General features: G+C 31.6%; 4 protein-coding genes across 4 annotated transcripts; 2 read left to right on the top strand and 2 right to left on the bottom strand.

Annotated features, from left to right (window-relative positions):
- Positions 1-67,366: 67,366 nt before the first annotated feature.
- Positions 67,367-68,872, bottom strand: LOC139510759 (uncharacterized). Its single transcript, XM_071297287.1, has one exon. It carries the CDS (start codon positions 68,870-68,872, stop codon positions 67,367-67,369), a length of 1,506 nt encoding a protein of 501 aa, XP_071153388.1.
- A 2,951-nt stretch (positions 68,873-71,823) lies between these two features.
- On the top strand, positions 71,824-74,961 carry LOC139510758 (acetylcholine receptor subunit delta-like). The gene is made up of 2 exons (XM_071297286.1): positions 71,824-72,667; positions 74,903-74,961. The coding sequence occupies exons 1-2, from the start codon at positions 71,824-71,826 to the stop codon at positions 74,959-74,961; spliced, it is 903 nt and encodes a 300-aa protein (XP_071153387.1).
- A 7,129-nt stretch (positions 74,962-82,090) lies between these two features.
- On the bottom strand, positions 82,091-109,938 carry LOC139511680 (autophagy-related protein 9A-like). Its single transcript, XM_071298697.1, has 21 exons — positions 109,827-109,938; positions 104,601-104,733; positions 102,837-102,945; positions 102,027-102,170; positions 97,757-97,892; positions 97,170-97,272; positions 95,684-95,783; positions 94,751-94,800; positions 93,862-93,946; positions 92,259-92,358; positions 91,494-91,534; positions 90,955-91,017; positions 90,136-90,210; positions 89,441-89,550; positions 88,841-88,881; positions 88,255-88,389; positions 86,970-87,149; positions 85,796-85,879; positions 85,223-85,289; positions 84,636-84,757; positions 82,091-83,208 (listed from the first exon to the last, which is right to left on the bottom strand). The coding sequence occupies exons 2-21, from the start codon at positions 104,710-104,712 to the stop codon at positions 82,732-82,734; spliced, it is 2,334 nt and encodes a 777-aa protein (XP_071154798.1). The 5' UTR covers positions 104,713-104,733; positions 109,827-109,938; the 3' UTR covers positions 82,091-82,731.
- On the top strand, positions 109,914-122,871 carry LOC139511681 (CCR4-NOT transcription complex subunit 9-like). Its single transcript, XM_071298698.1, has 9 exons — positions 109,914-110,222; positions 112,193-112,326; positions 112,724-112,844; positions 114,285-114,372; positions 114,779-114,885; positions 115,424-115,519; positions 116,123-116,221; positions 120,954-121,045; positions 122,337-122,871. Exons 1-9 carry the CDS (start codon positions 110,202-110,204, stop codon positions 122,503-122,505), a joined length of 927 nt encoding a protein of 308 aa, XP_071154799.1. The 5' UTR covers positions 109,914-110,201; the 3' UTR covers positions 122,506-122,871.
- Positions 122,872-128,400: the final 5,529 nt, after the last annotated feature.

Genomic DNA, 128,400 nt, shown 5'->3' with positions numbered 1-128,400 from the left:
GAAGAAAAGGATTGTTGATAAATGTACGAGCCATCAGAGCGTGTACGATACCAATGCAAATCATTCGTGGAAGAAAGTGTCTATCTTTTTTGATAAATTATGTTTGTTTTACTTTTTTGTTAGCTGTGTAGTGCAGCTCATTGTGTATGGATTTCTTGTACCAAACTTATAAAGATTTATCCAACAATCTATTAACATAAATGCTCTGATTTTATGTTGTGCTTGCTTCTATTTGAATGTTTTTATATTGGACTGATTATATCATTTCAAATCGTTGATATTTGCGTTTATATTATTAGCTCACTTGGCCCAAATGGGACAAGTGAGATTTTCTCATCACTTGGCGTCCGTCTTCGTTGTTGTCCGTTAACTTACACAAAAATTCAAATCTCCTCTGAAACTATTAGGCCATATTTAACCAAACGTGGCCACAATCATTATATGAGTATTTAATTTTAAAATGTGTCGGGTGAACCAGCCTGCCAACCAACGTTGCCGCCATGGATAAAACTAGAATATAGGGGGAAATACAAATTATGCTTTTATTTTGTAAACAGTTATGAATAGAGAAATCTTACCCAATAAATAATGGTCAGAACGTTTACCTCTACTTTAATTGTTTATATAAGTCAAAATTACCAGACGATTTCTTACATGAGTTATTGCTCTTGAATGACAATTTGTTTTCTTCATTATTACCTATAATAGATACAGAGATACATTAAGTTTCAAAAATTATCAGCAAGACAAGTTCAACAAATAAGTTTAATTGTCGAAATCGTCAGCTTATTAGAGTTATTGACCTTAGAAGACGATTTGTCAAATATTTTGCGTTTTTTGTCTTATCTTTTTTTAAATTGTAATAGATGGATAAATAGAAACTTAAATAAGCAAACATTATCAGCAAGATATGATCAACAACAGTCCATTTGCCGATTACCGATTAAATTCTGTTATTACACAATTTGTAAACGAATTACCTTCCTTTGTCATTCGTAGACTGGTTCTATATCAGACAAAATTGGCTATTGCCAATGCAAAGCATGCTGAATTGAAAGTGATGCATCGGCGGTTTAACTTAACTTTTCATGAAAAAAAAATTCTGATGTCAAAAGCATTAAACTGAACAACAAATTAATTTAATTAAAAGATTTGAAAATCTTAGAGATTACTCACATTACGCACAGGTAAATTTGCTCTTTCTGCTAGCTCTCCATTGTAAATAAAAATTATATGTCCCTCACCCTCATAAGGGAGACAACTAAAAAAGGGATATCTAAATACAGGGTCAATGACGGGAATTATCAAATGGACTTTTAAGGCAACAAAAAGGAAATCGTCCGACGTGTCCTTGGAATGATTGCCCTTTAATGACGATTTGTTTTAAAAATAAAACAAAAAATGGAGGAGGGAGGGTTGCCTTACATGATAAATAGACACTTTTATTTACAAAAATAATCAACAAGGCAACATATACAGTGACATGTCACGTTTCGATGATATATTTATTAAACTGTCACTCTTTTGTGTTGTGAACAAAATAAAAGAAGATAGAAAAAGAATAAAACGGACTAAATGATCACCAAAATACAAGATCAACTTACAGTTCTTGATTTTTGTCATAAATTCTATTTTCGACTACAACATATCCAGAAATCAACGCCACTTTGCTTATTTGAATATTATACTAAAGAAATCGGATACGGGTCACGGAAATTACATTAAAATGATAGGGAATTTTGAAAAAATGTCTGTTTTAATTTTAATTTAAATGATAGACAGGTTGCCGGGGCAGAAAATGAATATACACAACAATATACACCATTTAAACGAAACATAATGACTGTTGTTGCAAAAATACAGGTTCCTGAGCTATTTTAAAAATCGAAGCGAGAGGCCTTTAACATTGCAGTGTAAAATACAGGCTAAAATGGCTGAAACGTCAAATTTGCAAACTTCGTGTTGAAAATTGGCTTACAAGGTCTTTACAAAAACAGGTTGCCGGGGTGAAATTTGAAACTTGAATTTCCAAAGAATAAGCCAGTCCAAACCTTGTATGTGTAGTCGTTGAACTCTAGGTTCCCACGTAAAATTAAAATGTCACTATTTCAAGAAGAATAAACTCACGAAAGCACGCAAAATTCACTAAATTCGCGTTCATTATTTTGATTTTGACCGCCTGACAACTTTACGGAAATATCAAAGTGATTGTAAATAAGGACTCTGTGACGGGCAACTTATAATATCCGTGTTTTAAAGATTTTAATGATATCAAGCCTATCAAGCCAGTCCAGTTCAAACTACTATCACGTGGTACAATTCTCATTTACATATTATGAATATTAATTAGCAAAACCACTACTAATTTCTGGCTATGATGTTTGAGAGTATACTTTGTTGAATATGCACATAAAGGTGAGCGACAAATGCTATTTAGAGCCTCTTGTTGATGATTATAATAGCAATGAATTTCACAAGTAATACTTACTGGAGACGTTTTCTCTCTGATCATTTGTCTTCCGTCATTTCTATTAAAAATCTTGTATGAATATAAGCCTAGCACTATTCCTTTTTTCCCGGTATCTACTCCTGCGCTTTCGTTGTTTGATTTTTTTCGTTTATTGATGTAAACTGATTTAAAAATAAATCAACTCATTTATTTTCTCGTTTGATATTTTGTCATATCGGACTTTTTTACACGGTTTGATTTTTTTGTTTTACTTTGTTGAAGTAGTTATCAAAGGTACCAGGATTATAATTTAGTACGCCAGACGCGCGTTTCGTCTACATAAGCCTCATCAGTGACGCTCAAATCAAAATACATAGTTGTAAAGCCAAACAAGTACAAAGGTGAAGAGCATTGAGGACCCATTGAAGGCCATTTAGTGACTTATAGTTACATAATATGTCATTAGGTTTCCGGTAGACAGTCGTCTCATTGTCGTTCACACAACATCTTATTCACATATTCCTACAGGAAACAAGCTAAGGTAACTACAGATGTTGGGCAAATACTCTTGCTTTAGAACAAAAACCAGAATCAAAACTTCAAATGTAAAATTCTTTTGAAATCGGAAGTATTTTTAGAGGCGTATTAGTATTTAAAATCTGCAGCGGAAAGAACTGTTGAAACTGAATAAGTGAATCACGCTTGTAGCCCTAGCAGAAAGATGTTGAACATTTTCCGAATTTGTATTTATCATTTCTCGGTGTTTTAATTTTATTAAGGTCATTATATCAGATATGGTTAGAAATACCGACTACTATATTGAGGCGTCAATTGGACCCATAAAATTGTAATAATAAAACAATATTTTTTGTTTCACGCATTTATGAAAGCGGAATATAAAAATTATATTACCTAGTTGTCATTCATTTTGTTAAAATAAGGGAATTCGCATCACTGATGTACTATGGACATGGACGTCAATAAATCAATTATTAATTGCTTTTACTTTGATGGCATCTTATCTAAAATTTAACTTTTTTTATTCGAACGTCACTGATGAGTCTTTTGTACACGAAATGTGCGTCTGGCGTCAATCAGAAATTTCAATCCTGCGATGAGTTTTTATACACACAAAATGCTGATACATAATAGCGATTTCATACATTGTAAGTGTTGCTTTATGACCTTATGTGACATGGACAAACTTTTAGTACGTTTTCCAAACGGTGAACTGTAAATTGAAAGCTTATGTCCCAGTTATGTTAACGCTGGTATTTTTCGGATTGTGGCACTTTTAACCATGTAACGGTAAGTTTGTGATTATGCCTTTTTTCATCCAATACAGTCATATGAATTAAAAAGTATAAGATAGAATACCATAAATGTTTTGAAAGGTATGCGCCATAGCTTGTGAAAAGAGGAACATAGACGCCTTAAAATAGTTACTGATTGCAGAGTGAAAAAGTTCTGAAATGTGGTCTTTGAATATTATAATAGAAGTGTGTGTAACATCAATTTTATTTATTTGTATAATATAATCCACTGACGTTTTGTTGGTCGTTGACGTTTTAAATACCAATTACAAAACATTACATAAAAACTTAATAATAATAATAATAATAATAATAATAATAATAATAATAATAATAATAATAATAATAATAATAATAATAATAATAATAAATTCTTTATTTAAAGAGGGTAACTCAATTAGAAATAGTCTAATTTTCATTGAGGCCCTCAAACAAAATACATGCATACAGTTAACATTCATACATTCATACATTAAATTACAATATATATTACTAGTATATACACAATTCAATCATTGAAATATACAAAGGTTAATAAATGACAATATTTGATATAGTTTTGTTAGAGGAAAACAAATTATTTGACTTGCATATTATTTTCAAGAAAATGATTATAACTATGTTTCTTGAATAATGTGAAACAGTAGTATTATCTGTCCGACAACTGAGTTGTTATTAATGTATTCTATTATATTCTATATACGCTAACTGGACAAAAACCATATCGGACAAAAATACAGCTAGTTTAAAACCTGAGGTCGAATCAGGAGTTGAAAAAGAAAACCAAAAGAACAGTAGTCGTCTTGAATTTTGAATTGCAGAAAAAGACAGTCATCATACATATTCTCTTTGAATTTTGAATATCATAATGAAAATGATCCATGCTTTCTGTCTGTGAAGGTTGTGAGATAGTGTAAGAAAATGATTAACATTTTAAAAAGGCTATCATTATCAATATGGCCCGGGAAATACTGATGTTTTGTCTATGGATTGATTAAACAGAATATCCTCAATAAAACACCTAATAAACTATATATGGGCACAAGCGTTTGCGCTTTTTTTACATGTAAACTGATATGAAATTTGCGCTTGGAATTTTATTTCACCTGTTTTTTACCGGGCATTTTCGCTTTTACCAATAGTAGTCTACCTTACAATGTGATCACAGAAAAATGAGTACTATCAGCTAAGGCAGCAACAACCCCCCCCCCCCCCCCCCCCCCAAAGCAAATGGTTGCTGCCTAAGAGTGTATGACAAACGAAAGATTGCTGACGACCTCACACAGAGACAATAAAAAATAATTCGTACTGGATTGAAAGATGCTGGTCAGCAGTCTGTATCAAAGGCTGTGTACAGAGTAAGAAATAAAATCTAAACTGAATTTTCCTATGTCAAGAGAACAATATTCACACTTTCTTTTTTGAAGGCAAATACGTAGACCTCAAAACCCAAAAGCAATCTTCAAGTTAACGATGGAGAAAACGGAAAATCATTTGTACGTGTACAAAAATTTTAGAATGCTTGTGTTATGTTGAAGAAATTTTTATGGACGGAACATTTAAATTTTGCCCAAAATTTTCGAACAGCTTTATACCATTCATAAACTATATTCCCAAGCCCGGATAAAAGAGGAAGGAAGACTTTAACCATACATTGTATAAACCAAATATTCCTATTATTTGAAACGCAAGTGTCCAAAAAAATAAATCGCAAATGTCCTATGAAAAGCGGAAACGTCCCGCTCTGCTATATATAGCATATATATTTTTTTTCAAAACTTACGATCAAAATTGATCCACAGAACTATGTAATTAGACAAAGACACCATCCGGGGGCTGAAGAAAAGTGACAAGAAATTTACATTTTTTTTTAAAAGTAATAGAAAGAGTAAACCAATCATTAATAACAGAGTGGCATGTATTTAAAATATGAATTTAAACAATTTGAGGACATTAACAGTTAAATTAACAAAAAATTGACAAATATTATCACACGATGTGAAGTTGCGGAAATTAGCACTACCATCAATGTTAGTGCAGCTTGTTTGTGTCAGCAATGAGGGCGTTAATGAGGAGGGTAGCGCTATAAAACATGAAATAAATACGAATGGACATGTTCTTTTGTGAGCTTAAGGAGTATTGACATCATGTCGAGGATTTTTTCAAAGGTTAAGGAAGTTGAGAGAACACTTAGCATGAATTGACATGGTATGTTTCTTCTGGTTCCTGTTATCACTTTGCATAATTGAACTTTTGCATTGTTTTCTTTCTGAGATTGCACTTTCATGCACTTTCATTTGTAAAACTTTCACTTTAGCCATGTCAGTCATGTTTGTTGGCTAGAACTTCGGACACGTGTGTTTTAACTAGATACCTAAATGATGCATGGAACGAACTTTGGTTAAATTTTGCAATGACATTTCAGAAAAGAAAATTAATTGAACGATTGCCAGGTGAGCTAAAACGGGAAAGGAACAAAGAAAATACTTCGGCGGCAGTTATGTTTTGTCGACAGAATAAATCGTCATTGCGGTATAATTTTGATCATTGTAAAGAGATGCTCATAATAGAATTCACATTGAAAATCCCCCAGAGGTACTTGATATAAAGGGAAACGTTCGGGATAGTATAAATGTTGTATAACCCAAATGGAGAATATCGTCAATATAACGGTTTAATGATTGTCTCGATGATACTTATATACAAATCCTTGAATGGAAATATAACATACATTATATATTAAATTGGTTAATTGGATATCATCATTGAAAATGCATTGGGTTTTTGAAATGCAAGTTGAATTATCAAATGATAAATATTGCATAATGAAACATGTATTTACTTTATACACGGTAGATATTTACCGAGGGTAATAATTAAGCTCAATTTTTTAAATGGCTAATATATATATACTGAAAAAGTCTTACATTTTCATTTGAAGTGGAGATCATTTGTACTTGCATAAATTGATTAATAAAATTGCAAGGCTTCTCTACTGTAATTAGTTTTAATATGTTTGATCATTTATATCATTTGGTTATTTCTATAATATAGATTGGTATACTCTTACCGAGAACTTAAAAAAGAACTCCTACTACAAGCTTTTATCCAGTACAGTATACATTTGTGTTGCAACAGACTAGGTGGGATTACTCAGAGCCGTTGAAATACTTTAGCCTTAAGGAAAAAAATTAGTTTCATTTTCCTAGTAGAAGTTAGGCCTTTTATGTATCCAAGACATTGAAGGATTTCATCTTTGGAGCACTGTGATTGGATCTATGGGTATACTATTTTATTTTTTATTTATTTATGAACAACTGCAGAGTTTTCATTTACAATATAGATTTTATAACATATGGAAAAAGTAAAACAACAAAAATAACGAACTCCTAGGAAAATCCAAAACGGAAAGTACTTTTTCTATTATGGAAACAATCATTTTGAATTATTCAAAAATGCATTAAATTTCAAGAAATTAGAAGTTGATTCACTATTGTCATGTTAAAATTGTCTTAAACAGAATTATATATTATTATGTTACGCAAAACGGTTTTGTCTTGTATCCATAGCGACAAAAGGGGAATAATTATAAGGTATGTTAACAGTAAGTGACAAATTATTGATTGCTATGTTTTTTCATCCCTTTTCGATTCATCAATTTCTTTTAAAATAGATAAAAAAATCGTTACAAGGGCTAGCTACAAATAGGGAAAAGTAAAGTCAATGAAAAAGAATAAATACGTATCGCTCAGCCTTTAAAATATGACTTGCAAGTTTAATAGAGACATTAGAAAAGTTTTGCATTTGCATTATTAACACAAATTGTAACTTGCTCAAACAAAGCCTACATGTTTTTAAATAATGTTGTGAAAACATGGAAAAGTTCTTTTGTTAGTTCTAATAGTTCGTTTATGTGTATGTTGCATTGCCGTTTGTTTTTTGTTGCACTTCAGAGTTCTGTTGTTTCGTTGTTTTCCTCAAGTAATCTTTACAAAATTCTTCTCCTCTGAAACTACTAAGACAAATGTAACCAAACTTGTCCACAATCATCCTTTGGGTTGAATAAATGTGTCCGATGAACCCGCCCGTGAACCAAGATTGCTGCCATGGCTAAAAATAGTACATAGAGTAAAATGCAGTTTTTGGCTCATATCTCTGAAACCGAATCATTTAGAGCAAATCTGACAAGATAAAATTGTTTATTAGGTAAAGATCTATCTGCCCTGAAATTGTCAGATAATTCAGGAAACCCGTTGTTGGGTTGTTGCCCCTGAATTGGTAATTTCAAGAAAATCTTGCAGCTTTTGGTTATTATATGGAATTTTTTCCACTGTAACTACTGGGTCAAGTTCATCATAGAGAGAGAGACTTGTAAACCGCAAGAATGTTACGTAAAGTAAGATCTATAAACACATCACCATCACCAAAACACAATTTTGTCAAACAAAACATATGTGTCCTTAGTTTACTTAGTTTAATATGCACATAGACCAAGGTGAGCGACACGGGCTCTTTAGAGCTTCTAGTTAAATGTATAAATTAAACCAAATTAATGGGAGTGGATTCTCCTCGGAGACAAAACGTCCATCACGCTATCATATTTGTGGAGGTAAGTGTTACATAGAAATCGTAAATAAAAGACTGTAATGAACATTTTTCAAAACTTAGATTCTCGAATCGTTTACCGATTCAAACAACGTTCTATTGTGAAAATAATACAAAATTAAATGAAAGTGCTGTCATTTTTTACAATGGGAATGGGAATTGGTGTTAATGATCATTCTTATATCCTTTATGCGTTTCTAATAACATTAACGGTACTAATTTTTCTGCATCAAATGAGCATTTCCATAAATAATGTCTCGTCGGTGATGTTCGATCCCAAAATATTTTGAAAATCAAAAGATGAAGAGCTAAAATCCAAAAAAAGTACAAAAAATATAGCCAAAGCCGGGAAAGGAGTCGGTGTTTTGCCTGTGGAAGATACATTCCATAAATGTAAAATAATTTTACACATTTTGTAACCGCAAAATTTAATGACAAAAAAATCCATATTTTTATGCCCGTACCAAAGTACTGGCTACTTGGCTGGTGATAATACCCTCGGGGACTATCACCAGCCAAGTAGAGAGTCGACCCAGTGGTAGTAATAACATTAACAGTACCATTTATTTTTTACCAAATGCGCTTCTCAAAAATAAATGTCTCTTCAGTGATACTTGAGGCCACGATATTTGAAAAATCAAAAGCTTATTAAACAAATGAAGAGCTAAATCCATTAGGGAGATACATTCCATAATTTAAATAATTTAAAAGTCAATTATCTTGTTTTTCAGCTGAAACGTTTTTTTTACATATTTATATTAAACAGCGACAGCTTGCAAGTGGAAAACAAATTTTGCATTCAAATTTCTCTTCGCTGAAAACATTTAAATACCAAACTGTATTAAAATTTTATTGAATAAATTGATTTCCAATTCTCATCGAATGGATGGCTCCTGCACCTCCATTTCTCATACTAGATCTCTTACATAATAAAACGTATATCAAAATTACAAAAAAATAATATTATGTGTATCGGCATTTCGTCTGTTTTTGTCTATACGTGATCTTATTAACCATTGAGATTACCTCCTAAGACACCCGATATAGACATTGATATAGATAATGACCACGTGTAATTGAATTCGTATAGTTCTGCAGTGTATGTAAAGTGCGGATCCTAAAATATCATTTTCACTGTATATGCCAGAATTTTTGATGTAGAATGATAAATAAACAGACGACTTTTTTTTATTATTTTTGAAGAAAATGAAGATTATTAGTTAAAAAGTATATGTTAAGAAACACATAATACTAATAAAACAAAGTAAGAGATGCGAACGGGTTTTTTTTCGCGCCTAAATCCAAATAGCTGTGAAATATATACCAAATCAGGTGAATATTTAGGACATTTCACGAACAGATCGTGCAGGTGTTTTATAACTAACAGGTAAGATGTTGTTGCAGAAAAAATATTCATTTCAACACAATTATTAAAGTTGTATAACGTAGAATAGGTTTTGTCATTCAGTTTCTTCATATTGAACTGAATTCCACTATGATGCTTTCTTTATGCGAGTCATGTTTACTGTCGAATAATGATACTATTCTTTCATTTTCACTGTAGAGCAATTCAATAGTATTGTATATGCGGCGCATTTTCACTGTATGATATATTTATTTTTTTTATCTATTACAACGTATTTTTTTAAGCATGTAAAGCAAGACTTTAGTTAGCGTGCTTGCTTTGTTTTTTTTTGTACAATCATTATGATAACACCCAATTTAATTCAAATATAATAATTATATAAATACAGGTTAAACTATGCCGATACATATTGTTTAAAGATGTCAGTCTTATTCCCAAAGTTTGTATAAACAATTATACAAACTAAGCAATCAAGTCAACCAAAGTTTTGCTTTACATGCATTAGGAAATTAGCTGTAAAGCCTTAATTTAGCCGACTTGCTCAAACAATAGATAAAGTAAGAGACGGATTTGATAAAATTTAACTTACGGAGGAAAGTTTGGTTTTAAAACACTCTAAATAAATTCAATAGAAATAACATTTATTTCAAATGTATTCCATTTTTAAAATTTCTTATGAATCGTATAGGGATCTTTATCCTTGTTTTTTTTTATCCATTTCCATATCCTTGTTTTTTTTATCCATTTTCATGACACTTCACCACTAATTACGTACATCTTGATAAAGATTGAATCGTTGGTTTTCCCGTTTAAAAGGTTTTACACTGGGGCCCTTTAGAACTTGCTGTTCGGTGTGAGCCAAGACTCCATGTTGAAGACCGTATTTTGACGTATAAAGGTATACTTTTATAAATTGTGACTCGTTTTGAGAGTTGTCTCATTGTCACATATGACATCTTATCTATTTGTGGCTCAACCCGAAACGAGACGGGATAAAAAGGGATAAAAGACACACTTTTTTAATATATTTATAATGGGCTTAATATGAGTCAGAAAAGAGTAGAATAGTGGGACGCGTTGGGGTATAAGCGTGACGCGGAATTGCCTATTTTTTTGTAAGCGTGACACGTGATAGTCAAATGATTGTGTCGTGAAAACGAGAAATAAAGTATAGCGGGACACGGAAAATTTAAAAAAAAATGAGAACTGCATAGTATAAGTGGGATACGGGAATCGGATAAAGCAGTAAGCGGGATAAGGGATCAGACCCCCCCCCCCCCCCCCCCCCAATGAGACCCCAGAATAAGATATGTTTTTTATCTTCATCCTATTGTTACAGTCATGCCTTCAATAACAAATGTATCCCATGCATGCATTTTATAGACAAAAGACCTTCTGGATATTAGGGGTTCTTTGACATGCTGAATCTAACCTTGTATCCAGTTTGGGGATTTTTACCAAGTTACCGAAATAGCCCACATAGAGGTCCAAAGGGTCTAAGATCATCAAACATGAATTGTAGCATGCATGTTGAGTACAATTACCCAAATGTGCATTGTTTGACCTTTGTGGTAGTATCCACTCGCGGATCTAGAAATTTTTATAAGTAGGTGTCCAATGACTACCTAAGAGGGGGCCCGCTCCAGTGATTCCATATAAAAGTAACCAAATGTTTTCCCAAAAAGGGGGCAACCCCCTGTCCCCCTAAATCCTCCTCTGGTATCGAGCTGTTCATTACGGATAATTTTTTTTGTATCAAGGGTGCTCTACTTCACGTACCAATGCAAACAAAAAAGTTCGCCCACACCTTACATTTCATGTTTTAATGACTGTGGATAATTTATGTCACATACCGTTTCACCTTATACAGTTAAAATCATGCAAGCAACAATCGAGTCAAGAACATTTGTTCTACCAAAACTGTCTTTATCAGAATATGGAAATTGAAGCAGTTGAGGGTACAACTGGGGAAAGTTAATCTTTTATAAGCTTTTCTGTCACCACTGCGTTTCAAGATGCATATTTCTCTGTTCGCAAGTGTATTTATTGCGTGGAAGATAACGTCCTCAAATGTACTCGTCTCTATTTTACACAGACTGCACTTAAACTCCGCAATATCAATCTTTTACTTCAAAAAAATACAGAAATATATTTTAATTTTTTTTTTTTTTAAATCAAGGAAAAACGTAATTTGAAGAATACAATATGACATTTTGAGAAGCGTTTTTGTTACAAGTTTGAAAAGCTATATATTTGATAAAGAATGAATGAGGAGTTTGTATTTCAATTTGAAAATACATTTATCATAAATTCTAAAGTCATCAACTAAGTTTTTTGCATTTGTTTCAAGTGCATTTATCACATAATTCTACAATAAAAATTCCTCGCATCTTCGAAAATTCCACATCAGAAATGACTGCACTAACAGTGATAATTCATCGCATCTATAATAGTTAAAATGGATCGCTTTCAAAAATCGATATGCTATATTATGTTGCTTTTATAACACTTATTTGAACTTTAATGCTATGTTTGTACATAATAAAGACATATCACAATGAAAATATGTAAAAAATTTCCTTCAAATCAATTAATTTGGTATTTTCAAAACGTAAACAAATACAGTTTTCCCATGATCCTTTATTCTACAATAGACATACCCGCATATGACAGTGAAAATGAACTAGCTGGATTCGCACTTTATATACACTGGTTCTGTCTGATTTCATATTCTAAATTAGACTGTGTTTATTATTGTTTCCTGAATTAGAAAAATTTCTTGTGGATCATCTTAGTCAACCAAATGTTTCGTCCTAATTTTACTTTTAATGTTGACATTCGTTTCCTTTAAAGATATGAAAACATGCGTAACCAATCTCCAGCTAATAATCCAATGGAAGGTCACATGAATACGAATTGAATGAGGCCTATTTATTCACTTGAAAGTTAATGATTCAATCATCAATAGTTCTTTGCTGATTTTGACCAAATTAAACCAAATTGGCCACTAAAAGTGAATTATTATTTTACGTAGCTAATGGCCCTATAACTATTTTTCTATGGCGATGGTAGTTTATAGATTTTCTAAAGGAAAAGTTGCAATGAGTCACTTGGTGTCCACCAATTATAACTCAGTATAAAATACAATTAGTTAACATAGTAAATCTCAAATTGTTCATCAACCCGAATTAATTTGTTGAAGAACACATAACAATAATAATACAACAATACACATTAGTATACAACAAAATTGAGAACGAAAATGGAGAACGTTTCAACGATACAACAACCCGACCAAACAGCAGAAAACAGCCGGAGACCACCACAGCTAGAAAATATGCATCCGGAGTCATGCTTCATCTGCCCCCTAAACAAAAATGTGCAATAGCTCAGTGTTAATGGACGTCATACTAAAAAAATCAAAACAAGACTAAAATATTTCAGAGGTTTCTGACTTAGCAAAAAAGCGGCGGGGTTAACATGGTTTGTGAGATCTCAACACTCCTTAACCTCAAGACAATGTAGAATAACAAACCGACAGCAATACGCACAGTACAACTCAGTTTAAAAGAAGTCCGAGTCCGATGCAAATCTAAATAAAGCAGTTATTTAACACCATAAGTTCCTGTTTCAATCAAAGTAGCCCGGTTGTCTCTTGTAATATTGCTGTCAGCCCAGTAGTCAGCACTTATGTGCTGACATGAATTATCATTGATATGATCATATTTATAAATTAACTATTTACAAAACTTTTTAATTTTTGAAATACTAAGGCTTTTCTACCTCAGGAATAGATTATCTGAGCTGTAATGGGCACAATTTTAGGGAATTTTGGTCCTCAACTTCTTTATTTATTTGGCCTTTTGAACTTTTTTAGATACGAGCGTCCCTGGTGAGTCTTTTGTAATACTGGTATCTATGATGAGTTTATTTTCTGTCAATTTTAGAATCCAGTGTCTATAATTATAGTGACTTAATAATTGTGTTCGAACGTTACCTTACTCCTCCAATTAACATCAGCGACTATATTTGTAAAATTAAAGAATGCGATTGTTGTATTCATTGGAAAATATTTTTTACTAAAATATTTTGTATTTTCTACTAAAATATTTAGATGATATTTGATATGATGTTCTAGATAAAACATTTATGGATTCATTTGCCAAGTTGTTTTAACTGCGTCACATGTACAACATATTATAAAAATAACATAACTTGTACATATTTGTAATTATTTATTATAGGGTAGAACAGAACCGGTAAAATCATGCAACAAGAACCAGAAGTCATGGGGTATGGAAATTAGAAAAAAAACTGAGGTGGAACACTATTGTTAATGCAGATCTCAGCATGAATGTGATTATTCTTTGTATATGTCTGATTGTGGTTTGGATGTTCGTTGTACAAGGCTTCATTTTACATACAGACGTGCAAAAACTCAATGAGTATCTAACTAATGTATCAAAGTATGTAAAACCGAGAATAAACCAACTGCAGCCTGTTAATGTAGATATAATGCTGTCGATGAATACTATTCAAGATTACGATGAAATTTCTGGAAACTTAATTTTCACTGCATCGTTTGCTTTCTTTTGGAATGACGAATTAAAGATGTGGAATCCCTACCTTTATAACGGAATTGTAAGCACACAATTGCCAATACTGCAGACTTGGGTACCAGCCCTATTTCTACAAAATGGCGTCAACCAGAACTCTTTATACACTTTCAGTAATATCATGGATATTGAAACGACTGTAGTTACGTATAATTATAATGGTAATGCAGGATTCATAATTTTTGGACAGTATCAAATTACCTGCGAATCTGACGTTACACACTTTCCATTTGACGAACATGTGTGTACAATAAGTTTGTATACAATTGATATATTGAATGGAATATCGCTGTCTTCCGAAAGGGGAATATTTCTTGATGCATCAATTGCAAATGCTGAATGGACTATAAAACCAAATTCAGAAAATACATTTGTTACGAACCACACATTCTATTTAACAACAACGAGTACAACGCAAGATAAAATACAATTTTCGTTTACGATCAAACGTGAATATCTTTTTCCATTTTTGAATATAATATTCCCAGTTATCATACTGAGTTTTAGCCATTTCTTAGTCTTCTTGTTGCCTGTTGTGTCTGGCGAAAGAACCTCGTTTTCGTTTACTCTACTTTTATCAGTTGTTGTATTCATGACTGCAGCATCAGAACAACTCCCGCCAAGCAACAACATCTCAATTTTCAACATATTTTTGCTGCATCTGTTCGTTTTCAGTATTCTTATAACAACATTGGTAGTGTTCAGTATACAGTTATTTTACAAAGACACCTATCCAACCGAGAATGGTGTCCTGTTCAAAGTTGTTTTGCTTCTCTATGTATGTTTCCATAAGACAATGGTTGCTGATGAAAGTATCAACAACCAGAGCGAAGATGACAATAAGGAAGCACAGTTGTGGAAGAAAGTGGCTAGCTTTTTTGACAGATTTTGCTTATTTTTCTTTTTTGTATGCTTTTTGTTGCAGCTAATTGTGTACGGATCGGTTTTAGCAAACATTTAAAAAAAAAACATTCGAGGAAGCGGGAAAAACACTGCTCTGATTATACTGAACATATCTTTCCAAATTATCATTAATACCATATATGTTAAAACTAGTCATCTAGGAAATCATTGTCAGAAGAGTACATAACAAGCCACCAATTCATGAAGATTAGCTTCTTTCTCAATCTCCGTTCAGCGCTTGGTATTGCTATGTATACTCAGTACACTACACTACACTAGCATTTAACGGACTGGATATAAACTCTGCATCCGAGATTGTTTGTACCGTACTATTGTACTTTCTAAAAACCATTTAGACTATGTCATTATTTTACAAAATTTGTATTTTGACACACCATGCATTATGTTTACTTCTATGTTTGCTATTTGTTTGATTTTGATTTATCAAATCCAAGTTGTTGTTTTTTTAGAACATTTACAGGGATTCATAGCTATATATATATAGATGGTTGTAAGTGTCTCAATACATACAAATCGTCTAATGTATATCTATTAGAAATAATCTTACATCTATCTAGAAGACACAAGTGTATTATATAAATATATTCATAAATTATACAACAACTTACCTATCTTATGATTTAAAATTTAATTACATGTCTTGGTTCTGTGCACTGAGCAGACTCAGGTGGTTCTAAAAAAAAACACCATCGAAATGTCATTTAAAACATATGACACTCCTATAGAGAAAAAAACATACTGTTAGATACCTTGGATTTTTTAGTTATACAGTCTGGAAATCTTTTCATACAATAAATCATTAATTGGAGGTTTGTTTTCTTTTGCAAAAATGTCAATTGTTCCAAGGAACCTCAAATCAAATTTGTGATCTCTGTAATTCATTTTTTTTTGTTAAAAATAAATGGACAACGGTCGCATATATCCATTACGGTACAACTAAAGTACCTTAAGCTTCAGAAATAATATAATGTTTCATACTGTGGATACATTTATTTTCGTGGATTTAGGAAAACTAACATGTACCCGAATATTAAATTTCGTGGTTTTTCCGATGTCTGCATACAAGTCTATTATAAATACGTTGAACATTTGATTTCGTTGTTTGTCTGTACTCGCGAAAACCACGAAAATTGGTATTCGACGAATAATAATGAATCCACAGTAGCTCTCAACTCTTAGTAAAATTTAAAGGATTTCTTATAAACTTTACCTTCGATAATTGATTTGTCCCGTATCAGACTAACTCTTTTCCAATTTCTTTTCGCGTCTTTCATGACAGGATATAATTTTCTTCTCCGTTCTTCAATTTCGATAGGGAATTGTAAGTTCATCCCAAACTGAGGTTTTTCTTTTAACTTTGGCCCTGCTTCTAAAACTTTTCGTAGGTCAGCAAAATATACGAATTTCGCTACAATAAGCCTCGGTTTGCCCTTATTTTTGTCTGCCCTACCAAACCTATGGATATTTCCAAACTGTATATCTTTTTTAATTGAAAGTTCATTTGCAATGAAGTTCTGAATTACGATTTTGGTATCTTCCTCGGGTTTCTCCTCAATCCCACTAAAAACAAGGTTATTTTGCATTGACCTGCATTGCAGGTCTATAATTTTCTCCCGCAAATCGGACACATTTACTTTGTTAGCGGCGTTACAGGCATCTTTCATTTCATTAATATCTCTCTTAGCTTCCGTTAGTTCTTTTTTAAATTCCCCTGCATCTTTCTCTAATGTATTTGTTCGTTTTTATACATTATCAACTTCTTTTTCAATGCTTGTTACTTTACTTGTAAGCTCGCTTAGTTTTCTATCAATGCTTTCTATTTTATCCGTCCTTCCTTCAATAACACTTAATCGATGATCAATTTTAGTAAGTAGTTCAACAATATCTTCGTCCATATTCTGATTACCAGCATTGGACTCCATCATTTTATTTTGATTTTCATTTTACTATTGCGGGATTTTTGCAAAATTATAAGCAAATTGTCTTACGTTGCTAAGCATACAAACATAGACAAACATAAGCTCTAATGAGCTTTTAACCGACATATGAGACATTTTTAATAATACAACAATTTATAACAATGCAACACATAATATAATACACATGCAATAAATTTCACAGCACAAAAATGAAGCACTAAAAGCAGGATATAAGCATAAGCTAGGTATTAAAGCTAAAAGCATATAAGTGTAAACTAGGCATAAAAGCTGGCAAAATGCATAGCATAAAAATTTGAAAAATGGGGTATGATCTAGATGGTAAATAAATTTGCATAATATATAAGCTAAAAGTCTGCACAAACTGTGCACTTACAGTCATTTCTATTCCATGACTTTAAAATATTTTTGAACTGACTAAAATTAGCAATTTTTCTAAAATCATCAGGTACATGTAGATCATTCCATAAAACAGCAGCTGTGTATTTAAAAGAGTTCTTACCATAGTTTGATGTTCGGACCCTAGGTATATCTACAATATTAGAATATCTAAAATTATATTTACAATCTTTCAATACAACTAAATCATGTAAGCATGTTGGTGACAATTTATATAAAATTTTAAAACACTCAATAGCAATGTTACGCATACGTCTTATTTTCAGTGATAGAACCTTTCTCGTAAAAGTAGTTCATCATATGAACTAACATAGTCTTCATATATAAATCGTAAAGCCCTTTCCTGAATTTTTTTCAATTTGGTGGTGTTATTTTTGTTGCGAAAATGCCATGCCAAAGGACAAAAATTAAAATCAGATAAAATAAATGTATGGAAAATGGTCAATTAATTTATTCAATTTAGTAAGGTAGCAGCCAATGCGCTTTAAAACATTCGGTTGTTGGGATGCTTTACGACAAATATTTTTAATGTGATGATTAAAATTAAGTTGATAGTCAATATCAATACCTAAAAGTTTGACAATCTTATCACAGGATATTTTTGCTGACTGTATATTAAAAACAGGCTTTTTTGCAAATGTTTTATTTCCAACTGCAATGGCTTGGAATTTGTCAGGATTTGCCTGCATACAATTAAAACTAAACCAGTCAATTAAAACAGCACTTGAACGAAGTAAATTAAAATCATATTTATTATAATTGGAGTTTATATAACCGGGAGTTTTCCGTGTTATAGTGATTCAAAGACGGAATACCAATACTTTAATATTTATTAGCAAGGTCCGGACAGTACCAGACCTAAGACCTAAACTGACTACAAAATAACATACACAAGCATAAATAAAAAACAGTTACCATAGAAAAGGATTAGTGTCCAACGGATTAACTTGTCATGGTCAGAGTGATTTCCATCACGACAAACATATATTTAACAATAGAATTAATTAAACAAAAAGAAATATAAAAGGTTAGATAGACGGATTAACAAATTGTCACTTTAGCACTTAAAATATATTGTCTGAACTTGATTTATTTTTAAGTCCCAATTGTCCAAAGTCCAAATCTTCCTGGTTATATTCGTCACTACTCCACCTAAACTCGGTCTCCGAGTTGGCCGAATGAATTTTGTTATCGTCGTGGGTATCCTCCTCCACGCCGATGATGTTGCTGCGAATTGCCACGCGAGCAAATTGCAAGGGTCGAACGCACACCTCGGTTTGAATGTTTTATATCTAGATGTTGAATCTCGTGTCTACTGTTTACGTTCTCTTCCCTCAGTCTCTGAATTTCGCCTTCCATATCATTTAAGATGCGATTGTAGTGCATGTCAGTATTTTTTAACTCCATTGTTAAGCGTTGTCTGGCGTTGGTTAAATTTAGGTTTTCCTCTTTCAAACGCACTATTTCCTTCTCAAAATTTTCAGTTCTACTTGCATGTTCGGCTAACTCATGTTCGATATTTTGAATTATCCGGCCATGTTCTAAACGTTCCAAATTTACTTTGTCCAAATTGTTCCTTAATATGACATTATCTTTCACTACGGTATCCAATTTAGAATTTTCACACTTGAGTATACTGATTTCCTTGAAGAAGTTTCGGTTAGACTCTTTCAACTTGTTTATGTGTTGTTTCACGGATTCGTCCTGTACGGAGCACGTAAATGAAGAGATTTCCTTGTCCTCAAGTCCTTGAAACGGAAATTGAGACATTTGTTTCTTATCAATAAACGTTCTCATTCGATCGCTGTCTCTTTGGATTTTGGATTTCGACTTTTTCTTCGGTTTTCGTATTTCACATGACTTAACGTGAAAATTGCACATACGGGCAAAATGTCCATGATGTCTGCACTTGTAACAATAAGCGTTAACTGCATAACACCGATGGTAGGTGAAAACATTCAATGTCTTACCGCAATATTTGCACAGAAAGTCCAAACAGGTATCTGCTTTTCTCATCGGAAACGGGTGTCCATTTCTGCAAGGCTGGTAATTCCAGGATCCTTCCATATTGTTGCTTCTGGAGGTATTCATCACTAGTTTGGGGGAACTAGCTTAAGATCGTGCCGCGGGTACCTCAACCAATATATAACCGGGAGTTTTCCGTGTTATTGTGATTCAAAGACGGAATACCAATACTTTAATACTTATTAGCAAGGTCCGGACAGTACCAGACCTAAGACCTAAACTGACTACAAAATAACATACACAAGCATAAATAAAAAACAGTTACTATAGAAAAGGATTAGTGTCCAACGGATTAACTTGTCATGGTCAGAGTGATTTCCATCACGACAAACATATATTTAACAATAGAATTAATTAAACAAAAAGAAATATAAAAGGTTAGATAGACGGATTAACAAATTGTCACTTTAGCACTTAAAATATATTGTCTGAACTTGATTTATTTTTAAGTCCCAATTGTCCGAATCTTCCTGGTTATATTTATTATGAACTTGTAATCTCACTCTATTGGGTAGTTAATTATCTTTGCACACGGTCTATGACGTCACAGTGCAAATTCCATTATAATCCATATTGCTACGTCATTACTTCAAACGATGTTTGTGTATGATATGTGTATGCAAGTAATACATGAACTTCTATTGTTTTGGTCAGCTTTTTTACTTGAAACTGTGTACTTTGTTTCTTTATACATCAAGAAGGATTTCTTCATATAGAATAACTTTGCGTTTAACCTGATGTTTTTATAATTGGAAAAAATTATCTGTGTAAAACGTTCGTCTCGTATGGCGTTTAAAAGGAGGGAAACTGGGAAAAGAACACGTGGTCCAGAACTAGATCCTAATAATCCAAATAATTGGACATCAACAGAGCTAAAAGATAAATTAGCTTCGCTAGGGATAAAAATATCCGAAAACTTTACTAATAAACAATTTAAACATATTTTCTTGGATAATCAAAAAAGTAGTCCGGAAAGTTCTGACGGTGGAAATACTGAAACTACCAACATCATTGCAACTTTGAATACTTCTTTATCATCAAATGTAGAAGATGGTGTTATTTTATCAACTACAAGTACCCAAAATCCCGCATTTTCCAGCCTAATTCCGACAGCATCTACCTCGCGGATGAATACAGTGGCGCCCACACCTTTACTTCTGCGCATCAAAACAACACATTTCTGGAGTTCCAAAACAGACTAATAAATACAACTTGCATTCTGCCATTAACTTTAACCCCGGGCCTGGATCAACATTACCCGTTAACCAAAATACATTTGGTGTTCAAAACCCTACATTGGGAGAATTCGCAAACCCCAATCAGATGAATTTTCCCAACAGTTTCGTATCACAAGTTCCAATCTTTTCCATGCAAAACCAACAAATGCAAATGTCAAAACATGGATATCCCGCCACAGCGTTTTCCGGAGTTGATATGGTTTCTCCAGAGATTCGCACCAAAATTATCTCAGGTAAAGACATCAACTTAAACATGCTCCTTCTTCCGAACTATGAAACACCCTATCACCAAAAGTTTAAAGAAAATGATGACCGTTTAAAACGAAATTTATTTACATTAGACGAGTTTATTATAGCTTTTAGAAGATATAAAAAAATAATGTGTCAAGTATTTCCAAACAGGACAGAAAAATTAGATTGCTACCTATCTCACATAATCGAAACCGCTAATGTGTGGCCAAGAAATTGTTTTGAATATCACAAAACGTTTAGTACAAAATGTTCAATCATGTTACAAGAACACAATATAAAAATTGACTGGTCATGGGGTGATTTAGAATTGAGACAATTGGTTTGTGCTGGATCTACAGTAAATATGTGCAGTTTCTGTTCTTCAACACTTCACAAATCATCTATGTGTGGGAATAGCAGGGGATATCAAAATTCTAAAATTCAACCTACACAGGATAAATATGGAAGAGATATTGTGGTGCATGATGCAATGCAAATCTGTAATAATTTTAATCAATCAAAAGGTTGTGTCAAACCTTACTGCCGATATGCTCACGTGTGTAAAATCTGCAAGGAAACCCATGGAAAGTTTGAATGTTCCACTAATAAATATATGCCAGGAACCCAACAGCAACAAACCAAATCATTCCCAGTTAGACAGCCCAACAGTAAATCAAAATGGCTAGATTCTATTGATACAGATTCAGATTCAGATTCAATATTTTATTATAGTCTTACCACATACAAACATAAAATGAGATTCGCATACATAGATTTAAAACATTAAAACATTTGCATTGCATGTACCAATCTTAAAAAGATTTATGAGAGACTTTTAAGATATACATTGTAATATATACATATAAACATATTTTTACAATTTATAATTAAAATTCACAATATACATTTTTACTAAATGATAGTAAAACTTTTGTTCCATTAAGAACTAGTGAAATAAAATACTATTTCTTCTTAATAAAATATTGTTGCAGGTTTTGGCAACTATAGCAGCAACATTGCCATTACTAAATAAAAATATAAATTTTTCATTATCTGATAAAAGGTTAAAATGTTCATTAAAATGTACCGCTTCATGTATTTTGATTTGTCTTAGATCCACATACAAAGGGCATTTTAAAATGACATGTAGTTCATCTTCAACACTAGAGCTACAGTTAAAACATGTCCTCTCGTGGACTTCTTTCCTTTCATATCTTCCAGTTTCTATTTTTAGTGGAGCTACCCCACATCTAAATTTAGCGAATGAAGTTCTGTTTTTAATGACATAATATTTTGCAAATAATTTTCAGTACAATAGTTATTTTTAAACAATTTGTAAGTCCTCAATTAACTTCCCTCTGCATATGCAGCAACTCTTGTACACCAATTTGATTTAAAATTATCAAATATATCTTCTTCAATTTGTTTAATACAATTTTTGTTCAATACATTTAATTCAAAATTACAATATTGCTCATAATTATACAATTTTAACATTTCTATAACTCTAAAACTCCAGTTTTTAATTCTAGTATTACACTTTCGTATAGACCACTTAAAAATTTTAAAATTTATCCTGTGTGGGTCCATTATGGAACACCTAGCCCAATGTCTCAAGACACTTGACCATTGTTTAACGCATGGAGGTTTCCAGCCCATATAACCAGCTATGGCATCATTTGGAGTGTATTTGCCAACCCCAGATATAACAGACGTTCCGTCAACACCTATTAACTTTGACCAATTAGAAAGGGAACTTTTAAATCATCCAGATAGGCATTTTGTGAACTTTTTATGTAATAGCCTTCGTAATGGATTTGATATGTTACATTAGTTTCAGATGTAAATTTACCTATTTATGAATGTAAAAATTCTTTAACTGCCAGGAAAAATCCTGAAGTAGTCACAAATTTATTACAACAGGAGGTTGGTAAAGTTTTTTTTAAAGGGCCCCTTTTCTCAACCCCCTTTTTTAAGTTATAATGTAAGTCCATTGGGTATTGCTACACACAAATATTCCAAAAAACAAAGGCTTATAATTGATTTATCATCTCCTCATGATTTAGATGAGCACTACAATGTTAACGATTTGATAGATAAAGACCAATGTTCCTTGACATACATTAAAACTGATGATGCTACTAATGCGATTCAAAGATATGGTTCAAAGTCCCTATGTTTTAAGGTGGACATCTCAAACAACTTCCGATTAAAAAAGAACAGTGGCATCTCTTTTGTGTCGAGTGGACTGGTCAGTACTATCATTACGTTCGTTTACCTTTTGGTTGTCGTTCTAGTCCCCGTACGTTTGACTCTTTATCTACAAGTGTGTGCTGGATAGCTCAGAACAATTATGATATCAAAGTCATTTTCAATCTATTAGATGACTTTTTAACTGAAGACAAACCTTCTGATTGTGGAGAAAGAACAATGGCTTTGTTAAGCCTTATTTTTAACAAACTTAATATTCAAAGACTGTTGGAGCAGTTTGCGAACTCGAATACCTAGGCATTATTTTGGACACGATTAATATGCAGGCTATACTTCCGTTAGACAAGGTTGAGAGAATCACACAATTTATTAGTTTTGTTTTAGATAAAAAATCTTGTACGCGTAGAGAACTCGAACTATTACTTGGACATCTTAACTTTGCTACAAGAGTAATTCTGCCAGGTCGGGCCTTTGTCACTTACCTTTATAGACTGATGTGTTCTGTCAAAGAGAGTCACCACTATGTCCATTTAAATAAAGAGTGTAAATCTGATTTAACAATGTGGCTACAATTTTTGTCAACGTGGAATGGAATTAACATGTTCTATGAATCTCATTTAACCTCTGCAGCGGACATGCATTTATTTACGGATGCTTCATCTACCATTGGTTTTGGAGGTTTTTTATCAAGGAAAATGGTTTTATGACACTTGGCCAAAAGACTTCCCAACTATTTCGGATAAAACTCTATCTATTGCTTTTTTGGAGTTATATCCTATCGTGGTGTCAGCTGTGTTATGGGGAAAAGGATGGTATAAAAAGCGTATTTTATTTTACTGCGACAATTTAGCGTCTGTTATTATTCTAACTAAAGGTCGTTCAGAAGATTCAATAATCATGAAACTGATGAGACGTCTTGTAATGTATGCAGCAAAATTTAACTTAGCATTTTACAGTGAACATCTGCCTGGAAAAATGAACTTAATTGCTGACTCTTTATCTCGTTTACAGATGAACAAATTTCATCAGTTAACACCAGAGGCAGAGAAAGCAGCAACTCCTTGTCCAACCCTGGAAGAGATTATTTGGACATCGCAGTAGAAAATTTACAAGCTTTCGCTGTTGGAGATTCAACTAAAGCTTTGTACAACGTGGGATATGAACATTATCTTAAGTTCTTACAATTACAAGGATCAACTTGGTCAACTTTCCAGTTACCACCTGTATCTGAGAACTTGTTGATGCGTTTTATAGCCTATTGCGAATCTAATAAACATCTGAGATATTCCACCATTAAATCCTACCTATGTGGTATACGTGTCTTTTACGTACTAAAAGGGGGTGTTAATCCATTAGAGAACTTTGTCGGTAAACCATTGCTAAAATTAAAATCAGTATCAGTAGGTTTGAAAAAGAAGCATGACATTATGCCTAAGAGAATTCGTTTACCCATAACATTTGATATTTTAAAATGTGTTTTTTACTACGCAATTGTATTTTTGATAGTTTTACAGATATTTTAATAGAAGCTGCATGTGTAGCAGCTTTTTTCGGGTTTTTAAGATGTGGTGAATTTTCTGTTTATGATACCAAAAAATTTGATCATGAATCAAATTTGTGTCTGAGTGATGTTCAAATATCAAATGACTGTATTTTTGTGCACCTTAAGAAATCTAAGACTGATCCTTTTAGGTATAGTATTACTATTCCTTTTATTCAAAAACTCTACAGATATATGTCCTGTAGTTGTACTTCAAAAATACTATAGACTCAGGATGAGTATTTTTGGCAATTCTGAGTGCTTTTTTATTCTAATAAAGGTGATCCATTGTCAAGAATTTTTTTCATTTCTCTTGTAAAATGTACATTAGACAAATTAGGATTATCCAGCGAAAAGTAATGGCCATTCATTCAGAAGTTGTGCTGCAACTACTGCACACAAAGCACGACTGGAAGATCATCTTATTCAAACTTTGGGACGATGGTCCTCAGATTGTTATACCAAATATATTCATACCTCTCCAGATGTACTTAGACAAGCTCAAATTCAAATGACCTCTACTTTGAACAATTAAAAATTGTACTGACAACAAGGAGTGGATTGATTTTTATCCTTCTCATTATTTCAACTTGGGGCTACAGCTGCAAGCATCTGTATTTGACTATTTCGATACAAAATTTTGAGTCAATCTATGAAAAAAAATTTTTTATCTCCATTCCAAGTTTTAAGATTTAGCTAGAGTTATCTCCCTTTGCATATGGAGATAGAACATTATACATTATTGGTTTTTAATTGCAGTTGTATAAGTCCCCAGTTGCCATATTGTAAATAAACGCATATGCTTTTAGATTCTTGAATAAATAATAGTTTAGTACTTCGTCTTTGTATATATTAGTATACTTTTCATCACACTTATAAAGGATTTTCTTATCCCAGGCATAGATTACCTTAGCCGTATTTGGCACAACTTTTTGAAATTTTGTATCCTCAATGCTCTTCAACTTTTTACTTGTTTGGCTTTATAAATATTTTGATATGAGCGTCACTGATGAGTGTTATGTAGACGAAACGCGCGTCTGGCATACTAAATTATAATCCTGGTACCTTTGATAACTATTTACACCACTGGGTCGATGCCACTGCTGGTGGACGTTTCGTCCTTGAGGGTATCACCAGCCCAGTAGTCAACTCTTCGGTGTTGACATGAATATCAATAATGTGATCATTTTTATAAATTTCCTGTTCTTTACAAAACTTTGAATTTTTCGAAAAACTACGGATTTTCTTATCCCAGGCATAGATTACCTTAGCCGTATTTGGCACAACTTTTTGAAATTTTGGATCCTCAATGCTCTTCAACTTTTTACTTGTTTGGCTTTATAAATATTTTGATATGAGCGTCACTGATGAGTCTTATGTAGACGAAACGCGCGTCTGGCGTACTAAATTATAATCCTGGTACCTTTGATAACTATTTACAGCTACTATTACAAACTACAGACATGTTTCCTTTTATAGAAATTGAGGTTTGGGTTTTTGCGTATGAGACAGCAACTCAAGGCAAGAATTGTCATTTCTGTGTTAAAAAGTGGTACGGGTAAACGAAAGAGACAGTATTAGATATTACCACTTTATAATAAATGAAAAACCAGTAAAGTCATAAAATTAAAATTCTATTTATTATAATTGGAGTTTATTATGAACTTGTCATCTCACTCTTTTAGATAGTTAATTATCTTTGCACACGGTCTATGACGTCACAGTGCACATTCCATGAAATCGAAATCAAGACAAAAATAATATCATACAATGATAATATTCCGTTGACAAAAAATCACAGCTAAGTATTCGATAAATATGGCAAATCAGCACTTAATTTTATCGGTATTCATCTTCAATGATATTTATATTACAACGTTAACAAAAACGATTGTTTCTTGGGATCAAATTGTGATCGATACCTGAATTTAAATTTAAATTTCCACTACGTAATTAGGTAAGTACGTTGGTATCAAGATAATATTGCAAATAATTCTCTATACACAAATTTTATCTAAAACATTTATAGAGAGAGTTTTTCACGCCTACCATTTTGATAATATTGGTTGTTGGTACGAGATTTGAAAAGTCAAACGATTTATTTCTGTTATCTTTGATAAACTATATATAAAATTCAAACCAACTTCGCTAGCCAAGGGTAACGATCCGGACCCCTGCTCTACACCGGATCGTTACCCTTGGCTAGCGGAGATTAATTAAAACCTAAGCTAAACAAAGGTCATTGGATGCCCAATTATTTTTGCCATTAGAATCATCAATACATAAGATCTTCTGTACATCGTAAACAATAGTAGGTTTATCATAAATTTAATGCAACTAATATTTTAAATTATGGAAAAGCATCAGGTTTAGATGGTATTCCTGCAGAAATGTTAAAGGCAGGTTCCTCAGTTTTAGATCCATTGTTACAAAAAACTATATAATATTGTATTCTCAACAGGATTTTATTCTCTACAATGGTCATCAGCATATATAACCCCGGTTTTTAAGTCTGGTGATCCATGCAAACCAGAAAATTATAGAGGTATTGCTATTAACACCTGCTTAGGTAAATTATTTAATTGTGTTTTAAATAATAGACCAGACCACTTTTTTGAAGAACATGATATCATAAGTAAATGTCAAATTGGATTTACAAAAAAATCAAGAACATCCGATCATATATTTGTTCTTAAGACTTTAATTGACAAGTGTATTAATAGCAAAAATGGTAAACTTTTTGCATGCTTTGTAGATCTCAGAAAAGCATTCGACTCTGTTATTCATACAGGTATACAACTTAAACTACTCCAACACAACATAGCAGGACATTTTTATGCTATAGATAAAGATATGTATAATAAAAGTAAGCTATGTGTCAAAATTGACAACCAATCAACTCCTTTATTTAGATCATTTATTGGAGTGAGACAAGGGGATGTTTTAAGCCCCAATTTATTTAAACTTTTTATTAATGATCTCCCTGATGTCTTTTCTTCTTGTGCTAACCATGTCAATGTTAATAACCAAAGGGTTGATTGTATAATGTATGCTGATGACATTGTTATTCTCTCAAGTTCACCAGAGGGATTGCAAGAGAGGTTAACCATGCTTAACAATTACTGCTCTAAATGGTGTTTAAATGTAAATGAGAACAAAACAAAACTTATGATTTTTAATAAAACAGGGAGACATTTTAATCTCCCTTTTTACATAGGTGAAAAAGATATTGGTTGTACATATAATTATAAATATTTGGGCATCACTTTTATACCCAGTGGAAAAAATTTCAATGTAAAGATGAACTGTACAAAAAGTCTATGAAAGCATGTTTTAAATTACAACAATATATGTCATCGTCAAACCCTAGTGTTTCAACTTTACTTCATTTATACAGAGACATATAATACATATTATATGTCTCTGATTTATATGATCATACTGTAAAACCAATTTTAACCTATGGATGTAAAGTCTTGGGTATGTATTCTGTAAACTCAGCTGCATGTAAGAAAAATGATCAATATATTTTAGAAAAGGTGTTTTCAAATGACACATCTGAAAAAATCACATATCAAATTTATGAAATATGGTCTAGGTGTAAATAAGAAATCCAGTAATCTTGCTGTGACTTCTGAACTAGGGAGATACCCAATGTATTTTTTTTATATTATATTAGCAATGTTGAAATATTATCATCGACTCGATAATTCTAAGAACATGCTATTATATGATGCATATTTATGTAGTAAAGAACCTCACAATAATAAAGTGAATACATGGTTTTCAAGTATAGACTGTATTTTTAAAAAGCTGAGCATACAAACATGTAATTTAAAAACCAGTATCTACTCTTTCAAAAATTTTATCAAAGATAAGCTATATAAAAACTATCTCCATTTCTAGAAGGAAAATAGAAATAAAGTTTTACAATCAGATCAAGGTAAACTTACTACCTTTTTTTCCTTTAAAACTCTATTTTGTTTTGAAAAATATTTGGATCTAAAAGATTTTAGATTAAGACAATCAATCTGTAAAATTAGAATAAGCGCTCATCCATTAAGGATTGAGACTGATAGATATGCCAAACTTTATGTAAATAGGACACTGAGAAAATGTTTATACTGTACTTTAAATAAAGTTGAAGATGAGATACCCTTTATAACTGAATGTCCACTATATATTGATAACAGAAATGAGTTTTTTACTGAAATTTCTCTAAATTGTAATAATTTTCAATCTTTAGACACGTTTTCAAAGTTTTTATGGCTATTTACACAAGAAAATTTAAATGTGTATAAATGTTTAGGAAAGTATTTATCTAAAAATCTAGAGATAAGGAGAAGTTCAAAAATAATAAATGCAAATTAGCCACAAATATACATATTTTGAGTGGTATATGATTTTAAATGGTCTATTTTAAAGATGTAAATTGTATTATCTGGTTCTGTCCTGGCCTTTTATAGCATTTTTAATAGTATTAAACATGTTGTTTTCTTATATTATATGTCTCTAATCTTATGGGTGTCTTCCCGATTGTCCCACTTTTAAAAATTACAGGTAAAAAAGTAACGAAATTTTATGGGACAATCGGGAATATGTTTGTGGGACAGTTGGGAAGTTTAAATGTGGGACAATTGGGAATTGTTTTGAGTTGTTAATTTGTGTGTCATTTGGTCTCTGGTGGATAATTGTCTCATTGGCAATCATACCACATCTTCTTTTTTTTTTATTGAAGTCTGATTCTTCTGTATATAGTTGGTTACGAGTCTTGTCGACAAAGACAAAAGGAATATTGGTAAAATAATCTTTAATAGTGATTATTTAAAAGATAAAACTGGTCAAAATCTAGACAACAGCTTCGTTATCAATAAAGAATGTTGTTGGTTCAGGTGATTTTTTAACAGTCTAATCAATAGCGCAGAGAATGTTGTTAACATGTCCTCTGAAATCCCTAGTAACATTGCAAAGGCACTAGTAAAAGCATTTCTCCATCAATAATTTCATATTAGATGCTGGAACATATTAATTGACTGTTAGATATACTGTTCCCTGATAGAGGGTAGAATGTAAATTAGTTTATTATTTATTTATTTATTTAAAAACTTTACAAAGAAAATGTTATTAAAATTATGGTATTGACATTTGTTTTATAAATATTAAACGTAACATTGTAGATATATTTCATAAATCAGAGATATAATATTGGTTTTATATTTAAAGTGTTTTTATCTGATGACTTTTTTTATATACTTTTGTAAAATTAATATTTTATACCTTTATAAAATTAATATTTTATACTTTTCTTAAATTAATATTTTGTACTTTTATGAAATTAATATTTTGTACTTTTATAAAATTGATATTTTATACTTTTATAAAATTAATATTTTATGTTCAATAATTAGTTCTTGTTTATTTTGCAAAACAAACAACAGTTACCTTGTTTATCTAAGAACATTTTACTTCATAAAATAATGTGGGACAATCAGAACTTTTTTATGTGGGACAATCAGAACTCTAAAATTTTAAAAAGTGGACAATCGGGAAAAAAACAATTTATGTCTAATCTTACGTACTTGTATGTAATGTCATGAAAGCTCTTTATAGGGCCCTTTAATTGGAAATAAAATATTCTTATTCTTATTCTTATTCTTATTATCTTCGTTTTCAAACATACGTTTTTCATGTTTTCTTTTTGATTTAATGAAACATATTTTTTATGGCAAGTTTCCCTTTGGTGATTAATTAGCACAGTGCTCCATATTATTTTTTTTATCTGAGGTGTTAATTATTTGATCAAACTGTTGTCTTATTGACACATAAATACCATAATTTGTCATAAGTGCAAATGAAGTATCTACACTTCTACTTGTGCATGACTTTGAAAAACAACAACATTGACCTTTTAGTGGAATATTATATTAATATAATTATAACGTTCTTTCTGTTTCTGTAATTTCTTTACTTTTCAGTTCCTGCAAGTAAGAAAAAAATCATGCATCAGAAACACATATATATATATATTTGCACAAGTTTGTGAAATTAAGGAAATAAGAATCAAATTTTAGTTAGTATAGATCAATGGAATTTGTCGATATGTATGTATCCGCCGACTTAGGTCGGGGCCATATGGTGTTACCCTTATCCGATATAACGCCATTCTGTCATTCCGTCATTCCGCAACGAACAGTTATACAGTTTTTTTTCTAAATGCCTTCACATATTATGCTGTGTTTTTGTATGTGATTCTACTATGATGAGTTACAGATCGAAATCATGTTTGGTTCCGCTCCACTGATTTTTGCCGAAATAACGGTCTTTGAACTTTGAAAATTTCGACTCCGAGTGGGAACGTTCATTCCGACACAACTAGTTTTCAATATTATTGCAGAAAAAAAATACAAAAATATTTGGCAATAAGAACGATTAAAAAATGTAAAAGTTGCACATAAAATTCGGATCAGTCCAGCAAAACTGCTTGGCTGATGTACCTAAATGAATAATAATGCAACATTTTCAAGGATTTTGTTATTAATAATAACAAATGTTAGCTATTGAAGAATGTTCCATAAGCTTCTTTAATTAATAGTAATAAAAAAAAATACACAAATTGTACTACTTTTAGTATTAGAAAAAATTATATTGTACCAAAAAGATCATGCTATCTTATATTCAGATAGGATCAAATGATCTTGAAAGAAAGAAGCTGATTGTGTACTGAAAGAAGTAGAATACCTAGTAGAAACAACCCAAAGAATACTACCAACAACTAAGATCATCCTCGCAGAAATTCTACCTCGTTTTTTAAGAGACCGAGATCAGTCTAAAGAATTAGCAGAAACGACTTCAGTTTAATACTTTAATTTAAGATTACTGTTTTGACAAAAACATTCAACTTGTAGAATATAGTAATATGAGAACAATAGACTATACTGATGGAATTTATCATAATGAAGTAGGAGTAGGAAACATGGTGAAATGTATCAAGAAAATTACTAACCCGTTACTTGGTATTACAACAGATACATTGGACAATGCAGAGAAGTCCAGACAACCAGCATAGAAACCAAAACTATCGAAACAGACAATATCAAAACACAACAGAAAATGTAGGGTATAAACATAGCTTTTTACAATAGAAAAACACAGGATTATAATACACAAAATAGAAATATGAGTTTTAACAATCAAAATTGGCAAAATGATAACAATAGGCAAAACCAAAATATGAATCAAAATTGGCAGAATCAGTACCAAAATGTAAACCGTCAACAATACAGCGACAGTAAAGACAGCTTACTTCCAATGATAAAATCAATGCTGCAAGAAATAAAAAATATTAGGAAATAAGTGTATCTTATTCTATAAAACAGAGAAATAAACATGGCTTAATGACTGATTAAGGTGTTGTTTTTTTGTATTTTTTTTGTCTTTTTTTTTAAATATATATATATCATTCTACATGTACATCTTGACTTAATTTTATTTTTGGTCCCTGCTAAATCTAGATATTCAATTCTTTCAAAACCCAACTAACAAATTTAGAAAACTTACAAATTATGGAATTTTTGTGCATAAAAGAAGAAAAAAAGAAATGTGTTGAAACACTATATTAACAGATATATAGATCATACTGTATATAATATATATACTTGACTGTTTAAAATTTGTTTTTATAGATAATCTTTTGTTTAATAGTAGTATACCATAAGAAGAATGTGGTGCTTGGTAGATTATTATGAGCTATAATACAACTTTTGCAATACTGTAAAACAGTCAAATCTTTACATAGTCATGATAGCAAGATATAGTGATATGATACCACAGTATAACTTCTCAAAAAACAAAAAAACAAAGAAATAATAATTTATTGTTTTCTATATACATTTTATTTCTTAATGATTTATTGTTTTTTATACTGCACTCGTTCTATTTGTTGAGCAGTCAAAATGCATTGACTGTATATTTCTATGTCATATACAGTCACTGACCCGATATCACTTTTCCTCATGAATATTTAAATAGAAGTTGCCGAAATAACATTTAATTATTCATACGACCTCTTCAACCTGTCCTTGTTTCCAATGCATACAACGATGCGTGGAACGACTCAACCTGGTTTCTTATGCAATTATTGGAGAAACATATTTCACTTATTAATATTTTTTGTTTGCAACCTATAACTCATTAATTTGTTATGCTTATGGTTGATATTTTAGTCCATACTCAAATGATTTCGTTCACCATCGAGTGTGGGTTTCAACAGGTAAATGTACATTTCATTGTGTTGAAAATTTCTCCGTGGGCATGATATTAGGCCTTTTTAAAGGGGATTTCCCCAAATATTTAAATCAAATAAATAACCTTAACGCATTAAACAATAATTGAAAATGTTTTTTAGGTTGCAGTATAAAGACAATAATAGTGCATTGACTTGACATATCAACGATATAAGGATTCGGCCCGAAACGGGGAAATAGCTCGGCACAGCCTCGCATTTCCCTGTTTTTAATCCTCATCCTTATATCGTTGATATGTCAAGTCAATTCACTATTATTGTCTATCTATATATACATTTTACCTTGATAATAATAAGGATATATATTAAATTCTATAGTAAAACTTTATTGTCAAACAACTCTCTTTATATTTATCTTAAAGTTTTCTCCCATTTAACATGTAACTGGTACTTATTTTGTATTATGCTTAGTTATATTGTACATCATTGTGTTTATATTCATGCATCCATAAATCCTTCTTCTGATATGTAATAACAACCAGTAAAGATAACGCAATATACACAATTACAAATAGAGATTTTTTATTTTTTTCTATTTCTGAAAAACAATAAAAAAAACTAAAAGGAAAAGAAATAAAAAGGTTTGTTCTATAATACAGTATTATCTTGAGTAAGGAAAATTTATCTGGAGTAAGGAAAATTCAAATAGAGTTATTCCTCTTTTAATGGTACTTAGCTTAAATAAGTGAAAGGACTTTTCATTTTTAATGCATACTTTCAAACAGATGTAAAAAAAAATGTATGATACTACCATGACTACTATATGTTTATAAATGTAGACTTATACACATGATTATAATAATGTTAAACATATATCACTGTGCTTTAAAGCTGGGTTTCAGCCACATATTTCAATTTTGGATTGATAATGAATCAGAACTCATTAATTAGGCAACTAACTATATCTGCATAGAATATACATGGTCTTGGTGACAAATCAATTGATGGGTTTTTTTTTTTTGATAGTATAAAAAGTGAAATAAATATCTTATTAGAAACCTGGAAAGGAGAATGTAAAGAATATAATATCCCTGGCGTTAATACCTTTTCTAAAATAAGAAAAAAGAAAGCAAAACGACATAGTGGTGGGATACTAGTATACTATAAAAAAAAATATATTCCAAAAGGATTTCCCATATTCAAGAAGGTACTAATTCACAAAGCAGGCTATGGCTTAAATTGGACAAAACATTCTTTGGCCTTACATATACTTGTGTGTTGTTTATATCACCCCTGTAAATTCCCCTCATTATGAAAATGACTATACTCAGCAAGAAAAGGAAATAAGAACATATTCAAACAAAGGAAAAATTGCCTTAATAGGAGATTTTAACTCCCGCACTAGCAGTCATCCAGATTTTATAGAAAATGATGACCCAGATCTATTTAATGTACATTCTCAAAATATATTACCTCAAAATTATGATGTGGATCAATTTTGAAAAGAAATAACCAAGATAAAATACTAAATGCACAGGGTAACAATCTTTTAGAATTATGACTGTCATCAAGACTACGTATACTTAACGGCAGATGCATTGGTGATTCGTTGGGATAATTTACATGTTTTACGCCTAATGGTTTGAGTACAGTAGATTATGCTATTGTAAGTAAGAGTCTCCTGACCTCAGTAATATACTTTAAAACTAATGAAATCAACTACCTTTAAGATCATACACAAATTAAAATATTTCTTAAATGTAATATAAGTGAAAAACAGTATCTGTTTCCAGAAGACAAATGGAAAACAATGAAATCTTATAAGTGGATCGATAACTCCAAAAATATATTAATTCAAACCCTATCTTCTGAAAATTTTATAAATGAAATTATAAACTTTGAATCAAAGAAATATAGTGAAAATCAAAATGGGATAGATCAGGCAGCTAGTGAGCTTGATTTAATTTTATGCAACTTAACAGAAAAATCTTGTACACTAAGACATGTCAGAGGTATACCAAACTTTAAAAGAAACAAAAAACAAAAGAAACAAAAATGGTCAGATAATGAAGTATATGAATGTAAAAAGTCAATAAATGCAGTTGGAAAATAATTAAGACAAAATCCTTTTAACTGCTCACTGAAACATAAATATTTTTGTTTACTCAAATCTTTTAGAAAGTTAACGAAACAAAAAAAAAATAGAATATAAAAAGAAAATCTTTGATAAACTTTCATATTCGATGAATACAAATCCTCAGGAAAACTGGTAAATACTAAAATCATTAGAAAACAAAAATATAGATGGAGTTGATGATTTAAAAGAAATGTTAAAGGACAGTGAAAAAACAATTAAACATTTCCAAAATCAAGGAAAGTTTTCAAAAATAAATAATGATTTTCAAACCAAAATTGAGCAAAAGCTGAAAAATATTGAAGATACTATTTCTTTTAACCCGGAGACAGACAAGCCTATTACTTGCTCTGAAATTAAATGTATTATAAAAAACTTAAAAAATGGAAAAGCGAGCGGTCCAGATATTGTGTTGAACGAGGTAATTAAATTTCGTAGTCCAGTAACTACCAAAGCATATGCTAAACTATTTAATCTTATGTTAAAAACAGGATACTATCCAACTTCCTTGAATTCTGTATACATAACTTTAGTACATAAATCTGGTGACAAATGTAATCCAAGCAATTACAGAGGAATTTCATTCATCAAGTGTATATCCAAATTATTTAGCAGTATCTTAAATCAAAGAATGATTAAAACTATAGAAAAAAATTAACTAATGCCCAGTTTGGATTTGAAGTTAATCATTGAACTGCAGACAGTGTATTTATCCTTAAAACTTTGATTAATAAATATATTCATAAAAAGAAAAGAAAACTTTCTCAATTTTATTTTGATTCCCTTTGGAGAATTGGAATGCTTTATAAATTAGCTAAAATGGGTGTAGGGAAACATATGTTTGAAATAATAAAACAACAGTTTATTCATACTGAAGCATCTTTAAAATATAATGATAAACATTCTAGATTCTTTCCCATTGACCGAGGACAGTATTGGTCCCACACTCTTCAATTTATATATTAATGACATAGTTGAAAATTTTGACCATAAAGGTTCAAAACCCTTGAGAATATTAAATTCTGATATAGGAAGTCTTTTGTTTGCCGATGACCTTTTAATTTTATCCGAAAGTAAAGAAGGTCTTCAAAATAGCTTAAATAACTTATCAAATTACTGTGAAAAATGGCAGTTATGTCTAAATACTTAAAAAAACAAAAACAATGATCATTGAACTAAGAACTACAAAACTGGAACCATACATTGTAAGGTTCAACAATGAACAAATTGATAACGTTGCTGAGTATAGATTTCTGGGCACTCTGATAAAAAATAATGGAAATCTAAATGCAAGTTTAACAGATTTAGCCAAAAAAGCTAGGAAAGCTCTGTTTTCATTAAAAACACATGCAGCCTTTTTGGGAAATTTCCCTATTAATGTATCCTGTAATCTTCTTATTTTGGTTATGATTTTCTTATAAAACCAATTTTAACATATAATGCTGAAATATCATACATGGATACATATCAATCTTATTATAGAGCAAAAGGCAGATTAAAATCCCAAAACAAAGATATAGATAATTTCCAATATTTGGATAAGACTCCCTTCGAAAAGGTTCATGTTGATTTCTGTAAATATATTCTAGGTACTAAAAAAACATCTGCTAATTTAGGTGTTAAAGCGGAACTTGGTAGACAACCAATAGAAAAATATATAAAAACACAAGCAATTCTTTATTGGGCTAGATTAAATACGGAAAACATAAACCCATTACTAAAAGAAAGTTATACATTAAGTAAACACCTTGATTCACAAGGAATTTATACTTGGTCCACTTTTATCAAAGATTTAACACAAAAAATGAATATTGTTATACAAAAAATAATGTCCTGTCAAAATATTGAACAAAATAACAAACTAAAGACTTGGATTAAGAATATTACAAGCAACTTTTATTCAGAACTACTGGAAAATAAAATAAACAGTTTGAACGAAAACAACAAACTTTTTCTTTACAAAAATATCAAAATCAAACAAGACCAAGAATTTTATCTAAAATATCCAAATTTTGAAACTAGACGTTTATTTGCCAAAATTAGAATTAGTGACCATAATTTGCTCATTAAGAAGGGCAGATATCTAAAAATAACTCGAGACAATAGAACATGTCCAACTTGTAAAACCTTAGAAGATGAAAATCACTTTCTCCTCTACTGTCAAATTAATAATGTTTTACGTATAAAACTTTTAATGACATGGCAATAGATAATCCTATGTTTCCAAATCTATCTGATACTCAAAATCTAGTAGTCCTACTAAATCCTTCTAATATAAACCAAGTGAAAAAAACAGGTTCCTTTATAAAACAGTCTTTAGAGCTGAGGATATGGGACTCTTAGTTAGTTTTACTTGTATATATATAGATATGTGTGTGTTCAACTCAGTTATTTTATTGTTGTTGTTACTTTTGTTTATGTCACAAGTATAATGTTACTTATATGATAAATAAACATAATTATAAACTTACTCATTGTTAATGCAGGCAGATGTTGATCATTTTATGACTTTGGCTCGAAGAAGAAGTCCTGCCAAGACACAACAACAATTACCAGACTAAACATGCGTTCCTCAGAGAAGGACAAAAAAGAATTTAGGAGAAAGAAAGGCGTGAAATAACACTCCAACGAGCTCTAGAATTTATTGGATCCCTGTCGGTAAATACTACCATTAAGAATTTTACACCTATAAAACATAATTGTGGTTTGAGGCAGGAGTAAATTTAAAATGATATTTTATTTTTTCTCCTACCTAAAGAGCACAATGTAAATAGTGAAGATGGTAGGTAAATTGAGGATGTTCTCTCATATTTTTTTCTCACAACTGCTAGACAATTCTGGGATATATTGGGATCCTTATGCAGTCTTTTAAAATTGCTTTGAAACTTGTCTGACTGATATTCAATTCTGATTTTTCCCTATATAGCCATTCAAAGCATTTGAAACTGTTTGCCATACCAAACGGATATTTGTCTGACATGTCAGATGGTCCTACTAATTTTGTTATGACTGTTTATGTCCAATCATTTGTTTGTTTGATCATCAGTCTGTCACACTTTTGTTTCTAGATCATGTATTTACATAACTTCTCAGCCAAGTCTTTTACCAGAATGAAATTGAAAATAACATTGTGATCTGTCTGGGTTCAATTTTTTATTGTTGTACAATAAATATGCTTTTGACTATTATAGTGTGAGTTATAGAATCAATAAAAAAAACGTGAATAACAAAAGTATGATCACGAGTGTAAAAAAAAAGAAGGATTTAACAATTGATATGTGTCAGTTATGTACCTTAGTTAATATTTTGGCTCTATCATCATGAGAAAACATATTGATTATTCAAGTATGCAAATTTCCCGGTACATATTTTATCAATGGGTTAAAGCAATCAGGACTCTGGTTAAACGTCGCATTCATAGGTTGAAAAACTGTTGAATGATCAAGCAAAGTCCATTTTCAGAGACAAAGAGTCTGTGAAATGTCTATCATCTCTTCACGATAGGTATGTTGTTGTTCTTGCGGACAAGCTTCAAATAGTATTGCCTTTGTATGTAAATCGTACTACTACGAATGTCTTGTAAAACAAGTAGGAATAAATGAGCCATCAGGTAATCCCAAATACAAAAACATATCATTTGACAAGGATGAGATTTTGGCAGTTCATAAGTCCTTCATGGCTTCAATGAACAATACATTGAACAGCAAATCGGAGGACTTACTTTGTTTGTATTTGTTACATAAGCTTTACAAAATTCCGTACAAACAACGGTACAGTGCCGGCTCATCTGCATGTTCGACTAAAGAATTGTCCATTAGATTGACAAAAATTATGTCCGCAGTGAAAGAGGGTCTTCAGAAATACTGTGAAAATGCGTCGCGTAGTGGTATTAACCATATGTGAATTCTAAAAAAACTCTAAAGAACTTCTGGATAACTTTAAATCTCAATCTTTTTCTGAAATTAGTTCTATCAAAACTTTTGATTTTTCAACCATGTATACCACTATTCCCCATGTGAAATTGAAAACATAAAAATGTAAGCATTCGCTTTTAATTTATTACTTTGGGATACCATACGGCATATCTTGTTAATAGTGAACAAAAATGTAAAACATGCTACACAAAGGAACAAGTGATCAGTATGCTGGAGTTTCTTATTGACAACATATTGTTGAATTTAAAGGGTAGACTTTTTCAACAAATTGTCGGCATTCCTATGGGAACGAACTGTGCGCCTCTCCTTGCCCACCTCTTTTTATTTTCATATGAGTCGGAGTTCCAAAACAAAAAGATCAAAGAAACCAAGTCAAATAATTTCACATTCAGATATATTGATGATGTTCTTTCATTAACAATCCAAACTTTTCTGATTGGGTTCCATTAATATATCCCCCAGAACTAGAAATTCAAGAAACAACAGACACGGCTTCCTCCGCCTAATTTTTTAGACTTATACCTCGAATTTGACATACACGGTCATCTCAGTACCAGAATCTATGACAAAAGAGACGATTTTAATTTTGAAATTATCAAATTTCCCCACCTTAGTAGCAATATACCAACTTCACCTGCATATGGGATATATATTTCCCAACTTATTCGGTATTCAAGAGCTTGCAGCTGCTACTCAGACTTTGTAAAACATCACCAGTGTCTGTGTAGAAAGTTGATGAATCAGGGGTACGTCAAAGAACGTCTCGTTCTTTTTCTAAAAAAGTTCATCGGAAGGTACCAAGACCTTGTTGATAAATATTCCGTATCAACTTCACAAATAATACAGGATGGTCTTGAAGTATAGATTCTTGGTACTGAATGTGTTTATCGTCTTAATAACGGGTTATAGTATTCTTTTATTTGTCTGTATGAATATTACTGTTACTGTTTAATCTGTGTTTGGTGATATCCATTTGACGTGGCTCTGTACTTACACATCCCGTCATTTTGTTATTGTTCTATGGTAACAATTTTTGTATTCTTGTCTTTCATTTTTGCTAATGTGCTTTGTCTATATGCCTTTTTGTGTTTCTTTGTTACATATGACGTGGCTCTGTACTTATACATCCCGTCATTGTGTTATTGTGGTAAGGTAAAATTTTGTATTCTTGTCTTACATTTTTGTTAATGTGCTTTGTCTATGTGCCCTTTTGTGTTTCTTTGTTACATATTTGTTTGTTTTTATAGTGATTAAGAAATTAAAACAATGTTGACTGCTGTACCCCCATTTGTGACATTTTTACCTATTATGTCTGTTTGTTATGTTCACCCATCGTTGTCAATATAATGGAATTTTATGCGACTGTCATACAAGTGAGAGGTTTAGTTATAAAACCATGTTTAATCCACCATTTTCTACATAAGAAAATGCCTGTACCAAGTCAGGAATATGACAGTTGTTATCTACTCGTTTGAGCTTTTGATTTTGCCATTTGATTAGGGATTTTCCGTTTTGAATTTTCCTCGGAATTCGGTATTTTTGTGATTTTACTTTTGATTTTTATTTCAAAGTACTGTGATGTATTGAGCTGACTTAGTCAGAGAGTGAATATATTTATATATATATATATATATATATATATATATATATATATATATATATATATATATATATATATATATATATATATATATATATATATATATATATATATATATATATATATATATATATATATATATATGTGAAATATCGAAAACTATTGAACTGTATAGTATACAGAGATATGCCCCAGTTGGTCTTTAACATTTGATACCATAAGGGCTGGCATAATAAAATACATAATAATGGTAACCTTCCTATATGATACAATTGATACGCAAGTACTAAATGCTCCATTGTTGTTACTTTTCTTAGTTACAGATTGCACCCATAAATATGAAATATGCAGGGGGTTCAAGGAAATACACTGAATTGGTTGTTAGCCTGGCAAAGGTAAAGTCAATAAGTACAAAATAAGTGAGAATGGAAATGGGGAATGTGTCAAAGAGACAACAACTAGACCAAAGAGCAGTTAACAGCCCAAGGCCACCAATGGGTCTTCAACACAGCGAGAATATCCCGCACCCTGAGACGGGCTTCAGCTGGCCCCCTAAACAAAAATGTGAACTAGTTCAGTGAAAATGGACGTCACACTAAACTCCGAAACATATAAATCAAATAGAATTAAAAAAAAAATAACAGGACTAACAAAGGCCAGAGGCTCCTGACTTGGGACGGGCGCAAAGATGCGGCGGGGTTAAACATGTTTTGTGAGATCTCAACCCTCCTCCTATACCTCTAGCCAATGTAGAATAAACAAACACACAGCAATACGCACAGTAAAACACAGTTCAAGAGAAGTCCGAGTCCGATGTCAGAATAGGTAACAGAAGAAACTTAGCAAAATGACAATGATACATAAATTAACAAAGGACTACTAGCAGTTACTCATATGCCAGCTACAAAACCTCAATTAAAGTGATATCGATTGAAAGATTATGTCTACAACGACAACCACTAAACAACAGGCTCCCGACTTAGGACTGGTGCATAAACATGAAGCGGGTTTAAACGTTTTAAAAGGCTCCAACCTTCACTCTAGCCAGAGACAATGGTGTAACATTACAACATAAAAAGACACACTATAAAATATCAGTTGAAATGGCTTAACTTGATCAAAAAGACATTTAAACAAAAACAAGTAAACATACACTGAACGAATAAGTTTGATCTATGACAATATAAAATGGCATTAAATAAAACAACGTACACATGTAAATTTAAATATAATAATTTTGTTGTTAGGAGTACGGAAGTAAACATTTTTTTACAAAATTAATAAATTTATTGTTCAGAGTACAAAAGTGAAAATTTATCGTCATACTAATTATTTATCAAAGGTGGTACATATTAAAACAGTGAGACGAGATATAACACAAAATAAGTAAACATTGAATTACAGAAATGCATTACAAATTGTGTCAACAGTTCAACTGAACACGAAAGTAAGATTTGAGAGTGATTGCACTTACTTAAAGCTAGTTTAAAGCCAAAAAAAATTGCAATACAAAGTCATGAAGCGGGTTTAAACGTTTTAATAGGTACCAACCTTCACCCTTATCGGAAACAAAAGTGTAACATAGAAAGACACACTATAAAATATCAATTGAAATGGCTTAACTCAATCAATAGACACATTAACATAAGTGAACATACACTGAACGAATACATTTGATCTATGACACAATGTAAATACAAAATCAATAAAATAAGGGGTTAGATGTTAAACAATTTCAGAAAAACAACCATAACCGCCAAATAGAATAATGTACACAGGTAAATGAAAATAATTTTGTAAGGTATACAGTTTAAATGGAGTACGGAATTTTTTTTAATAAGTCCATTTGACAGATAATTTTTTACAGATACAATAAATGCTCAATCAAACCTTATATGGAGAGATGGATTTAGAAGAGATGAGGGAAAGCGATCAGAAAATATAATCAAATAATCTCGCTTCATACAAGTGAGAGGTTTAGCTAACTATAAAACCAGGTTTAATTCACCATTTTCTACACAAGGAAATGACTGTACCAAGTCAGGAATTGTTTTTCATTCGTTTGATGTGTTTGAGCTTTTGATTTTGCCATTTGATAAGGGACTTTCCGATTTGAATTTTCCTTGGATTTCGGTATTTATTTTATTTTACTTTTTTCATGCCCCAAAGTTGACAACTCAACTCAAAACTCATTTTTTATTACATGTGGTAAATACATTTGAAAAATAGCTCTTTTTGTTTTTGATAGTGACTTTATCACGTTTCATGTCGGGTGGCTCACATGGCTGAAAGGGGTGCCTAATTTTAACTTTGACGAAGTCACTTTCAAAAACAGAATGACATTTATTTCTTTTATTGGTACTTTATCATCATATTTTTTGTATCAAAATATAAGTAGTACCTTAAAATAAAAAAAATTTAAAAATTACACCAACTATTTTTATTGCTGGTCAATTGATTTGAGATTCAATCCATTCAACCTATTTGCGAGCGACAATGGTGAATGGTAAATGAAATTGTCCTTCAATCCAGGTCATAGTTTCTACTAAATGTTTTCAATGGCTCCCTGATAAAGTATATCCTTCCGCAGTAGTAGGGCATGCAAATTGCAAGCTGATCAAATAATTTTTTTGATCAGGTCAGTTTGCTGATCTTAACATTATCAGCTGGTGCAGATCAAAGGAATTTTGTAAAAAATATTGATAAAGTTAATTACAATGTTATATTGATGTAACAATTGTTATTCAATAATTTGTTCTTGTAACTGATTGTCATGTATAGATTTGGACTCATTCAACCGTTTGGTTAAGCATTTTTGTTTTATTCATTAACTTTATTATAGGTTAATAGTTGGTTACTGGGTAGCGAAAAGAGAAATGAAGTATTTGGGTTATTTTGTTTGTATATAGACAATAACTGTCTTTAAATATCAGCTGTATTTGTACGAGGCTAGGAAACAAGGTGTATGCGAGCTTTTAGCGAGCTATTACATCTGTTTCGAGCCGAGTAAAAATACAGCTAATATTTAAAGACACTAAACAGTTATTGTCTTTATCCTGCAAATAATTCTGTATACTATTTGTGTTTTGAAAGACACAAAAACACATGTTTTGCATTTATTTTCGATTTGAAATCCCTTGAGGCCCGTGTAGTAATACGATATGTAGTAATCACACATTCAGCAGAAGACGGGTTCTCAAAAAAAGAATATCGAATGGGCAACAATAATACTTCGCTCAAGGTGAATAATTATCTATTTTAACATAACAACTAATTTCAACAGTAAAAACAAATAACAAAACATTGTCCAATTTGAGAAAGGAGTGTACGAGTTGTCCTACGCTTCAGACTCGACATTTACTAAAAATGCATGCTGCAATTGACATAGTTGTTTTTGTTACACAATCATACACATTCAAGTTTTGAAATCGGTAGTTGTCATCGTAGAAAAGACTGTTGTTTATGTGTGTATGTTATTAGAAAATTTGTGTGATTCTTATTGCTCTAAAGAAATGTTTGAAAATAAACAGAACGTATAAAAGTAATCGTTAATTCGCAATCGATATGTCATTGGAATGCGACTCCAATACACATTCTGAGGTCACGTAGGTTCATACAATACTCAGTCAGGCAGTGGGCGGAGCTTTTAAGCGATATTTGTGTAGTATACAGATACAGCATAGCGATATCTGTAGGGCTGTATCTGTATAGTAGAACACCCAATTGCAGGATAAAGATATAAAACATCTCATGTGCTTTGTAGATCGTAGATATAGAACGCCATGGACCCCTATCTTGATATGCAGAAGATAAATTTGAGAGGAGCCATGGTAACATAAGAGAATATATCTTCAATCAAAACCAAAAAGCCAGGAGTAGGGACACTAGTGTACAATTTGCTAAACAGCTGTTATATACTCACCTTGTAACTGGTGGTAATTATGAGACTTATGCTAAATTGTAATATTATTTGCCCGACCTGTTCAAGACAATTTTACTCTTGTTTGTCTGTCTTTTCTCTAACCCCCTACTAATCATTTATTAAATGTTACAAAGTCACTACCAAAAACAAAATGCAATTTTGTTCTTTATCCATATAAGTATATGAAATCTTTTTTGTCTTCAAAGAATTGTCTAATAGTATTCAAAAAATGATAACTATTTTGTATGCGGGGACGATTGATTTGAAATATGGTCCATTCAATTTTGTAGCATGTCTCAACAATGAATATTTACTACTATATAATTTGTATATGATTTGCATATTAGGGACAGCGTTTATATGATTGGTCGAGAGGGCTTCCGGTAGTGGTATTAAAGTTATTTTTTTTTTTATAGACAACGTTGACGAAACTACTTTTTGTAACCGATGTAAACAAAATGGGAGCAATAATGATACCAACCGGCTCGACGTTAAAAATATGTATTTTCACTTTGCGTTCATCGTTAAATTAAGTAATAAACACAAAACATTTATTTTCGATTCTAATATGACACATACTAAAATACTGAAGCGAGGGTTGGTTTGGTGTGTGTGTTGCTGACCTTTTTTACTTCCTGTTAGATAAAGCTCAAATATCATAATAAATCCGTAGCTTGCATGGGTTATTTTGTGAATAACCGCTAGAAAAAACTGTTTAATTCTTCTAATTCTCAAACCCAACATTTGCCATTTTTAATTTACATGATTTTCCCGTAAGCTTCCGTCAATTACAAAGTTGACATTTCGTAACTAAGGAGCCGCCATGTTGACTTCCTGAAATTAGTAAATATGCAAATAATGCAATAGAATAGAAAATAAAACAAAACCTACCTCAAAAATCAGTTTAAATACAATATCATACGAATTTCGATGGTTCACGTAACAGAAAACTTTCAACTTTAGCGGTTTCATATGTATGACGTCATGTTTTGATATCTGACTTAAATGCGCCTAAAAAATTTATAGACTTTCACGGAATTTAATTTAATTTTTATTTTGTTGATTTCTCCAAGCCCTTGTGCATTACTGCTTTTTATTATGCATCCGGTTTTTTTAATTGCACTTTTTAAATCAATTAAATCGGCAAAGGGTCTGCAAATAGTTTCCAATACATGTAGATATACGTGGGAAGTATATTGTAACAGCCATTATTATATATATCTCTGAGTCTGCGCTTAGTATAGATATATCGAAAATTTTATCACAGTGTTGTTTAAAAAGCGAAAGAAGCACGTCATATTAGAATTGCATGTATTTAACAGGTTGTTGGAATTTTAGAATCCGCATCTGGTCAAACTGGTCCTAGCGTATTTAGTTTCACAATAACAACTCTGACACTCGAATTTGGTGTCTGTGACATCGATGTACATAGGGAGATTATTCATGATTTCCTCTGGTACGTGTTATGTTTCTAAGTCAACTCAACACCATCAATTTAGTTTTTATTCAATATGAAAGAAGAAGATGTTGTATGATTGTCACAAAATTAGGTTAAACTAAGAGCTAAACTGGTACCAACACATTTAATTGCTGTTTCAAGTTTGATACATTCCTTTTTTCGCATAATTATACGAACATTAACATTTGTGGTCCTACATCCTTTTCGTAATATACATGGCTACAGGAGGGGTCGTAAACACTAATGTTTATAACTTTGAATATCAACTTGATATCTCCCGCCTATTTTTTACAGCGATTATTCTTACATCGATACTAAGTGTCTTCTGTCTGATTGTTATTATTTCGGTGATTGTACCGATCTAGAGTCAATTCCTTTCAACTGATTTTTACAGTTTTTATGATGTTTTGTTTTGCCACTGTCCAAGGTTAAGGAGAGGGTTGATCACATTCAAATATAGCGAAACCAGTCTCATTCTAAATGTGCCTGTCCAAAGCCAGGCATCTATAAATTAGTCGTTGTTGAATGTTGTCTGACATCGTTTCTTCGTTTTTATCACAATTTGCAATTTGTGGACATGAGTTTTATTCTACTGTTAATGATATTTGTTGACGATCTGACAATTAAGTCTATTGAGTTTCTCGCTTTGAACAAGGACGTATATAGATGTTAGTTATACGTCCTTGCTTTGAAAAAATATAAAGTACATCAGTATTAAATGCAAATATAATTTTGTAGTGCAGTTTCTTTCTAAAGGTTATATATAAGTTTCACCTATTCAACCATTTCACCATAATTTTTTTCACTATGTCAATTGCATCATTATTAAAAATCGTATTTGAATTTATCTTTGAATGACGTTTCAAACTCAAAATCCATTATAAATATCACTTGACATAGTGTCCAAAGGCATACATTCAAAACTTACAACAAGAGCAAACATTTCAAGGGACAAAATACAATTGCACGCTAATGGAAACTGATCACAAGTTAATATTCCAACACATTTGCCTTTACTTAATCGTCCATTACTAATTAACAAAAAATCACAATGTTTACATTAAAGTTATAGCACGTACTCAAAATTATCAGGTGATTATCAAAATAACATCGAACACAATCAATTCTAAAGCATCTGAATTTCGAATTTCAAACTGTTGTTTTAAGTCATTTTGTAGTATAGTACTACAAACTTAGTCAATTATATAGTTTTTAAAGGTACCAGGATCATAATGTAATACGCCAGACGCGCGTTTCGTCTACATAAGACTCATCAGTGACGCTCAGATCAAAATAGTTATTAAGAAGGGATATAGTTACGATACTGTTGTCAGGTCATTAAAGATTGCATATTTTGGAGTTAATATTGATTCACTTATAGGGTCTTTGCATCGGAACTAAACACATTTATTCAAAAACCAGTGGTTGGCATGACACGGGTTATGTTCTTCTCATATATGTTATGATGGTATGATACTAAACCCCACACGGGAAGGATTGTGTCTGATGTTCATATGATGAAATCGTAATCTTTCAGTCAGTTTAATTAAAGTCTGGAGCTGGCATGTCAGTTAACTGCCAGTAGTCTGCTGTTATTTATGTATTATTGTCATTTTGTTTATTTTCTTTGGTTACATATTCTGACATCAGACTCGGACTTCTCTTGAACTGAATTTTAATGTGCGTATTGTTATGCGTTTACTTTTCTACATTGGCTAGAGGTATAGGGGGAGGGTTGAGATCTCAAAAACATGTTTAACCCCGCCGCATTTTTGCGCCTGTCCCAAGTCAGGAGCCTCTGGCCTTTGTTAGTCTTGTATTATTTTAATTTTAGTTTCTTGTGTACAATTTGGAAATTAGTATGGCGTTCATTATCACTGAACTAGTATATATTTGTTTAGGGACCAGTTGAAGGACGCCTCCGGGTGCGGGAATTTCTCGCTACATTGAAGACCTGTTGGTGACCTTCTGCTGTTGTTTTTTTCTATGGTCTGGTTGTTGTCTCTTTGGCACATTCCCCATTTCCATTCTCAATTTTATATAGTCAAACAAGTATAAAGTTGAAGAGCAACTTAAAAAGAGCAATATAAAATTCAATAGCGTCGATTTTCGTATTTTTAAGATATGAAACATTTTGAAATCTTTATTTTTGATAGAACATAAATAAATTGCGTCACGCCGTAGAAACTTTAGACAAAGTAACAAAATCAATGTTATCCATTAGGTACGAAATTACGCACATCAATAAGACAGTTTTTACCAAGAACTCAAGAAAATATTAGTCTTCCATGAGGTACGAAATCGCACACATTTAAATCTCTCATGAGGTACGAAATGGTATACATGGATATTCCATAATGTACGAAATAGTCAAGGTATCAAATGGTCAGGGTACGAAATGGTTCTTGCTAGGGTACGAAATGGAGGGTAGAAATAGTTAGGGTACAGAATGACTATAATTGATCGTCTGTAGTCATTCTATAAATGTATGGGTATTGTTGAAAACGCTTTATCAAATGAAACATCTACATTATTCAAATACCAACGACCGCTTTTGTAGGTCAACATATGTCCTTAAACAATGATAACTGCCCATACCGCATCATCAGTTATAAAAGGCACCGGAATGAAAGATAATGGCATGTTTCATACAGGAGTCCTGATGGTTTTAGACTTTCCGATGTTGAATTAAAAAAATGAATTCCATTAATTTGCATATATTTACATTCGGAAGGTACCAATACATTGTTGATAAATATTCGATATTAACTTCACAAATAATACACGACGGTCTTGAAGTATAGATTCTGTGTACTGACGTTGTTAATCGTCGTAATAACGTGTTATTGTATTCTTTTATTTTTCTTCGTGAATATTACTTTACTGTTAGTCTGGTTTTGGTGGTATCCATTTGAAGTGACTTTGTACTTATTCATCTCGTTATTGTGTTATTGTTCTAAGATACGAAAATATCTTAGAACAATAACACAAGTAGTATTCACGAAGAAAAATAAAAGAATACAATAACACGTTATTACGACGATTAACCATGGTTAATGTTTGTTAATATATCTGTTTGTTTCTAAAGTGATTAAGATTTTAACATTCGTTTGATGTGTTTGTATTTTGTGATTTTGCCATTTGATTAGGGATTTTCCTTTTTTCATTTTCACATTTTTCACTATTTAGTCTCTTTGTGGTGATATGCATTTGGCATGGCTCTGTAAATGTTTTAATTCTTGTCTTCAATTTTTGCTAATGGGCTTTTGTCTAGATACCTTTTTGTGCTTCTTTGTTAAATAGTTGTTTGTTTCTATAACACAGAGGCGGAGGAAGCCGTGTCTGATGTATAGAAATCTTTGTTAATCATAGGACTGTTATCACCAGTTTGATAAATTCTATTTAGTCTTAGATGCACGATTATTTGATCGGTTGTTATTGGCTTTGAACTAGCTGTCAGTTACTGTGAGTACTCTCAGATGTGTATTTAGTGTTGGTTTTTTTGTTGGAATGTACGAGTACCCGGCCACGTCAACTCTGCATATTTTTTTAAGAAAGCGTGGGTTGTCGGTTTCAATACTACAATATACTTGTGTCAATTTTAGAGGTCAGTTTCTGTGAATTATACTGATTAAGGGCATAAGATAGAGTTTCGATCCCATGATCATTTTTCTTACGAAAATGTGCATGCAAACTATTTTCTTCTAAGCAATACAAATATGTAATAAAAAAATATATTCCTTCATGTGCTACTTCAAGAGTGAAAGGGGTCGAAATTTAAGACATTTCGGGTTTTTTCTTTTTAAATTTCTATCCTTTGGATAGACACGCCTTTTTATTTCAACAGATAAATAGCTGACTATGCGGTATGGGCTTTGCTCATTGTTGAAGGCCGTACGGTGACCTATAGTTGTTATTTGCTGTGTCATGTTAGTCTCTTGTGGACAGTTGTCTCATTGGCAATCATACCACATCTTCTTTTATATAAACACAAGCGCATATTTGTAGAACCACAATGAAAATTCTGTACATAAATAGGCTCGGAATTTTTAACAGTTTCAGGATTTTATGAGAAAAACGTTGACCTTTTAAATGAAATTTGTACAAAGAATCTTCATACGTTCTCAAACCTAATGCCATTTTCATATACTCGTTTTCAGTTTAATTCATAAAAAAAAGTTGAAAAATGCATCTTTTCTCGATATGTCATAGTTTGAAGTCGCGAAAATTACATTTTAAGTTAGCAACGTCATTATCTACCCTGTAACTGTCATTACCATTTTCCTTAATTTACAGCTATGGCTATATTATTGATCTTCTCAAACGCGATGATTGAGTTTATTGGATGATATTTTTTTGCTATCTTAACAATTTAAAAGACTTATGATGTGTTTATACAGATGAACCATTTGGGATTGATTTGTAGTTCTAACTTCGTCAAACGTACAAAATATAGAAAAAGATTTGTTACTAATTATTGTACTATATGGACAGAACCGGTTAAATTCTTGCATCAAGATTCTTCAACCATGTCATCAGGTAAATAAGAACTAGAAAGCACTGAGGGAAGTCTTTTGGTATTGTTCTACATTTCAATATGAATGTGGTACTGTTTTGTATAGGTCTGATTGTGTTTCGGATGTTCTTTGTACAAAGCATAGTTTTAAATACAGACGTGGAAAGACTCCACGAGTATCTAACTAACGTGTCAAAGCACGTTAAACCGAGAATAAACCAACTACATCGTGTTAATGTAGATGTTATGTTTACGATGAATACAATCCAAGATTACGATGAAATTTCTGGAAACTTAATTTTTACTTCATCTTTTGCTTTCTTTTGGAAGGACGAACTTAAAATGTGGAATCCCTTAAATTATAACGGAATTATGCGCACGCAATTGTCTATATTGCAGACTTGGGTACCTGCTCTACTTTTGAAGAATGGAGTTAAACAGAACTCTTTATACACTTTCAGTAATATCATGGATATCGAAACAGCTGTAGTTACATATGATGCAATCGGTAATGCTGCTTTAATAATTTTTGGACAGCATCATATCACGTGCGAATCGGATGTTACACACTTTCCATTTGACGAACATAAGTGTACAATAAGTGTGTATACAGTTGATATGTTGAATGGAATGTCGCTATCTTCCGACAGGGGTATTTTTCTTGATTCATTAATAGCAAATGCTGAATGGACTATTAAATTAAATTCGGAAAATACTTTGGTTCAGAACTACAATGTATTATCAACTACATCAAATACCACAGGAACGAGTACAACGCAAGATAAAATAGAATTTTCGTTTACACTCAAGCGTGAATCTCTATTTCCATTTTTGAATATAATATTCCCAGTTATCATACTGAGTTTTAGCCATTTCTTAGTTTTCTTGTTGCCTGTTGTGTCTGGTGAAAGAACCTCGTTTTCGTTTACTCTACTTTTATCAGTTGTTGTATTCATGACTGCAGCATCAGAACAACTCCCGCCAAGCAACAACATATCCATTTTCAACATATTTTTGCTGCATCTTTTCGTCTTCAGTATTCTTATAACAGCATTGGTAGTGTTCAGTATACAGTTATTTTACAAAGACACATATCCAACCGAAAATAGTGGTCTTTTTAAAGTCGTTTTGCTTGTCTACGTATGTTTCCATAAGAAAAGGGTTAATGATAGATGTACCAAAAACCAGAATGAGAAGGACACAAATGAACCACATTTGTGGAAGAATGTGGCTATCTTTTTTGATAGATTTTGCTTACTTTTCTTTTTTGTATGCTTTTTGTTGCAGCTTATTGTATACGGAACCGTTTTATCAAACTTTTAAAGATTCATTAAAGAATCAGTAGTTACTATAACACACCCGCGAAATCGCGGGCATTCAGAGCGTAGTTTAAAGTATGTAAAGTGTTGTTGAAAGAATTTTGTAAAATACAGAATGACTGGAGAATTTCAGCAAAAGTATCATAAGTCATAGGTTATTGGGGACAGGAAAATGTTTTTTTACCCTCCACCTTTATTTCCAAAGTTCCCAATTTTTGGTTTTGTATCAATTTCAATATGAACATACATTTAGTATGTTATGAACATTTATTTAAGTAAGGAGCCTGTAATTCAGTGGTTGTCGTTTGTTTATGTGTTACATATTTGTTTTTCGTTCATTTTTTGTACGTAAATAAGGCCGCTAGTTTTCTCGTTTACATTATTTTACATTGTCATTTCGGGCCTTTTGAAGCTGAGTATGCGGTATGGGCTTTGCTTTTTGTTGAAGGCCGTACGGTGACCTATAGTTGTTAATATCTGTGTCATTTTGGTCTCTTGTGGAGAGTTGTCTTAACATGGCAATCATACCACTTCTTCTTCTTTTTTTATGTAATCAATGAATTTTGTAAAAAATTTAATGACTGGAGAATTTCAGAAAAAGTATCAAAAGTTCACATGAATAATTTTAGCGCTTATCTGTATATTATGAACATTCATTACTTAAAGCGTATTTACTTTCAATTCTAAGTTTACTAATTGATTCATGGTGATCATTGATATAGTATACAGACCCTCTATTTAATAAACTCTGTGACCGCCGTGGATAGTAAACTTGAAAATGATAGCAGATAAAATTCTGCAAAATGCACTTTATTCGTAGTATATGTATGTTCAAAGTATACAGAAAAACGCAAACCGGAAGTCTAATCTGACTTAAAATTTCGTACAATGACGGGACAATATCCGGATGCCTTTTTTCTCGTTTTTCTCCTAAAATAACTCAATCTGAATAATCATATCAATGGATGACAAATGCGACTATGCACTGTACCTATAGGACACAGAGGCGTGTTGATTAATTTATTCTGGAAAGAAGAGAAGCGACACCAAAAATGAGGTCTTCTCGTTTAATAGTATAGATATTTGTTTTTCCCGTCAATACTGGTTTCGAAGTCTGAGACTGAATATATCTTTTCAAAACATTATTGGTACCTTTTATGTTGTAACTAGCCATTGATATAAGGAATCATTGTAAGAAGAGTTCATCATAAGTCATCCTTACATGAAGCTTGTATCTCAATCTCTGTACAGCGGTCGTTTTCATTCCGTATACTCAGTACACTACACCACAATGACATATACAGTGTAAATAAAGTCCGGATGTGAGCTCTGGACCTGAGTTTTTTTGTATCTGTTCTATCGCACATTGTGAAAACGATCAAAAAGTATGTCATTCTCTTTGTATATAAATTGTATTTAACACTCCATGCATTATGTTTAGTTCTATGTATTTATAACTTAAAATATAAATTGTATTTAACACTCCATGCATTATGTTTAGTTCTATGTATTTATAACTTTGTATTTAAACAAAAAGTTTAGGTATGAAAAATACTATGGAGGAAGATTCATATCAGGGACAGATATATATATAAGTTACAGTACACATAAATCAGTTCATTTATATCCATTTCAAATTATCTAACCTTTATTCACAATAAAATTGTGTAAACTATGAATGGTGGTATTTATGATGTGAATATTTAAAATATATTTAAAACCGGTTTTTTTCATTGTTTTCAAAACTTTCACTGTATTTTACGTACTGGTGCCATAATTGTTATCGATGGTATCATGCATGGTCATGGGTCATTTCTTTCATTCAGTTAGAGATGAAACTATTTGTACGATATGCTCGTGACGTATTGAATTTCAATACAATCACTGAAAGTACATTACGAGAAGAAGAAAAAAAGATCCGTGTCTACGCTAATGCCCGCATCACACTGTCCCGATTTTTATATACGATGGACACCCGAATACTAAAATTGTAAGTTCGTACGAAGTTGGTCCCGATCTCGTTAAAATACCAAAAAGTGACCGAAGCAAGTACGATGAATAACGAAGTCTATACGATGGTGCCGAAATTGTATACGATAGCAAAAGATGGACATACGAAGGTTAACCAAAGAGGGGTATTTAAGCTTCATATCTCAGCCGTAGCCTACACGATGGATCACGAAGGCTACACGATGGATTACGAAGGCTACACGATGGATTACGAAGGCTACACGATGGATTACGAAGGCTACACGATGGATTACGATGATGGCGCGATGGCCATACGATGTCTAAAAAATACGAACAGAATTTCGACAACATATCGTTTCTGTACAAGTCTGCCATGCATGGCGGGTAATCGATCTTTTTGTCTAATTCTTATAAAACTTAGTTTATTATCCCCTCGCCTACTACATGTAAGTTTCGTGTAGATAAAATTGTTATGGACACTCTAGAACCAAAATGCTCAAAACTTGGTATGGTGTTACTCGTTAAGAATATCTTAAGCGCTATTGACTTTAAAGTTCAAAGGTCAAGGTCACAGTGGTAGTTGTAATACAAGGCAATATCACCCTTGTGAACACTCTAAAACCAATATGCTTCAAAAGATTTTAACCACATTTGGTATATTGTTCCTCCTTGTAATGATCTGACATTTTTTTACGTTCAAGGCCAAAGGTCAAGGTCATGCAGATGGACTTGTTTTTTCTTTTTGAAATAGCATAATACACAGGAAATAGGTTGCTCATTTTTTTACCTGCTGGTTCTAAAGACAATATTAAAGGTATTTCAAGTTACTAAATGTTTTGGTTGATTTCTAAAAAGATAGTTTATGTATCAAATATGCATATTCAATTTACCATTTTCTGCATGTGTCATATACAAATATAGTGTCCATATTTGTCCCCAATATGTTACATACGAGGGGATGCCACGCTCGGCATTGCCTTGTTTGAACTGTAAAATTTGTGCACTAGTCTGAATAATCACCCATAATTATGCCCATGTTTACTGATCTATCTTAAAGGTAAGGTAATGGGTTTGTTGATCCCTTTTATTCAAAAAGAACTCTTTCCAGGAGAATATCACAATAATATAGACAAAAGGAAGGATATGGGGAAAGCAACAAAGGCGGCAAAATATGACATATAGGAAACAAAATGGTTATGGAGTTAACATTCGTGTGACAACAACTCAGACGATACATAAAAAATCAGAATAATGAATAAAAAGTTGGTTTCCCTATATACGTGTACCTGCAGTGTTGGTGTACGAGGCGCAATTATTTAAAGGAACCCCAGCATGTAATGATATGAAACAATCCAGATGGAGAAAGCCTGAACATATCGCTCTTATCATAACTAACGTTTTTGTCTTTTCGTGTTGTTGTGAATAGAAGAAATTGAATATATTCCGACATTGTCTAATATAAATTAAAAACTCTAAATTCTTTGTCACCTTTAATTATGTTACTTGATATAAAAAATTGACAAAGAATAATATTTTACTTGTAAAAGTAAATCCTGAGCCTGTAATAGCTGCTCTTCTTGTTCCATTTGAATTAATAGAAACAACGCTGTCGCCTTTCTTGTTCTCATATAATCATATGATATGAGCTCCATGTTTTGTGAACGTCTTTCTTAACTGTCGTATTGGACTGACCAGTGCATATCGCGCATGACACTTTAAATGTATTTTAGCGCGAAAATTAACTTACATTTAGCTGGATTTATTGCCGTCGTAGTTCCATCTTGTCGCCTTCGTACTTTTATTCGATGGCAACACGACGGGATTACGAGGTCTTCACGAAGTCGTGTTGCCATCGTAAAACCTTCGGGTATCTTCGTGATTCATTCGTGTAGACATCGTAATGTCAAAACTGCCCGATGGAAACGATTGAAACACGAATGCAATACGATGTGCAAAGATGCATTCCCGGTGACATTACGATATTGAGGATGGTGATACGAACTCAATACGAACCCTCAACAACGGGCGCACCTTCGGGGATTTTTTAACATGTTAAAAAATTTAGAACCCTTCCCGAAGTTGTCCCCGAAGGCTAGAAAAAGTGGCCGATGGTTAAAGATGGTTAAAGATGGCACTACGAATAGCCCGATCTGGATACGATCAGCCCCGATTTTGAAAATTTCCATTATCGTGTTGCCATCGGCGTAAAAATCGGGACAGTGTGACGCGGGCATAAGTAAAAAGTAAAATTACCAAACAAAATAAGCTTTGAGGAAAATTCAATAAACAGCTGCACCATGAGCGCATGATACGCCCGACGCCTTGTGTGGAAGTTTTATGCAATAATCATAAATAGTTTCTAAGAAAGTTTTAATCAATAACCATATATTGTTTTTGAAATACGGCGTGACATGTGAACACCCCCCCCCCTCTTTTTTTTTTACAAAAAACTAAATATCACTAAAATAAAATTTTGAATAAAAACCCAAAAATATACAGATCTTTAGATTAATATAACAAAGAAGTGTGTAAAGTTTTAAGCAATAATCATAAATTGTTTTTGAGATACGCACGCGACATGTAATAAAAAATCCCCTTTTTACAAAATACTCAATAACTCAAAAATTAAATATTGAATCATCACCAAAGAGTATACAGATCTTCAGATTAATATAACAAAGAAGTGTGTAAAGTTTTAAGCAATAATCAAAAATCGTTTTTGAGATACGGCGCGACATGTAAAAAAAAATATACCCCTTTTTTACAAAATACTCAATAACTCAAAAATAAAATTTTGAATCATCACCAAAAAGTATACAGATCTTGAGATTAGTATCACTTAGAAGTGTTTTAATATTATTTTCACCAAAAAATATATACAAATCATTTGACCATCATAAGAAACAACTGTATTAAATTTCATGAAATTTGGATAAGTCGTTCTCAAGTTACAGTGCGACATGTTTACGCCGGACAGACGGACAGACAGACGGACGGACGCAGGAAATTTGTATACCATAATACGTCCCGTCAAAATTTTGACGGGCGTATAAAAATGAAAGTCCCTTAACAAATGGCAAAATCAATCAAAAGCTCATACACATTAACGAATTGATAACAACTTTCAAATTCCTGACTTGATGCAGGCATTTTCTTATGTAGAAAATGGTGGAAAAAAATTGCTTTTATAGATAGATGAGCCTAACACTACTATGTCAGTCGCATAAAATTCCAATAAGATTACAACGATGTGTGAACAAAACAGACACAATCGTCAAAATGTCAATAATAGGGGTACATCAGTCATCATTGTGTTATCATCTTAATCACTTTAGAAACAAACAAATATATTAACAATCATTAGCCATGGCAAAATAACACATTGTCGTGATGTATAAGTACAGAACCACGTCAGAAAGAATCACAAAAAGCAATCCAGACAAAGTATATTAGCAAAAAATGAAATGCAAGATTACAAAATTGTTAATAGAACAATAACGCAACGACGAGATGCATAAATACAGAGCCAAGCCATATTTAACAAAGAATCACAAAAAGTAATAGACAAATATATAAGAAAAAATGAAAGACAAAATACAAAAAATATCATAGAACAATAACACAATATCGGAATGTATAAGCACAGAGCCACTTCCAGTGGATACCACAAAAAGCAGACTTAACAGTAAAAGTTATATTCATAAAGAAAAATAAAAGAATACTATAACACCTTATTAAGATGATAAACAACGGCAGTACCAAGAATCTATACTTCAAGACCATCGTGTATTCATTGTGAAGTCGATATCGAATATTTATTAACAAGGTCTTGGTACCTTCCCAATGTAAGTAGTTATTTTTTTGTGGTATAAATCGGAAATTCTCAAAAACATCAGGACTCTTGTATGATCTCAGGATATGAAACATGCAAACATTTATCATACCGGGGCCTTCTATAACTGACTATGTGGTGTGGGCTTTTCTTATTGTTTAAGGACATTCGGTGACCTACAATTTTTACTTTTTGTGTCATTTGGTTTCTTGTGAAGAGTTGTCTCATTGGCAATTATACTACATTTGTTTTATACTCAAGTGTGTATGTGTACTGGTTTAGATTTTAGTCTCAGAAACTTGATATTTTTGATTATTTGTTATTGGCTTTGAATTAGCTGTGAGTAACTGCGAGTACTCTCATATTTTTAGTTTTTGTTTTGTATTTTTTGTTGTACGGATATATAAAAACCTGTCTCGTCCGGTCTGTGATTTTGTAACTATTTTAACTAGCTTTGGACGCCCGTTTAAAAGTACGACTCCGCTACATTCTGTATGACTGGCTGTCACAAGTCAGGAGCCTGTTATTCAGTGGTTTTCGTTTGTTACAGCATATCAGATTTGTTTTTCGTTCATTGTTTTGTACATAAGTAAGGCCGTTTGTTTTATCGTATGAATCGTTTAACATTTACCATTTCGGCTGAATATACGGTATGGGAGTTGCTCATTGATGAAGGCCATACGATGACTTATCGTTTTTAACTCCTATGTTATATGATTTATATATGTGAAGAGTGTTGTCTAACTGACAATTATATTCCATCTTCTTATTCTATACCTATGATCGTTGTATATGCACTCGGGAAAATTTTAACTTTTAATACCGTTTATGGATTAAACGACATTCTAGAATATATTGTTCGTGCAATCGCAGTTGTCATTAGTACATAAATAGTCATGTTTTAGTTGTAATTGTTATTGACGGATGTAATCCTTCAGACTGAGTCTGTTTTCATAGTAGGAATGTTTTGAACTGACTGCTTAGTATATTGAATTGTTGATGTCACTTCCGTTTCCTAAACCTGTACAGCCAAATATTTCTGAAATTAAACTTGTGCTTTCTATATCGTTGATACCTATCTTATTTTACAATTAGTCATGCATGATGTTCTTGATATGTTTGGTGCAAAGACGACATTTAATGCCTGATGTATGGCTGCACTGCAACACATTCATTTGTCAGGATAATATTTTACTTTTAAACTTGTTAAAGGAATTTATTATTGGGCAAATAGTTATCTAAGGAAACATGCTTATAATCTGATACGCCAGACGCGTTTTTCGTCAACATAAGACTCATAAAGGCAACAGTAGTATACCGCTGTTCGAAATTCATAAATCGATTGGGAAAAAAACAAATCCGGGTTACAAACTAAAACTGAGGGAAACACCAAATATAAGAGGAGAACAACGACACAACAGAATCACTAAAATGCAACACACACAGAAACGAACTATAATATAACAATGGCCATTTTCCTGACTTGGTACAGGATGTTTTAAGAAAAATGGTTTTGTGACGCTCAAATTGAAATAGTGTTAAAGGTCGAACTACATCTAACAACATGAAAACTAGTTGAAGATAATAGTACGAAACATAGGGCAAAATGAGGTGTATTAAACAGTTCCTATAACTCTCACGTTTATCTACTAGTATGTGCAATATGTGTTGAGAGGTCCGACTACTCATGTATTATTAGTGCAAATATCTTATTTAGTTTCTACCATTTTATTCAGGACATGACAGCTGATCCATGGCAAATCTTTTCCATCATGTTGGGACGGATCAAAATTTTTAGCATTATTTAAGGATCATCAAAATCGTTCGTTGATTTTTGAATAATGTAGATGTATCATTTAATAAAGCATTCCAACAATACCCAAACATTAAAATGAGAACTACATACAATCAGGTCACAAAATCACGATATGATTACTATTGCTAAATATGGTACTAATGCAACAGAATTCTCTGGGAATTTAATGCATGTCAGTCTACAAAATACGAAAAACCACAATTGAATTTCATTTAAATGACTACGTTTGACATACTATACAACAAAATAACTTAAAACAACATTTTGAAATCCGAAATTCAGATGCTTTAGAAATAATTGTGATCGATGTTATTTTGATAAATCATCTGACATTTTTTGGTACGTACTAATACTTTAATGTAAACATTGTGATTTTTTTGTTAATTACTAATGGACGATGAAGTAGAGGTAAATGTATTTCAAAATTAACCTGTGAATAGTCTCCATTAGCGTTCAATTGTATTTTGTCCTTTGAAATGTTTGTTCTTGCTGTAAGTTTTGAAATAATGCCTTTGGGCACTACGTCAATTGATATTTATAATGGATTTAAGCCTGAAACGACATTCAAAGATAAATTCAAATATGATGGTTAATAATGATACAATTGACATAGTGAAAAAAATAATGGTTGAATATGTGAAACTTATATATAACCTTTAGAAAGAAACTATTAAAAATTTGGTTTTGCATTTGATATTAATGAGCTGGATTTTTTTAATACAAAAATGTATTAATTTAAAGAGAGAAACGTAAATACACTTAATTGTCAGATTGTCAAAAAAAATATCAATAACAGTAAGATAAAACAAAAATATGTCCCCTAAAATACAAATTGTTATAAAAACGAAGAAAATATGTCATTTAAAGCAAAATTGTGTATTGGTTTATTGCATAACATAGAAAATTGGGATTATGTGGCGCATACATCAAGAATTTTGTAGAAAATCGACAGACTTGAATACAGAGATTTTCGTTATAACATTCAACCATAGATTACTCACTTGTTTTTCTATGATGTCCTATCGTTTAATATTTATGAAAATTCCTAAACAATCTTTTTTTTTTAAATCGTCCAAAAAACTGGGGGTGATCTCAGTTATAATTGTAAATAAAAATAATAAATCATGCTATCCCTGACAAAAAATGTCATCTAGTATGCGTCCGACAGATTTAGTGTTAGGACTTGATAAAAGCCAGAGAAAACATGACCATGTGCAATGCCGACATGTGAGTATCGACAGAATGTAGGACAACAAAGGTTTATATCTGTACAATATTACGGGTAAAGTAATGAATCAAACTCGAAACAGCAATAAAATGTTTTTTGAATTTCATTTTGCCATGTCGTGGCCTAATGTTTCCGAATATACGGTACCAGTTTAGCTCTTAGTTTAAACTAGTTTTTTTACTGATAATTACATGCATGTCATTTTGACTCTTAGTGATTGCGTCATTGTCAATCATACCACGTCGTCTTATTTCATAATAAAAAAAAACGAAATTGATTGACTTTCAATAACCAAATATTGTTCAGCATCCTTAACTGCCTCCATGAAAAAAATAGTGTTGAGTTGAATTGGAATTACATACACTAGTAACGGTTTGAACCAGATGCGAATACTAAAAATTCCAACACCCTGTTAAATACATGCAAATATATTTTTCTTTCTTCTTGCCATGTTTAAAAAATATTCCATATACCAAATAAATATGAAAATAACAAAACCAATCATGTGAACAAATATGCTATTTTTAAATAACTTAAGTGTGAGAAAACACTAGAGGCCGGAAGATTTAGGCCAGAAAGCAGCATCAGTGAAGTATCTAGTCCGTCTGGCTTTTGCAGTATACCAATTTTTTAGCACCCCTATGTCTCGCATTATGGAACTTTCGTCGTGACAAAAATTATGAAGAAGTATAACTTACTTAATTACAGCACTTAGTTTTAGAGGAAGGAAAATAAAACAAACAAAGACTTCTGCCGTAGTTCATGGATGGAATGGTCCTATTAGTATCCGTGATTCAAGGATTGAAGTCAAATACGTTTATGGAATTTTACAGCTAAAAAGAATAAATTTAGTATCAGAACTTTATACTTCAGCTGTTGCGGGTCAGTATTACCTGACAAAACATTATGATCTTTATTTCATACCATTACAACTGTCTTGTTTTGGGTCAACATTGCCTGCCAAAACGTTTTATGTTTTTTATTTCTTATAATTACAACTGTCTTGTTTTGGTCAGCATTGCTTGCCAAAACATTTTATGATTTTTATTTCTTATAATTACAACTGTCTTGTTTTGGGCCAGCATTGCCTGCCAAAACGTTTTATTATCTTTATTTCTTATAATTACAACTGTCTTGTTTTGGCTCAGCATTGCCTGCCAAAACGTTTCATTATCTTTATTTCTTATTATTACAACTGTCTTGTTTTGGATCAGCATTGCCTGCCAAAACGTTTTATGATTTTATTTCATATAATTACAACTGTCTTGTTTTGGGTCAGCATTGCCTGCCAAAACATTTTATGATCTTTATTTCTTATAATTACAACTGTCTTGTTTTGGGTCAGCGTTGCCTGCCAAAACGTTTTATGATCTTTACTTCTTATAATTACAACTGTCTTGTTTTGGGTCAGCATTGGCTGCCAAAACGGTTTTTATCTTTATTTCACATAATTTCAACCGTATCTTGTTTTGGGTCAGTATAGCCTGCTAAAACGTTTGTGATCATTATTTCATACGATTTGTGTCTTTATTGCCGCCCTCCTGCCGATGCTGTCTTTACATTTGTTGGGGTGTCAATGGGATCATTCGATAGGCTACCTTAAAATTATTTTTTAATTTCATGGCTCGGTTTAACTTCCTGTATGTACATGAATAGTTCGTAAATCATGTTATGGTTTTTAATGTTGCCTATCTAATTCATATTAATTATTCAAATTATATATATAAAAAGACTTGATGGTTCAATGTTGTCTAAATGCTATGGTCTTTAGAGGTAAATCCATCACAAACCAAAGTTTTTATATTAATTTAACTTAACTGGTTATTAACTAAATTGGATTTTTCTTTTGGTTAAATGTTTATAGCATGTGTCAAAAGCTATAAATATTTACTCGGTTAAAACTTACATCTTTTAACTTTTATCGCAATTACGGTACCAAAAATATATGAAACATCACCTAAAGCTGGAATATTATATTTTTCATTTAACAACTTTATTTACTACCATACAATATAAACCTTTTAAATGTATTGCATTGGAATAACAGTTTGTTAAAATAAGTTCTGGAGCATGCCAGGAAGAAATGAATTTATTTTATGTAAGTTTTAAGTAAGTTTGGTGTATTTGTAAGCCAAAAAAGTGTCCCATGAAATTGTGTCCTCTAGAACATTATTTCACAGTTCATCTATGAAATTTTGTTCATGGGACAGAATTTCACATTTTTTAACTATAAAATCGTGTCCCCCTAAGTGAAAAATTGTCCCTAGTACTTGCACATAATTTCATGGATGTTTTATAAAAATATGTCACAAAAGACAATATTTCATAGTGTAGCTATTTTTTTCTGTCCCTAAAGAAGGGAAATAATTTAGCAATCATTGAAATGTTTTAATCAATTAGTTAAATCATAATTGAAATTTAAATAAAGACAACACAGATGTAAACAAAAATGGAAAGTGGTGAATATAAACAGCTATATGACTTTCTGTGTGATGATCAATACCCTCCAGAGTTTGAAAATAATGATAGAAGATCATTTAGAAGGAAGGTAAAGCAGTTTCAAATTAAAAGCAATGAAATGTATTATATACATGTTGACAAAAAAAAAACACAAGAGAAAACATTAAAACTTGTAATTCAAAGATGTTAAAACAGTTTATAGATTCCTGTTGTTTATTTAAAAACAAAAGTCAATTTAGTCTTATTATTTTTTGTTAAATATTTTTTTTGGTATTAGACAATATAAAAAAGATGTGGTATGATTGCCAATGAAACAACTATCCACAAAAGACCAAAATGACACAAACATTTAAAACAACTATAGGTCAGGCAAGACTTATATGCAATATGGACATGATTTCATTATGAAAAAATGTCCAACGAAGGTCACAATAGAATCTCTTGCCAAGGGACACTTTTACATAGAAGGGGACAATATTTTATAATAAAATTATGTCCTGGACCAAATTTCATAGGTTATATCTGTGAAATTTTGTCCATGGGACATCATTTCATGGGGGACACTATTTAATCCTACATATTCCCCCCTTTTTATAGGATATTATCGATATAAATTATTACTATTAATATTGAATGGTGATGTTCACCAGTCATTAAATTTCTAAAAAGCTGTATATTAAAAATTGTGACTAAAACTTTTCTTTTTACCGTATCATGAGTTACGAAAATTAGTTCTATAGTCTCATCTCAATTCGGATCACAACAAAATTAACTGAGAGTTAAATAAGGTTTACACTAAATACTTATTTACTAATTTCAATTTAAAAACTTTTACCCTATGAAATTCACCGCGCCACATTATGTATGTATGTGCCTGTCCCAAGTTAGGAGCCTGTAGTTCAGTGGTTGTCGTTTGTTTATGTGTTACATTTAAGTTTTTCGTTTGAATTGTTTTACATGGTCATTTTGGGGCCTTTTATAGCTGACTATGCAATATATGAGCTTTGCTCATTGTTGAAGGCCGTGCGATGACCTATAGTCGTTAATTTCCGTGTCATTTTGGTCTCTTGTGGTGAACTGTCGCATTGGCAATCATACCATCTTCTTTTTTATATTTATACATTTTCGATTGAAAAATGTCAAGTGTAGTATGAGAATCCTTTGCTCATGATCCCTTACAGAAATAGTTAGATATAAAACTTCGTATTTAGGAAGGATCCAGGGCTTCGTAAAAATGAACTTTAGTTTTGTTTGAATTTTCACTGGCAGGAATAAGATTTACACCTTTAATCATTTTTACCAGTAATATCTTAGTACTAGTATATGATCATATTGCAACTGGGGACTTATACAACTGCAATTAAAAACCAATAATGTATAATGTTCTATCTCCATATGCAAAGGGAGATAACTCTAACTAAATCTTGAAACTTGGAATTGAGATAATTTTTCATAGATTGACTAAAAATTTTGTATCGAAATAGCCATTCATAAAATAGATGAAAAAGTAAGATTTTAACAAACAAATATAAAAGGTTCATAAGTATATTGTTCCAACAATACATTGTATAGAAGTATAAACCAAACAAAAAGTGGTATAAAATAACAAGATGTTTAAACCATACGTCAGTATGGTATCAAAAATAGGATGTTTAGACCATACGTCAGTATGGTGTCAAAAAGAGGTGCTTAAACCATACGTCAGTATGGTGTCAAAAAGAGGTGCTTAAACCATACGTCAGTATGGTGTCAAAAAGAGGTGCTTAAACCATACGTCAGTATGGTGTCAAAAAGAGGTGCTTAAACCATACGTCAGTATAGTGTCAAAAAGAGGTGCTTAAACCATACGTCAGTATGGTGTAAAAAAGAGGTGCTTAGACCATACGTCAGTATGGTGGCAAAAGGTAATTTAAACCATAAGTCATTATGGTGTCAAAATAAGAAATTAAAACCATATGTTAGTATGGTGTCAAATGATGCGTTTAAACCATACGTCAGTATGGTGCTATAGAAAGGTAACCAGGCCATACGTCAGTATGGTATCAGAAATATGTAATAAGTATCAAGGAACAATGTAAATTAAACCATACGTCAGTATGGTGTCAAAATGAGGTACAAAGACCGTTAAAAATAAGGTATTTAGACCATACATCAGTATGGTATCAAAAATTGATTCAATTGTAAATAATATTTGTTATTACAATACAAAGAAAATAAAAAATTAATAAAGTAAAATAATGACAAGCAATTGTAAAATTCTAATAATAAACAAAAAGTATATAACACAATCATCACACTATGTAACAACATATATAACATCAATGAAAGTCCCCATGGCACTGACAGCAAGGAGAGTGGTGGGGAGGTGGTGGCAAAAAGCTGACCAAAACAATAGAAGTTCATGTATTCCTTGCATCAGATATCATACACCAACATCGTGAGAAGTAATGACGTAGCAATATAGATAAGAATGGAATGTGCACTGTGACATCATAGACCGTGTGCAAAGATAATTAACTACCAAATAGAGTGAGATGACAAGTTCATAATAAACTCCAATTATAATAAATATAATTTTAATTTTATGACTTCACTTGTTCTTGATTTATTATAAATGGTTTTATCTAATACCAAATTAATGTCTCTAGTTCACCCATAAACTCTTTAACACAGAAATTATAATAATGCCTTGAGTTGCTGTCTCATAAGCATAAACCCAAATCTCAATTTCTAAAGGACAAATGTCTGAAGTTTGTAATAAACTGTAAGTGTGATGAGATTATATTAATATATATAAAGACTAAGTACTAAACTATTATTTATTCAAGAATCTAAAAGTATATGCATTTATTTACAATATGGCAACTGGGGACTTATACAACTGCAATTAAAAACCAATAATGTATAATGTTCTATCTCCATATGCAAAGGGAGATAACTCTAACTAAATCTTGAAACTTGGAATTGAGATAATTTTTCATAGATTGACTAAAAATTTTGTATCGAAATAGCCAAATACAGATGCTTGCAGCTGTAGCCCCAAGTTGAAATAATGAGAGGGATAAAAATCAATTCACTCCTTGCTGTCAGTACAAATTTTAATTGTTCAAAGTAGAGGTCATTTGAATTTGAGCTTGTCTAAGTACATCTGGAGAGGTATGAATATATTTGGTATAACAATCTGAGGACCATCGTCCCAAAGTTTGAATAAGATGATCTTCCAGTCGTGCTTTGTGTGCAGTAGTTGCAGCACCACTTCTGAATGAATGACCATTATACTTTTCGCTGGATAATCCTAATTTGTCTAATGTACATTTTACATGAGAAATGAAAAAATTTCTTGACAATGGATCACCTTTATTAGTAATAAAAAAGGACTCAGAATTGCTAAAAATACTCATTCTGAGTCTATAGTATTTTTGAAGTACTGCTACAGGATATATATCTGTATTGTTTTTGAACAAAGGAATAGTAATACCATACCTAAAAGGATCAGTCTTAGATTTCTTAAGGTGCACAAAAATACAATCATTTGATATTTGAACATCACTCAGACACAAATTTGATTCATGATCAAATTTTTTTGTATCATTAACAGAAAATTCACCACATCTTAAAAACCCGAAAAAAGCTGTTACACATGCAGCTTCTATTAAAACATCTGTATAACTATCAAAAATACAATTGCGTAGTAAAAAACACATTTTGTATAAAATATCAAATGTTATGGGTAAACGAATTCTCTTAGGCATAATGGCATGTTTCTTTTTCAAACCTACTAATACTGATTTTAATTTTGGCAATGGTTTACCAACAAAATTCTCTAATGGATTAACACCCCCTTTAAGTAAGTAATAGAAACGTATACCACATAGGTAGGATTTAATGGTGGAATATCTCAGATGTTTATAAGATTCGCAATAGGCTATGAAACGCATCAACAAGTTCTCAGAAACTGGTGGTAACTGGAAAGTTGACCAAGTTGATCCTTGTAATTGTAAGAACTTAAGATAATGTTCATATCCCACATTGTACAAAGCTTTAGTTGAATCTGCAACAGCGAAAGTTTGTAAATTTTCTACTGCGATGTCCAAATAATCTCTTCCAGGGTTGGACAAGGAGTTGCTGCTTTCTCTGCCTCTGGTGCTAACTGATGAAATTTGTTCATCTGAAAACGAGATAAAGAGTCAGCGATTAAGTTCATTTTTCCAGGCACATGTTCGCTGTAAAATGCAAAGTTAAATTTTGCTGCACACATAACAAGACGTCTCATCAGTTTCATGATTATTGGATCTTTTGACCGACCTTTAGTTAGAATAATAACAGACGCTAAATTGTCACAGTGAAATAAAATGCGCTTTTTATACCATCCTTTTCCCCATAAAACAGCTGATACCACGATAGGATATAACTCCAAAAAAGCAATAGATAGAGTTTTATCCGAAATAGTTGGGAGGTCTGTAGGCCAAGTGTCACAAAACCATTTTTCTTGATAAAAACCTCCAAAACCAATAGTAGACGAAGCATCCGTAAATAAATGCATGTCAGCTGCAGATGTTAAATGAGATTCATAGAACATGTTAATTCCATTCCATGTTGACAAAAATTTTAGCCACATTGTTAAATCAGATTTACACTCTTTATTTAAATGGACGTAATGGTGGCTCTCTTTGACAGAACACATCAGTCTATATAGGTAAGTAACAAAGGCTCGACCTGGCAGAATTACTCTAGTAGCAAAGTTAAGATGTCCAAGTAATTGTTCGAGTTCTCTACGCGTACAAGATTTTTTATCTAAAACAAAACTTATAAATTGTGTGATTCTCTCAACCTTGTCTAACGGAAGTCTAGCCTGCATATTAATTGTGTCCAAAATAATGCCTAGGTATTCTAGTTCACAAACTGGTCCAACAGTCTTCTTACTTGACAAAGGAATATTAAGTTTGTTAAAAATAAGGCTTAACAACGCCATTGTTCTTTCTCCACAATCAGAAGGTTTGTCTACAGTTAAAAAGTCATCTAAAAGATGGAAAATGACTTTGATATCATAATTGTTCTGAGCTATCCAGCACACACTTGTAGATAAAGAGTCGAACAGACGGGGACTAGAACGACAGCCAAAAGGTAAACGAACGTAATGATAGTACTGACCATTCCACTTGACACAAAAGAGATGCCACTGTTCTTTTTTAATCGGAAGTTGTTTGAACGCATCTGAGATGTCCACCTTACAACATAGGGACTTAGAACCATATCTTTGAATCGCATTAATAGCATCATCAATTTTAATGTATGTCAAGGAACATAGGTCTTTATCTATTAAATCGTTAACACTGTAGTGCTCATCTAAATTATGAGGAGATGATAAATCAATTATAAGCCTTTGTTTTTTGGAATATTTGTGTGTAGCAATACCCAATGGACTTACTCTATAACTTAAAAAAGGGGGTTGAGAAAAAGGGCCCTTTAAAAAACCTTTATCAACCTCCTGTTGTAACAAATATGTGACTACTTCAGGATTTTTCCTGGCAGTTAAAGAATTTTTACATTCATAAATAGGTAAATTTACATCTGAAACTAACATATCAAATCCATAACAAAGGCTGTTACATAAAAAGTTCACAAAATGCCTATCTGGATGATTTAAAAGTTCCCTTTCTAATTGATCAATGTTTATAGGTGTTGACGGAACATCTGTTGTATCAATAGAATCTAGTCATTTTGATTTACTGTTGGGCTGTCTAACTGGGAATGATTTGTTATGTTCCTGTTGGGTTCCTGGCATAGATTTATTATTGGAACATTCAAACTTCCCATGGTTTTTCTTGCAGATTTTACACACGTGAGCATATCGGCAATAAGGTTTGACACAACCTTTGGGTTGATTAAAATTATTACAGATTTGCATTCCATCATGCACCACAATATCTCTTCCATATTTATCCTGTGTAGGTTGAGTTTTAGAATTTTGATATCCCCTGTTATTCCCACACATAGATGATTTGTGAAGTGTTGAAGAACAGAAATTGCACATATTAACTGTAGATCCAGCAGAAACCATTTGTCTCAATTCTAAATCACCCCTTGACCAGTCAATTTTTATATTGTGTTCTTGTAACATGATTGAACATTTTGCGCTAAACATTTTATGGTATTCAAAAAATTTTCCTGGCCACACATTTGCGGTTTCAATTATGTGTGATAGGTAGCAATCCAATTCCTCTGCCCTGTTTGGGAAAACTTGACACATAATTTTTTTGAATCTTCCAAAAGCTATAATGAATTCGTCTAAAGTTAAATTCCGTTTTAATCGGTCATCATTTTCCTTAAACTTTTGCTGATTGGGTGTTTCATAGTTTGGAAGTAGAAGAATGTTTAAGTTTATGTCTTTACCTGAGATGATTTTGGTGCGAATCTCTGGAGAAACCATATCAACTCCGGAAAATGCTGTGGCAGGATATCCATGTTTTGTCATTTGCATGTGTTGGTTTTGCATGGAAAAGATAGGAACTTGTGATGCAAAACTGTTCGGAAAATTCATCTGATTGGGGTTTGTTTGTGTAAATTCTCCCAACGTAGGGTTTTGAACACCAAATGTGTATTGGTTAACGGGTAAAGTTGATCCAGGCCCGGGGTTAAAGTTCATGGCGGAATGCAAGTTGAATTTATTATTATTAGTCTGTTTTGGAACACCGGCAATAACTTGCTGACATAATTGCAAAGTGTTGTTAACAAGAGCATAGTCAAGCGTGTTGAGATCAGTCCTGGGCGGAAATGCGTGGTTTTGATGCGCAGAAGCACCTATTACTGGTAAAGGCGTGGGTTCCACTGTATTCATCCGCGATGTAGATGCTATCGGAATTAAGCTAGAAAATCCGGCATTTTGAGTATTTGTAGGTGATAGAATAACATCATCTTCTATATTTGGTGATAAAGACGTATTTACAGTAGCACTGATGTTGTTAGTTTCAGTATTTCCATTGTCAGAACTTTCCGGACTACTTTTTTTATTATCCAAGAAAATACGCTTCAATTGTTTATTAGTGAAGTTTTCGGATATTTTAATCCCTAGCAAAGCTAATTTCTCTTTCAGCTCTGTTGAAGTCCAATTATTCGGATTATTAGGATCTAGTTCTGGACCACGTGTCCTTTTCCTGGTATCCCTTCTTTTAGAAGCCATAACGAGACGAACGTTTTACACAAATAATTTGTCCAATATATTAACATCAGACTAAAATCAAAGTTATTCTATATGAAGAAGTCCTTCTTGATGTATAAATAAACAAAGTACACAGTTTCACGTCAAAAACCTGACAAAAAAGCTGACCAAAACAATAGAAGTTCATGTATTCCTTGCATCAGATATCATACACCAACATCCTGAGAAGTAATGACGTAGCAATATAGATAAGAATGGAATGTGCACTGTGACATCATAGACCGTGTGCAAAGATAATTAACTACCAAATAGAGTGAGATGACAAGTTCATAATAAACTCCAATTATAATAAATATAATTTTAATTTTTAATATTTCTGCTAAATGTGGAAACGTTTTACATAATAAAGTGATATGTGTTTGGTGTACATGTATGTGAATGTATTTTTTTTTTAAAGTCATATATAATTGTATTCACGTCGCCAGAGTCCTCGGGTGGGGGATCCGCTCTTTCAGCCTTAGAGTGGATTTCAGATCCACTCTTTCAGCCTAAGAGTGGATTTGTGGCAGATTTTTCTCCCCACCTTTGCTATTCTTTGTCATTTATTCAATTGACATGATATTAGTTGATGTAATTTCGTATTAATCATGTATTATTATTTCATATTAAATATGAACTTTTATGTCAAATGTTTTATTTGCAAAATGTATTTTTTGCATTTTATGATTTTGAATAAATGACCTTTTTTCGTCAGTTTAGTTTTTTATCATATAGCAAATCAAGCTCAGACTCTGGCTTGTGTATACATAGTATGTTTATGATATCTAGCTGTCTGTCTTAAATTATAACACAACATATCCTAGTTTTAATTTTATCCGAGACAAGACAGACAGAAATACAAAATATGCCAAGCATTGCACAGAAAACTAAAGGCGAGTTGATATGATTTTTATTGAAACTCGTGGCAATTTTTATTCTCTATTCCCATTTCAATTTGATTTACCAATAATAATAAAACTGATGACTGTTCTATATGTAAATATATCACACTGCGATTCGAAGTAAAAACCATATTTGTTATTTTGCCGTGATTGAACCGGTGTATAAAAATAGTCTTTTTCATTAGATTTATGAACATGAAATGCAATCACTTAACAAATCATTTCAAAAACTTTATAAGCTAACATCATTAATAGTTTTATTTTTGTAATAGTTGATGAGTATCTGTTTTAAATTCCTTTGACGATACAATGTGTTGGTTATGATTTTAAAAACAAATCTAAGTCGACTTAGGTGTTATAAGTGAAGCAAACAAAGATATCATCTGAAGGATGGGATTTTTTAGAGTGACAATCAGTCTGATTCTCTATACAAATATGTCTGTTTATGGAACCTTAATATATACTGAGGTAGAAAATCTTCACAAAGCTCTAACCAATATATCTAAAGATATAAAGCCGAGGGTAAACCAAACTGATCGGGTAAATATTGACGTACTTCTCAGTGTTAATGCTATTCAAGATTATGATGAAATATCTGGAACTCTGACATTCACTGCGTCGTTCCTTTTCCAGTGGAATGACGAATTCAAAACATGGGAAAATAACAAGTATGGTGGAATAACAGCTACTAAACTTCCAGTACTGAAAACGTGGATGCCAGTTCTTCATCTTAGGAATGGAGTCGACAGTAATTCATTATTTACTTACAGAAATAATATGGAAATTGAAACATCGACTGTCGCATATTTTGCTGATGGAACCGCAATCTTTGTGATTATGGGTATGTACCAAGTCTCATGTGAATCCGACGTAACATATTATCCGTTTGATGAACATAAATGTGTTATTTCTCTTCTAACTTTAGACTTTCTTTCTGAAACCACACTCACGTCAATGTTAGGAATAGATTTTGGGGCGTCATCACCGCATGCTGAATGGGCAATCAAAGCTAATTCAAATAAAGCAGTAAAAAGAAGCCTTACGATTCAGGTTGCAGCTTTGACAACAATTCAAGATCAGATTGATTTCACTATTATCATTAAAAGAGAACATCGTTTTCCGATTTTGAATATCGTTTTGCCAGTAACGAGTCTAAGTCTTGTTCAAACATTTGTGTTCTTGTTGCCTGTAGATTCTGGTGAAAGGACGTCGTTTTCGTTTACACTTCTTTTGACATTGGTTGTGTTCATGACGATGACATCGGAACGACTTCCACCTAGTAATAACATTTCTATTTTTAACATGTACTTGCTTCATCAACTATTTTCAAGCATACTAACTACTGCACTTGTTGTATTCAGCATCAGATTATATTACAAAGATGAACATTCTCGGCAAGACAAAATTGTATATCGTTTGATTTTATTCATTTATCTGTGTTCTTTGAAATCATGTTTCAAGAGGAGAAAAATTGAAGATGACACCTCGGATGAACAAGATACAATGAGAATTGATAAGAAGCCATGCTGGAAAAATGTTGCAATGTTTTTTGACAAAATGTGTTTGTGGTTTTTGCTTTTAACTTTTGTAATAGCTCAAACTGTATACGGATTGGTATTGATTTTTCACTAAAATGAACATTGTGGATAGGAGATTAATCTTATAAGTAGTTGGTTCACTAACGCATAATGTTGGCCCTAAAAATCTGTGATAATGCTGTGATAATTTAATTAATGTCTAATTGTTTTAGTTAAAAAAATGTGTTCACCACTTACGCCATTAGTGACGTATATAATGGTGAATATCGTAAAAACATCTTTTTTTTTGTAGAACTTTGCAAAATTTATTACAGTTTTCTGAAGAACTAACAATGGCACCACGCTTCGCCTACATATAAGTTTGCTGAATTATTCATTAGATACCATATTCTTTATTTTTCAATAAAAAATTCAATGGGCAAGGCTAATATATTTATAAATATGAACCAAATATACAATTTTCGTTTTAAACTTTTAAACATTATACTTTTGGCAATGCATACCCATTAGATATACTTTATTATATGAAGTTTTAAAATAAACATCTTTTCCGGGCCGATTATTGAAGTTCCTGACTCTAAGCTTGTGTGTTTCAAAACTATACAATTTTGTATATGTGAATCTTAGCTATTTATTTTAGTTTATAAAATAAAGTGTGTAAATAGAAAATGTCAGCAATCAAAAAGTATCTAAGAGGGAAAAAGATTGTAAATTTTTTCCTGTTATTCAACCATTAAAAAAACTTGTATTTCATATAAGTAAAAAGTATTACTCAATATTACTAGCTCAATATGTCTATAATTGCTTTAAAAATCGGCGTGGCTATCATATTTTTTGCCCGATATGAATAAGCCATACTTCCCGTGGAAAGTTCTTTTACAAAATGTTTGCTGTTCATTTTAAGGTAACTTTGGATTTGTAGAACCTGAACGTTTTATGTATATCGCTTTTCAAACTTTTGAACATGGATTCGCCTGGTAGTGGTCATTCAAAAAAGTTAGAATAGGAATTCTTGATAGACGTTTACATATTACTCTTGACACAGAAGAAAAAAATCAAATGTGCCATATCCAAATACAAATTATAATAAAAGCGGTTCCTTTTTTCTATGACCCACTTACATTATATAGAGGGAGGTGGGTATTATATTTTCAGAACAGAGCATTTGTCTGTCTCGTATAAAATATAATGTGTCAGGTTTGATTAAAGGTAGTCAAAAGTAAAATAACAAAAATACCGAAATCCAAGGAAAATTTAAAACGGAAAATCCACTGTTAAATCCAAATTGTAAATGACGTTGTGATCACACCAATATGAACTTAGTTAACTATAGTTCAGTACGATGGGAACGTTTTAAAATGCATAACAAGTTAAGGCAATTACCCAGAGTTAATAGGTGAACACGGAAATGCGATAATGTAAGCTGGACATGTCAAAAAGACATAATCTTGTTTCTTAAACTTAACCATCACGTGCATTTACCAGTTTTTCTACTTGTTCTGCGGGTTTTCTATATATTTTTTCATAAAAATATATTGTTATTCTCTCTTCTTCAACAGAGGCGGATTTAGGGGGGAGCAGGCGTTCCGCCCCCCCCCCCCCCTTTTTGGGAAAAAATTTGGTTGCTTATATAGGGAATCACTGAAGCGTGACTGGAGCAAACACCCCCCCCCCCCTTAGGTCAGTCAGTGGGCCCCCTCTTATGAAAATTTCTGGATCCGCCACTGTTCAAATATATTTATTCTTAAATTTGTGAATTTTCAGTATCATGTCATTGACTTGCCAAAGTTATCCCAAATTACATTCAGATGGAGAAATTAAATAGGAAGTGCAAATGTACCATCATGTGAGAAAGTTGCATGGTAAGGAGATGTGCACAAACTTATACAACTGAATACCAAATATGTTTGACTTACCACAGTCACAACCAACGCCAGAAACAGCATACCTATGTATCGTTTTTTTACTCCTTCAAGGAGGACAAAAAGAACCAGATGATCCGCAGGCCGCAGCTTTATACGACCGCAGAGGTTGAACCCTGAATGGTTGGGGCAAGTATGGACACAACATTCAAGCTGGATTCAGCTCTAAATTTGGATTGTGATTAAATAGTTGACACAGCATAGGTTTCTGACATAGAATGAATGTGGTCTAATGAGACTTATAAAATATTTTTTTTGCCTTTGAGCAATTCACTATGCTGTTGAATATTAATCCTCTCAAAAAAATGTATGAAGAAATTTTCTTTTTATTTATGAAATCTGAAATGAGAAAAATTTAAGGCCCCCCCCCCTCGTTTTTTTTCACATCCCCCTTTCCCTCTTTCCAAAACTGATCTCAATTCAAATTTCTAATGGAGTTTGCAACAATAACTACTCATTTAAATACATCATAAAATATTAAAATGTAAAATAAAGTGCTTGTTATCACTGAACAGTAAAGATTGTTTTAATTTATCAGTTGGTAGTGAAAGTGAATATACATTGTATATTTCATAAAACAATGATTTAAGTTGATTCAACTACTATTCTGGACAAAGAAAGATAACTCCAATTGAAAATTTCTTGCTATTGCACAATATTGTGCAATTAGATATTTCTTGCGATTGCGCAATACTGTGCAATTGAAAATATTTGCTATTGCACAATACTGTGTAATTAAAGATTTCTGGCTATTGTGCAATACTGTGCAATTGAACATTGCTTACTATTGCACAATACTGTGCAATTGAACATTTCTTGCTATTGCTGAATACTGTGCAATTAAAAATTTCTTGCTATTGCACAATACTTAATATAATAATTTTGGATCCTGATTTGAACCAACTTGAAAACTGGGCCCATAATCAAAAATCTAAGTACATGTTTAGATTTAGCATATCAAAAAAGCTCAATAATTTAATTTTTGTTCAAAATCAAACTTAGTTTAATTTTGGACCCTTTGGACTTTAATATAGACCAATTTGAAAACGGGACCAAAAATTAAGAATCTACATACAAGTTAGATTTGGCATATCAAAGAACCCCAATTATTCAATTTTTGATGAAATCAAACAAAGTTTAATTTTGGACCCTTAGGGCCCCTTATTCCTAAACTGTTGGGACCAAAACTACCAAAATCAAACCCAACCTTCCTTTTATGGTCATAAACCTTGTGTTTAAATTTCATAGATTTCTATTTACTTATACTAAAGTTATGGTGCGAAAACCAAGAATAATGCTTATTTTGGCCCCTTTTTGGCCCTTAATTCCAAAACTGTTGGGACCTCAACTCCCAAAATCAATCCCAACCTTCCTTTTGTGGTCATAAACCTTGTGTTTAAATTTCATTGATTTCTATTTACCTATACTAAAGTTATTGTGCGAAAACCAAGAATAATGCTTATTTGGGCCCTTTTTTGGCCCCTAATTCCTAAACTGTTGGAACCAAAACTCCCAAAATCAATCCCAACCTTCCTTTTGTGGTCATAAACCTTGTGTCAAAATTTCATAGATTTCTATTTACTTAAACTAAAGTTATAGTTCGAAAACCAACCAAGAAAATGCTTATTTGGGCCCTTTTTGGCCCCTAATTCCTAAAATGTTGGACCAAAACTCCCAAAATCAATCCCAACCTTCTTTTAGTGGTCATAAACCTTGTGTTAAAATTTCATAGATTTCTATTCACTTTTACTAAAGTTAGAGTGCGAAAACTAAAAGTATTCAGACGACGATGATGACGACGCAGACGACGACGCCAACGTGATACCAATATACGACCAAAAAATTTTCAATTTTTGCGGTCGTATAAAAATTATAGAGGCTTCAATGAACCTGTCGCTCAACTGGTGTCTTGACTCTTATAAAGAGAGAAATTCTGTTTCATAACATTTTTTTTATTTAAATGACTACAGCAAATAACAATGATAATAATTTATATGCTTGCACAATATGATTAGAATATAAAGATCCACCATGGAAAATTTAATCAATTTTCTAATGTAAACAAATATGCAGCTATAACAGATTGATGCAGACAAATGATTGAATCAGAAAACAACACACAAAGATCTTCAGTCCTGATAACAAGGAAGTTTATGAACAAGTTTCAAGTCAAGGGAATTATGTACATAAAGTTCTTTTATCGTTGCTGTAAAATTAAAGAAAGGTAGATGATAATCAAATATAACTTGATGTTATATTACATTCTAAGATACTAAATTTAGAATAAAAATACTTTTACATCTCAAAGGGCAGTGATATTAGTTATTAGACAGATATGATTATAAAACTTATCTTTGAAGAATTTATATAAGACAAATTCACAGCAATCATCATTGGCATTATGAAGGACTTCATTCCAAAAGCATCATCTTGTTTGGTTTCTTTTCTAAATTCATTTTATTACTTGGTTATCCCTATAAAATGAATACCATAAAAACTCCTTAAAATGAGGATTTCATATTCAATTTTACAGCATTCAAATGCTTTACTTAGTTTTTACAACATAGTTTTTTATTCAACGATCATTTGTTTTGTTGCTATTACGTTACCTATCAAACAAATAAAGTGTCAGACTCAACCTTTTAAAACATTTTTACAATGATTAAACTTGTATTATGATTAAAATTAACACATATAAAAACTTTAAAATCACACCTGTATTTCATGTAAAATAGTATGTATACTAAAGTAGAAGTGCATACCTGCCAATTGTCATTATGTGTGGGAATTTCCACTGCGAAGGCTTCTAATTGGAAATTTTGAAAGAGTGATTTTGTCCACAATTTAAGACACCACAATCAATGTTACCATGGGTATAGGATTGTTTAAGTATGAAGAAGCAAATAAACAACATGAAAATAAATGTGAAGGCTTATTAAAGTTTCTGTAGGACTATGAGAGCCATGTTGACATATAACCCTCATGGGCATTTTGAAAGGTATGGAAGTGTTACATTTAAAGTACTTAAATTTGGCATGTGAATGTCATTGATTTTTTTAACAGAACTGCAATAAGTGAGATTTTTATATATTTTGATAAATCTTTTGGCTTTAATACAACAGTCTTCATTTGCATGTTTTTTTTATATTGGACAATAATCATAATACGGAATTTACCAGATCACAGACAATCCCTTAGGTAACAAAAAATATTGAATCTTTTAAAGCCCCTTGATTTCTTGGATATTTGGAAGTAATATCATTCATGCCATTTAGGTGTCATACCACCAATTAAAAGTCCCTATCTGTTCAACCAAATTTTACAATTTTCACAGCTTTCTAAATATTTTACCTTAAGTTTAACTTCATAGAAACCAGATATATCCTGAATCGTACATGTATCAGTTTTCTACATGCCAATTTTCAACAGGTGTTCAAAATCATATAAAAAAGAAAAGGTCTTCCGAATAGAGGTACCACTAAAAATAATCCCTGGTTTTCTGGAAATCTTAAATTAGTATATTATGGAGCGCATTAATCCTCAATTTTGTATGCAAACTCATAAACAAGTAAATTTTAGCTCAAAATGGTCTCAATATATTTCTCTTTCACCAAAAGTTTCATTTCTGCCAATTTGTTGGTTAGTTTAAGTAAACAATGACACCAAATGCACTATTTTTTGTCCGAGTAGGCCTACTTTCACATACATTCTAAATTTGAGGGAGTAATTGGTGGTATGACACCTTTAATACAAATGATTACCTACTAAAATACAGTATTGCACCATTTCACTGCATATCACATATAAGGCATAACATGAATATATTTACAAAGAATATGTGGATTAATGAATAGACACATAAACACTCTGATAAAAACACCAAATATATATGTCATATATATATATATCACTATTAACAACAAAAGCAGTCTTATTTTACATATCAGCATAACATTAAAATGATTTCAATAAAACTATTCACAAGGTTTGTTCCATAACAATTCAATATTTACATTTAATATCAACAAAATGACAGTTTTGTAGTTTTGTGTGTAACTGGTTTCCACAAACAAACAAAAGAACAGTCTTGTTGCTTTTTGGGGGCTCTTTGTTGTTTTATTGTTTAATAGACAGTAAAGAGTTCTAAATGGAACTATGATAGTGTAATACAAACAAATTGAACACTTTATTTGATTCCCAAGTTCTTCTCAAGTCTTCCTTTATTTTTTTGTACATTCAAATGCTAAAATGCAGTTTATGTGAAGTGCTCAACATTTCAATTTCAGATATCATTTCAGTAATTGAATTTCGACATTAAGTAAATGCTTCTGTTTTAGTTAGAATTTTTATCTTGTTTTACTACTGTTGCCTTTGTTTATTTACTCTCAAGAACACATATATATATTTATGGGAACAAGTAATCACATATGATGTTCATGTGTTTCTTGTTGGTAATTAATGCCCCTTTAAACAACCTTGGCTATATCATACATATATGGCAGCCTATTTTGTTTTTTGTCTTCTTTAAATTTTTGGTAGAGGAAGTAAAGTACAGAGATAGAACTGCAAGAAAACTGGATAATCACATGAGAGCTGGAGAATATAAGAACACAGATAATATACAATTAATCATGACGTTGAAAATTATCGCAATGCTTTTATTGATAAAAAAAAAATGACATGTGGAGATTGTGGACAATAGAATTAATAATGAAAATCTTTTTTTTTTAATTTTGCAATATTCCTTTTTAGTTTGTACTAAAGTTGCTATAATCCAAGATTATTTTTTTTGAAAGGGATAACATCTATAAAAACATGCATGAATTTCTAAATCTATAATAAATAAAAACATAGATAAAAGAGTATGAATCTGTTGACTGGCCAATAAATCTAATATACATGAAAGATGATGAACAGGACATTGAATAATTAAATTCATTTAAAATAGCTTGAGAAAATTGAAACCCAGTGATTATTGTTAGTCATAGTTTTTTTAACACAAATCACACAATTGTTGGTTTTTCTTTTAACTGTTTAAAATTTTTCATGCTAGGGCCTTTCATAGTTTACTATATATGATCTTGGTTTTGCTTAATGTTTAAGATAATACTGTGACCTGTAATAAGTTGTTAACATTATCATCCTTTGGCTTCTGTATATAGTTGCTGCATTTAAAATCATCCCACATCTACTTATATTTTTATTGATAACTACTGCAAGATCCATCATTCAAAAATGTTATAAGATGTTCTTACACAACATAAATTTCAACTGGAATTATTATTTTTTAAATTTGATATCCCCAAGATACTATTAAGTTCTATCACCTGGATCCAGTCATTGTCCTTTCATTATATAAGTTACAGCCATGTACATATGACCAGAAGACTGTCATGATAGAAGGCACTGATCAAGTTATCATGAGAAAATTTTTTTGTAATATTTCATATTAGATTCAAATTGTCATGGATTATTAAAACACAAATTCAGTATTCAATTAATTCATGTTGTATACCATATAGAAAGCCATGCACTGTCCAATTTTTTGAATTATTCTGGCCACATGCATATTGGAAAAAAAAATTGTATTTTTTTTCAAAATTAATGAAAGTTGTGTTAGCAAAATGGTTAGTGTTGTGTATAGTCCAGGATCTTTAAGAAACAATCTAACAGGTCTGAAGTTTGTATTTTTACATAATACAAAAGATGGCTAATTTGTTTTCCTTCTTTACTGGTATTCTATGCACATTAACTCAAAATGATCCATGTTTTGCATACTGGCTTCCTATGAGATATAAACTACTGAACAATAAAGTTGTATTCATATATGGTAAATTTATATATAAAATTACTGTCATACCAAAAACATGTACAATTTTTCTTAACAAATATAGTGTTGAAATGATTCTTTATTACCTATATAACATATCACTTATGTTGGAATAAAATCTTGTGTTCATATTTTTGATCATACCCTTAAACCCATTCTGTTATATAATTCAGAGGTATGGGGAGGTTATAATGTTTCTTGTAATAAATTACAGTCTTCCTTATTTAATCTTGAAAATATTTTTAAAAATCTTAAGTGTGAGAATCTCCATCTTAAATTTTCTAAGTTTATACTTGGTGTACACAAAAGGAGTGTCAATTTTGCTGTATTATCAGAACTGGGGCGTTTCCCCTTACATTATGATATTGTAAAGTCAATTGTAAAATACTGGTATAGATTTGAAAATCTTACAACTGAATTCAGTCTATTGAAAGATGCTTATAAATGCAGCCAAGAGCTTCACAAATCTAACATAACTTCTTGGTACTCATTTGCTAAGAAAGTATTAGAAGTTTTTGAAATTAAACCAGAAGTAAAACATTTTGGACAATATAAATTTTTGAACATATCTAGCAAATTAATTCACACTAAATATATTAGCAATTGGTATGCTAGCCAGAATAAAGCTTCTGATGGAAAACTGTTTAATTATGTGAAATTTAAGCAGAATTTTGGTTATGAAAATTATCTTTCTTTAATAAAGGACTTTGATTTAAGAAGATCTATATGCAAATTACGTATTTCTGCTCATAAGCTTCAAATTGAAGTTGGACGTTTTTCAAATATTCCACGAAATGAAAGAATTTGCAAAAAATGCTCCTCTGGCTGTGTTGAAGATGAAATCCATTTTTTAACTAACTGTGAAAATTCTAAATCAGATAGAGATGCTCTCTTTGACTTTGTTTGCCAAAGAATTCTAAATTTTTCTTTACTGGATAATCAGCATAAATTTATTTATTTATTAAACTGTGAAGACAATCAGGTCCTTAATGCTGTTGGTAAATTTATTAAAGTGAATATGAGTTAGTAATTGTATTGTTACTGTATGTAAAATAATGTTTGTATCTACATTGTATGTATCTATCAAATTAATATTCTTTTTCCTTATTCATGTATGCTCTGTATGCCCCTTGTGGGCCCTTAATTGGAAATAAAATATGTTCTGTTCTGTTCTGTTCTATAAAATAAAAAGAGGTAAGTCACATACATAATGGTTAAATCACAACTCTGTCAGCTAAAATAAATGTAACACAAACAGATTAACTCAAAAACTAAGTCAGTGGTTATGAATGACAGCTCTGCTTTGAATTGCTAATCAGCCATATATAAGGTTCCCCATTCATAATACTGTAGATTCTTATTTTTGTGGGTTCCAATTCAGAAGTTTATTTTTATTGCTATTTATATCATGGTTTTGTTAAAGTTTGAATACAATCCAATCAGAAATTTATACTTTTATAAACTTAAATTTGTAGATCATCAAAAATTAGTCCTGTAAATTCAAAAATTATTGCGAGGTTTTGATTATTGCGAAAAATGCAACAGAGTTCGAAACGCAATAATTTCAACTCGCATTATGAAATCTTTTATCTGAATTTAACAGAATTTTTCTCATAATCGTAAAAATTAAAATCGCATTTTAGTCTAAAATGACAAAATCGTAATAATAAATGCACGCAATAATTTCTGAATTTACAGTAATCAAAGCATAATAATGAATCCACAGAAATCTAGAAAAGAAATAACCTATTGTGGATTCATTATCAATCAGTGGATACCAATAATTGTGGATTTCGTGGGTACAAGTGAACCACAAAATAAAATGTTTAACAAATAGCAAATTTTCTATAGCTATATATATAGGCTTGTACGAGACTACTGCAAAACCACAAATTAAATATCCACGAACATGTCAGATTTCCTAAATCAACTAATTTGACACCCATGAAAATAAAGAATCCACCGTATAACAAAGGCTTTTTAACACTTACACACAAGCATAGTATCCAAAGAGCCTCAACAACAAAATATTATTCAAGGTCCTCTGTATTCCCTACTCCTGATTAGAAGTGAATAGTTTGTCCGTATTGACTTCTTCTGTACTTTCCTCTTCACTTGATTTTTCCTGTATGTTGGGCATTGTACTCACTGTTGGCTGGTTGCTGTCCTGTCTCTGCCACATTGAACGTGCACGGACGTCTTCTAATGTCTCATACTGATTATTTCCCTTTGCTTTCCTGAATTGCATGTCATGAAGATAGATGGCACTGTAACTCATGTCATGTGACAACATTTCAATTGTCCCTTCATCATAATTTCCCCTTAAACTTAATGAGCTTGGTGCTGTATTGCTTATACTACCACTTGAACTCTGCATACTGCTAAATATTCCAGATCCCGATCCCCCAAGAGGACCCTCAATGTGTGACAGTCCACCTCTAAGACGAGGTTGTACACCTGATGCTAGAGTTGAGATCGGACCAGGAAACATAGCACTCTGCATAGTAATACTGGAAGCTAAACTGTTATACTGCAAAGAAAAAAATATATAGAATTTGTTTGGGTTTTATCCCTTGTATTTTGGTCAACTGAGGTTAATGTATGAAATATGACAGTAAATGATTGATGAGGGTCTGGATTAGATTTACAGAATAGATAATAATTTGCAAAACCAATAAAGGAATGAGAAAAATACACAAAAAAATAAATACAAAGATTAGAGAACATGGCCTTAAATTAAAGTATACAGAAAAGGGACCTCCCTCCCCATTCAGACCTTCATTTATACATGAGCAATCAAGACTAAAAGTGATAGATAATATATACTTCCCAAGTCTTCCTGATACTTAAAGTAATTCACATACACATGCATGATATTGTAACTTTGATATCTCATCATAAGGAATCCATAATCAATTACTTGCCATTGACTGGATATGATCTAAAGAAGGATCACATTACTGCTCTAGTTTGCCTGAACTATCAAAGGTAGTTATGAACCTTGGAAGATTTAAATACCAAGTCATAACCATAAGAATCTGTACCTGAAAACTACACCATTTACCTCAATTGATGTTGTAGGTCACCTACTAACTTGAAAAACTAAAGATAATTGTGACTAATATATTTTTTCCAACAGCTGTAACGTGAACTGATAACTTGAACTCCTAGACATATTTACACTTGTATGCAAGTTTGTCTGCATAACTTAAATTAAAACAAGTTCCCATAAATTCTTCATCACAATTTAAAACATTTTACTAAAAAAGTAATTATTACATGATGTCTGATGATATTTGGAGAGAGTTTCATGTTATTCCAAGCAAAGGAGTAGGTTCCCTAAGGTCCTAAAATGGCCCCTTTTTAAGCTTAAATTTCAAATTAGGATTTATTGACCAATATCACAATGAAACATCGCTAATATATAGACTAAATAGGAAATAGCCATTTTTTGAAAATTTCGTTCCTATGTTCTATTTGACGTCACAATTAGTACTTATTTTGATTTTCCACACAAAAATGGGTAAATAACCATCGATAATTGGACAGGAAACATAGAGCCCAAACTTCGACAACGAAGATCTTTTACAATGAAGTTTGTAAAGACATATAACATGTCTACCTTGAATATTTAGTTTGTCGACGCCTACGCTCCATGTTTCCTGATCCTAAATTTGGTTAAAATTCGGTCGATTTTGTCAAATATTGCCAAAATCTCTTATCTTCACCTATTTTGGATGTAAAAATCAACATTTTGTAATAAAACTTTGACAAAAATAGTTCTATTTAACTTTCTCACAAGTCTTAAAGTCAACTTAAATCATTTTTCATCTTGTTACATTGAACTTCATAATCAGGGCCATTTATGGACTTTACCGAACTTACTCCTTTAGCTAAATACCCAATAGTGTGAATATGTCTAGTCAACAGCTGTAATATTTATTAAAAGTCACTCACCCCTAATCCTAGTCCTGTAGTGTTAACAGAAGGTAACATGCCTAAAGACATTCCTGGGAGTCTTGATGTCATTAAACCTCCATCCCCTTGCATAATACTGGGTGAAACTAGTTCCTTTTGAACTGCAACAAAAAGTATACTCTTTGGTAGTATGTTTAAAAAAAAAACTGCAAAAGTTTCATCAACGCCAAAAGCTGTTAATTTTCAAAATATATTGGTGTTCATTTTAAATATGGCAATGAACAATTAATTTTAAATCAGGAATCCATTTTGTATAGATTATGATAAATTTACATCAATTTTTTTGGAAATCCTATTGTATAAATAAATCAATGTTTTTTTTAACAAAGAGTCAGCTTTTTATAACAAAGTTTGACTATGACTTATATTTTTTTCTCTCGTTTTCACAAAAAATGAAACTTTTATAGATATAAACACTGTACTGATAGATTATTATAGGAAGACTGACAGCCAGAGTGACTACTTTAATAGAGCACACCCAATAAGTCAGCAGTGGCTAATTTCAAATATGCACTTTTCAAAAGTGGTTTCTATTATATAATACATATGTTCATTGTCAATATTACCTTGAGTTTTAACGTTCTGTACAAACATACTACGGTTTCCTGTGAGCTTCCATTCTGGATTTGTCATCTAAAATAATGCAAACAAATATCACAATTTATTGTATTATTATGCTGTCAGGTACAGTGTAACCTGTCAAGCAGAAACCTGAGAATTCTAACATCCTGCTTTAACTGACACATTCTCTAGGTCCCAAAATATGCATATCCTTGTAGAAAAGACATGAGTATTCCAACATCCTGCTTAAATCTAAAAAAAAATCTTCTCCCCCAGTGTGTGGGATTAGGCAGGTTACACTGTATCTCTAAAACAAAACTTTTTTTAAGATATTCTAAAAACAACAAAAAGTTATACAAATTTTCATTTATCACTTCTTTCACTGCAGCAAGTGAGATGTAATATGTTTACTCTTGAGATAGTTCTAAAATTAAAGGTTTTAAAATATTGTATATTTCAATGTTGAAATTTTGTTTTTCAATTGATATGGAAGCAAACTTTATTCTTTCTAATTCAGTGATCTATAAAATATTTTTGTCCACATATCCACTCACTAATGGCTTATACATATTACTTACATGAAAGTGCATTAGAGATAATTCAGTTTTGCCACCTTCTGACTGGTTTTCTTTACTTGGTTCATCTTCAGTATTTGGTACCCACTTAAAAAATTGTACAACAAATGATAAGTTCCATTTCAAATATATCAAAAATTAAATTACAAAATATGTTCATCATCGACTATTAATCTCTGCTATCAGTTCTGTCAATTACAATCTTTGGTCAAATTTCCATTAGTAATAATCAGTTTAAGGTGGTATGGGAGTCTTAAATAAAAATGATAGAATTTGTTCATACTTTGCCAAAATGTAGTATCTATTGATATATATTGAAAAATGATAGGTCACCGCGCATTATCTCAAGCTACAAGGCGTGACAAAATGACACATTTTGTATGGATTATACAGGAAAAAACACCATTTTGTGATTAGAAACTAAACAAAATGATAGAATTGTTAAATACATAAGGAAAAGATAGCTTTCAGAAAATGCTTTGAGAATATTAAAAGAAAAAATAGGGTCACCGTACATTTTTTCTGCTAAAATACAAAATAGGAAAATTCCATTTAGAATCTTTCAGAAAATGCACTGCTTTAGAGTTACCTCCCCTTAAAATGCCATTTTAAAAAAAAATTAAAACAACCAAAAATAATCAACATTTGCAAAAATATTAATTTTTATAAGTTACATTCTTATAAATTGGTTCTTTTAAATGAAAATTCACATTAAATATCTACATTCCTGCATCAAATTTTGCTAACTTGATAGAAAATCTGGACCTTTGGTTCTCTGTTTTTTACAATCCAAGATGGAGGTAGACACCCATACCACCTTTAGTCTTTATTTCTGCTGGCAAAATTGAACCTATAGTTCAGATATTTTAAGATAAGTTAATCAAACATAAACCTAAAATATTTGTCTTCATCTAACATAGACTGACAAGTCATTGAATGTTATACTGTAGATACATACTTATTTAATGGATACTAATTTTAGTGGTTTTCATGGAATCAGACAAATGTTCAACAAATTACAAAATTTTATTAGGTTGTATGCAAATTTGACAAAAACCATGAAATCACATATCCATGAAAAAAACAAGTTTCTGCAATACACTAAAATTGTTACCAACGAAAAATAAACGAATTCCCAGTAGTGTACTAATACTAAAATATCTGATTTCAATCTTACCTGTGGATTTCCATGCTTTTTAATATCCATTTGAGCAAAAGAACAAACATCACCGACACCAGCTACGTCTACTGTGAAGTTACGGAAGAAGTCTACGATCTGTAGAGACTGGTGTCTCAGTGAGAAACACAAGATAAATGGTGTTATCAAGGGACTGAATAACTCTTCTAATAGATATGCCTGTGAAATAAAATCATACATAAAATGAAGTAAAATCATTTAGTTTTTTTTTCAATATTTACCTGCTCTATCTATATGCCTGTTAAAATAATCATATATGAATAGAATAAACAAACTGTATTTTATGTTTAGGGGCTATGTTAATATCTCATTATAAAATTAAAATTGAGAAAGGAAACGGTGAATATGTCAAAGCGACAACCACCCGACCATAGAGCAAACAACAGCCGAAGGCAACCAATGGGTCTTCAATGTAGCGAGAATTCCCGCACCCGTAGGTGTCCTTCAGCTGGCCCCTAAAATATGCATAATAGTACAGTGATAATGGACGTCATACTAAACTCCGAATTATACACAAGAAACTAAAATTTAAAATCATACAAGACTAACAAAGGCCAGAGGCTCCTGACTTGGGACAGGCGCAAAATTGCGGCGGGGTTAAACATGTTTATGAGATCTCAACCCTCCCCCTATACCTCTAGCCAATGTAGAAAAGTAAAAGAATAACAATACGCACATTAAAATTCAGTTCAAGAGAAGTCCGAGTCTGATGTCAAAAGATGTAACAAAAGAAAATAAATAAAATGACAATAATACATAAATAACAACAGACTACTAGCAGTTAACTGACATGCCAGCTCCAGACCTCAATTAAACTGATTGAAAGATTATGTCTTCATCATATGAATATCAGGTACAATCCCTCCCGTTAGGGCTACTTACAGCCAAACATATTGAGACGTCAAATTTAAAGCACCAAGTATTGTAACTCAGTGCTTAATACATTTAATACAATTATTTTCCTCTTATATATATATCTGTAGTTTAAAATGCTATATGGATTCAACATGAATCAACCTCACTAAGTTAACAAGAGAAAACTTATAAGTTTACATAATAAGTGAGTAAAGACACAGTACTTTAATATTGAATTTACTATACAATTTTTTTTTAATGTATTAAAAAGATAAATAGAATGAATACAAATCTTATTTAAATATCTTATTGTTGTTTTTTAAGCTTTGTTCACACATATCCCTCTTTAACCTCTTTTAATTTTGAACTGGTAAAAGATAAATCAACAGTGTCTAAATTCATCTCTTACCACTTTGTATTGAAACAGTAGCGAGAATTCATCTCGGACATTCTGTCTATGGGCATTTCCCTTCCAACTATCAGGCATGTAATGTATATGTGCCAATATAGTCCTCATTAGAATCTCTGGACAGTATATCAAATGCTGAAATATATATACATCAGTTATAAAATATAACTATTATAGCATCTACCTATAATGGTTTTTCTTTTACAAATTGTAAGGTGTTTGGAGAGTTGTCTCATTGGCACTCTTTTTTTTGCTTATTCAAAAGATGACAATTAAATGTAAAATATTCATTATCCTTTTGCCCATCTTTGTTAACTGCTGTACTCCAATTTTTGTCACTTTTACTTAATGTGTCTGTTCGTTACGCTCATTAATTTTGACTGTTATGCAAATGAAAGGTTTAGCTAGCCATGAAACCAGGTTTAATCCACCATTTTCTACACATAGAAACCAGGAATATGACAATTGTTTTCTATTTGTAAGTTGTGTTTGAGCTTTTGATTTTGCCATTTTTAAAGTACTTTCCATTCTGAATTTGCTTTGGAGTTCGGTATTTAGTTATATCACAGAACAGAACAGAACATACCTCATCAGGTATCAGTACTCTACAACCAGTCACAATTAAACCTGAAGATCAAATAATTACAATTTGGTAATTTATGAACTATAAGAACATCCAGTGTTATCATATGCATATCAGAAAGTCTTTGCCTTTTTACAATACCAATTTCTATAATGTTTATCCAAATTGCAGTTTAAATTCAAGTCTATAAACTAGTCAACTGATAAAACTTTTTATCTCACAACTTCAGTGAAAGGTGGTTAGGATCATGCAAATGCTGATGAATAAAATCAATTATAATTACCTTCCAATTCCCTTTATTGACTATCTGAGTTGTGAAGTTTTTCATAAGTTGATTTTAAATTGCAATCAATGTATAAGATATTGTTTCAAAAGTTTGAAAAATTGCACTGAAATTAAGAGAGGTAAATGTGTATTTTTTTTTTACTACATTGAAGTCTTTTTTTATTAATTATATTGTCTATATGGTATATGCCTTAATTGATATTCAGAACCAATATGTGATAGAAAAATTGATGTATCAAACTGTGAAATTCTTTATTGCAGACTCTCATTTTGTCATGTATTATTTAACCTCGTCTTTATGACAAAATGTGTACTTACCTGATATTGTCAATACAGTAAAAATATGTTCTACAGCCAGAACATCTTCATCAATCACAGTTAACACAACCAACACAGCTCCAATACTACCAGCAAAAAATGCCACATATCTGTAAAATCGTTAATCAGCTATATAATATGCACAAAAAAACAAGTTTTGACATTATTTGTATACATTTACATATGCTGGTCAAGTGACAAGACTTTTTTTGCCTATTGCATAATATTTATTTTTATTATGTGAAAAGTTTTGTGAACTGTTAATGTTTTCATCTTATGTACATAGTGTTAACGTTGCTTGTTCTTTTTTACTTGTTCAAACCCCCTTGACATCTTTCTTTCATGTCCACTTATGCAGTTTGCACAGAAAAAAAATAATAGTATTACTGTCTAATATTCTAAATTTGAAATTTAGCTGTTTCAAAAGGATAAATATTGTAATCAATATACTGTATATTGAAAAGTTATCGCCAGCATTTTATTTAAGACTGGACAAAAATGCTAGATTAGCTATTGGTATTTCAAGAATAGCTGCATACATATATACATAACAGATATCAAAATGTGAGATCTTATTATTGCCATTCTCAGGCAGTCCCATCATTCGAAAAACTTCACAATGATATTTGAATTTAAAGGAGTACTGTGGTAGAATTTAATTAAAAATACTCAATGAAGACAAATACATCTCTTACTTAGCAAGAATGATCAGTAGAGGGGATGTAAATGTGTCTAAGTACATATTGGCAGCTTCATAACCTCGGTTCAGTCTGAAAAATACAATACAAAGTATGTGACTTGTACAATTAAATGAAGTGAAGAGGAGCACTTCCTATTGTATAGTCTTATATACAGCTATAAATTCATTTTAATATAATAGATCAAAAGCAAACTGAAGATCAAGTTAAGATTTAAATGATTTTTACTGTTGGTGTTGGGGAATAATGGCCCCTTATTTAATAATGGCAGTTTTGGGGTGATTAATTGAAAACTGTCAAATCAATCCTCTTCAAATTTATATATATTGTTTTCAAGACAAAATGGCAGTTATTGTTTTTTTGATGATTTGCACATTTGCTACTTAGGATTGATTTTAAAAGGATATTGAATGCTTAATTTAGCTTAAGGGTATGTACAATGACTTGAGAACCTTTCAACTTGTCCTCTTTCAATTTCAAATGCTGTTTCTGTTAATCAAATTGAAGTCAAGTTCAACAATTTCCACAAATGCAGTTATTGCTCTGGATTGCTTTATCAATGACACATGTAAATAAATGTAAGAAAAATCTGTTATGCTGTCACTTGGTTTAATTGCATTTGACTAAATGCTCCAAATAAGAAAAAGTCTTAGTTAACAATGACAATACCAAATACCAATTTTTAAGTCTTTGGTTTGACCCAGACAGTGTTAGAAACCACAACCTCCTTCACTCAGGGCGAGCAAGCTACCACAAGACCACGGAGGCAGTTTAATATAGAACATCTGATAACACACTGGGTGTAAATAAAATTACCTGGCAGTAAACTCATGATCTAATTCATTCAAATGTCTAACATATATTCTAGCATAATTTGACCTGCAAAGAAAAAAGATATTTTAAATATTCCAGACACTCACTATAAACCATTGCAATTATGAAAATATACAAACAGCAAAAAAGTAAATAGCTCAAATAAGGATTTAATAAAGTTATAGATAGACAGACTTGCATAATTTTATCAAGATGATTTACCACTTTGATATTGTTTATGAAATCTCTACCTTAAAGTGGATACAGGGCATTTTCTGGTGGTAACTTTCAAACAATTTAATCAAAATCAAGTTTTAAATACATAATGGGGTAAGCTAGAAATTTTTGAATAAAGTATGACAATCCTTCTGATTTGAACTTTTTTCTCTAGTAGCACCATGGAAGTAGTAAATGAAAAAAAGGAAATGACATCAGCCATTTTGAACATGTTACTATAGTCTTCTAATTAATTTTCATGCATATAAAAGTGTAAAATTCCAAGAACAAAAAATATCCATGGATTCAAAATAATGAAAACTTACCATCTCCTGGTTCCAAGAACATTTGGTTGTCTTTTGATTAACTATTGGAAAGAAAAATCATGAAAAATAATATTATTTAGAAAATATCATGTTTAATAGTAAATATTATAAGAATATTTCTGACACTGTTGTTTGCAAAATTCATAATCTTGTGTGGTCAAAGTGATAATAAATGAAATTATTAAAATGCTAGTTTGAATATATTTTCTTAAAAAGAAAAGAAAAGAATATATTAAATATCAATAAGTCAATCATTGACAAATAACAAATCGTATTTCATTTTATTTTTCTTGACTGAAACTTCAAATATAAAAAGAATATTAAAATACTTTACAACAATCGATGTAATAAAAATATTAGACAAATAATAGGATTGTTATCAAATTTTAAGTTGTAATGTTACACTACTGTCTCAGGTAAGGGTACAAGTAGTCACCTGTACAAATGTTTAAACTTGCTGCATTTTTGTGCCAATGCCCTAAGTCAGCAGCCCTTTGTTCAGTGGCTGTTTGTTGGTATGGTTCATATGTATTTCTTGTTTCTCGGTTTTTTTTTGTTTGAACGGTTTTACACTAGTCATTTTTGAGGCCCTTTAAAGCTAACTGTTCTGTGTGAGACAAGCCTGTGTTGAAGGCTGTAGGCATACTTTGAACTGTAATTGTTAACTTTTTACACATTGTGACTTGAATGGAGTGTTGTCTTATTGTCACTCAAATTAAATATTCTTATTAATATATACAATATTAGTTTTAAAAATGTTCTTACTTCCGCATATCTAAAGAAAGAGTATAGAATCTGCCACAGAAAAATTACTGGTGACAGTATGAAGTTGGCTATTCCTATCCATAATATCCTTTGTGATAAACTGGAAAAGAAAACTTTAATACAAATATCTAGAAACAAGACAAAAATGTACATGAAATAAAATTGGTCTAAATCTATTTATGAATAGAATGTGTGAACAACTCTTATGTAAACTGCATCTTTTATTGGTTGTCAAGTTTCACCAATTAGATTGGTGCCAATTTAATCGGTGAAACATTCTGTCTATTAAAGATGCAGTTTACTTAAGTGTTCTTGTCAATTAATATAGCTGTATTTAATATTTTATAACCCTTACAACCTAGTCCTATAATATAAGACTCTAAAGGTTCATATCATTTACATTCAAGGTTTTTTATCAGATATTTTTTTTTTACTATCAATGTTGAACCTCAGATTCAACATTGATAGTAAAAAAAAAATATCCGATAAAAAACGTTGAATGTAAATGATATGAACCTTCAGAGTCTTATATTATAGGACTACAGAAGTTATCTTTGTTTCAAGTAAAGAAATAATTGTCATGAGTAAAGTTTTATCCTGTCTAGTACTATAGAAAAAATTTCACATAACATTTCATTGCATACAAGAAAATAACCACTACTGGAAGTTAACCAATCAAATTTCTCCCCTTATCTAACCTGTGTATAAGGTGTAGGAACCATGTAACCTGAAGTTTACAAAATATTCTATAGAAACCCCAAATAAAAAAATTATGGTGATTTGAAATACCCAAGACATATGTTTAGGACACAGAAATGTGTTACTGCAATAAAATGTAGGATTAATTACCTACAACTGTCAAATTCAAAGGAATATTTTTTTTTCAACCCATTTTCGTATACAACCGGATGTGACGTACCATGATTTGGTGGTATTACACATAGAGGGTTATTTTTTATTATCCTGCAATTGGGTGTTCTACTATACAGATACAGCCCTACAGATATCGCTATGCTGTATCTGTATACTATACAGATATCGCTTTAAAGCTCCGCCTACTGCTGGACTGAGTATTGTATGAACCTGCGTGACCTCATAATGTGTATTGCAGTCGCATTCCAATGACGATCAATGGCAAATTAACGATTATTTTTATACGTTCTGTTTGTTTTCAAACATTTCTTTAGAGCAATAAGAATCACACCAATTTTCTGATAGCATACACTCATAAACAGCAGTCTTTTCAATGATGACAACTATCGATTTCAAAACTTGAATGTGTATGATCGTGTAACAAAAACAAGCATGTCAATTTCAGCATGCATGTTTAGTAAATGTTGAATCTGAAGCGTAGGACAACTTGTACACTCCTGTTTCAAATTGGACAATGTTAAAACTAATTCTAAATTTCATTTTAAGGTGGAGTAAATCATGAAAATTTTTGGTGATGTCACAGTCACATGAAAAAATTATGTCTATAAGTTGATAGACAAAACACTGTCAGCCAATCAAAAGACGTGTAACATCCAAAATTAAATTATTTTTTATATAAAGCAATGACTGTTTTCTTTAAACAACGGAAACAGTAACATTGTTAACTTACAATTGAGATAGATATTCTCTTCTGTGTTTATGTTTGTATTCTTCTTTCAGTTTCCAATTGTTTTCAAATGGAGACCATGGTCCCCCTGAAAGACATGATCATCAGTTATACAATATATACTACAGCATAGATGATGTAAAAACTGGAAAAAACAACTTCAGAGCAGTTTTAAAAATAAAAATAAATATTCACACTTGTTTATATAAAGTTTCAAGTAAACACAAATCTTCCACAGACAATTAGGTTACAGATTACTTTGTTATACAGTACCAAATTAAAGAAAGTAAACAATTCTATTGTAAAAGATGATTCAGCTGGAGTTCCTTATAAGATTAATAGTTGATAAAAACTTCATGTGTAAAAAAGTTTATTCTTTGGAAAAGCATTCCATGAGAAATATAGTAGGGTGTAAAATAACCCTATTGAGTTATCTTCAGTAAGTTTTTTTTATATTCTGTTATACTCATAATTCACTCCAGAAATTGACAGGACATAAATGTAAAATTGCACTATGGTAATTTATATACTTCATTATTTCAAGATAAACCATTGCTATGTGTTTCTTAATTTTACATTGGCTGGAGGTATGGGGGAAGGGTTATCTCACAAAACATGTTTAACCCGCCACATTTTAGCGTCTGTCCCAAGTCAGGAGCCTCTTGCCTTTGTTAGTCTTGTATCTTTTTTTAATTTTAGTTCATTTATATATTTTGAAGTTTAGGATGACCTCCATTTTCACTGATCTAGTACACATTTTTATTAAGGGGCCAGCTGAGGTCCACCATGGATGTGGGGGGTTTCTGTTATCTGCCCTTTGGTTGGGTTGTTGTCTCTTTGACTTATTCCAAAGTTCCATTTTCAATTTTATCTATTTGTCTATCATACTTACAAAACAAAATAATATCTAAATTATACTTTAATCCTGTACTTAAAAAGGCACTGAAAAAAAAAAGAATTTCAAATTATATTTCTATCATGCTAATCAGCAAAGATAATACATAGATTTTTATCTTAACATGACCATATGAGTTATATTATCTGAATTGTTATATACACAGCTACTTTTGCATAGGTATTATTTCTGCACTAAAAAAATGCAGTACTAGAAATTTACTTTTAATATTTAGTACTATTTCTTTACTTTAAAACTATTGTAATATTTAGGTACTTGTATTTTACAGTACTTGATTTGTACTAAATATTTTGGTACAGAAAAAATACAATATTCCTTATTTTAATATCATAACTTTAAGAGATTTGAAATAGAAAAACTTTCAAAATGCTAAAAATGTAACGGTAGTAACCAAAAATCTGTAGTACAAAAATGTATCTAAATTTCGAGTACAAATAAAGTACTGTAAAATACAGGTACCTAAATATTACAATAATTTTAGAGTAACATAATAGTTCTAAATATTAAAAGTAGATTTCCAGTACTACAAATTTTTAGTACAGAAATAGTACCTATGCAAAAGTAGCTGTGTACATGGTGTTAGATGCATCAATTTTTTTTAAAGGTTTCTGGTGAATGAGAAATTTTGACTCAACCTATAAAATTCTGAAATATTGTTCTGCTGGTAAATGAGACATTTTCTAAATTGTCGTGAAATGTTCTGTTTGATGTCTTTATTCAGAAAGATTCAGTAAAAACATTATAACATTTAGCCATGGTCCATTACAAATACTAAAAGTCTATTTGCCAATTACAAATTTCATTCTGTTATTACATACTTTTTATGTCTCTGTCTATGAGCTAGCTGGTAGACAAAAAATGTTTAGCCAATCAAAAGACATGTTATACATCATATACATATGTACTTACTATTGGCCAACAAATGGCATTTTAAATTTCACAGGAATCACTGATTTGTTAACCATAGCTATCATGTAGTTCTTAAATCTCAATATTCTGTGGTAAATATCTGGAATAATATATAACAAAACAAATTTATTCATTATAATAATATAATGAGTCAAGAACTCAAACAGCCATGAAGTTCAATAAACAAAATTTGACAAAAAAGAACATGTTACAATTTTTTTATTTAAAGGTGATACTGATACAATATGCTGAATTGTGAGACATAGGAGAAGTGACCAAACAAGATAAGAGCCCTTTTCTAAAAAATGTTGTATTGATAGATTTAGCTCTTCTATATAATTATATGTTAATGCTGCAAGTATCCAATATTGGAAACAACATTGTAAATTACTTATATGAGCATTCACAATCAGATATATTAGGAATGTTTTATTAAATTAAATGAGAAAAATGAATATGGAGTGTTGATAATGATCATAAATGTTTGAAGCACAATCAGCACAGGGGGCAGATGCAGCTATTTTTAAAAGGGAGGTTCACAATCAGATGATATGGGTTACTTATGCTTCTGAAAAAAAATCTATTTTGCATAGAAAAATCAATTTGCATATTTTCATAAGTTCGATACTGTGAATTCATTATTATTTGCTGTATACCATGTTTCATAGATTTTGTTGGTACATGGAAACCAGGATTTTAAATGTTCAATGAATTACAAAGGAGTAGGTTCAGTAAGACCCCTTTTTGGCCCCACAATTAAGCAGTTTTGCAAAATTATGAAAATGTAATCTTTTAGCTATTTTTTGGAAAGTAGAATGCTTCTTCTACATAAATATGTGTTGTTTTTGACAATACAATGCACATATATCGTGTACTAGCATCATAAAGTCATGCTAAATTACTGAACTCTTCACAATTATAGCATTTTAGTTAAATTTTAGACGGTTTCCGTCTTAAATGAAAGTGGCCGCATTTGTGTTCATTCATAATATTGAAATGTAAGTTGTATTTGACGATAATACATAACATATATAAAGGTTGAGGATGAACACGGATGCGGCCACTTTCATTTTTGACGAAAACCATCTGAAAAGTGACATTTTTTGGCATATTTGATAGATTTTTCATATTTAAGCTTCAATCGGAGATTTTTTAATGACTGAATCAGTTAAAATCTTTAGCATAAACTAATCGAATCAATTAAAATAGACACTTAAGTGTTTAAAAAGTGTCCTAAATATCTCGTTAGATGAAACTGTAATTTGGGGCCAAAATCGGCCCTTACCGGACCTACTCCTTTGCTATATGAATATATTCAAACTCTGGGAGAACCATAAAATCAAACATCCACAGAAAATTAGTACCCAACAGTTAGTTTTAGAACCTCATAAATTATATAACTTAAATCTATTTGCTGTAAAAAGAAGTAGCCCTACTTAAATTAATTGATTTGCTATGCTATAAATTTAGAGACAATCAATATTACCAAGCTCAGAAAGTTCTTGTTTGTGTATACACATTTGTTGTTCCTTCTGTACTTCTAATAATCTTCTTTGTATTTCATGCCAGGTTAAGTTAGCTAGTTCTACCTAAAAATACACAATATATATAATATATAATCTGCCAAAAACCACCAAACTTTCCAGGGGTGCATATTTTCACTTATTTTTGTGGATAGAACAAAATCGCCAAAATAAATTAAACCAATTTTAAATGGCACATGCAACATGTGCAAAGCTATTGATAAAAGTTTTTAATCCGCCAAAACATATCCTTTACCTCATTCAATGAAAATCTCGAAATTTAACTACCGCGAAAATAACCTGCTTTACGGTATGAGACAATTTTGGACTACATCCTACTCTGCCAATAAAGAATTTTACATGCAAACTGCAGAATATTTTCCTTTGTATACTGAAGAATTTAATCACAAAACAACAGAATCAATTCCAGAAATATACTTTTACATTGAAATCTAGAATGTCTATGCAATAATTCATTGCTAATAAGGATTTGAAAGGTAAAAACATTTTATATTCATAAATTATATCAATTATCAAATATTTGACTTACTGCAGTTATCTTCAGAGCATTGTTGTAGAATGATCTTATTTCTGTGTATTTGAAGACATTATAGATGACCTTCAATGTTCGGAAAACCCAGAATGCAAAAGCAACAAGCATACACACTATAATACCAAAGCTAAACCTGTTGAAGAAAAAATAAGCTTTAAGTTTCGATGATTATTCCTTTACAATAAAAGTAATATAGAAATTAAGTAATGTAAAAGACATTTTCAAGGATCAAAACTAGAATCACAGATTGATAAGTTGATTGATAGTGTTTAAGGTAGATAGGGTGTCTTCCTCCATCCTGGATTTGGTAATACCAGAAAACAAGGTCTAGATCTTTAATAGAATATGCAAATTTTTAGAGTAGAAGGTGATTCATGTGTAAGAACTTCCACTTCAATATAGAAAATGACATGTTTTATCACATTTATGGTTGTATTTTACAAAAAACAGAAAACTTTACAACATATGGGGAGGCAACTCAAATACAAGGGCAGATAATTCAGATTAAGGTACTTTTACAATAGAATGTGTTAGGAATTTACCTACTTTATAAGGTAGCAAGAAAACTGGTCCGGTGACCCCACTGTTTCTTTTTCTTAACTGAAAGCATACTATTATAAGCCATCTTCTCATATGTTATCTCAAATTTCTATGGTGTAGATTACACTTTTTTGCAGAAAATTGGTTTTCCATAAATAATCTATACAAAAATTGTCAATTTTGAACACCGTGTAGCGTGAAAATAAGCCTGGTGACCCATTCTTTTTATTGTTATTTTTTAAAAAGCATGATATAAACTACATTTTGGCAAATTATCAAAAAATGCTATGGATTATAATTTAGACACCCCATCTACCTTAACATCCCTTTCAGCACTACTTGCTTTATTGTGACAGACAGATCCTATTGGTGGAGGAAGCAGGAGTATGCAGGGAGATGCACCAACCTTCTGCAGGAAAACTGATCATTTTAGTCAATTAAGATTGGAGTCAAACACACCTATCACATGCAAAGTTTGTATTCACTGTCGACAGGCTAGTGACAAAGTAGTGGAATAACTTAGACCACAGAGGCCGCCAATAAAAGAGGGACGAAAGATACCAAAGGGACGGTCAAACTCATAAATCTAAAACAAACTGACAACGCCATGGCTAAAAATAAAAAAGACAAACAGAAAAACAATAGTACACACGACACAACATAGAAAACTAAAGAATAAACAACACGAACCCCACCAAAAACTAGGGGTGATCTCAGGTGCTCCGGAAGGGTAAGCAGATCCTGCTCCACATGTGGCACCTGTCGTGTTGCTTATGTGATTACAAATCCGGTAAATAGTCTAATTCGGTAGGTCATATTCATGAAAGGGAAGGGGATTGTAGTTACGACGTAAGGAACATATCCGATATCATTTGTGAAACGGTTATTCCATAACGGTCAACCAACTCGTGATGGCGTCCGTAAAATTTACGAAGGGATGATTTCAACTTCACCATTTGGAATTCTTGGTTTAATAACTTCCTTGTGAGCAGCAAACCTCTATCAAGAAAATCATGATAGGAAATGCAAGCACGGGAATATCGTATCAATTGGGAGATATATACCCCGTATGCAGGTGCTGCTGGAATGTTGCTACTTAGAAATGGAAAGTTCACAATTGGAAAGCTGAAATCATCTCTTTTGTCGTAAAGTTTTGTTTTCAACCGACCTTCATTGTCAATTTCTAGATGTAAGTCAAGATATGAAGCCGACTTAACTGTATCTGTAGTATCCTTTATCTCTAGTTCGATTGGATAGATGCGTTCCACATAGTCACCAAATTTTGAATTGTTTAGTGAAAGAACATCATCTATATAGCGGAAAGTAGAGTTAAAGGATATTGCTAACTTCTTATCTTTCTTCCTAAGAAGTTCCTGCATGAAGTCAGCCTCATAATAATAAAGAAACAAGTCGGCGAGTAGAGGGGCACAGTTTGTTCCCATTGGAATGCCGACAGTCTGTTGAAAAACACGTCCTCCGAACGTAACAAATATGTTGTCAATCAAGAAATCAAGCATCTTGATAATATCAGTTTCAGAGAATTTTTTGTTTGAATCAGAGTGATTCTTTACAAAGTAGGATTTATCCCTCCCTAAGACAAGATACTTGTATCTACGTTGGCCATTCTTTTTTATGAAGCAAAGTAATACCAACTCTTTTAATTTGTCTTTTAGTTTGGAATGTGGAATACTTGTGTACAGGGTAGAAAAGTCAAATGTTTTAATATTGTTACAAGATGGAAGAGAGTTAGATTGTATGTACTCTAAAAGATCTTTTGAATTTTTAAGTATCCACATCTGATTCACGCCACCTCTAGAATAGGCAGTTTCACAATAACTTTGAAGCCCGTCTTTGATTGCTGATAAAATAGATGTTAATAATTTAGAAAGAGGTTTCGTGGAGCACTTGGAAGACCCAGCAATATACCGTTGCTTGTAAGGACACTTATGTAGTTTAGGTATCCAATACAGTGATGGAAGATCCAGTTCTTCATCCTTGGTTGAAATTCCAAAGGAACATAGAACAGACCTATGATTATCCAGGATTTCCTCTTTGGTAAGTGTCGTGAGGGTATATGTTGAGTTTCCAAGTGAATTGTCAATACCTAATTCGTTTATCAAGCAGTTGATGTAGTGACTTTTACACACAAAAACGATGTTATTTGGGGCTTTATCTGCGGGGACAACAACATATTTGTCATGGAGGTCGGATAGGTGTTTTGCAACATTTGGGTCTTTAAAGATTGACGTAGCATGGGCATTGATGGACCCATTCAGTTTCTTAATTCTGATTTGTATCAACGACCTCACTGCCTTAATCCATTCGGAAAGAGTGTCTACGTCTTCCTTCTCGCGCTTAGCCCATTGCCTGGCATAATCCTCGACTGAATCCATCAAAATTTTAAAGTTGTATTTCCAATTGATGGATTTTGGCTCACGATATTTGGGACCTTTCGATAACACATTTCGTAGAGAAGTGTTATTAACAATGTTAAGGTCACCGGTAATAACGTGGCCAGCAGGATTATATGTGAATTTGGAACTAGCACAAGTGCAATCAGGAGGTTTAGACTTGAAGTCGTCAATATCGAGATCCTGCAAAACACGTTTGTAATTGAAAATTTTAGTTGCAATAGGTTTGGTATAGGTATAAGAAATTATTGGTACAGACTGGTCTTTGAAATAAGGAGGTATTTTCGATTGCACTAATTTATGATGAAGGATATTGCCTAGGTTGACGCCATCGAGACCTTTGTTGGCAAAGGACAGATTAAGAAAAGATCTTTTCTCTTTTTCATCTTTTCCAATGCGAACTGGCCTGAAAAGTCTGTGACTTGCAATATCCGAAATTATAGCTTCAAGTTTGTATTGGTTTGAATGAGGGTTTGTAACAGTGGATTCCAAACATAAATTAAACAGAGAATGAAGTTTTGAAAGGGGTAATGAATAAAGTTTCGTGCGAATGTGATGAATACCTAACGGCTTTTGTATGAATGGCAGCAAGTCATTAATAGAGACATCATGCAGAGAAGGTGATGTATAATGACGATGACCATGACTGCGTCTACGTCGAGAAGTCGAGTTGAAAATATTCATCACATTCACCGAGTTACACGAAGGACTAGATAGAATACCTATACCATCAATTTTGTCATTGCAGCCATAAGGTGTTGCAGTTCCCAATTGTCTAATCCAATAGTCTTCTTTTTGTCTACGGAGAGTCGTTGAAAGATTAGGATTGTTAGAGCTATGGTATATCTTTTCGATAATACGAACTGTCATAGAAACGATAATATATCAGATTTATCCTTATCACATAGCAAAAATTATTGAAAAAAAAATATATATATTGAATAGGTACAAATTGTGCAGGTTAAATTTCTTCTATTCTTTAACAACGTTGTGCACCACTATAAACAAAAATATTGCACTAAGAATAAATAATTAAATTACAATATTATTGAGATCAGACATGAAACTGCATTCAGAGTGAAAATATGTGAAAAATTGAAATAGAATATTGAAGAACTTCTGTTAAATAAACATACCTCTGAACACATTGATCAAGGGGGATAACTACTAAATAAACCTACCTCTGAACACATTGATCAAGGGGGATAACTACTAAATAAACCTACTTCTGAACACATTGATCAAGGGGGATAACTGCTAAAGAAACCTACTTCTGAACAAATTGATCAAGGGGGATAACTGATAAATAAACATACCTTTGAACACATTGATCAAGGGGGATAACTGCTTCTGGAATTGTGACCTTGTGTGTACCATTGTATTTTATATTGGCAAACAGGACATCGTAATCCACACAGTCAATCAGAAATATAGAAAATAAAACAACAAACAGGAACTGACTGAAAAAGAAAGAGAAAATTGTTTTCAATTTACATTTCAAATGCAATTATTGGTGTCATCAAATGTATTATATGCAATAATTAGTATCAATACAGAATTGAGTCCTGTAAACTTAAACATTTTAGTTATAAATAAATTGCAACTTTATTTGTATGCTAATTGTTTTCACTCTATGGTTTTACTTTTAATTACGAAGAAATCTTTGGTTTAAAATGCATGCCACAATCTTCTGAAATACATAATAATTATTTTCACGCAACCCATGTTTTGTGAATTCATTAAAAACAAGTTTGGCAAGTGAGGTTCGAAGCAAATATTAGGAAATAACAATTACAGCCGACTGCATTGAATGTGTAGGTAAAGCCGTAAAGGTAATATCTTTGGTTAGCTTGCTTGCTTGTGAAGTCATTATTAGGAAAGGTGCAAATGTATACTAATCTCCTTTCGGAGAAGTCTAGTCCTACAGACCGATAGATTGGTTATCTGTTGGAGTAGTTTACTCTTAAAGGAGATAGTTTACCCAACCTAATACAGACTTTGGAGTTCAACTAGCAAGCAAGCTAACCAAAGCTATTACCTTCACCTACACACTCAATGCAATCGGCTGTAACAAAATAATGAAAACTTTGACTGTTTCACTTCATATTCAATTGTGATGTACTTACATTAGTTGTAGTATATCTTCTATGACCATACAACCAAAACCTCCTCTTTGATGATAATTGTAAACTCTGGCAAAAAAATCATCCAAATTTTCTATGTGGTTCCATCGAGCTGAAAAAATTAAAAATGTATTGCAAAAAGTGGTCAGGTAATATTAAATGTAAACATATTTAACTGTTTCAACACTGTTTTTTATTTAAGAAATAATTGTTCAATTTTGTATTTATTGTTATGTTTAAAAGTAAAGTTATTTTTAAGATATGAAATTTAAAATTTTTGTTGTTTATCTTATTTTACTCATTATACAGTCAGGATTCTACTTCGTCAAAATTATCTCCCCCATTACGCCAGTTCATTTTCACAATCGTAGAAATGGAAGCCATTGTAGGGATGACGCGCTGCCAATTTTGCTCTCGGAAACCGATAAATTTATCCACATTGCACCATTACGATCCTTATATGTCAGTTGTATTTTAAAAGACAAATGTATCAACTAGCTAATGAGCATCAGTTAATGATCTTGTCTGCATTGATTCAACTTAAAACTATTGTCTGATAGGTTGTCAGGTGGAATTTTCGAAAATTCATAAACATTTAAAAAAATTCTAATTAAATATTTCGTGGAAGGGCAGACTAGATTTTTTTAGTGGTTGAAGACTATAAACCCTAGTTTTCACACACAAAAAATTTAAATTTTTCGAAGATATTCATTTTCATCATCCAACTTGAAAGACTGTCGTCAAGTACTTTCAGTAAAAAAAGGCTATTCGAACACACCTACTTTGTTTTTGTGATTCATTCGATAGGTATTTCACTTGACCTATATATTCTATCTTTTAGTACTGTGATTTTTTTATGTTATAAAGTCAACCTGTAGCTTTGGTATATAAAAATGATAGAATCTGAAGCGAGACGATGCATGAAATATTCTTGCTATGTACGATATCAAGACAAAATATTCAACTCAAACACGCCCTAACATAAAAAAATTGCACTCGATTTTCTCTTTTCGATACATTTGTTACCCATTTTTGGATTTTTTTCTTGATTCACATAATGGAAGGGCAGACACAAAAATTACTGAACTAATAGATTGATATGTTTTCCGTCCGTGGTAATTTTTTTTTAAATCGGAGGTTATGCATTTTCTTCATCCAACTTGAAAGATACCCATGTTGTCGACTTGATATCTAATTGTTTTGCTTAACTATGTACTAAATAAATTGACAACTTATACAAATGGTGTTTTTAAAATAAAACATTTCATAATAGAGAAGAAAATTGTAATTTTGTTTGTTTCTATTAACTTTTAAATTTTTTGTCACCATAGTAAACATTACAGTAAGCATTTATTGCCTTCTCTAACAAAGATCTTCGATTCTTTTGTTCTATTTCAACCGGGTTTCCGACTGCATACATGTATGGCTGACAATACTGAGTCACATGACTGCTACTACATTTGTATCATGTGATCTACTGTGGATTTGTTATTTTTCATAGGATGATGATCTTTGTGAATTTCATGGGTAAGTAAAGGTGAACCATGAATTTAACAGTCAAATTAGGTTCAAATTTTCGAAAGGCCTGTTAAACATGTATACAAAGAAGAATTTGACAAATACACAAAAACACAACTTTTCCTCAATCCATGAAAATTGCAATTGGTACTCATTGACAAGTAAATAAATGAGTTCAAGGTTTGAAAAAAAATAGTAGTTAAAATCTTTACAAGCTATTTTCTGTGAAAACAAAAACAAGTTACATACTACTTTCTGGAACAACATGAATCATAAAATCTCTATCATGGGATGGAGCTTCATCTGTTTCATCATCTTCAAATGTGGCTAACGCCTGGTACGGTGTCTCATATTCAGCCATGGTCACTCGTATCACTCATGCCTAATACAACAAACATGTTCAATTAATTATTCAAAATCTTTAGCTACAGTTGTGTTATATCTGTATTCATCTGTAAGGCACATGACTTAAACAAGTGATTTCATGATCATTCCTTATTTATAACATGTAAGGGATTTCCAGTAATCACCTACAGTTCTTTATGTTTCCTTTGGGATCCAATTATACAAATTTCATAAATTTGACACTACATGACATCTTTTTCTGCAATATGCTTACATATAGGTCAATGTAGTATCTTTCTATTTATATTAATATCACACAACTGCGAAATCACCAGCATTTAGAGTGTGGTTGAAAGTATGTAAACTGCTGTAGGATGAAATTTTGTTAAAGGATTTTATGACTTGATAATTTCAGGAAAGGTATCAAAAGTAATAGATCCTTGGTGACAGAACAATTATTATAGCCCTCTGACTTTTTTAAAGGTCTGTTATTATTTGTTTTCTGTTTTTTTCTGTTTACTATAAACATACGTACGTGTATACACTATAAATAAAGTGAATTTGCTATTTACTATCAATTCCAAGATTACTATTCTTGTCGATATAGCCATTATATATAGATTCTTAATATCCATGTATCAGTGATAGCCGCGGATCGTAAACTTGGAATTGATAGTTAATAGCAAATACATGTACACTCTGTTTATAGTATATGTGCATGCATGATCATAGTATAAAAAATCAAAGAGCTGAAGAGCTCTGAGGGAAAAGACGGCCATTGTTTCACTTTTTAGGAGGTATCTTTTGATAGTCTACATACAAAGAATGAGCAAAAGAACAGCTAGAACATATAGAAAGGCTAACAATAATGAAACTAATTGTTGTTTATTGTTATTTCATTTCCTTAGTCAAGAATTCATCATAGAGACAATTTGGACCAATGAGATCTGCACCTTCTAAATCAAAACATTTGATTAAAGTTGGGAGTTAATTATCTAAAATTCAATTGAATTTAACAACTAATACAATATATTTTAGAATTTTAATTATGTACAACTGAACGGCAGGCTAAGACCATTCTCAATTTTTTGTGACACTATTCTCAAGAAAGTGAGGACTGAAAAATCTATTCAGTTTTAATTTCCCATTGATAAATTTCCCAGTTACAACTCTCATCACAGGGATACATGTACTTATAAAATCAAATATGATTGATATAAGCTGTGTGAAGTTTGTTTCCAGATCCCACATTTTGATATATCTGTAAAATTCATGAATAAATAGCTTTAAACTACAAAAAGCAATATTTAAAAAAAAATGACCACTACAATAATTATGTTGGTATGCAAAATTATTTTTTAATTGATGACTACTTATCATATATATACTTAATGTGATATTTTTAGTGTTCAGATACATTAACTTTCATTTTAGTGGGTAATTACTCATCAATTGAGGTGCTCCTTGATTGGAGAAAGATTCTAAAAACATAACTTTACAGAAAGAATGAAAACTACAGTTGCTCTCCCCAATCTCAATAGGTATAAGCTACAAAAAGCAACATTTAATTTTTTTAATTTTTTTTTTAACCATTTCAATAATTATGTTGGTACACAAATTTTTTTTTATATAGAAGACTACTTATCATATACTAAATGTCACATTTTAATTAAGTGTTCAGAAACATTTACTTTGATTTTAGTGTATAATTACTCATCAATGGAGGTGCTCCTGAATAGGAGGAAGATTCTAAAAACAGAACTTTACAGAAACAATGAAAACTGTCGTTTCTCTCCCCAAACTCATGTATCCCCATTGACATTGTTTACCGCGAATGTTAACTTACAAATTATCTGATTATAGACTCAGATTAAAGCATTGCATGTTGGTGTGTGAATGATCTACACTACAGCAAATATCATTAGGTTTACATTTAACAAATACGGATTTTAAATTAGTATACAAATACTGTGACTGGTTTTTATAATGAATAAAGGATATCCCTGTGTGGCATTCCAACAATGACGTCACTAGGTTAGATATATTTAGAATATTTCGTAATACTGATTTTTCCGGACTGTAAAAGAAACGTATATAGTGTAAGGGAAAGCTCAATATACGATAATTTCACGAGAAACAGAAGGGAAATGTGTAAAAAATGTATTTAAAGTCAATCTGTTCTCTTTGTCATCAATTTCAGTATGACATTTTGAGGGGGTTTCCAAACTATCAAAACAAAATGATTGACGTGAGGGAATGATACTCTGGCCAACCCCATTAGGGAATTGACGGCTTGAAGCCGTCTTTCCCCAAAAACGAGATAATAATTGTCCTGTCCCTAAATGGAAGTCTTTGGTTGTTCTCCCAAAATAACACAACCTGAATAATCATAAGCGAGGATAATCAAGATTATAAATTGATTAGTTGTTGGTTGTTCAATGTCAAGTGGCAATTATGTCATGCCTGTTTACATCTAGATAGATAAACAATATTAAAAATACAATAGGTACATTTTGTACATAGTAGAATCTGTAAGCGAAGGAAATTTTGACTCCCACTGGAAAATGAAGATATATTGGATAAAGACAGAAATTTTACATTTTAACAGGCCACCTATAGACCCCTAAAGTTGTTGTCAGGGTTCTTAATGTGCAGAGAGCATGACACTCCAAAGATTCCAGAAGACAAAGATGTACATTGAGGGATTTTAAAAAGTGTTTTTTTACATTTTTAATCTTTATTTCCCATAATCATGATAATACAAATATAATAAAATTAATAGTTCATTTGCAAGTTACACACTTTTTAAGCAAATTACTTCCCTTTGTCAATCGTTGACTGGTTCCATACCAGACAAAATTGGCATTTTCCAATGCAAAGCATGATGAATTGAAAGTGAAGAATCATCAGTTTAACTAATTTTTCATTAAAAATAATTTCTGATGTCATAAGTATTTAGCTGAACAACAAATTAATCATTAATGTAATTAAAAGATTTTAAAACCTTATACAATGTAGATTACTCACATTACGCACAGGTAAATTTGCTCTTTCTACTAGCTCTCCGTTGTAAATAAAAATTAATGTCCCTAATAAGGGAGGCAACCAAAATAGGGATCTCTTATTACAGGGTCAATTACGGGAATTGGCAAATAGCCTATTGAATATGTAAACATGAAATTGCATGTTAAATATAATACCCCTAAGTCTGACTATATAGGGTTTTTATTTCTACAAGTTATTGTATACCACCCTATATTATGTATATGATTTTGTTTCCATTATTTTAATATTTCAATTATAAAATATTCAATACTGTCATTATACACAAGTGAGTTAAAATACTTCAAAAATCAAAGAGCTGATAGCTCTGAGGTGGAAGAAGGTGAATAAAAGGTAACTTGAATTACCATAAAAGCATCCCCACTAACCCAGCCTGCTTTGTTTCATAATCGTTATGATGTATTTTTTTTCTTCAAACAAGAATGTGTCATAAGTATAAAAAAGAAGATGTGATATGATTGCCAATGAGACAACTATCCACAAAAGATAGTCATAAGTACATGGATTTCCCATCCGTACAATCATTTTCTATGTTCAGTCAAACCTGTTTGTTGGTCTTTGTGAAAAAAAAAATAGTACATTGTACATTAAAAAATTTAATTGAATACAAAAATAATGTACATGTATTATGTCAATAAATTAGTGAAAACAAGAATGTGTCCTCAGTACACGAATGCCCCACTCGCACTTTCATTTTCTATGTTCAGTGGACCGTGACATTGGGATAAAAACTCTAATTTGGCATTAAAATTAGAAAGATCATATCATAGGGAACATGTGTACTAAGTTTGAAGTTGATTGGACTTCAAATTCATCAAAAACTACCTTGACCAAAAACTTTAACCTGAAGCGGGACAGACGGACTAACGGACGGACGAACGAACGGACGCACAGACCAGAAAACATAATGCCCCTCTACTATCGTAGGTGGGGCATAAAAATACTATTCAGTATTATCTTTATGGTAGTACTGCATCATTGAATTTTGTCAATCAGCCATGCTTTTATCCTTAAGCTGTGTAAGAACACTCTTTGCTGCAGTGCCATGTTCACGATTTTACAAAATGAAAACAACAAAGTTCAAAATCTACATATGTAGCATGTTAGAATAATCTTCAGAGAAAATGTTTTTGATATGCTTATTAATTTGATCATTAGAAACACAGAATTTGATTGGCTGAACACGATTGTTTTACCTTGGGAACAAAATAAGGAACAGATGATTTTCACTAAATCGTGTTTGAGAGTGTTTTTAAACGATTTTTAATATTTTTTAATAAATGCAAGGACATATTATAAAACGTGTCATGAATCGGAAGTTGTTATGAAATTGTAATGCACAGAAATGGAGGCGGCATACAGAGGTTGTAACGGTTGTAAAGTCGACACCATAGGTCTTCAGAAGACTTGAAGTCTTCTTCCACCAAAAATCAGCAGGATGATGTAGAAAAGATTATTTTAATTAAACACGTTTAAACAAATTAACTATACAGCTTGGCAAAATATACTCAAGGGCAAAGACGCTAATTCATGTTTATACTGTTTTTCTATACATGTAGGTACATGTACAAAATGTACATGTATACGTAATATAAATATATTTGTACCAAACAGTCCATTATCATATTAAGTTATTTTGTGTTTGGATTTATATTTTATAAAGTCCTTACTATACCTGAGGATGTGTGTACAAATTGTGTATTAGGACTAAGGTGTCATTGTGCCTTTTGAGTGGTACATGTACATTTTTACTTTTTGTTTGTGGACATGCGAGTCACAGCTGTTGATTGTTTATTTATTAGTAAGTATCAGCTGGACCATGTACAATACACAATATAGAACACATAGCAGTAAATTTTCAGATCTATTAGACACAAAAAAGATTCCATGATAAATTGAAAAAAAGAGCTATTGTGATTCATATATGGGGATATTATTTTAAGGATCTTCAACAACATGTTAAAACTTAAAGGATACTCAAAGTTAACCAATAAAAGTCATTCAGACTAGATTATAAATAAGTGATGTAATTAGATGTTCTTTCGCTTTCCAAAGTAAAATGCATACTCTCATTCTTGCAGAAAAAAGAAATATATATGTAGATATTATGTCAACATCTCAAAATCATTTCGTCTGATCAAAACAAACGTCCACGTCATTTGCATGTTTGATTAAAGACGAAAAATAATGAAGCACTTTTCGGACAAAGACTTTTTTGACGATTCGCCTATTTCTTCACGCTTTTCTTGATTTTTTTAGACTAAAGACTAAAGATTTTTTGACGAGGATAATTTTTTCTGAAAGGGATATATTTGTTTGTACAGACTTATATGATTCTGATCAAATATTTTAATTCAAAAATTCACTTCAGGCTGAAAATATCACTTCCGGTTTAAGGGGGTCGGTGCCAAAACAAAAACCGATTTCCAGCAAATATTTGCAATGAATATGGCACAACAGCAGGTAATGATTTGCTTTGAACACGAAGAATCCAATAAAACCGTGATTGTCTTTTCGTCTGCAAGATTTGACGCCATAAACATGAAATAATTAGCCCTTTACACTTTCAAAATACAAAAATGATTCAACCAAAGAAACCTTTATACATTTTGTAGAATCTTCATAAAGTTTACAGAAAAAGACAGGACACTAACTATAGAAGACAAAAGTCATTGAGGTGTATTTTAAACAATATGAAAAGAGTTAGTTTATAAGCTCTGAAATCAGCCATTTACAAATAAAATGTGAAATTGTATAATTTTTTTATGGGGTACTAATGAACATTATGATTTATTGTCAACCCCTGTTTTTTTGCTACCGCTATCTTTGTCAGTTTCTGTATCTGTATGGTAACGTCCTAGCTACCAATTCTGGCTTTAATACAACGGGGTGAAGGTGCCATCTGTTTACTGATGTTTCGAGAGAGCAGATTTAAAGCTCTCCATGCTTGTTTCGCACACAATATAGTGTCTTCAAGATGGTTCTAATTAATAACTGGACAAAAAGAATGAGTTTGAGTATTGTTGAGTTTTACTGATGGGAATGTCAAAGCACCTAGTATTGTTCCTCTCTTGTTTTTCCACTATGTTTGTTGCTTTGTAATTCTCAAACTTTTCCGCTGTGATGGTTCGTCTTGGTCTGGCTGATTTTAAAAAGTCGTCTAGATCGATAGCAGGTACCAATCCCTCAACCACCTTGTACAAAAATATAAGTTTTTGGCTAGTGCGTCTGGCTTTTAGTTCTTGAAGTTCCAGTTTTGCGAGCATGTTTGTTATGCAGCCATCTTCTCTTGTTTTGTAGTCCCCTGTTAAAAAGCGTGTTGCTTGTCGTTGTATTCCCTCTAGCTTGTTTGAATCTACTGTACTGTAGTTTATTTTTCGATCTTTAAGTTTGACTGTCCCTCTGGTATCTTTCGTCCCTATTTTATCGTCAAAGGAGCCTTAATAATTATTGTCATTCATCAAATCTCATTATGAAGCTGCCATAAAAAGAGGGACGAAAGATACCAGAGGGACAGTCAAACTCATGAATCGAAAAATAAACTGACAAGGTCATGGCTTAAAATTAAAAATAACAAACAGACAAACAATAGTACACATGACACAACATAGAAAACCAAAGCATAAGCAACACGAACCCCAACAAAAACTAGGCATGCTAGGGATGATCTCAGGTGCTTCAGAAGGGTAAGCAGATCCTGGAGTAAAATGTTTATCTTTTACGTTATTTTAAATCAAAATAATTTACCATCATTCATCATGTGGGATACCCAATTTCCTATCCTCTTCTTGTAAGGTCTAAAAAAAATATTACATGTTCAAAAAAATCATTGTTTGTACCTGTTTGTGTTATTAGCCTCCCTTTAATCAGTCTTCACGCTGAGTGGCAGCCCAGGCTGCCAAGGCTTGTTAAATTGCTCTCGGGCCTGTAAAAATCATATCTACAGGCCAACAGAATCTAACTAAAAATTTTCAAAAATTGAGCTCCGGGCCTGTAGTTTTAATATTTCATTGTAAAGACTGCCTTTAATGAAAGAACGTCTTTAGAAAATTTACATATATGTAAACATATCATCAAATAAAATTGAAATACTTTAACATTTAATATATTCATGATATTAGTTTCAGTCGACTTTAACATGTTTAACTTGGCTATATTTATTAGTGTATGCAAAGGCAAAGCTGTACCAAATACATGTACATCTACAATTACTACTAACATTACAATTGATCACATTCTACATCAAATGACAGAAAAAAGATAGGAGAAAGACACCAAAAGGACATTCAAACTCATGGCATCCTTCAAATTATTGCCAATATATTGTGTCCTTTATAATAATGCCAAGGGTAATTTTGCTAAAACTCCACTATATCTTTTTTTTCATAGTTATTATAGCTGAATTAAAAAAATTTATATCTGTTCTGTTGTAGGCCAGAATGATGACTTCAACAGGACCTGTCACCATACCAACCACCATCCCCCCAGTAGACAGAGACAAGATTTATCAGTGGATTATACAATTAACTAGTCCAGACACCAGAGAAAATGCTCTGCAAGAACTGAGGTGAGTAAAATTTATAATAATATCAATATTGACTCTAATACTGACTTAAATAACAATGCTTTCAGCTGTCATCTCTGAAATTTCATCTTCTTTATTTTACTTTCAACAACATCATGAACATAACCTATTGTTTTTTAAGAAAAAAATTGTGGCAACTCAAGATATTTTGGACATTTACCGTATATGTATATATCGGCTGATGTCTGCTCTATGGTCGGATTGTTGTCTCTTTGACACATTCCCCATTTCCATTCTCAATTTTATTTATTATTCAATGCCTTATTTTTGTTATAACTTTAACCTGTAGAAATCCCTAAAGAAAGATGAAGAGCTGTGATTCACAATAAATTCATTACCTTTGTTAACCCTTTAATCTAAAGTTTTATATTTTTTACAGTAAAAAGAGGGAAGTTGTACCAGATCTGGCACCTATGTTGTGGCATTCCTTTGGAACAGTGGCAGCACTACTTCAAGAAATTGTTAACATCTATCCAACAATAAATCCACCACACTTAACGGTAAATATATATATACCGTAGCATACTGTGGGTTTTATAATTTGTGGAAAACCAATTAACGTGGATTTTGTTAGTGTAGATTACCCACAAGCTTAATGTTCAACGAGGTAAAAAAAAAATATAGGTTGGCAAGCAGATTTTGAAAAAAACATGAAATTAAATAGCATTGAAAATACAAGTTTTCATCAATCCTAGAAAAATTGTTATCCACAAATATAAATGAATCAATAGTAAATGATTTTGAATATTTTGTTTCCTTAAATAATGTTTTGCAGTATTTGGTTCACAGTTAGGGTAGTTGAGTACTAGCAGTAACTAACTATATACATTGTATTAGTTTTATAAAACTAGATACAAGAAATTGCTTTATACTGAACTAGCTACTTACAGCAAACTTGAGGATGTCAACAAAAAATACAGTCACCAGGAAAAATAATTGCATTTATAAGGCCAACCTTAAAAATATGTTTGTTTGCAGTTTTCCGACTGTACCTTCAGACTGAAGGGTCGGTAGGTAGGAAAAATATTTTATTTTATCAGCCAAAATACAGTTTAAACAAACAGTTACACTAAACCAAGTTTCTTGTGAAGAAAAAAAAACATTTTAAAACAACAAACACTGGACATGCTGAAAACCAACATCAAATGAACAGGCATTTTCAGATAAAAAACTTTTTAACCAAAACGGAAACTTTAACATAGTGTCATTATCCAATTTATGACATAAAATATGGTATAATTATTAAATACTGGGCATGGAACACTTATAAACAAGGAATGTCATTATGACTAGAACTGTTTTAAAGAAATATATTCAGACATGTATGCTTCTTGACTAGAATGTTTTCATGAGTAGAGTATTTTCATCAGAAAAATGTAGATATTAAAGATTTATAAGACAATGTATTAGAGAGTGTATTTTTAATAAAAAAAAAAATAACCATTGAATCTTCCTCAATTGAAAAAAAGGCAACTTGAAAAAAAAGTATTAAGACATTCGACTGTTTTCATATTTCTAACAATATTTAATTATATGTGATAAGGTTATATTTTTGCCAGGCTTTAATGAAAACGGGAAGCTAAGAAAAACCGAACTTGAAATGCGTAATTGACCCAGACTTTAAATCATTTCCCGAAAGGACCCAAAGTTCCAGATCGCGTCAATAGAAGTATTAAAAAAAATTTCTTCAAATTTAAAGCAATAAAATTTTCACAGTCGGGAGGATTTTCAAGGGTCGGTCGGTAAACTGTCGGTAACAAAACAAATTAAAATTAACCATTTAAAGAATTCTAGAAAAGGAATTTTAAATTAAAAAGTAGGTCATAATAGAAAACATAAGGGTCGGCATTTAAATCAGTTTTAGAGGGATAATGAAAAATGATATATGCGACAGCAGCTACACCAACAGATATTTATATTTAAATTACATTTAATTACAGGCACATCAGTCGAACAGAGTGTGTAATGCTTTAGCACTACTACAGTGTGTAGCCTCTCACCCAGAGACTAGATCAGCATTCCTACAAGGTAACATATACCAGCAATGTATCATAATAATACAATGGAAGTTACTAACAGCATTTGAAATTCTATTGTATACTTTGGAAAATGACATAAACAAAAATTAATTTGTTTGGATGAGCAAATTGATGCCACCAACCCTAGATATGAAAAGCCTGTAAATTTTTTATCATTCATGAATTTTATTGAACAATTTCTTAAATTTCACAAGTTCTTGTCACATCTACTTCATAGGCATTCCGTTTCAGGAGACAATGTTTACAATGTTAATAATTTGTTAAAAAAAAAAAAGCTGATTTGGCCAGTTAATTATCTACTAATTTCTTTTATTTCTTTTTTTTTATTTATTATTTTTTTGTATTTTCAAGCATTATACAACGTATTTAATTAGCATATTTTTTTTCTGTTTCAGCACACATTCCATTGTTTCTGTATCCCTTTTTACATACAGTTAGTAAAACAAGACCATTTGAATATTTACGTCTTACTAGTCTTGGAGTTATTGGTGCTTTAGTAAAAGTAAGTGCAGTTTAAGATTATGATATCCATATATTGTCCTTATTCTCATCAAAAAACAAAAATTTGTTCTAATTAACTTTAACTCATCAACCATAATCGACTAGGCAGTATGGTGGTAAAGAGCAACTGCATTGCATTTTGTACAATTACTACTGGCTCTCTTAAATAAGATTTCATAGCTCAATATATTGTTAAACTTTATGACTTATTAAGTAATGATATATCATTGTTGAATACTTGCACATATATATATTGTTTATCATTTAAAAAATCTGAATTATAAATTGCTGCAAGTTTTAAACTCTGCATTCTATTCTATATCTATCAAAGTTGCATGTCACAAAACATATCATTCAGGACCTAAAGATTATAAGGTCCTACTAAAATAGTCAAAATCCAGTTAAAAGATAGAAAGTTATAAACCAAAATTATTCAGAGAGATACTGATCACAAGTTCTTTAAGCTTAAATTTTCAATCTGCCTAATTATGAAATATTCTGTGTAATTTTCTATAATTATCTGATTATTTTATTTTCAGACAGATGAACAGGAAGTAATTAATTTCCTGTTGACCACTGAAATAATACCTCTTGGTTTACGTATAATGGAATCTGGAAGTGAGCTGTCTAAAACTGTAAGTCTATTGAACATTTTCATGGTAAGATAAATAAAACTAAGTTTTTTGAAACATTTTCCTTGTGGAAAACTAGGTATATTGAGCATCTTCATTGTAAGACAATCTAGGTATATGGAAAATTGACCGTGTGAAATACTAGGTTATTCATCATTTTAAGACAATCTATGTCTATTGAACATGTTTAATGTTAGACAAACTAGGTATATTTAGGATTGATAGTGTGTTATATTAAGTTACAGAGAATACTATATAAGTTTGTTTTTTCCAATATCAAAACAGACTATCAAATCAGTTCATTGCATTGAGATCTTTCTTTTGATGTCATTTTCCCTGGGCAATGGAATAAAATTTATGCATTTAAATATCTACACATAGAAATAAAGAAAAGTAAACCATGGCATACCATAAAACATATAGAGATTTTCCTGACTTTTTGGTGACAATATTCCCAGAAATGAAGTATGTGATTCGTATGATATATGATGTATACATGTATATGTATTCACTGCAAAAAATAAAAATATTAGTAAGAGACATGCTTAACAATTTTACATGTGTAATTGTGAATTATTTATAATCATGATTTTGTTTTTGTTTTAGGTTGCTACTTTCATTTTACAGAAGATATTATTAGACGAGACTGGCCTATCATACATATGTCAAACATATGAAAGATTCTCACACGTTGCAATGATATTGGTAAAAAAAATTATTTATAAAATTAAATGTTGAATGGTTAAACTGTATCAGTATTTGATAAGGGACTTCCTGGATTTCCCATAACTTTTGGAATTTGAGTTATTTTACTTTTTAATGGCATTTCATGAATTTATGGTCCAACTGGACAAAGCCCCAAACTGGCTTATAGTGAAGGGATATTGGGTTGATGGGATGATATTTGTGTAATCAGCTTCTCTTACAGTTATTAACTCAAATCTCTGAAATTTGAAGGGAAGATTGTACATATGTTTAAGTTGTGCACCTAGATTATGGATTTTTATGCCCCTGCTGTAGCTGTATGTCAGTCCCTCCGTACTTGCATCCCAAATGTGGTTTCTGTTCTCTAACTTTAGTTTGTCTCAACCAAATGGTATGAAACTTATACACAATGTTTATAACCGCATAATAGAGTTCAAGTTTTTTGGGGGTTTTTTTTGGCGTGACTTTAACCCTTCTAGAGTTATGCGCCTTTACAATTGCACAAATTATTAAATTTTTCGTTTCGGGTCTCTAAATTTAATTTGCCTCAACCAAATAGTATGAAACTTATACTCAATGCTGATTACCACAAAATACAGATTAAATTTGAATTTTGGGGGCGCCACTTTAACCTTTCTAGAATTATGGCTCTTTACAATTGGAAAAATTGCTAAATTTTTCATTTCCGTTCTCTTACTTTAAGTTGCCTCAACCAAATGCTATGAAACTTATACACAATGATTGTAAGCACAAAATACAGATCAAGTTTGAATTTTGGGGTGTCACTTTTATTGTCCTAGAGTTATGCCCCTTCACAAATGGAAAAAAATTGCTGTATTTGAAAAATTGAATATTTCATTTCTGTATTCTAACTTTAGCTTGCCTCAACCAAATGCTATGACACTTATACAAAATGCTTTCACAACAAAATACAGATCAATTTTGAATTTTGGTGGTGTTGCTTTAACTGTTCTAGAGTTTTAAATGGAAAAATTGTTGAATTTTTTCTTTTCTGTTCTCTTACTTAAGTTGCCTCAACCAAATGTTAAAAGACTTATTGACAATTGTTATTTCCACAAGACTCAGATCAAGTACAAATTTAGATAGCTTCATTTTTACTGTTCTTCAGTTATTTCCCTTTATAACTTTATATGATGTGAAGTGGGGGCATCATCTGTGTCCCATGGACTCATTCCCCATTTATTTTCTAATATTTTCAAAAGTTAAAACTTTGTAATTTTTTCCTAATCCACAGAAACTGAATTAAACCACAGTCAAAAAGTGTGGTAATTATACAAGTCATGTTTATTTATTTGAAGATGCAAGCACATGTACTATTTACTTGTATAAGTCCAATTTTTTAAGATTTTTGGAAAATGACGCAGTCATTGTTCCATAACTGGCGACCTGAATTTCATTACATTTCTCTGCCTACCGCGCTTGGTTTCGTATTTACTATTTTCTATACAAACTGGAATCTGCTTGTGTTATCATTAATTATGCATGAGAGGTCATTGTGTAGTAATCAGCCAGGAACCAGTTTACAAACTAACTGGTTTCTGCTTGTATTCCACTACACTCGGACAAAGTGTTGTAGTTTGACGGGAACCAGTTTAGAATTTGTAAACTACAAAACGTAATCGGTTATTGTTCATTCCGTTTTGGTGTTTCATACCGACTTTTATGGTTTGAATAAGCTTAAGATCCTTCAAACATTAATGTGATAGGTATATCAAAGACTGTTTTACAAAAGGATGGAACTATTTTGCTTTCAAAGTCGTACTATAGTGATATCTGTTATGTACGGATTTCCACTCTCACCGGTTAATTTCTTTTTTTACACGTGCTTTTGAAACTTCCTGTTTAAACATCGCAAGTTTTAAAATTGTTTTTTGAGTGAATTTAACTTATTTTAACAATCATGAAGCGTTCCAGAATCATTTTCAAGCAGTTTCTTCTTCTCTTTGATGATGGAAAATAGATTTTTCTCAAGAAAATACCGCAAACGATCGCAGAGGAATTGAAACGTACAAGTCAAGTCGGCACCTGGTTAAATTGGCATCTAGTCAAATCGGCACCTATTTGACGTCAATTCGGCATCCAATAATATTTGTTATAATATTTTCTATTCAACTAATTAATAACTGTTACCAAGTACATAGTGAATATGTTGTTGTGTATTTAGGTAAACAACGAAACCAAAGTGAAATTATGTTGTTGTGTATAAAGGTAAACAACGAAGCCCTTATCCAAGCTGTTGTTTTAACAATTAGACAATTATTAAAAAAAAAAATGGAAAACTATGAGTCCCTTTCAATAAATCAAACTTTCATGCCAAATAATCAGCAAATTTAAGGTGTTTTTTTCTCAGTAAAGTTTAAAAAGCATTAAACAAACAATCCTGTAAAATGCTCAACTGGTTTAAATAATGCATAAAAATATCCAATATCTCATGTATTAGTCCAAATAATAATGACGTCTGGCAAGGCTATTTTTTTTTTTTTCTGTGAACTTCGTAGGAAGGCTTTCTTACGAAGGCATCCCAGAAAAAAATTAACATAGCCTTGCGGTCAAAGAAAGGTGTCCCAGAATAAAATTTAAAAAGCCTTGCCAGACGTAATAATTATTTTGACTACTCATATATATATCATTAAAAATACACCAAAAATGTCATTTAGTTGAGAAAAATAAATATATACAAAATGTACAATGAACACCCAAAAATGTGAAAGTTAGTATTTAACTCTTTTTGCTTAAATACTAAAAAAAATTCTGGCAACTCCTTACTTATTGTTACTCTTTTTGCTTAAAATACTGTTAAAATATATATTTAACATGGGTGACGAATTGACTATATCAGGTGTCGATTTAACCAGGTGCTGATTTGTCCAGGTGCCAATTTAACCAAGTGCTGGTTTGACTAGAATTCTTTGACAAATGTTTGAAATTACCTGAGTTTCATTAGACCTTTGATAACAGTAACAAAAAGATTATTTACTTAATATTTTGTGGTATCAGGTCTGTTCGCGCCCAATACACTTTCGCACCTTGCAGGTTCGCACCTCGCACGTTCGCACCTAAGGTCCGTTTGCACTCTACTCATTCACGCTCAATTTTAATTCAAATTCAAGTTGAATAATTGGAAAATCATGATTGTTGTTTTAAATTGCTTTGGTGTAAATACTGAATGTATTTATAGCTTGGTATGAGTAAAACATTGAAGATTTTAAAGGAAAAACACAAAAGATAATTGTTTTTAACAGCTTGGTCCCTTTGATCTGAAACAACGAAACAAAAAAATATAGGAACCAAAATATAGCAATCCACTATTATAACCAAAACATGATAAAATCTATTCAACACACAGAAAAAAACATAGTCAGAATCTCACTTCATTTTGAAAGAAGTCAATGAAACAAAGTTATAGCAATACACTAACCAAAACATGATTAAGAGTTATTCAACACAAAATAAAACATTGACAAAATACCACTTTAATTATAAAGGATTATTATTATTTTTAACAATACGCTATCCAAAACATGATTAAGATTTATTCAACACAAATAAAAATGCTGTCTCACTTTATTTTGAGACAATGACAACAATTATACTTATAAGAAAACACTTGCTTACAGAGTTATTAAACACAAAACCAATTAAGATTGGGTGCGAACATTTAGGGTGTGAAAGTGAAAGGGGGCGAACATGAGTGGGCGCAAACGGACCCGGATTCAGACTATGTACCAGTGAGAAATATACAAGCCTTTCTACGGTATTTATTTGTACAATTCAGGTAGTCTTGACCTATTCATTTGTCTTAAAAAAACAGCCAGTTGTCACCTTCACTTCACACACACACATATATACGAATATCAATTATATGCTTACGAGACATGTTGCATTGTTAAACTAATTACGGTATGTGAAAATCAAGACTTGCATAAAAACTATCCCAATATTAGAGACAGTGGCGTCATTTTTCTTCAGAGCTTTCAGCTCTTTGATTATTTTATTTTGAAGGTTTGAATAATCTCCCCTTAATCTTACCTGAAAACTTAGGTACACAAGTAATTTTTATTAATCCCTTAAATACACAAGTTTTGAGAGGTGAAAATATACCTAAAGAATACTTTTCTGGTTTTCTTTTACTTTTAAAAATATTCTCCTCTGAAACTAAATACCGGAGAGCGACACAGGCTCTTGAGAGTTTTTATTAGAGCTCAACCTTTTATCTCAAGAACTAAACAAAGAAATTAAACTTTGCACAAATGTTAAGTAATTGTACAAGGCCCTCAAAAATTGCAACCTTGAGGCTTGTAATTGGGCAGTTTGATGAAGATTACAGACAAATGAGATTTTCACTTTCATAAAATTATTCACTTAAAAAAACAAATTCTAATGTTATGAAAGGGATATAACTCTACCTCAATAAAAATTTACCTGTACCAGTAAGTATAAAAACCCACTTGTATAAGTATCCCCCTGACTGACAATATATGTATTTTCCAGTGCTTACTCTGCTGATTGTTTTATTTGTTTCTGCCCATGTTGACCAAAGTTGAGATATTCATATATGTGACATACTGGTATCAATAAAGAATCAAATTGAATTTTAAAAATCTTCATTTAAAAAGTTCTTATTTCTCATTACAGCTTATGATAAACATACAAAGAAGTATGGATAATGTTGTTTTGAAATGAATTAATTATTGTTTTCTTTTTGATACAGGGGAAAATGGTGCTACATTTATCTAAAGAACCCTCTGCCAGGTTACTCAAACATGTTGTTAGATGTTACCTCAGATTGTCAGATAATCCAAGGTAAAAATCAGAATTTTATAGGAATATACTAAATATCAAATTTAAATTTGATAAGCTGTCATCGTGTCATATTAATTTAATTTGTTATTAGGCATGTAAACACGTATAATATCAGTTAAATGCAAATGACCCTGCTTTGATTAAAGTTTATCAAGTATGCATCTGACCAAAAGTTGAGTAAATCAAATACATACAACATTTAAAAGAAAACAAGGACATTACTTGATATAATGTTTTCCACAAAATGGCATAATAACTTACATACACATATCTGCTGTATGAAGTTACAGTTTTTTGGTTAATATAAAAATTGTGTAGAATAGGTATTTGATTTGAAAATTTTGAAGTACATTCTTTCCGAAGGGAGGAAGGGGTATGTGTTGTGAGGTTTTCTATTTTTTTTTTTAAAGTAGTAATTTTTAAAATACCATTCCATATAAAAAATAAAAAGATGTGGTATGATTGTCAATAAGACAACTCTTTGATCTCTACTAGATACCAAATGGAGTTTAATTTGTCAACATGTTCAAATCTGTGCTCTGACCTTGTCTCAACCATGTGTTTTTGGTGGGAAAAATCTGAGCTTATTTAAACAGACTAGCTTGCAGATACTGCAACATTTAACTACTTTTAACAATACAATCAGACTACAAGGCCGAACATTTTCATTAAAATGTCTCCTGATATTGAAAAGAAAATGTAGTTTTTGCAAATATTACACATGAAAAGTATTATTGATATCCCTCATTTCTCTAAAGTTTTTGTTGTGTCTTCCCTTCTGATTTGTCTGCCATGGAGAAAGGGCTTTTCCATAACAGTCTGAAGTGTGTTTACTTACCCCTGGTAAATGTATGGTAATTTAAATGATTGATTGTTGTTGACGCTGGACAGATGCCTTAGACTCCAGTCTTGAGATACTTTTTATCAAATAACCGACTTTTGACTCAAGAGTATATAATTTTTTGCATGTTACTTACTTTGTGGTCAAACATTCTGGTACTCGACCATTGGAGAGCAATTAAAAAAAGAAAAACCAAGCTTCCAATCAGTGCAACTTGTGGGAAAATATAACTCCCGATGATTTTGTCATATATAGAAATACAAACAGTTTATTTTACAAATTTGAAAGCAAAACACATTCTGAAGTCTTAAAGCCTAAACTTGTACTATCTAGTGTTACCGACTTAACACATTCATTCATATGGCTCTATCTACAGTTCTCTTGTTTACATTCTAGAAAAAAAAATTAATATTTAACATGTTTCAAATTTTGCAACTCTTTAAATTTTAGGGCTAGGGAAGCATTGAGACAGTGCCTTCCTGACCAGTTGAAAGACAGCACTTTCGCTAACTGTCTCAAAGATGACAACTCTACAAAGAGATGGTTGATGCAGCTACAACAAAATCTAGAGGCCCCAGGTGTTCCTGATCCAAGAAGTATGCCACTACATCAACAATAGGCAGCAAGAAATTGTTTCCGAGAAAGACGTTTCATTTTAGTCAAGACAGGTTCCTGCTGGAAGTTTTGTCAAAAATCATGATCTCATGAACTGCATCCCTTGACTTATAGCTGTTGTCTAGGGTGTAAAATATTTATTCCAGTCATGTTCTAATGATATTGGAAGTGTTCAGTGAAGCATGTTGTAATAAGAATATTAAACATCAATTCATTTAAACATTTGTCATATAGAAAGCAGATGTAAGAAAGCAAATATATAAGAGTCATCAAAAACAAATAAAAAGATAAAAAGGATTGTTTAGATTTGAATTTGAGAAAGATCATTTCTATTTTGTTCTATTTTCAAATAAAATTGTGATGAATCATATTTGTTCTCTATTTTGTATATGTCATCACCTTTTATTGACAGTTGCGATATTAGACAATTTTCCTTCAATCATCATGCATCAGAGCCATGTTTATTATTCTTCAAAGAGTCCTGTGATAATTCTGTCCCTTTGGACTGACTCCAATCAGTCATTTGTGTGGTTTGTTTAAAAAGTTAACATTATTTGATATCAATCAGCAAAAAGGGAAAGGTGAGACATTTCAAGGGCTAATCTAAACGTTTGCAAACATATTGCAATTTAATAAATTTAACTTTTCACCTGAATCTAATTAGTTATCATATGACTTGAATATTTGAATTCCAATTCAAATATTGCACATTTCAACATTATCATGCATGGTCCCAAAACAAAAGACAAATCAAGTTTTATCCACGAAGCCAATATGGTCATACCCATTAGGGCCATGAAATATATGTGTTGGTCATACATCAGTCTGTCTATATATTTATATTTTCTCCATGTCTGAAATCATCATGAACAATATGAACATTTCTTCTTGAATTTCCTCACTGATATTCCTGATTTGTTTTGATCAGCTGAAATCATAACACAATCTGTGATTTTGATTTAACAATTAAAAGAAATCTCAACTTCAAGGCTCAATGTTTTGAAACAAAAGGGATTGATAAATTAAAGACCATTTTGAAAATGAATCTCATTTAATGTTTATTACGGTCAAGCATTGACATATTATTCTCACATATATGGTATTCAAGAGCATTGAATATCAAATTTTATATTGACAACGATGTGTGAACAATTAAAAACAGACATAATACCACTAAAATTAAATGCTTAACGCATGCCCCTTCTTTATTTATGATGTATTGTGTTAATTCAGCAGGTAATTTTGTTTGTTTTGTTAACATAATATTAACTGATTGAGAAAGAGTGAGATGTTGGCAATTCACTAGTAAATAGTTATCAATGGTACCAGGATTATAATTTAGTACGCCAGATGCGCATTTGTACATAAGACTCATCAGTGACGCTCATATCAAAATATAGTAACATATACACCCTTTACAATACAAATAATTGAAGTGGAATTCACGTACAATCATAAGCCAATTTGATGTTAATAAGGAATTTCGACAAAAGACAGAAGACCTGGACATTCCCCCACTCTACTCAGTACCAACATTACATATTGTCTTTACATACAACTGGACTGGCTAAATACTCGAAGAAACCGCTTTTATTAATTTCTATTTTATCAACAATCAAAACTGGGCTCCTTGTTTATTATGAAATATTGTTCCTTAGAAGCAGTATTAATTAGCTGTTGATATTAAGTTGATGATGAGAGTTTTGTAAGTGTAATAACACTGCTAGCCTGACTCCTTGTACAAAGTATTAAAGTATTTGACTAACCTACTTTCTCCACAATTATTCCTCATTCTAAGCTTAAAACAAACTTAAAGAATTGTCCAAATTTGTTCCATAAGACAGAATAACCAATGCACATGCAAATATTTAATTTTAGGATGTGACTTATGATACTTTATACAAAAAAACACTCTGATTCAAACAAAATCTTAACGGAAAATTACATTATCCAGGTGCTGGTTTTTTTGTTATGAGCAACACACATTCCGTTTTGATGACATGTTTTTCGTATGGGAACACACTGCCACTCTGCTTGCAGACTTTTTTAGATTCTTCTCTATATTAAGGAGTTTAGTATAACATCCATTATTACTGAACTAGTATACATTTTTATACGCCCGTCAAAATTTTGACGGGACGTATTATGGTATACAAATGTCCAGTGTCCGTCCGTTCGTCTGTCTGTCTGTCCGTCCGTCTGTCCGGCGTAAACATGTCGCACCGTAACTTGAGAACAACTTATCTAAATTTCATGAAACTTAATATAGTTGTTTTTTATGATGGTCAAATGATCTGTATACTTTTTGGTGAAAATAAGATTTAAACTTTTTGAGTTACGGCACTTTGTAACTAAAACAGGGGTGTGTTTTTTTTCACATGTCGCACCGTATCTCAAAAATGATTCTTGATTATTGCTTAAGACTTTACACACTTCTTAGTTATATTAATCCTAATATCTGTATACTTTTTGGTGATGATTCAAAATTTCATTTTTGAGTTATTGAGTATTTTGTAAACAAGGGGGAGGGGTTTTTACATGTCGCGCCATATCTCAAAAACGATTTATGATTATTGCTTAAAACTTTACACACTTCTTTCTTATATTAATCTAAAGATCTGTATACTTTTTGGTGATGATTCAAAAATTCATTTTTGAGTTATTGAGTATTTTGTCAAAAAGGGGGAGGGGGTTTTTACATGTCGTGCGGTATCTCAAAAACGATTCTTGATTATTGCTTAAAACTTTACACACTTCTTTGTTATATTAATCTAAAGATCTGTATACTTTTTGGTGATGACGCAAAATTTTATTTTTGAGTTATTGAGTATTTTGTAAAAAAGGGGAGGGTTTTTTTTACATGTCGCGCTGTATCTCAAAAACAATTTATGATTATTGCTTGAAACTGTACACACTTCTTTGTTATATTAATCTAAAGATCTGTATACTTTTTGGTTTTAGTGATATTTGTAAAAAAAAAAAACAGGATGGGGGGGGGGGGGGGGGGGGTTCACATGTCCCGCCGTGTCTCAAAAGCAATAAATGGTAATTGCTTAAAACTTTCTCAGAAACTATTTATGATTATTGCATAAAACTTCCAAACAAGACGTCGGGCGTATCATGCGCTCATGGCGCAGCTGTTTATTTGTTAAGGGGTCAGCTGAAGCACGCTTGCGAATTCGGGATTTTCTTGCTGCATTAAAGACCCATTGGTGGCATTCGGCTGTTATCTTTTCGTTGGTCGGGTTGTTGTCTCTTAGACACATTCCCCATTTCTATTCTCAATTTCATTATCTCTTTATTCTTATGAAGCAGATTTCATACTGTAGAAAATAAACTGACAACGTCTTGGCCAAAGAAAAAAGAAAACAGACAACAATAGTACTCACAATACAACATAGAAAACTAAAGACCGAGCAACATGAACCTCACCATAAACTCGGAGGATCTCGGGTGCACAAGAAGGGTAAGCAGATCCTGCTCACTACGTGGCTATCGTCATAACGCTGATGTTATAATAAACAATGTGCTAAATCGCTAGGAAGCATTCGGGTAAAGGGGACGGAATTGTAGTTACAACATTTGGAAAGTATCCACTATAATAGGTGAAACGTATATTCTTTAACGGTCAACCACCTCGTGATGGCGTCTGTAAAATTTTGCGAAGGGAGGATTTCTACTTTATCACTTGGAATTCTTGGTTTAACAGCTTCCTTGTGACCCAGGAACAATGTAATCCAGTTGTTGGTGTCAGGAATTCGACATTTGTTATCCATTCATTTGAAGTGCTTGAACTTTTGATTTTGCCATTTAATTTGGGACTTTCCGTCTTGAATTTTCCTCGGAGTTTTTTTGTATTTTTGTGATTTTACTTTTTGCTGTCTGCCATGTTTGTTTTTCGTTCATTGTTGTAGTATAAATCAGGGCGTTGTTTTAAAATGTTTCTCGTTGTATATACCGGTGCCTTTTATAGCTTAATTTATATTGTAAGGTAATTTCCTGATTGTCGAATCTACAGACATTACAGAAGTCTGATGGCTCTATGAAAACTTCAATAAGATTAGTTTACACGAAGAGTACCATCCTTTCACCGTCTGCTAATTCACCCGATACCATGAACACATGACAGATTAAATATGAATTGAAAGCAAAAGAAATTTATTTAAGTATTTAGGAGGGGGCAAGGGGGGTCCCAATAACAACAAAACAGCAAATTGATTTGGCTCATAACAGATAACAAGGAATTAAAATGGACAAAAACAGATAACAGTAAATGAAATATTAAAATAATTCGGTCTTTGACAAATCAGTATTTCTTATTACGGATATAATCCTTTGTAATGCATTCCATTTTTTATGATTATGTTTTTAGTATTAATTTATGTATCTAGAATGTGTTTAAATTACTACTCAATATAATATAATATTTTTTATACGCTCGTTTGCGGAACGTATTATGGTATACTGTCATACTGTTGTCCGTCTGTTGTCAACATGTTGGACATTAACTCAAAAACTCTTTAACCATTTGCATTAAACTTTGGGAAATTGGTTATATCTATTGACGTGAGCTCCCTTTTTTTTTCTTTTTTCTTTTTTTTTATAAATTTTAGATTTTAAGTTTCTTGGGAATGGGTTTTTATTCAATAAAATTGGTGGGTTTTTTTTTCAGTTTTCTGATAATATCTCAAAAATGCTTTCACAAAGCAAGGAATTTTGGTGAATTGTTTATATCTATTAACATGAGGTAACTTTCAATTTTTATAAATTTTAGATCGTACGTTTCCGAGTTGACGGGTTTTATTAATTAAAAAGGGGTGATTTTCCAGTTTTCAGACATTAACACAAAAATATTTTCAGCAGTTCTCATGCAACGTTGGTGTATTGTTTAAATGTATTGACTGAAGCTCCCTTTGTTGCTAATAAAAAAAGTGACCTAAAAGAGTTTGAATATTCTGACTTTTCTGAATGACCATTTAATGAGGTGTGTGAATTTTTCTTAATAAAACTTTGAGGCAAAGTGGTATATAGGGTAGAAAAATCAAAAGCACCAATTATAAGCATGCAATTTAATCAAGTACAAAGTCTTCTTGACACTCTAAAAGCAATTGAATTTATTACAAAGGATAATCATAAGATATACTTGAATTGTCCTGGACCTCACTTCTGTGATGGGTATATGTTAATGGAATCCTTCTCTGAATACGGGACAAACATATTAGTAGTGGTAGACCCCAATGGCCAATGATCTTAAATTTATACCGAATATTGACTGTCAAAAAAAATGCTAACATTCCAATTTTCAATAACAGTTAACAGCAAATACATTATCACAATAACAGATAACAAAAAAACTAAAAGCCCAATAACAGCTAACAAAGAATAAGACAATAACAGCTAACAGCAAATATATTTTCAAAATAACAGATAACAAAGAATTAAATTGCCCCATAACAGCATAACAGTTAAACCCCTTGCCCCCCTCATTTAGGACATGGATCAAAATATCTCAAAGGTACATTTGAAACAGATACACATTTAAGTGAAAATATGCAGTATATTATTCTTCTGTTTAACCATTGTTTTGTTTTTCTTTGACATATTGTATTTGATAACCTCTTTTCTACTAAAAGCTAGATTCAAAGTTAGAAATATGACAAATTAGATTATTGACAGAAAGAAAACGTCACCGGTCTGATGAAATGGGACACGGTTACGACTTATTAATTCTGGGTGACGATCGTCTGTCTACCTCAAAACCTTCCTTCATGAGCGACCATTCGATTTTGTAAGGGAGGATTTTTGAAATATATATATGCGTCCAGGTTAGAATTAGAAATAAATATTATTAAGGACAGAATAAAGAAAAATATTTGTCTTTTTAGCTGTTTATTCGAGC

The sequence above is a fragment of the Mytilus edulis genome, chromosome 2 (assembly GCF_963676685.1).
Source record: "Mytilus edulis chromosome 2, xbMytEdul2.2, whole genome shotgun sequence".
Classification (NCBI taxonomy): domain Eukaryota; kingdom Metazoa; phylum Mollusca; class Bivalvia; order Mytilida; family Mytilidae; genus Mytilus; species Mytilus edulis.
The sequence above is the reverse complement of the archived record's forward strand: the minus strand, read 5'-3'. Positions and strand labels throughout refer to the sequence as shown.

Coding starts and splice junctions, on each gene's coding strand:
- LOC139510759 (XM_071297287.1), bottom strand. CDS start 68,872: ATGTTAGTTTCAGATGTAAATTTACCTATTTATGAATGTAAAAATTCT.
- LOC139510758 (XM_071297286.1), top strand. CDS start 71,824: ATGTCTGTTTATGGAACCTTAATATATACTGAGGTAGAAAATCTTCAC. Junction 72,668..74,902: donor ATCGGAACGACTTCCACCTA/GTAATAACATTT, acceptor TACTCCTTCAAG/GAGGACAAAAAGAACCAGAT.
- LOC139511680 (XM_071298697.1), bottom strand. CDS start 104,712: ATGGCTGAATATGAGACACCGTACCAGGCGTTAGCCACATTTGAAGAT. Junction 89,551..90,135: donor CTACTGATCATTCTTGCTAA/GTAAGAGATGTA, acceptor ACGATTTTACAG/ATATGTGGCATTTTTTGCTG. Junction 88,882..89,440: donor TACTGTATTGACAATATCAG/GTAAGTACACAT, acceptor TTTGATCTTCAG/GTTTAATTGTGACTGGTTGT.
- LOC139511681 (XM_071298698.1), top strand. CDS start 110,202: ATGAATATGGCACAACAGCAG. Junction 112,327..112,723: donor AATGCTCTGCAAGAACTGAG/GTGAGTAAAATT, acceptor TATTTTTTACAG/TAAAAAGAGGGAAGTTGTAC. Junction 114,886..115,423: donor TTATTGGTGCTTTAGTAAAA/GTAAGTGCAGTT, acceptor TTTTATTTTCAG/ACAGATGAACAGGAAGTAAT.